Raw genomic sequence first — 136,386 nt, 5'->3', positions numbered from 1 at the left:
CACGACACGCTCCGCTCCTCGGAGGAGCCGGGGCGGAGGCAGAGCCCCCCCCGTTCCCCCTGGCCGGGCATTCTGGGCCGCCACGAACCCTGGTGCCCCCCAGTCCCTCCCATCCCGGCCCGGCTCTGCTCGCCGGGAGGGAGTGGGAGCGCCTGCTTAGATTGTGCGTGGTGAAATTAGTGATGTATCACGTTAATTACCAGTGTGATCTTAAAATGGTTGCAGGCCCAAGGAAAATTAATGGAAATCCAAATTCTAATTATGTGGCTGGTGTTAAAGAGTTGAACTAAATACCAGGAAGGGAAATTGGATAATAATGTGGAAATATGCTACATTTTCTGGCTGCTTCTGGTTATTGCATCATGAAGCCTAATAAATGCATTAGCGGGGATACCTCTTGAGGATGATCTTTGGGGAGACAAAAGGGGGTGGTAAGGCCTGGGATAGATGTGGAAAACAGTGAGGAAATTCCAAGATTCACTAATTTCGCTCCATCTCGCCCCAACCCGGGGAAGGCTTGCCCCTGCCCCACGGGTGCAGGCCCACCTCCGTGTGCTGGGTTTGAGCACGGAGGAGAGAGCAGGGAACACCAGGGGAGGGGGACTGGGGACTCCCCCGGAGCGGGGTTGCAGACACAGTTTGCTGGCTGCCCCCAGGATGCCACCGCCACGCCCAGGGTACTGTCCCGTTTGCAGGGGGCAAAACTGAGGCAGGAGCGCGCTTCCCTCAGGGCACCTCGCTAGTCCCGCTCCACTCGCCCCGGAGTCACCCAGCAATCACGCATGGAGGACTAATTAATTATCACAATTAAGCTTTCGGGACCCAAGGCTGAAACCCGAGGGGTTGCAGAGAAAAGCAGGGGGGACATGACACTAAGTGCGGCAATGTGTGTCGCGTCCGACCCACGCGTGTCCCTGGGGACGAGGGGCAAAACCACCTTCCCACAGGCTTAACCCTTCCGTCGCCGGCGGTCTCGGGGTCCTGGGTTTCAGCTCTAAGATCTCAGCCTCATCCATCACCGAGTTAAAAAAAAAAATCAGGAGGGAAACCAATACAGACAAACACATCAAGACTCAGGAGTGGCGACCCTTAGAAAAGGCAGGGTCCAAACAGATATGAATCATTTTTCTTTGCATACTTTAAAGGAATTACTAGTGATATGCACGGCTGTCACTGCAAACTACATTTATGGATTTGCAAGTCATTTCCATAAATCAGCTGCATTGGATCCATCAGAAGAGCAGAGCCCGGCGTCGGTGCGAAGATGATGGAGCTCTCTTTGAACGTATAATGAAGTGTTCCAAGGGCTGCAGTTATTTTTCTGCTTGTTAAGGATTTTTTTTTTTTTTTTGGAAGGGGAGGGAGGCCTTTTCGAATTTGATTTTAAATTAAAATGTCGCCAAGAGATGTTTTATTGGTGATCACCCTTATGATAAATTTATGCTTCAATAATTACTTTTCACGGGATATCGATTTCCTCTGGCAAAAGCCTTTCTCCCTCCTTCCCAAACCCTGTCTCCCATTTCCCGAACAAGGCAGTGCTCCCCTTCCTGCCCTTCCGGGGACAGATCCGAAGGCAGAAACATGGGTGGGGATGGGGGAACCGAGCAAGACCAGTGAGGACGGGAGCTGCTGGACTGCCGATGTTCACACACGAGTGTAAACCGATGGCCAGGGGAGCCCCGTGCAAGGTTCTTCTCAGCCCCCCAGACCCTCCTCGGGTTCAGCGGGGGCATGGATGGAGGAGGGAGATCTTCCCCTGACTTGGTAGGTGTCCCTCAAAAGGATGCAGGCAGCCTCTGGGGCTGCAGCAAAACCCTTTGCTTCGAAGTGTCCTGACTGCTGGGGAGATGGGCTGCTACTCCACAGTCATCCTGGCCTCCTCATTCCCCTAAATCCAGAGCAAACCTTGTGAGAGAGTACAGATGGTCCCAGCAGCCTGTAAAACAGGGGACTCCATGTTTCCTCCTCCCTTGACCCTGGTGAAACTCACTGCCCCATCCTGCTGTGTCACCCATGTAAGTCCCCACATCCCAGTCCTGGTGCCTGAAGGAGCATGGAGTACAGCACATGGCAAAGGGAAGGTCTTGCTTTACCAGGGACATAACCCTGAGGATTACAACTGCTCTGAACGGCGTCCCAATCTGCAGATGCTCCACCCCCTGCCAAGGACTCAGCTGCCTCCTCTACACCACCCAGCCCGCCCACCACCTCCGGTCCCACTTTTCTGTTCTTAGAGTCCCACTGACCCACTGTTGGAAGCATGGTTCGGGGCACTCAAGCAGATGCAGAAGGTCCTTGGTGGTTTCATAACCCAAGGCAATGCCAAGGACATGCCAAACCAGGACTAGCTTGTTGCACAAATGTACCTTACCTTCAAAAACTTTATTATTACAGCCAGACCGGCGTTCTCCAAGATGTTGAATTAATCCAGATAAATCACTTCTGATCTGTCCTTTCCTGACAAAGCCAATATTCCTCTCTGCTCCCCGTCCCTCCATTTATTATGGAAATAACTTTCCCCTTGGAAGGGACTCACACCATGCTTAGAGGACAGAGAGGCGAGAGCAGGACCACACAAATCAAGCCACCATAGAAACTTCAAGCCTGTGGTGATACTCCCAGAGGACCTATTCACAAGGTTTCCTTGTCTTTACACTATTATCTGGCTGCTATCCTCTTTTCCCCTTCAAAAATAATTTTGGCCCTTTCATTGCATCAGGAACACCATATTTGGTGAAAAACTAATGCAACTGTGAGCATGAGGCTGTGAGGAGGCCACTCATCCCTATATACTGGCCCATGCTCAGGAGGACTTTTTTGGTGTTGGCAGCTCAGGTTTTAGTTCCCATGGTAAAAATCACAGGTACTGACATGTGGGTGGATGGATCCATCTTGTTGCCTGTTTGGTTTTTATTTTAAAGCAAGGAGTTAGAAGAATGCACAGCACTGTCCCTATTCCTAAACCCCAAATGCCAGACCAACACTCTGGCACCTGGCCAGGGCAGGGTTCCCAGGGAAGCAAGGGGAGGGCTGTGAGCACCAACAGTAAAGCTTTGGTGAGGACCCAGGCTGTGAGCAGAGCCTGGGTCACACTGCACACCCCTGCCTTGTCCCAGCCCAGCTTTGCAGCATGCACTCTGTGGGGTACATCCTTGGCCAGGCATGAGGGATTCCTTCCAGCTGCTTGCGGTGCCACTGCTTTTAGCTGCCACAGGCCATGGGAAGGAATTTTTTTTCCCCCTCTGGAGAGTCCCTGGCAGATACTACCTTTCTTATACAGCTGGGGCCAGTAATTGCTCCCGAGATTCCTGTACGCTGCCAAAGATGTAGCAAACGCAGAGGTAAAATGGGCACAAGCTGGAGAGCTCCAAATCCACCACAGAGATCAGGGCAAAAACAGGTCCAACGAGCAGTTAGGAAGGAGAAATGGGCTATCCTGTTCCAATACTCTCCTCTCAGCTCCTTTAAACGCTGGCCTCTGCTCTCTGTGTGACCCGAAGTGATGATGTTTCACACCGTCCCTTGATCACCTCCTGCTCCAGATGCCTCTTCGGTAGGGCAGACCGAGCTGCCAAGACACCAAATTCAGGCTGCTCCCCTCCTAGTTACAGTACTGATTATCCGTGACTGCCCATTTCTCTGCCGTACCAGTACTTGGCTTCAAAGTGACTGCTTCTCCAAGTCTCTTCTCACCACATCCCTACGACAAACCCGTGGGCACCCCAAGGCTACTTTGCTGCAGACCGCGGAGGAGGGATCTGGACCGGGGGCTTGTGGAGGGAGTCCCTGGCCCTGCACCTCCGGTGCCCCCCTCGCTTTCGTTGGCACGGTGGAACCGGCTCGGCTCTGCCGCCTTGCCCGACTCTCAAAGCTTAGGCGAGGGGGACCTCTGCAGGCTGCGCTGCCGCCGATTCCCCCGAACACGGCTGCCCACCCCATTGAGTGGGACAGAGCAGGGCGTGCTACCTCCTGCCAGGCGCTTTTCGTAGGGGAATTCCCCCTTTCTAAAGGTATACAGCTAAAAAGTGGAAGGGGTTGGCGATTAAAACTCCCCGAGGCATCCGTTTTTCTGCTAGGTGAGCAGTCACTTCGTGTCCCTCAGAGAAATCACATCATGTTTTTCCAGGGCTTAGGAACCTATTTACGGCAGACACTGTGAAGAAGCATATTGCCCCCATGCCCTACACCAGGAGCTGAGGAAGCAGCACACAGCCTCAGTAATGCAGGCTGAGGGCTGAAACCAATGCCCTGGTTCAAAGGGATTTCAGAGAAGATTGCTGCTTAAACCGAAGAGACATTGTTGCCACAGATCTGGAGGACATCAGGGAAGGTCAAAGTCAGGCACAGGGATAGACACCACCTGTTCCTCAAGCAGTGGGGTGGTAAGGAAAAAAACCGGCATCTCCTCCTAGGTGGTCCTGTGGCTATGTCATGCACACTGCCCAGTCCCTGTCATTCCAGGTTTAAATGTCTTGAATTTCAGTCAAAACAGACTTGACAAGTGCAGGAAATTCAGTCCCTGGATGTTTCAAATCTTGCTCCTCTGGGAAGCTGAACTTTGCAAAGTTCTCTGTTACGTGCACATAGATCCTCTGCAGCCAAGGTTACCTCTAGTAGAAACTCTCCTGCCTCCTACTTCACCTCCAAAGAACTTCGCCTGTGGAGCAAGCCCTGTGACTCCACCATCTATGGCCCGTCCCAGACATGCCAGCTGCTTAAGTGTTAGGAGCTGCTTTATACTTCCATGTTTATAGCCACATGCAGAAGAGGAACAAACCAGTTCTCTTGGAACAAGGTGACCTACTGAGTGGATGAGGGAAAGGCTGTGTATGTTTTTTACCTGGGCTTTAGTATAAGCATTTGACACTGTCTCCCACAGCATCCTTCTGCAGAAACTGCACATGGATGCACATGGCTTGGATGTGTGTTTGTTTTTCTCAGTAAAGAACTGGCTAAATGACCAGGCCCAAAGAGTGGTGGAGAATGGAGTTAAATCCACTTGGTGGCCATTCACAAGTGGTACTCCCCAGGGCTCAGTATAGGGACCAGTTCTCTTAAATAACCTTAACAATGATCTGGACGAGAGTATTGGATGCACCCTCAGTAAGTTTGCTGGGAGAGAGTGTTGATCTGCTTGAGGTTAGTAATACTCTACAGAGGGGCCTAGACAGGCTGAATCAAGGGGCTGGGGCCAGCTGTATGAGATTCAAAAAGGCCAAGTGTTGGGTCCTGCATCTGAGTCACAACAGCCTCAGGCAATGCTACAGGCTTGGGGCAGAATGGGTGGAAAGCTGCCCAGCAGAGAAAGGCCTGGGAGTGTTGATTGGCAGCTGGTTTGAACATGAGCCAGCAATGTGCCCAGGTGGCCAAGAAGGCAAACAGCATCCTGGCCTGTATCAGGAATAGGGTGGCCAGCAGGAGTAGGGAAGTGATTGTCCCCCTGTACTTGGCATTGGTTAGGCCATACTGTGTTCAGTTTTGGGGCCCTCACTGCAAGAAAGACATTGAGGTGCTGGAGTGGGTCCAGAGAAGGGCAGCAAAGCTGGTGAAGAGTGGAGAGCAAGTCTTACCAGGAGAGGCTGAGGGTACTGGGGATAATTTAGCTTGGAGAAAAGGAGACTGAGGGGAAATGGTCTCACTCTCTGCAACTACCTGAAAGGAGATTGTCGTGAGGTGGGTGTTGGACTCTTCTCTCCAGTAATGAGTGATAGGATGAGAGGAAATGGCTTCAAGTTGCACCAGAGGAAGTTTAGATTGGGTATTAGAAGAAACTCCTTCACTGAAAGGGTTATCAGACACTGGAACAGGCTTCCCATGGAGCTGGTTGAATAATCATCCCTAGAGGTGTTTAAAAGAGACATAGATATGGTGCTAAGGGACACAGTTTAGTACCAACTTTACCATGATCTGCAGCATTTTTTATTCATGGAAGTATTTAAGCCTTGAGTGTAGGGAGTATCACAAGTCACATTCCTTTATGCTCACGTTGACATCTTCCCCAAGCATCCTGTATTTGTACATCCCCTTGTACAGACACAACCAACTATGCCAGGGATGCCTAGTGGGGTGTTAAAGAAGTGCAGACACAGACAAAGGGGAAATGGACACAAGGAGCAGTGGACATGAGTTGTATCAAGGAAAATTCCAAATAGATAACGTGAAAAGAAACTTTCCACATGAAAGGCAGTGAAATCCAGGACAAGGGATCAGACTTTGGGGTCAACTACCTTGGAGACAGTTAAATGTTGACTGAATTGGATCTGCAGCAATGAGCCCTGCACAGAAAGAATGCTGCTTCCTGAAGTCACTGAAAACCTAAATTATGCTATGATTTTGTGGAGATGTAAACAAACTCCTGGCTGCTGATCTTGTATCCCACTCATCCATCAGTGCTTTGCAGCACAGCAAAATACACTGGAGCAGCCAAGCAACTTCCGAGCCCATCAGCACAAGCAGTAATGCAAAGCTGGTGTCACAGAGCCTGTAATCAGCTCCTATTTCTCATTTCATAAAATCATATTATTTTATGATCCACTAATGCTTTTCCCAGATAGTTCCATTTGTTCTTTGCCTAATTCAGCCATAGCCTTTAATTGTTTGATGCTAATAGCTTTCATTTCTTTCACTTTCTTTGCCCTGAGGGGAAAATCAACCATGACACCCATGAGCAAGGTTGCAAAACAACGTCTGTCTTCGTTCCTTGTTCCCTGCCCATCCCAGGGTGCAGAAACCACAGCTAAGGAAGGAGAGAATTTGCCCCATCTGATCCGTGGGATCAGATTTGGTTTCAAGGGAAACCAAAAGGAGAGTTAGTGCTGACAGATGTGAGAGATGGGATCACTCCAAAGTGAGAAGAAACAATAAATAACTGATAAGTTGGGGCTGCCATCAGGACCACCTACTTTATATAACTGATGTTTGGAGTGAGACAGTCCAGCCAAGACCTGGCTCTGAAGCATCTCACTTTGGAGTTGTGACAAGCCTTTCCCTTAAAACCTTTTTGCAATGGGTTTGAATAAGAAAGTTGAAGGCATGGTGAAGAAGGACTCCCTGGAGAAAGCTTCCTAGCCTCTTTTGCCTTCCATTGTGCTGTGTCACAGTCCTTTAATTCAGCACCTTCTCTAGGCTTCCCTTTGCAGCAGGGTAGGTGAGGATTTTTATTTTTTTTTTCAGTAAACAGTTGGATATAAAGAGATTGGACAAGGAAACTTAGGGTGAAGGAAATGGGGCAAATATTCCACTACCTGCAAACACAGCTGGAGCCTGTATGCAGAGAGTAGGCTTTGCCTTGCTCCTCTTTCACCTGTTGTTCCTAGAGCAGGACACAGGAACTCAGTGATGCTGTCTGAAAGACACCTGATGTTTTGGCAGAGGCTGCTTGTGAGGTCCTCTCAGTGTCCTTGGCTGGTCTTGACAGCCTCCAGAACTTGGTCAGAGGAAGACCTGCTGCTCCACAACACACAGGGTAAGTTCAGTGCTGCCTTGTAGCACTCTAGGTGCTGGCCAGGGCAGGGGAGGTGTTCCATGGAGTTTCCTACTGGTTGATGGTACCTATATGGTCTGGTACATGCTGGGTGCAGGAGTCCATCCACAGGCTTTGGCAAATGATCTTTTTTTTCCCCCCAATCCTTACACCTTGACCAAGGCAGGAATTTCCCTTAAAAGGAATAACGGCCAAGAAAATTAATTTCTTAGTGATCCAGAAGGCTAATAGCTTGTGGCAGTCCCAGAGGTGGTGGAATTCACTCCCTAGTTATATTCTTCTCTATCTGCCACAAATTAAAAAATCAAAACTCTGATGGCCTGATTTTGATGGAGTACTCCATAGGTCTGCTAATTGTTTCCCCATTAATCTCTGCTTTTGAAAGTAGAGCTGGATTTTAGTTGGAATAGTTCTGTAAGTCTACCAGGGTTTGAGAGATGTGGCTTGCCAGCAGCAGAAAGGTGCAGAGGAACAGCTAGATGGGTATGTGCTAACTCTTCAGGTTACAGGAATATGTTTCCAGCAAAGTTTTCTCACATGCTTCTTATTACTGCTGCAGATGCAGGCTGTAGAATCACTTCTCCCCTGGCATCAAGGGAGAGAAGGAACAGTATCTGTTGGCATCAGAGAGGGTCTTCAACCAGGAAGGGTGGGTGCTTGCTGTCCAAGGCACCTTCTCATTTGGTTTTGGTAGAATAACCCTAAAATTAACCAGTTGATGGGGAGCTCAGAGAGTTTTGAAAAGCTGTGTTTTAATGAGAATGGGTTTTGTTTCCTCCTTTTTCTTAAAGCTAAGAAACTGCCTGCCCTAACCTGGGCAGGTGGAGAAAAGTTTCTGTGAGCAGGAGAGACAAAAAGGTCTGTCAGGAGAGGATTAGCTGGAGCAGAGCCTGCCTTCGAGCAAGACAGAGGGCGAGGCGACCTTGCAAAGCCTATCTGAGCTATTTTGTAGAGCTCTGGGAGGAAGACTGTAAAGCCAGTAGTGACAGAGGAGAGCTGTATCAAGAGTGGAAATTAATCTTGATCTAACGCCTGCTGCTGTTGCTTACGCAGCAATGAGCAGTGGCTGCCTCTAGCCCTGAAATCCCCCAGATACCCCCATTCCCACTGAGCAAGTGAAATGGAGGCTACCAGGAGGGTCCTTGCTCCAGGGACTGCTGGGAAGTGTAGTTCAGCGTCTGCATGGCCATGTCGGAGCAGCCTTTGCTCCCTGTAGGTTGCAGAGCTCAGAGGCAGGAGGCTGGGGGTTAGCCCAGCTTTCCAGCATATCATCCGTGGAAACAAAAGTGAGCACTGTGCTTCAAACTCTGCATGCCAGGTCAATGTGGAGGAGAGCAAGTAGTGGGCACATAAAGTTCAGATGCTTCAAGGATGCACAGAAAGCCACAGGAGAGTAGAAAGAGCCTGGCCAGCTGTCCACGGATGCTGGGTATGAACATGTGCCTAACCCTGGCAAACCTAACAAATCCCCAGCACCTGGTAAAAAAGAGATGGTTTTGCATGCTCTGGAGCCTGGGCCCCATCTTGAAGAACATGAGACTGACAGGGTTTGGGGGTGTTTCAGCTCAGATGGAAAATCTGCTTGCATTTCTTCCCATGGATCTTTTTTTCCCTACCAAAGTTTTCTTTTTTTTCAGTAAGAAGATGTGAGTTGCATCCAGATTGCACCTCCCCATTTTCCTCCTCAAAATAATAATAGCCTCATTTGCTAAAGGCACTATTAGGGTATTAAGTGAAAATGAATTAAGTTTAATTCAATTGTTATTTTAAGAGCTTTGCCTTGTCAGGGTTTTGCAAAGCTTCATTCTTCCACTCGCTGGAGACCAGCTTTAACACGCCCCTGCTGGGTTGTTGCTGCAAGCCACAAACCCATCACACTGGGAGTTTTACTTAATGCTAAGGTTGGATTTTATTTTGTTTAATGTCAGAGTTTGCCTTCCACACTGCTGGGGGAGAGGGCAGAAACAGAGACTGGTTAGCTCCAGTCCATCATATTCAGCTTAGAAATACAAGGGACTGTCTGACTGGTGATTTCTTAGGCAAAATCCCAGCACTTTTTTTGTCCAGAAAGTTCATTACTTCTTCCCTGCTTCAGAGAGACTTCACCTGCTCGTTGCATTGAGTCTCATCTACTGGATCTTCTTCATCTGCTGTGGTATGTTTTGGACCACCAGCGCATGAGGGTAGGGGCTGCCAGGGGTGGGAAGAGTGGAAGAGGGATTAGTCTTCATCTGCAGAGCACTCATCTTACCTGTGCTTTGCTCTTTGGGTTGACTCTAAATGTAACAGATTGCCCCTGTAAGCATCAAGGTCTGCCCTGGTCAGGAACCATTCTCCATCTCCAAGGAGGCATCATCCCACCCAAGCCAAGGAGAAGTTTTGGAGAAGGGGAAAAGAAGGACAGAAGAAGGAGAGAAGACAGTGACAAGGAAATCTGGACTGTCTTGGGACTGATGCCCAAGCCTCTGATCTGTGAGCAGGTGTGCTCCTGGGTGTCCTTGACTACATGGGATTTGATAGGGCATTTGGATGAACTTCACATCCCTGCATAGGGCAGAGGGACAAGGGAGAACATGACCCAGAGGGGTGAGAAGAAAATGGGCTCAGATTCTCCCAAAGCCCGGTGAAAGGACAGTTCAGACAAGCTTGTACAGTTGAGCTGAAAGATCCATCACATCCCTTCTTCCTCCTTCCTTCTGTTCCTATAGCAGGGAGGGAGAAGGGAGGACAAGATCCTGAAGATAAATTCCTACACCGCGCTGGAACGGCACGGTGTCAGCAGCAGCAGGCAGGAGGAAGGAGCACTCACGAGAAGGGCTCTCCCAGCCCCTAACCTTGCTGAAAGCCAAAGCCCGGGATTTATGGAAGAAAGGCTTGGCAGTGACCTCTGCTGCAGTGCAGCAGCGAGCGCGGACTCGGATGGCATTACAGGGTGATGTACGGCCAGCGGCTCTGCCGGGCAGTCTCTGGTGAGCGATGGCATGCGATATTTCTGGAGTTTATACCTAGCTCCCCAGCTCGACGGGCTTTCTGGGAATGATTTGTGCCCGATGTAGCTCTATAAATATTGAGCTCAGAGCATTATATATGGTGACAGCCCTACAGCACTCCCGGTGATATATCCCCGCGTTTGCCGTTGTAAGCGAATAATTTTCGTTTGAGTGGTGTGGCAATGAGAGCGCAGAGGAAGTAAAATAAAAGGGTAATTCGAGCCCGAGCGAACGGCAGGGAGCGTGCGTGAGGCTCGGCTGATCGCTCAAAGCCTCTTGCCCCAAATCACTCAGGGAACGGCTGGCCAGAGTCATTTCCCACGTTAGTTACCTTATCCCTGCGTGCTGCTGTCTGCAAAATAAAGAGATGTCACCAAGGTCCCCCCTGCCTGGGGTTTTGCTGAGAGGATGTGCTGCAACAGGGCAAGGAAGGAGCCAGGGACAAGGCTGGAATTCGGAGCACAGGGTCAGACTCTCCTTGCCGGGCATCCCTCAGGCTGAAGTATGGGGAGAGCCTGGGCTGTTACCAATAGTCTCTCACCACCTAATTCCCTGGCAAGATGTGGCAGCGTTTGCCTAGGAAACCATCATGACAAACAGCTTCCAGGCCACCATGTAGGTGTGGGGACAAGGGCTTTTTTTGCTATAAATGTGGGCATTGCTTATAACCCGTTCAGGATTGCTGCAGCCCAGGCGTTGCTTCCCCATCCATAAATCCCACAGCATTCCCTCCCTCTGGCCTGCAGGGGGGCTCAGATCTGGCAAGGGGGACTCAGTTCTGGCAAGGGAAGCTCGGATCTGCACAGCTGCTTGTCCCATTCAGGCAGATGTCATCAGGGCCTCAGGACAAACTCCTTACGAAACCCACAACTTCCAGGTTCCTCATACTCATTCAAGGGCACTGGATAAGGACATGGTCCCATCAGAGCATTGAGTGATGCAGGTGAGAGGACAAAACTAGAAGAGACCATTTACAAGGAGCTGGAGTGGTTTGCTGTGATTTTATAAAGAAATGGAAGGGAAACAGCAGTAGCCCTTCTCAGCAGCTTTGCATTAGGACAGGAACTGCAATCACAGCTGTTACAGACATGAAGGATATGAGAATTGATCTGATTTCTTCCTTCAGAAAATATTTAAGCTACATGAGAACAGAACCTACTTCCACTGGAAGCTGCTGCTTTAATCTTGAGGGGGCACAAAAGGGTCAGTGAATTCAGGATCTGACAGAAAGCAATTTGGGGTTAAAGTTGCAACTTCTAACATGCTAGAAGCTTTGTAGGGCTGAAATGGATGTATTTGTCCTCTATCACAGGCCACCTTTATTCAAATGCTGACATCCCTCTAGGAGACTTGCTACAAGTCAAGAGGAAGGATCACAGTTTGAAGCACAATGTAATGAGCAAAAATATTGTATCTGGGAGATCTAGCAGGTCAGACACATTCTGAAGAGGATCTGTTGTGAGCACTAAGCGCATTAATCTCTCACCCAAATGAAAACCTCACTGAAATATTTCATATTCCTATCTCCACTTCTGGATTACTTCCCCAACCTAGAGAGACCCAGCAATGCCAGGCTCCATGTCATGTAGTTCTGGGAGAGGAATTCTACAAATCAAGGCCAGTGCCCTGGCATGGCTAAATAGCCCAGACTTTTCTGATTGCAGCCCTGGGCGTTTCTTTGCAATGTTGGTGCCTGCTTTGCTGGATTGGCTTCATCAATTGACCAGGTAACATTCACTGGGGTTCCTTTTGCTGGCTCTCGTGGGCTGCAGCAGCCAGCAGAGCAACTGACACAGTGGCCTTTATGTCAGTCTCCTGTGGAGGGTGTTGTCCTACTGGAGCTCAGTCAGCTCTATGATCCCATGGCCTGATGAGGGTTGTGACCAGACAGTGGCACTCTGCAGACAGCACCATCTCACTCATCCTCCTGGTTCCTTGCTTGGTGGTATCATCTCTTCCTTTGTACCTATGGCTGAGATTGGAGACATCCTACTGAGGTCACCTCTTCAGATTTATGCCATGAACAGCCTGATTGTTTAATTGCTGAACCCTCTGTCCTGCACCCCTTGGTGCCTGCAGTGGTAATACTTTTCTCCAAGAAATAAGAAATATTTGCAGCTGAGCTGTCACTGTCCCACTTGGTCCCCAGACCACTCTGATGACTTGCAGGTGAGACTTCACTTTACCCTTACCTGAATCACCCAAATACGCTTGTGAGGAGAAATTAGCTGCTTCAGTGGTGGAGCTCAGTTGCTTGGGAGATTCCCAGCTCCTCCAGCATAACAGGTAGATGAAGCAGCTCACCCAGAGAGCATCTTCCTAGAGGAGCATGGCTCAGGGCAGGTGTGCTCTGCTTCACCACCACAAGAACCAAGGACTGTGCTCACCTGGGCTTTATCCTACAATGCTAATGCTTTCTCCTTGCTGCAGGAAATGATGCACTCCAGCAAGTCTGCTGTGCATTCCCCTGCTCTCCTTCCTACCAACCCAAATTGTTTCTGACTCTTCCCAATTTTTCTCCCATTTTGTACATTAGCAAGCAGTCTCAGCATCACGCTGAACACCTGAGGAAACCACTACTCAGCTGGCCTACCTACAGCTGGGGTGTAGAAAGGCAGCCTGGCTCCTGATGCCCTCCTCTATGCTCACCTAACACCTAGAACAGCCTTTTTCTCCCCAACACTGACCAAGGATAGCGGGGTCACACATGAGGACCCACCCAAGGTATCTGCCACTCATGTAGTGGTACATGTCAAATCCACCTTCAGGTCTGCATCCCAGGCTGGCAGGGACTGCTACCACCTCTTCTTTAATCCTAAGAAATCCCATTTTTGGCAGAGTAGTGAGAAGGACATATGCAGGGAGGGCAGAGCTCAGCTTGAGCTTGAGGAGGGACAAGGGAGAGACCAAAATTTGGCCAGGCAGGACAAAATTGTTAGACAAAGATGACAGATACACACACTCACAAACTCACCTGAATCAGCCACACATGCAAATGCACTCAAAAGTCTCGGGGTTTTTAGTTATGGTTTGGGGGGTTTTGCCCTGTTTTGTTTTGTTTTGGTTTTGGTTTTTAAACCAGGCTCAAAAGAAGAAACAAAGAAGGAGAAAGTTCACAGTTGTTAGACCTTCCAGAAGATGTTTATCCCAAATCTCAGCATATCATTTTAGATCACATTTTGGCCTCTGCCCTCTGGGCACCATTTCACTAATAAATGCACCGTGGAATAAATGTCAAGTGATGGTGGAACACAAATAATCCCTTCTCAGAGAGAATTACTTTTCTGGCAAATACTGGGGAATAAATGCAGCTTTAAAAAGCAATAACTTGTTAAACAGACACAGACACACACACAATCAGAACCCATTAAAGTCATTTAATGTGAGCCAGGGAAAAGTGTTTCTAAATTACATAATTATTTTAAGAGACAAAGACACATTTGCTTAAGCTGGTCCAAATCACTTTAAGGGAGGGAGGAGTGTGGGTTTGTATCTGCACCATTAAGTGCTTTGATTTCCTGCAGCTCATCCTAGACTCTTGTTTTAATAGCATTAAACATGTGAATATGTGGTAATAAGATACAGGTGGTTTCCTTGAGCTTTATCAACTTTCTATGCTTCCTTGTTTATCTATTTTAGCATTTCTTAGATTTATATTTTTTGTTTGATTAATGCAAGCAGCATCTTGGCTGTCCTAGAGAGCTGCTCCAGCAGCCTGCTGTGAGCCAAGCTTATCCCTCTGTGCTTAAAAAAATCCCAGCTGCTTGACCCCAGTACTTACTGCATTCCAAGAGCCAATAGGTAGAGCTGTGTGGCCAGGAGAGAGATGAAGCCAGACCCCTTTCTCCATACCTTCCTGGAACTCAGGGGATGGGGGGCTCTCAGGGGCTCTCAGCTTTGTGTCCTCCAGGTGGCTGCAGTCTCCAAGCAGTGGTCCTGCACACAGTCACACATACCATCCTGACACTGCCCAGACCTACCCACCACATGCAGAAGATGGGATATTCCATAGAAAGTCTCATTTCTAAGTCCCAGTGGGGAATATTGAATTGGAGGGAATCCATTCCCTGAATTTTTCAGTGCTGTTTTGGGGCTGGGCTTGGAAGCCCTTCTTAAAGAATCATAGCCTTCTTTGGGTTGGAATGGACCCTTAAAGGTTAGCTAGTCCACGCCCCACCCCCCTTCAGTGAGCTAAGACATCTTTAACTAGTTCAGATTGCTCACAGTTCCATCCAACCTGACCCCAAATGTCACCAGAGATGGATGGGGCTTCTACCACCTCTCTGGGCAACCTGTGCCAGTGTTTCACATCCCTAATCATAAAAAACGTCTTCCTCGTATCTAGCCTAATTTCCCCTCTTTTAGTTTAAAGCCATTACTCCTTGCCCTGTCGGAACAGGCCCTGGAAAAAATGATTGTCTCTATCTTTCTTACAGGCCCCCTTCCCGAGCTGCCTCTTCAGTACTACCCAATCCGCGGTGGGTGGCTCGGGCGGGGGCGGGCGGACAGGACCCGTCGGGCGCTTTCCGGCCCCTAGATGGCGCTCGGAGCTCGGCGGTCGCACCGGGGTGGCCCCGCAAGGCTGGTAGCGGTGGGGCGTGCGAGGATGCTCGACGGCAGCTTTGCCACCCCCTCCGCAGCACAGGGGCGAGTACAGGGGCACGGTATCCCCGTGCCGTCTAACTCACTCCTGGGTACTGTCCTGGGTTAACACAACCCATGACAGCTGTGCATGCCTGGCCAGAGGAGTGGCCACCAGGCCACCGTTTCACTCCTGCTAGTGTGGGCCATCCTGCAGCTCTGGCCAGCTCAGTAGGGCACTCTGCACCAAATTCACCTGTGAAAGGGCAGTGCCATACATTTGCCAGGCAAAGCTTTGACTTCCATTTGTCTCAAGGCACTCATGCAAAGGGTTGCCATGTCCTAGATCACATCCTTTGGAGAAAACCTGCTATCCAGGAGCCCTCTCTCCATCTGCTATGAGAGGGGCCTGAAGTCTCCTGGCTTCCATCCAGAAAACATCCATAGGACCTTAAAATAAAGGCAAATTAACAGGGATGTGTTGCTAAGACTGAAACAGGGCGGCATAAAGAAGAAAAGAAGGACCACGGGGTTGCTATGCAGCATCTGGAGCATTGCCAGGTAATACTTGTGTAGTTTCAATCATCTCATCTCATGTATAAAGGGCCTCTGATATCATGAGGGACAGTTTGGGCCAAGCTATCAGCCAAGAGGTTTGCTCTAGGAAGAGGAGCAGGGCTGGAGTAAGGACTGGCCTCTTGCAATCCCGCTTGTTGACAAGGTAAGGAGAGAGACTGGCTCCCAAAATGCAGGAAATGTTCAGCAACAGGACACCACTCTGGGTTCCTCACTCCTCACCTCTTCTGCCAGTATCTGCAGCAGCAAGCTCTCTCAGGAAACCATTTCTGCTAGATAGCATTACAGGTGTGTCTCTGCCTGTCCCTGGCCTTTCTCAGCCATGGAAGTGGTTTGTTCCCCTGGGGACTGGCACACACACTTGCACCCTGGGATCATGGTGTGGGCTCTGCACTCCCTTGCATGACTGCTACAAGCCTTGCTTCTGTGCATGGTATGCAGCATGGCTCAAGGGTTTACATACCTCCAGATCCTCCAAAGACCAGGCCTGGAAGGAGACTGTGGGAATGGTTGTGGGTCCACCAACACATCCCTTTTGCATTGCTCCCCAGAGGTCACTGTGCTCTGTGTCTCACCTTCTGCTTCTGGATGTGCTGGTATGAGCCATGGCCAAGGCAGGTTTCAGACCTGTCATAATAACTGATAAGGTTTCAACATTTGGTTTCACTCCATTCTGGAATGAAGGCAGATCTCTTAAAACATTTTCATGAGGACAGGAGGTGGTGGAGAATGCCACCTCCACAGATCCCTCAGTTGCCCCTGCAAGTGGCCATGTTGGTGGACAGGGTGGTGGAAATGAGTCCCCTCTGTGGTCTCAGGGGTCCCTCCAAAGGCAGGAGAACACAGCCTGGCAGTGGCAGAAACCCAACAGTGTCACAAGTGTGAATAAAACTTCCCGGATCTTAATCCTGGAAGGAGGGCAGTGCCCTGGATACAGCCCAGCACCTACCTCTGTGCTCCATGCCTGTGTCACCAGGACACGTCATAGCCAGGACCTGTGTTTCAGAAGCAGCCTTATTGTGTAACACCTCAATGCCCTGTGAGCCCCTCCAACATGTGGCACCCACAGAGAGGCTGGGTATAGTCCCTGCTGGGGGACAGCCCTGCTCTGCCCAACCCAGGCTCCTGCTGGACCAGAAGTTCCAGGTGCTCTGCTCTGCTCATCCTCATACCCTGTGGGCCTGCAGACACTTGGTGCCTCTTTTCTGAAACTTCCAAAAGAGTGTCCTTCTGGTACACCACAGCTCCCAGGGACACGTTGGTATTTGTCCTCCTCTGTCCCAGTCTGGTTTTGGGGGACCCCCCCTTCTTGCCCAGGCTCTTTGATCTCTCTTGTGAAAACAGCTATATAAGCTGGGGAGGCTCCTAGCCCTGTGCAGAGGCCCAGCCACAACTCAGTGCAGTGCATTTGTGCTCACTCCCTCACAATGACCCTGAACAAGCTCCTTCCACACCTGCATCTCTTTTTCCTTCTTTGCTGCTTCAGAGAAGGGAGATCTTAGGGTCAAGCTCTGCCTCTCAGCACGTTACATCCAATACACCTGACAGCCCAGGCACAGTCTTAGTTCTACTGACCACCAGCATCACAAAAGAAATGCTTTCCAGATAGAAACCTGAAGAAGAAGAGTCTGGCCCACCCTACCAAACATGGGCAACAGTAGGTATCAATTGCTAAACAAAGTGACCTTCCAAGAGTTTCCTCTTGTTGAGACATGGAAGTCCCTGGAAAACAGAGCTTTTCTCCATGTTTTCATCTTTGCACCACTTCCTAACTGTAGTTAGGAGAAAAGGATACATTGAGTGATATTTTTTAATCACCGCTTTGTTGTTTTTAGGCGGCTGCAGTCTAGGAAAGACAGACAGTTAACCGCAGCTCTCAGACCAGTGGGTTTACATTCTTTGCAGAAAACGAGTTTTCTCAAGCCTTGCTCATTCCTGCTCAAAAATCAGAGGAGGGACTCCCCATCTATTTCTCCTCATTTCATTTTTGCTCCAGAAGGAGAAAGCAGAAGGGTGACTGAGCTGAGGGTAAGTACGGAATTTCCAGCCCCAAGGAAGCCACAGGGCATGGACTTGCAGCTCTGGGCAACAGGACATTCACACAGCTCCAGCATGGAATTTCAGCTGGAGGTTTGGTGGGGAATTATGGGAGACAACTAAGAGCTGCTGGACACAGCCCTGTGCTTACCAAGACTAGCTTAAAAAAAAAATTACAACCCAAACAAACAAAAAATTTCTAGACTTGAGAAATCAAGTTTTTTTTTTTCAATGCCTTCAGAAAAAAGAATAATAAATATTTTTAAGCACACTTTTAAGTTTGGCTTGAATAAATGCACATAAATACATTGAAAAGCTACCACAGTAACAAGGAGTTTCTGATCAGTAGAAAGGAATAGAGCCAAAGAATCTCTTTCCTGATCTTGGAATCTTGGACAAGCACTGACATATCAAAGAGAAGTTTCCTACTTCAACAAAAACAGAAGTAATGATAACAACAGAATTAAAAAAAAAAAAAAATCAAAGTCCCAACCAGCTTGTCTCTGGTTTTGCAAGGTTTGACTCCAGCAGAATCTTGTTGTGATGATCTACAGCTTTGTGTGCTTTCCTTATTCCCTGAATATTTGTTGTTTTGGTTTTTTTAATAGAATTTTAGACTAATTTTTCTTCACAAATTCAGACTTTTTAATTTAGAAAATTCTACCTAGGATATTGTGGTAATTCCAAATCTTATCTCACAAGTGTTTTCAAATAAGCAGCCGTTGAAGCTCACTCTTGCACAAAGAAATCAGTGTCACTCAGCCAGGCTGCTTCTGGCAGGGAGGGGGAAAAAAAAAAAGATTAATTCAAAAAGTTCCAGCTGTCCCAGAACCTCAGATAGGGCTGGCTTTTTACTGTAACCCAAACAGTTTTCAGCAAAGCCATTTTCAGTTTTGTCAGTAAATTGGCCTTTCTAGCCCAGGACTGCGTGGAAGCTGTGCTCAGCAGTGAGGAGGGGGCTGCCTTGTTCAGGGCTGGGGTCTGGTTGGTCCCATGCCAGATCAGCAGCCCTGGTTTTAGTGTTTGTTTGGTTTTTTTTTTAATGGGTTGGTTAATTAGAATTGCCTCCAAAAATACTGCCCCAGTGGGATAATTAAAATTATCTTATACATGGGTGTTCCTGAGTGTTCAGGGCCTCCTTTTATTATCAACCATACAAACTGTATTAGAGGATATGTCCACTTGCCTGGGTTTTCCTATAGCAAATGCCCCATACAGGCAACTCTCCTGGATGCTGCTGTAGGAAAAAAAGTATTAAATATATAACACATGTCCCAGAGATAGGGTAATGCAGCCCAAAAAAAGTTGCATGTGGTCTTTACAAGTACTCACATCTGACACTGGGGCATGCATGTACTGCAACAGGCCAAATATGCTGGCCCAGGTCCAGGAAAAAGCACAACTGCAGGTGCCATTCAAGGCAGGAGGTTCCAGCAAAGACCCTTCAGCCTTTCCCCAGGCCCATCCCTCTGGAGAGATAAAGCAACTGATCCTCGTTTGGATGAGTCATGTGCTCAACTAATTGGCTAAATGGGGGCCAGACCTCTGGCTCCCTCCTGCCCACATAGTTTGCTGAGCTGGGACCAGACCCAGACAACCACAGCCTATCCAGCTGGGCTTCATCTCTTCCAGCTCCACACAGATGTTTAATACTCTGCTTCCTCATGCAAAGATGGTGCTTTTTCTCCCTCTGGATTTTGCCTTCAAAAGCTCAGCACATCCACAGCCAACCCAAAGTGATCGATGGCTCTTGGTCTCTGGCAGAGTTGAGGGTGATAGAGATGTGCATGACCACAGCATGCTCTCTTGCTACACCCCTGGGTCCTTGGCTCTGGGTATCATACAGGATTTCTCCCCTCCAGCCCAAGTTCTCTCTACCTTGGTCTGTATTTCCTAGATACAGGTAAACAGCAGAAAAACATTTCTTCTTAAATCCCATTTCACATTTGGGAGTCACTCTATTTTCAGATAGCAGGAAGGGGGAAATTACTTCCAAGGCATCTTAATGCAGTTTATTCCTACTCCCAAATAGGTATAACAGGACAAATTAAATCAGCCTTCAACCTGGTATGGATGGCCCCAGATACATCTGAAGTGATGTCAGTCTACAAAACATACCATTATGTGTCTTTTTTTTCATGTCATTACTTATATTGATTCAATTTCATCACATTTCAGGCAGCTTTTATTGTCTAGATACAGATCATCATGTTAAAACCTGGGAGCACATATGTAGATCTCAAAAACACCTCCTGCCACTAAAGCAATCTTAAAAATGAATCCAGGAGAAATACTTTAACAGAAATCCCTTCCAGAAAGAATTGTTCCAAGGACAAGAAAGACCGGGAAGTTTTTTTTCTGATTCCAATACTACATATATCATCATTTCATATAAAGGTTTTTGGGTTTTTTTTTTTTCCCATTTGGTCTTTTTTCCCCCCTTTTGGTCATCTTTTTGTTTTGTTTTGTTTATAGCAAGAAAGATTGATAAGAAAAGGAGAAAGTCAACGATTTCATGAACACATGCCCTCAAAAGTGCATTATCATACATTCAGCTTCACTGGAAGAACATTTTGGAATATGAACTGAATAATGTGGATATTATAAAATGGCTGTCTTGGAATTAAATTTTAAGATATTGATGTGTCATAATAATAAAATAGAAAACACTTTTAATATCAGCAGTGAGCTCCATCATACTTTTTTTTATTGGTTTGTGGTGGTGATTTTTTTTTCTTCTTGAAACCTTGAAAATAAAAACATACACCATAACAGACTGTAAACCATGAAAGATTTGGACACAGCAATGTATGCTGAAAGAGTAAGCCCCAAGCCCAGTGTTATCTTTGTAGCTGAAGCTGGGTACATATTAAATAATTACCTTAATCAGCCCCTAAAAATCTGTCTGTGGCATGAAACGGAACTCAGGCAAAAGAATTTTGTGAAAATTATCTTAGAAAAAAAGTACCAACTATTTGATTTTAGCAAGTTTTGGGGAGTAACTTTTAAATATATCTCAAAAACGTGAGCTTTCTGTATTTTCTTAAGTGTTTTATCTTTTCTTTTTCTTTTTTTGGCTTCTTGTCTCCCTATCACTGGAGATGTATCTCTGTGCTCACTCGTGCATTGGACTACAGGATGGGAACATTTTCAGCCTGATCCTGCAATAGCACATTTTGGATAAATCAGGCTGCTTATATGCTGCCTTAACAAGCTTCCAGCAGTGCTGCACCCAGAAGACTCAGCTTCCAGGAGCACTACCATACAGTGGGTACCAAAGGCTCAAACTCTTTTGACACCCAGGTCTCACACAGCAACCTGGCTTCCAAGGGCTCATCACAACTTTCCAGCCTATGGCTCCTGCCCCGCTGCCCTTTTCAGTCCCCTCCTTCAACATCTTATACCCTCTAATTCTCAGTGCTTGAAGGAAACACCAGGATAAAGTGAACCCAGGTTCCCCCAAGGAAGCCAACGAGTGTTTTCCCACCCGTTCAATTTTCCTCTGAGAGGCTTGCCTGCCTGGAGACAGAGGCCCTGAACAAGAATAAGCATGAGTGGGTAACAGGGTACCTAGAATAGTTCCCTGCAATGTTGTCTCTAAAATGTACTCCTGCACATTTCTTTATGTTCAAATTCCCCTTTCCATATACATTTTCAGACATAAACATCTCTAGCCCCACCTAGCCCAGGAAAGACCCCACTCCAAGGTCGCATTCAAGAAATTATTCCCTGTGAGTTTATGGCCAAGCCCCTGCATGATTCCTGTCACCTCCAGCAAGCCTCCAGAGGGGCATCAGTTAAAAAAAGCTCCTAAACTCACTGCTGGGTTGAAGGCTGAAAATGTTTACATCACTGGGGACTAAAACACAGCACACTACCTCTGAAGCTTCTAAAGTCAAGAGGACCTGGGCAAAGCCAAATAGAAATGTTAACTCTATTTTAATTTTAAACAAATAGCAGAGGTGTCAACATTAGCTGTGATACATTGTCTCCTCTCAGAGAACTAATAGACAGGGAAGAGCAAGGCTTTAAATGATTTATTCAGTACCCTGGAGAATTTTTATTTTCTTTTTTTTTTCCTTTTTTTTTTTTTTGTTTCCACATAAATTACACAAGCACTTTATAAAATGAATACACAGAAACCACTTTATAAGTGCATAACTTAAAACAAAACCAAACAAAGACAAAAACCAGAATGAATGCCTTTAAAAATCTCACTCAAAATAGGTTTTCTGATTGTTTGTTTGTACTAGCTGCTTAAATGGGCAGTGCTGTTTTAGATTACAGGTAACTGAAAAATATATACTGTGTATATATATATATATATATATATATAATCCTGGCATTTGCTATAGGAAGTGCTTTGTTTAATCGTGTCTCATTCCCTCGGTACAATTAAAGACAAAACTAAGTTAAACGGGTGAGAGTGAAATCGATTTTTTTTTTTTCTTTTCTTTTTTTCCCATCAGGAATTACCTTCTAAAGGGAAAGAAATAAAATAAAACCTTGGACAACGTTTTGCAAACGATATGGAAATAATCCATGGAAAGAAACTGCGTTACCCCCCACAACCTGCCAGCACCAAGGTCTTCTCGTTATTAAAATACACACTGACAGGCACAAAGTCCGTGGCAGTTGGGGACAGACTGGGGCTCTTCATACAATTGAGATATCATATTTACCGTCCTCAGGGGTCTGTCAGATCCTTCTCCAAGTCTCTCCTCGCAAGAAAAAATTAATGAAAAAGGGAAGGAGAGATGGTGAGGTGAGATCCGAAGGGTTCCCATCTGTTGCAAGCAGAAATTGCTGTTGTTTCCTTCGTTTGTTGCATCCCTGAACGTCTCCGATGTGGATGGCCCGGGGAGGCTCACAGCATAGATGCTCGTTCCAGGCAGCCTCCTCCTTTTGTTTCAAGCCATCAGTCCAAAGTATACATATACTTATCCATATACATATATATATACACACTTCATATGTATCTATGGATATATAAAGGTGACCCCAGGCTTTCCACTGCCACCAGCAGAATCCAAAAGAAGTTTTCTGTATCCCAGCCGAGTAAACACCAGTGGCCATGTCTGTCTGTCAGGGCTGGGCTTTTGTCTGGCAGCACATCAGCAAGTTCATGGTCAGCACTGGAGACTTTCAAGAGAACAAAGGGGTTGAGAGGAGGTGAGATATCTCTGCTCCAACAACCCCATGGGTGGGAAGAGTTTTTGGGGTGTTTTCCCTTTCTTCGGTCCTCACGAAGACTTTCCACAGCCGAATACATGGGATGCACAGGTGGTCAGAGGACCATGGGGAGAAACAGGATGCCACATGTCCCAACAGGGACAGCCCCACCAGCAGAAGGTGTGTGTGCTGCCAGTGGGTGCCAGCCTTATTCACAAGCAGAGGCGACAGTGGTGACACTGGTGATCTTGGTGGAGTCATCCGACCAAGGCTGGAGGTTCTGGAGGGCGAAGAGAGAGGAGTTATGGACACAGATGGGGTCGGCTTGGATGGGCTGGTTGATGGTTTTTTGGAAGGCTTCCTGCTGCAGCTGCATAAGGATGCGATTCGCTTGCTGCCGCTCAGCCTCCCGCTCCTCTGCTGTCTGCCTCCTAGGAGAGAAGAGTGGTTAGGGGGAGCCAAGGGTGCAAAAGAGGGGTATCTCTGAAAAGAATAGGTTGTGCTAGGTGCTTAGGGATAAGAGGTTTAGGCAAAGAGGGTGAGAAGCTGCAGCATGGTCCCATATCCCCTGCACAAACTGACAGTAAATCCCATAAACTGGGAACTGAGGTTGCCTGTCTTACCGGCCCCAGCAAAAAAACTGATCAAAAACAGCCAGGAGCAGACCACAGCTCTGGTTTATTTTATGCCCATGGGAAAAAATCCAAGGACAGACAAAAGACCCAAAGGGGCACACAACAGCATATTAAAAGGTGTGATTCCCTGCAAACATGCTCTGCGCCTAGCAGCGAGAGTCAAGTGCACAATGTCCCAGCAAGGTGAGAAATCACTGGCAGTGCCACACAGCTGGAGGACAAGCAATGTCATCCTGGGCATCCCTTGCTCAGCACCCTGGTCTGCCACCTACTCTGCCAGGCTGCAGTGGCCAGCTGTTGAGAGTCTGGGTGAAGGCAACAACGTTCCATGGCAGGCAGGACAGAAAGAATTTACAAATTGTTGACTAAACTTTAGAAACATATTTTTAGCATCAAGAAGAATCAAAGTCCAGAATAAACTGCCTGGATAGGGTGAAGGAAGATATTTTTAAGAACAGCTTGGACATGTGTCTGTCTGGAATGACACTTGACAGGGCTGATCCTGATGATGCGGTGATTAGGAGGTCTGCAGGGATCCTTTCCAGTGCTGGCAGGGTCTCAGCTCTGGGCCATCTGTGAGGAGGGGATAGGATAGGTAGAAATGGCCTGAACACATTTAAATTCACAATGGAAATCCCACTCTCCTTGCTTGGATGGTGGGTCAGTCTGGAGGCAGAAGCCTGCAGTCATCTCAACTTTTACTGGTGAACATCACCTGGTACTTCCAGTGTTGATGCTGAGAAAACCTGGAGGGAGCTCACACTGCCAGGATCATCCCCAATGCACTTCCTCCCTCACTTGCACCCCCAGGCCCTGCTGACATTCTCCCAGCAGCTTCAATGCATCAATGACAAAGGAAACAGCAGCTTTTTAATTTAGCAGCTCAAGGGGATGTGAGGTATCTCATCTTCTTTGGCTGCAGGGATTGGGAGTGGCAGCTCCAACCTCTGTGGTGACACCTCAGAGCATAAGGCAGTGGGTCTCTGTCTCCATCCTGGACAAGCAGGTGAGGGATGGATGCAGGCAAGGTGCCTCTGAGACACCCAAGCCTCCAGGCATGCAGCCAGGGCTCCTACCCAGGGGGCAGGTAGCTCGGGGCTCAGTCCCTGCTCTAATCACTATGTCAACATCTCACATCAAACATCCTGGAGAGAGAGGGATCACAGCAGCACGGGAGTGGCTCTGTCTCTATGAATATTTAATTACTCCCTGCACAATGAAGAAATGCTCCGGGAGGAGGAAAGGAGACGAACATCCAGGGTGGTCAGGACCACAGTGTCTGTGAGCGCCTGACTCCCAAACATCTCTCTGCTCCAAGCAGCTGGATCAATTCATTCATTCATGCCAGGCTGGTATTTCCAGGTTTAAATCTGTCTTGAAGAAAATAAACCTCGATGTGCATGTCTTGAGCAAGAGCGTAAATGAGGGGAGGGGATCCCATAGCCACCTCACTCCTACAGAGACACCCAAGCAAAGGGCAGAAGCAAGACTCTCCCCCTACAGCCTGCATTTATTTAAGCAGTTAAATCCTTCAGAGGGCTTAAAGCAACTCTTTTCTCAGACACTACACACTGCTGAATTCAGGTTGTGTCTGCAAGTGGCTCCTTCCAGCACCCAGTACTTCAGACACCACTCAGAGACCAATCAGCTGTGCAGGGACCTGGGGTATGCAGCTGGGCATGCTATATGCCGGGGCACCTACGTCTCCAACACAACATCCAACATGCTCAGATGCAAAAAAAGCAGAGCTTACAAGCCTGCATCCCTCTGATTCAGGCCATGTCTAATGCTATGGCTGAGTAAAACTGGGATTTTTTTTTCTCATTACCCAACTATATTTTTTGTGAAACATATGAATAGGTTTGTATCCTCTTCTCCTCTGCCAAAGAGAGCCGAACTTAGCCAACAGATGCAAAGAGTATTGACAGACAGATGGAGAGCCAGCCAAGCCACATTTGCATCACTTCCTTAGGAAACCAGGTTAGAAGACATGGCTGACCCTGCTTTGCAGACCACGGTAGGAATGTTCCTCCTCTAGGACTCTTTTCCTAGACAGGAGCACATTTCGTCTGGAGACTTTCTGGCACTTGGAGAGCTGCTCTTCCACAGGCTCTTTAGTGAAAGACTTGCAGAGGTGGCTTCACCCATACTTTTGATTTGAAGTTCCTTGTCCTCCGTTTTTTACCCAATCCCAGCATCCTCAGGCAATCACTTCCATTCTCCCCTGGGGAAGTCCCAGAGAAGTCCTTTTCCCCCCGTCTTAAAGAAGCTTACTGCCTGTCTGCACACTAGTGCCCAGTGCTCAACACCTAGCAACACCTCCCTTCTCTGACCTGACAGGGGAGCTACCGCAGGGTGCTTGTTCCCAGCCCGGGAGGGACAGCGTTACTGGAGAGGCTTCGAGTGACCCTTCTTCCTCTCCTGCCCAAGCAATAACGGCAATCCCGGCAGGAGGAAAATTTTTAAAATATTGGCAAGGAGGTGCCCTAAATCCTCCGGGAGTGTAAATCTGCGCGTTATGCAGAGCGCGAAATCCCGGCAGCCCGAGCTGCGCTCCCACACTGCGGTGAGGCCCTGCTCAGAGACCTAGAGTCCGGCTGCCTCAGCGGTTCCGGGCTGCCGCCCCAGGACCCCGCTGCCGGGCGGGGCACTCCGCCAGCTACTGCCGGGGAAAGGGACGCCGGAACAGCTGCACCCCCTGGGACACCGACGCTACCGCCTGCACCCACTGCACGTCCTCCCGCCCGGCGCACACGCGTATGCACACTGGAGTTCATGCACTTTGCATCTGAGCATCGCCAGTCGCGGGCGAAGCCAGCGTGCTCGTGCAGAACACGCACACTGCACACGCACCCATGCACGGATGACCAGTTTGGACACAATCCCCCACGCGTGCTCACACACTCGCATCCACACTGCATGTGAGCACACCCACGGAGCCGTGACCTGCATCTGAAAGCAGTCACGCACACCTTGTAGAGCTTCACACGCAGGCCCAGCCTGCACACACGCGCGCATTGCACGCATGCACACGCCAAGCACACGCATGCACACGCGGCCTACACACACCCCACACATATACACACGCACGACTCCCCTTTGCGTGCTGCTGGCAGGGCTCGCAGCCCCATGTGCAGCCACCAATGCCCCTAGCAGAACTGTTGGCAGTAGAGCCTGGTCCCCAAGGGCTAGACCACTACCCATGCCCCAGAGCCCCTGAGCCTCCCAGCTCCTCACCTCCACTTGGTGCGCCTGTTCTGGAACCAGGTCTTCACCTGAGCGTCCGTCATCTTGAGGGCTTTGGCCAGGGCAGCACGCTCAGCCGAGGCTAAATACTTCTGTCGGTGGAAGCGCTTCTCCAGCTCACAGATCTGCAGGCGAGTGAAGGAGGTGCGCGGCTTCTTCTTCTTGGGGGGCGTGCGGTTCTGGTAGGGGTGACCTATACGGCGTGTTACAGTGAAGGGTGAGAGGGCCACTGGGGGGAACAGGGGAGGAGGGGGGATGAGAGGCAAAGAAGCAAGCAGCGACACATCAGCAGAGGGGTTCCCGGGCGCTGGACTGGGGACGCCCCCACCCGCCACCGCTGCGAAGCCGCCGCTTTTCCCCGCCAGCAGGCTGCAAAACCGCGGCTGCGGCCCAGCGTCTTCCCCGGGTGCTGCGGGCACCGGCAGGGCACCGCTCGGCTTTGGACGCGGGGCAGACGGCCGTTTGCCCGGCAAAGTGCCGTGGGGCCGGAGCGGGCAGCTGGGCCGGGGATCTGCGCACCATGCGAACGGGCCTCAATTTAGTTCCGTTTGGCCGCGGTGGAACAGCCGCCGTGTTTGGCCCCAACGGGAAATAACTTCCCGGAATGGAAACAAGAGTTGTTGTTGAGCTGGCTTTTTTTTTTTCTTAATAATAATATTTTTATGTTGGTTTTTTTTTTTCCTTGTTATGTCTTTCCTTCTTTTCCCTTTTTTTTTTTTCTCCGAAAAAAATATTCGGGGGAAGCTCGCGGCGCATCTCAGCCACGCCGGACGGGGAAGAGGTTCCGTGAAATTCAGTCCCATGCCTACTCGGGAAACGGCCCATTCGTTTTGCCACGACCGTGCTGGAGCCAAGCGCCATCGGGGCGAAATTAAACATCAACTTGTAAAAATCGAACTTCGTGTTCCGCCCTCGGGAAGATGAACGGGGATTTTATTTTTTTTCCGTTGCAATTGCTTTCCTTTTTTTTTTTTTTTTTTTGTTCTGGGACTTGATTTGGGGTTTGGTTATTATTTATTTATTTATTTATCGCGTCGGTTGGTTGGTTGGTTGAATTATTTTTGTGGTTTGGTTCGGTTTCCCTTTTTTGTTTGTTTGCTTATTTCTTTTACCCTTTTTTTTTTTTTAGGTTGTTCGAGCTTTTGCTTTGTTCGTGCCGAAAAAGGAGCCCAGATACACCTGGAAAGGGCGACGGGTCCGGGAAACGGTTCCAGCCTGAGCCTACTTCTGCTCAGGGCTGCAAAAAGTCTCTTTTGGCGCGGTCAAAGTTGAGCCGCAATACGCAGCCGGAGAAGACCATCCCGGTTACGGAATGCGCGGGCAAACAGCCCTAAAGCGGCCGGCGGAGGGGTCGGTCTTCCCGGGAGGACGACGACTGGGGCCGCCGGGCTCTTTTCCCGCCGAGCCGCGCTGTGCCTCAAAAATAACCATGTTTTGAAGGAAACTTTCTCCAGGTGTTGGGTCCAACATCTGGAGTGTGGGTGGCGGGGAGTGGACAGCCGTTCCCAGGGCTCGAGGGCTTGTGCCGAGTTTGCCACCCCGTTTCCTCCCTGCCAGCCTTTGTCGGGCCACATCCTTGGGAAACCAAACCGAACCAAACCAAACCAAACCAAACCAAAATAAAACAAAACAAAATAAAACAAACCAAATCAAATCTAAACAAACCAAACAAACAAAACCCCCACGCACAACAGAACAAAAACCCCCAACAAATCAACAAACCAACAAGCAACAACACTAATAATTTTTAAAAAATAAAACAAAAAATACCATAAAACAAATAAGCAAACCAAAACACAAACCCAAAAATTAAAAAAAAAAAACAACAAAAACACCCTAAACCCTAAACATTTAGAAGGGAGTGAATGTGCCTGATTTTAAACCCTTTCTTGCTTGTGGCCTTCTCCAGCCCCGACTTCCCAGGGCAATCCAGGCAATTCTCTCCACGGGAGGCCGGATCCTGCTTTCCCTGGTGGGTACCCACTGCCACGGCGAGGAAGGGAGTGGGACGGCGGGAGCAGGAGAGAAAAGGAAGGGGTGTACCGGTGGCCCGACTCACCTGTGAATCTGTCTTTTGTGTATCGCCTGTTGCTCTCCATCCAGGGAAAGGTGAGCCCAGTGAGACTGTTCATGCCGTTCACCGCCGGCACGGCGGCGGAGAGGGGCTGGTGCACGCCGCCGGCCACCGGACGATGTGCCGGAACGCGGATCACCCCCCCGGCCGAGCTCAAGGTGTTGCCGTTCATGCTCACCGCCATGTTCACGTTGTAGGAGCCGGGCAGGCCGCCCATGCTACAGGAGGTGCCGGTGTAGGCGCCAGCAGACCCGCTGCTCGCCCCGTAGCCACCCGTGACTGTGTTGTAGGCGCTGCCCACGATGCAGCCCAGCCCGTAGTCCGCAGAGTCCTGCAGCCGGGGGTGCGATACCATGCAGCTGCCCGGCTCCGACGTGTTGAGGATCTGATCGATGCCGAAGCTGATGGGCTCGGCTTGGCCTTGGTGCAGGTGGTGAGCTCCGAGGTGCTCCATGGAGCTGCCGCCCGGCCCCGGCAGCGGAGCCGCACACAACGCCCTGGGGCACCGGGGCCGGACCTGCGCCCCGAGCAGGGCAGCGCAGCCCCGCACCGCCCCGATACCGGGCAGAGGAGCCGCGCAGAGCCGGGACACGCCGGCTACGCGCTCAGTCCCATAGCACGTGAGTCGTGCACCCCAAGACAGCTCAGCAGAGCCACGCACAGCAAGGACACGGCAGCCACACGCTCAACCTCAGGAGCCAACAGCAGAGCCATGCGCGACCAAGGCGCGGAAGCCAAACAACCCAGCTGCCCGGGACACGGCAGCGCTGCCCAGCCCAGGCCCGGGAACTGCACACTCGGGACACAGCCGTGGCACACTTTCTCACGGCAGCCTCCGGGAGCAGGTCCTGACACACTCACCCACGCACCCTGTTCCCGATGAGAGCCAGCAACCCCCACACCTCCAAGGCGCGACCACCTGGCCAGACGCGGCTCACCCAAGACACAGACACAACCATATAGGAAGGTGCCCGAGGAACCCTCGCCGCCGCAGGCAGTGGGCAGCCAGGAGCCCCGCGGAGTGGCGCGGAGCGAAGTGTGGCGGAGTGCGAGAGCCCCGCTTGCCCATCAATCACGCTAGCCAAGGCCTGCTGCACCCGGGCCCTCACTCTCCATTGGCTGGATGCTGAAAGGAGTCGAGTGAATGACAGCAGAGAAGAGCACACGAGAAAGAGTTTCTTCTTCCCCAGCTTCCTCTCATCCACCCCACCGCCCCCCCCCAAAAAAAAAAAAAAAAAAAAAACAAAAACCAAAAAACAACACCCAATCCACCTCACCACTCGGCTCGGCTTTATAAAGTGGTGTGCACAGTGCATTGGGATGGCTAAGGGAGCAGCAGGCACTGGGCGATGGAAGTTTTTGTCCCAGTTTGTGGCCGTGGGATGCTGGGGACAAGAACCGTGAACCCCTTGGACTGTCAGTGAGTCCCTTGCGAGGTCTGAAGCAGGAGGATCCCCTCCTGAGGGGTCCCAGACACACCGTGTCGCTTTTCTCCAAAGGGTCGTCCTCGGTTTCGAAAGTCAGCACTTCTCTAAAAGCTGCCAAGGATGAGGACTCCAGAATGGAGGACACAGGGGCGGTCAGAAGGAGCTCCATGGGTGCCCAAGCCCGTGAAGGGGGTATCATGGGAGGAGGCGATAGGTGCCTGGAGCACACCTTCCCCCCAAGAACCGGGGAGGGGGGCTCATTCTCCCGGGACGAGGGCGGGCCCCAGCTGCTCCCCACGAGGAGCGGGCTGAACAGGACACCCGCTGCCTCGGGCTCTGCCGGCCCCCTCCGTGGGGGGATGAGTGTTTGCATAAAAAGAAACACAAAATTTTAAAATAAATTTAAAAGAAAAAGACAAAGAAAAAAAAGAAAAAAGAAAAAGAAAAAGAAAAAGAAAAAGAAAAAGAAAAAGAAAAAGAAAAAGAAAAAGAAAAAGAAAAAGAAAAGAGAAAGAGAAAGAGAAAGAGAAAGAGAAAGAGAAAGAGAAAAGAAAAAGAAAAGAAAAGAGAAAGAGAAAGAAAAAGGAAAAAGAAAAAGAAAAAAAGAAAAAGAAAAAGAAAAAGAAAAAGAAAAAGAAAAAGAAAAAGAAAAAGAAAAAGAAAAAGAAAAAGAAAAAGAAAAGAAAAAGAAAAAGAAAAAGAAAAAGAAAAGAAAAAGAAAAAAGAAAAGAAAAAGCGAAAAGAAAAAGGAAAAGGAAAAGGAAAAGGAAAAGGAAAAGGAAAAGGAAAAGGAAAAAGAAAAGGAAAAGGAAAAGGAAAGCCGCAGTCGTAATTTGCTGCAAAACTTGCTTTGGCCCTGGCCTGCTGGTGCTCTGCACAGCCGTGCAGGATCAGAGACGCCGGTGGGTCGGGGGTATGACCAGCTCCTACCCCTTCTGCTCCTGCCAACCGGCTCTGCCCAGCATGGCCCGATGCTGCCGGCCATGGGGTCGAGGGTTTCCCCGACGGTTTGTGCTTTGCCAGCCCTGGCAGCCTGCTCTGTCCTCCCCGTTCCTGTCTGGAGCCAGCCCGACTGGCCCCATCATCCCGGGCAGGGGCAAAAGCTGCCGTGGTTTACTGTCCAGGGGTGGCCATGGGGGTCCACAGGACAGCCTGCTCGGGGGTATCGCACAAACACACTTGTCAGAGAAAGTCACTCAGGCCCACCTCCTCACCCACTGTCAGAAGTATTATCCCATCCACCTCCTCCCAACCCCCGGACTTCCACAGCCTCACTCTCCCAAAGGTGTATATAGGCTCATAAACACCCCCATGAGCTCACAGGCACCCGTGCTACCACAAAGCCTCACACATTTTCTTCCATGTGCACCTACATTTGTGCACATTTATTCACAACCACTCCCATTCTCACAAATACTTAAAATCCTTCTTGCACCCACACAAATTCACATCCACGCATTCTCACTCACTTCATGGCCGTGTGCATTCACACAAGCACATTCACCCACAAAATGTGCATTCATGCACCTCTGCACATGTGCATTCAGACACCCCCAGATACATACACTGACACCCTCCTTGTGGGTTTGTAAGTATTATTTGTGTGTTCCTGCTGCCCTCACTACAACCATATCCCTGCTATGATGCCCCAAGACCCACCACTATCACTGCACCCACCACCGTGGCCCCTCAGCAGGAAGGCCAGTAGAGGCACAGTGGACAGCAGCACCTCAGAGCCGCCCCTCAGTCCCATGCCCAGCTGGTGCCCGGTCAGCCTTCTCCCCCGCCCCCCGCAACGCCCAGTCCTGCCTGCCGGGGTCGGGTTTCCCCTCCTCCCTGTACCTGCCTCAGTTCTTGACTTCTGAACTCTTCAGGGAACTCGCTGGCGCCAGCTCCATCAACCAAAGTCCTTGTGGTTAGGAGGAGCTGGGAGGGGAGGGAGGGAGTGAGGGCTGGGGCCAGACAGGGCAGAGAGGCTGCCCTCAGGCAGGGTCCTTCTCATCCCCTTAGGCATCAGCTGCCTTTACATTTCTCCAGGACCAGCCTGGGCTTCTTCTCCAACCCCTTCACACATGGGGAATATGGGGCAGAGCCTGCTCACAAGCCCTGAGTGTATGAGGTTGTCTCCGCAGGCAAATGGCAAAACACATCGTGCCAGCCCCACACAGTGCTCTAGTCCCCACCAATAAGCTCTAACGTCCATAGGGACCCAACTCTGTGCCTGAGACCTGGGAGATACTCTTTCCCCCATAAATAACACAACTGTTTGATGCTGCTTGCACATCTCTAAGGCCTCAGTCGATGCTAGGCAAAGCCTTCAGCCTTCCCTGTGCCAGAGGTCCCCCAGGCTGAGCAGATGTCAAGGGCCCCAGAGGGACTGGCCCCAAGAAATCACAAGGTCACCACCAGTGATCCAGGCTGGCTAATGTGGGTCACAGTGCCCAGCTGCTCAGCCCAGGAGTTTTGGAGCAATAAAAGCCGTGAGAAGACATATTACAGGTAAGTGGAGCCTTTCTCTGTCTGCTGCCCAGTGGCAACAAAGGAAAAGGGCAGGCAGGGCTAGGTCTCAACTGGTATTCAAGACTTTTGACACTCAATGGGAATTATTGATGGGATTTGTGATAATGCATAGGCCCAGGGTTCAATCCCTGCACAAGCTACAGACCTCACCTGCAGCCTTGGGGAAGTCATGCAACTCCTGGCACTGGAAGTTTTGGCACTGCATGACTAAGCTCCAGAGCAATAATTGCTTCAGGTGCTTCCATTCAAATTACTCCCAGCCTCAGTATTCTATTGGGCTGCAACTTGAGCAATGTTATAGAGCAGGGTTCTCAAGTAGCTTGTCTCCTGAGAACTGGCAACTGATTTATAGCCTTTGAATCCAGCTTCCTAATTCTGGAGCTAAAGAAGACTTTAGTCCTCTAGGAAGACATGCACTGTTACAAACTTGTACATCAGGACACATCAGTGCCAGTCTTGGTGCTTTCAACTTCACATCCCAACAGCAGAGTTTACAAGGGTCAGCAACTGCTTCAAGGGGCATCCAATGATCCTACAAATGGATCGCTGAGGTGAGGGGCAGAGATACTCCAGTCCAGCCAGCTCTGCTCCAGCCAGCATCCTCCCACCTGCCAAGGGCTGGATTTATCCATTTTTGCTACAGCTCAGGACATCAGGGTCTGCAAGAAATAATTCAGAGATCTAAGCAAAGTCCTGGGAGATGCATTCGCACATATTTTCCCAAAGAGCTATTTAGGACAATGAAGTTTATTTCCTGGCCAGAGAAATCCTTTTCTTCAGGAAGCATCAACAAGCTGCATCAGCCTTCTTTGGAGGAGGAAGAAAGCTTCTAATGCAGGAGCACAAAGTTTTTGCAAAATCAGTACACTGAGAAGGCCAGTGCCCTTGGTCTCTGCTTCTTTAGAGTATCTCACATCCTCCAAGCACCCAGAGACACTTACTTATTCCTGTCAGCCTTGAAACTTTTGTTTCCCCTTCACCTGTGCCAAGCAGCTGCAGGGGTAGGGTCAATTCCAAATAATGTGTGTGGGATTCAATCCTGCCCCAGCTGAGTGCTAGGGCTTTGATATATCCATGCTAGGAGATGGCAATGAAGACAAGGGCTCTTCCTGTGCTGTATAAGGCTCCTCTTTCCCTCCCCACAAAAGCCTGGGGATACTTTCTCAGGTTCTCTAATTGATCGGTTACATCTGCCTCCTGCTAGCAGAGAGGGGCAGCCCAGCCAGGGCCTGACCTCCACTCTCCATTTCCCTTCCCTTCTGCTTTGTTGCTTTTCCAGGGCTCCCCCTCACCGCTGAGCTCTTCTACATCTCGGGGCTCCCGGGAGCTCAGGACCGCAAGCTGCCTCCCAGCCTTGCAGCTGCTGGCCGGGAGACTGCTGCGAAACACAAACACTCCTGCAGGGACCGGGGACAAAAGTGGCATGTCTGGGACCTTGGCAGGGTCCCAGCAAAAGGCACCAGGCTCGCTCCAAACCCTGCGCTTTGAGCAGTGCTTTCTGGAACCTGTAAAAGCTTCTCATTTTCCTAAAAGAAGGGTAAGCGACTCTGCTGCAGGCAGGTGCACGAAGACAAATACACCTTCACCCTGCCAGCAGAAGGGTGCACCCCGACTCCTTCCTTTCCTTGCTTATTCGTTTCGTTCATCGGGCTGGGGGCTCACCAAGCCTCGAGTGGTTATTAACCGTCTCTCACGTCTGTCACCGTCAGCTCTTTCTGTCCCGACGCCTGTGAAATCAATCACGGCAGAGTCGCCGGTGCCCCTGCGGGGCCATGTGGGCCCAGGCTGGCCAGAAAGCCCCGTCGAGCAGCCTCCGCCGCTCCCCGAGCAGGCAGATGCGGTCCACACTGCTGCCGGGGCTCTGCCTCTCAGTGCTGCCGCCCTCACCGAGTTATGTAGCGTCTCGACAGCTGTCGATAACTAAGCAGGGTAAGCCCCGCACCAACAAGCGTGCCTCCCACGTCGATGAGAGCTTCCCAACGTGAAATCTCGTTTCCCGCATTTCCTATGGAGAGCTACCCCATAGAGGCAGCCCTCGGAGCCCCCCGCCCCGTCGCGGTGGCTCTTCTCTGGCCCCGCATCCGCGGGAAGGACGAGCAGCGCTTCCTTCCTGCGCCTTAAAAGCAATTAACACCATTTGGGGAATTTTTAATTGCTCTATAAAGCACGCTGTAAATAATTATTCCCAGCTCTGTTGATCTCTCGAATACGCACTGACAGTTGTAATTTATGGCTTTGGAAACGTGGCCCCTTGCATTCAGCATAACTCCTTATTACAGTAATGACTTAGCGCCGCTGCACTTAATGAGTATAAAGTGCCCGGCGCAGCGGGAGCAGGCAGGAGCCGCAGCATCGCACGAACTTCGCCCGCAACAATATTTCTCCCCTTTATGGTTACAAACGACCGAGGGGCTACGAGTGAATAGGATGGGGAAGGAGCGGAGTGGCCTGGGGAGCGCGGGCCCGGGCGAGGAACACGGCCGGCTCTGGTTCTGTGAACATGTCCCGGGGGCAGTTGTTATATACCCAAATAAGTATTTAGGGCAGTTGGTAAACTATCTCCTCACATCCTTGTTGTTGCTGGTTGCCTGGAGAAAATGGTTTCAGGAGAAGGAAGAGAACGGTCACAACTCTTCGCACCTACGGTCGCAAGCAATGCGGATGCCGCGGAGCCCTGAAGAGCAGGTCGGCGTGCACCAAATCCTTCAGCTGCCCCTGGACCTCCCGCTGCCCCGGGCTCCGTGCAACAGGCCGGGAGGGGAAGGTCATCTCAACCCTCACGGGCCCTCCGGCCGAGGGTACTCGCAGGAGGGGGGAGAGGGATGGTGGCCTGGGGGGGGTGGGGTGAAGTGCCTGGAGGCGCTCAATGAATATTCAAAGTCGCCGTTTGCCGGAGGAGCATCTGCTAATAAATTATTGGTTCTACGGCACCAACCACTCTCTCCGCCGTACAGAAATGCGTGTAATCCCATTAGCCCCCTCCCCTTGGCCACCCGCCCCGCACCAGCCCCACTAATGAACGGCGTCTGGCCGCCACCCCCGAGGGCAAGGACAGCAGCGGGGAACACGGGGAGCTCTGCCCCGTTATTAACTTCCAGCTTAATTACACTCTCCGTGCCAGTTAATAAAGCCGTGCGGTCAGGGAGCAGGCGTGGGCCAGGCTCTCGCTATCTCCCGCCACCTCTTTCCCCTGCGAGGCACGCTGACTCCCAAGACAGCCAGGTCTGTGGCGGCATAGAGGGTGGCAGTCGCGATACTGGCCCTATCCTGAAGCTCCTACGAGCCCATGGTGGCTGCCACACGATCGCGGCTGCTGGCAGCTGCCTCGGTTGTTCGCTCGCCTGGGGAGCGGCGGCCGCTTTTGTCTCCTGCCCGCCCCGGGCCTTTTCTCCATCAGACAAAGTCCTGTTTTGCCAATAGATCTGTGTCTCTCTCCTTCCCCTTCCCCCTCCTTTCCCCCCCCCCCCCCCCCCCCCATGTTAAAAGCAGCCCTCGAGGGCAGGGGCTCAGGCAGACCCCGAGCAGGCAGCCGGCACGCCCCGTCGTCTCTCCTAACAGAGGAGCTTTCACTAATGAACAACAAGATCCAGTAATAATGGTCTTGATTATTGCAAACATTGTTACGGGCTTAGCTACAAAAACCTCAAAATTCTCCTCGGTAAATCCTCGCGTTTATTTAATATTTTTTTCCCCTTCCCCTCCCCGAGGTTAATTATCACGCAAAAAGCAAATACAAATTATAGCAGAACCAATGGGTAAACTTAACTCTAATTTGTTGCTGTTTGTATTAACCTTTGCAGAGCAGGGCCGGGCAGGAGAGGCAGTCCCCATCCCGTTCCAGGCAGCTGCCGTACAGGTGGACGGCTACGGGGGCGAGTCCTTGCCTTATCCAAGGGTTCCCTCGGTCTCCGAAATTAGGGCACTCCGGCGGGTTCAGATTCTTTTTCCTTCCTGGCAAAGACGCGTCCAAGTTCTGGCAGGGCACTTTTAAAACTCACTCTACGTCGTTTGCAGCGCGGTGGGTGCAGAGGAACAGAGCGCGTCTGCCATTGTGTGTGGGGAAAAAAAAAAAAAACACAACAAAAAAAACCCCAAACAAACACCAAAAAACCCAGGGAAATTATCTAGAAATAGAAAACCACTGGGTGCCCAAACCCTAATCCTCCCCGCGCTGCATAACCCGCTCGCCCCACTGCACCCCACTGCTCCCGTTCCCCGAGGTAGGTACACCACCTGGCGAGCTCCGACCCGGGGACGGGAGTGCGAGGGATTATCTGCATTTAAACATGATCGGCCGTTTGTGCAAACAACGTTCTCCACACTTAAAAGTTTAATTAATTAACTGATTTTCCCACCTTTGTATTAATTGGATTTTCCACCTGTATTTGATTGTTGTATCCAGCGCTGCAGCCTTCCGGCTCACCGAGCCAGCACTCGGGGGAGGCAGAAGCCGCCTCACCCTGGAGGCTTTGAGGCTACCGTTCCTAACCGCCGCGGGGGGATCCCAAAAGCCGATTTAGAGAGAGCACGACCGAAAACAAACAAATTAAACAGAATGTGTAAACATAACTCGGGAAGAAGAGTAGGTAACACGGGTTTTTCAGTCCTATGGACATCACCAGCGGCTGCGAATTGCCTGTTCCAGCACCAGGAGGGCTGGGGTTTTCTGCAAAGTCGCTGTTTGATATCACTGTTCCCTTCCCGAATTTCCAGAATGGGAGCTTATGGGACTCCACAGAGTCCCCCCAGCATCCTCGCTGGCAGGGGAGGTCACCCGTGGGCACCGGGGACACGAAGGGACGTGGGTGGATGCAGGTGGGGAAACGAGCTTTAATTTCTGGGTCAAATACTTGAAGGCTCCGAAAGAATGGAGCTATCCGAGGCATTCAATAATCTTCCAAGACGGCTCTCTCCATACCGCTGCTATAGCCAAGATCGGTACAGCATGCCTTGAGAAACAGTGACAGCTTCCAACAGCTCAAACCCTGACACAAATTTCCTTCAAAACTGGAAGTGCCAGGATACAGGGATTTAGAGGTGGGGGTAAAGGTGTGCATTCAGATCTGAGCTCCCAGGCTCTAGATCCCTGTATCCAGGATAAAACTCTGCTCTTCAGACCCAGCTATCGGTCTGTGAGGTCCCGCACGGAAAGGCAGAGCTGGTTGCGTGGATTTCAGTCCAGGAAGAAATCCTGCTTAATCATTGTGCTTAGCGGGAGCATCCTGGGAGCCGAAACCCGAGCGCGGCCCCACCGGAGAACCCCCCACCCCAACCTGCTGCAGTTAGGAATAAGAGCTAACTGCAGGCAGCGAGAGAGCTCACAGTAGTGTTTGCCAGGAGAGCGCTCAGGTCCGGCACAGCCTAGTGCAGCAGTTGCAAAACCTGGATCCATGCCCCAGTCTCACTCAGTTCCAAGAGTGGCTCTCTTGGCAAATCTCAAGCATAGACAGAGTCCCATCAAACAGCTAACGTGCTGCAAGGGGAGCAGCAGGTCTGACATCCTCTTCTCATGCTCCTACAATCTCCCCCCCAGCATAATTTTTCTTTTTTTTAATTTTTTTTCTCCCCAGGATTTTTACTGCTCAGAGGAGATGAGTCAAGACACTTCCTTCTCTCCTTTCATAAATATTGCATCTCCCAAATGTAATTACCAAGGGTGAAGCGACACAAATGTTTGCTAAATAAGATTATGTGATAATGTTAATGTATTTTACGCCTGTGCTGTGACACCAGACAATCCCCCTATTAATAACAGCTCATTGAGATGTGGAAGTTCTTAAAAGGGTGCTTTAGGGGATTGGGGATTTATTTTTTTTTTATACCGGGGCAAGGCAAGTGCAGCACCATGGCATCAGTTGCAAGGGAGGAAGAGCCAATCCCAGGGATTGACTGAAATGGCAAGTGGAGCCCTAAGCAGCCCAGAGGGTCTGGCTGTGCTGTGGGCAACTCAGATCAGTTCACTGCTAACAGGGTGTAAATCACTCACAGTGTTTTGTAATGCAACAGGCCTGGGGAGGTTTGTGGACATTATCACGATCCTGTGACTGAATTAGTGCCTGGATATCAGCCATGCATTACCCAACATTTGAGGGCCCTGTGGGCTTGTCAAAAATGCTCTGTGTCAGCTCACGTGTCCCTAGCTATTAATAACAGCCACAGCCTCTGTCGTGTGGCTGTCAGCCATGTGCCCATTTGCGTATGGTCAGAAGCAACTGGGCATGCTGGCTGTCCAGCCTGAGACATTTAGATGTGGCCTTGGTTTAGAAAGCTCTCAGAAAACTCAGTACAGCCCTGCTCAAGCTTTTCCAGCATTTCTTGCTGGAAAACATGTTACCCTGAAAGCACCAGCTCCCAGGTCCATCCATCTGCAGGGCACACAACACCCCTATGATGACTTTGCAGGGCACACAACACCCCTTTAGGACTTTGCAGGACGCTCTGAGAAACTCAGCAACTTGCTTGTGCCAAGCCACCCCAGGGGCACCACACTGGAAGTGTGAACAGCCCCGGGCCTCCAGATCAGGGATTTCCCTGCACCTCTTTCCTACTTCAGCCCTGGGGCTGACACAGCATCCCTCCCAGAGTCACTGGCCAGCGCTTGGTCCTCTGGGTGACAGGGCCATCATCCCCATGTTGATGCAAACAGGGTGACACACGAGTCCTTTGCCTTTGATGCTTCCAGGGCAAATTCCTCCAGAGCCTGCAAAGTCTGGCTCTCTATTTCACATTAGCACTAGTTTGTAGCTGCCCTCTGCCCCGCAGGGTGGAAGGTCAATCCTTTATTTACTTAGTCCCCCACTTAGTTCATCCGCAAACGTTTCAGTGCTTTGGATAACAGACATAAAGTGGGCTGCTGGCCTGCTCCCTGGCCAGAAGTTTGTGGTTTCAACTCCTGTGAAGGGGAGAAGAGCATTGTCTTCTCTGGGTGACACCAGTGCAGAACAGTAAAGCAGGCTGGGTGAGCAGCAGCTTTTTCCTACCCAGGGGCAAGATGAGATTCCACATGGAACAAAATGAGGGATTCAAACGCTTTCAAGCACTGACATGATCAGGTTAAAAGTTGTGAATGGTAGGGAAAATCATGTCCCAAACATCATCTCATCCTGGCAGGTCCTGCTTGTTGGTGGCTCTGGAGCTGGTTGCACTGAGTCCTTCATTGCCCTGTGAAACAGCAGTGTCATTGGACATTGCAGCATTCCTGTGCTATTGCCCTCCCAGAGTGACGCAGGGCCTGGGCCTATCAGATAGTGCTGCACCTGCAAGAGCCTCAGCAGGAAAAGCCAGAGCCCTGTGCTGATCTGGGGAAGGTGCCAGATCAAGCCTCTGTGCCTGTGTCTGTGCCAACTTCCCCTGCCCAGTGCCCTTTCTACTGTTAGAGCATCTCCAGGGTGAGAGCCCAGTGGGTCCTAGATGAGCTCTGGACCCCACTGGGTAGATGATGGGTGGCCTTAGAGACAGAAAATCTTTGAAAAGCAGAGAAGTCCAGCTCTGTAAAGCAGCCATGGTCCCCCAGCCAGGGTTGGCCACAAACCCAGCAGATTTCAAATCTTGTCTGCTCACATATGCTCAGGGAGTGGCATTTTCCCTGTCCTATCCTACCTCGGGACAGCCACCACTGAGCATCTCTCCCCTTGTTCGGAATACTGTGACTCAATGTGAGTGGCTGAACCTGCTCTCAGTCCTGCATTGTCTGCAAGTAACATCAAACCAAAGCAATCAACAGTAACAAACAAGCAGTGTTAATGACTGAATAATTATCAAATCATTACTGTTAAGCAATATTCTTATTAAAAAGGGTAAATTAAAGTACTGCTCTATCACACTCATACTTGCGCAGGCTCTGAAGAGGCAGATGAGGAATCTCAGTTCTCTCAGAGGAGACTCTGCAGCAGATGTCTGTGCAGAAGCTGGAGGACAGTCCTGTCTCACCCTCTACCAAGAGCAAGGAACCTGCTGTGATGCTGCAGGCACCAATGGCTGCAAGGGCAGAGGTGGCTTCTGAAGGTCAGCCCAAGGCAGACACAAAAGCAGATTTCTTTAAGGCTCTGGGCACTGGGAAAGAAACACGCCCTTTGCCTGGGTGCCCCGGGCCAGGTGTTTACTCAGGTCCAACAGAACAATACTACATCTGGAAGACCCTTGCTTCCCCCCTCCACAGGCCCAGCTGGAGGGGCTGTGTGTCCCCCCCCAGCTTGTCCCCAGAGTGAGTGAGTGGTGCCTTGGCTCACAGTTGTGTTGCTTGTGTTTGTCACCTCAGGGTGGTTTTTGTCTTTTTTTTTTGTCTTTTTTTTTTTCTTCCCTGTGCTTTCCTATTCCTTTGGAGGGTGGGAAGTGGCAGCTTCTTGGAGCTTAGGGATTTGGGGAGTTTCAGGCTCATGAGGGAGCATGAACTCATCTGTCCTGACTCCTTATCACAGCCCTGTCCCACAGCATCCTCCATCTGTGGCAGTGCCAGCTATGAATCAGCACATGCTCCTTGGAGCCCAGATGTAGCCAGCATACATCACAGAATAACAGAATCACAGAATGTTACACAGGGGTTGGAAGGGACCTCCAGAGATCATCAAGTCCGACTTCCTTGCCACAGTAGGACCACCTAGGGCAGGATGCACAGGAATGCATCCAGGTGGATTTTGGAAGTCTCCAAAGGAGACTCCAAAACCTCTCTGGGCAGCCTGTCCCAGGGCTCCATCATCCTCACCATAAAGAATTGTCTCCTCAATGTTGAGGTAGAACCTCTGGTGCTCTAGCTTGTACCCGTTGTTTCTTGTCCTATCACTGGGCACCAACAAAAAAGAGACCATCACCTTCAACTGACACTCACTCCTCAGATATTTATAGATGTTGATAAGATCCCCAGGGAGATAACCCATGCCAAAAAACTGAGCCTCTGCTCTAGGGATCCCTGTGAGCTCCAGAGCTGGGTGTAGCCAAGATCAGGGGAAGGAAAGGTGACCCCAGTCTGTGCTGTGGTCTAGCCCATCCAGACTCACAGAGGACAGAGACTTCCCAGGACACCTGCAGCCCAGGGATGGTGGGGTTTCCAGACAGCACTAAATTCTTGCATCCCCTTGCATAGCCATCTTTTGCTGGACAGCCAGGAGAAATCAGCCAAATGGGAGCAGTGCCTCTGCAAAGGGCTGTAGGGCCAAGGCTGTGCCATGCCCTCAGTGCTCAGTATTTTGCAGAATTAAACTCTCACAGCAGTTAGTAGCATTAATCAGCTGGAGGATGCTGCAAAGCAGTGCTGTGCCTCCCGACTGAGCACTCCTTGTGTTCTCTGAGCAAAATGTGTTCCTGCTTTGATTGCATTATACAAAGTGACAAGCTAATCCCTGCCAGGAAATTAATGAGCCCCAAACACCTTGCCCATCCATCACCACCCCAATCAGCTACCTAATGATCTACTCACCCTGGCCACACACCCAGCACTGCTGGGCATTGAAGGTCACTGAGATCTTGGAAACTTCACTTTCCAAGGACCATTAGGTCCAGCTGCCAGGCTGGAAAGGGGCCCAGATCACCATGTTACTAGCATGTCCCAGCCCTGCCCACATTGCAGCAGTGGCTGTATGTCCTTCTGATGCTTTCCTCCAGGCTGCTGTGTCTGGCCAGTGCCTGTTTACCCTGCCTGTTGCCCACAGGAGTCCCTGAAGCCATATCACTGTCCTAGGGCTGGGGCTCTGGGGAAATGCCCTGCTGACTGCCAGTAAACTCCTATCTCACATTCAGCAATGGCTAAACCAGTAAACTCAGATCTTACATTCAGCTAACACAGAGCTGAAAATGAGAACCAAAAACCTGGAAGGCTTGAATAGTGTCTCCTCACTGAAACAGAGCAGGTATTTGAGGGGAAAAAAAAAAACACAAAGAAAAATTAAGGAAAGTGGTTCTAAGATACATCAGTGCGGACAGTATCATCCTAGGGCTGAATTTCCCAGAGCAAGGGCGCAAAGGGGCACTTGCAAAAAGTGAACAAGTGGAGTCAGTTTTCAAAAACCATGACAAAAGGAGCTGGAAGGTCAAATGGATGAGTACTTGATGTGCTCACAATATTGCAGAAGTTTCTGTGAGACATTGGTGAACTGTAACACATTTGCAAGGTAGATGCCCTGAAGCTGCTGATGGATTTTGGGGCACTGATGCTGAACGTCTGATGCTTAGCAGCATGGCAGCTGTGAGATGACAGCTCCCTGGGCTTGTGCCAGGTCAGCAGCCAACCTGCCTGGCAACATGGCATCCCACTCATGTTCCCCACCGCATGCACATCTGGGGTTGGCGAGGAGTAAAGTGGTGGTGGAAGGTGTGAGAGATGGGAGTCATCACCTGTCCAGATTGGGATGCTCTGGAGAGCATGTCCCTGCTGGGAGTTCCAGCACCTAGAGGTGGCCCTAGGGAAGAGGACAGGCTGGCAGCCACTTCTCTCCTGCAGCAATGAGTCTTGGGGAGCTGGGGGCACTGAAACTCCAAAACATTCCCAGTAAGGACTGGTGACAGCAGAAGCAGAGAGTGAAGCAGTTTGCACTCTAAGTGAGGCCATGCAAAGCCCCCATGGGTCTTCACTGGGCGAGAGCATTTGCGATGTCCTTTTGCACCTCCCTAGCATGTGCAGAGTCCAGGTGGCAGGCAGAGGGTCAGGTCCCAGGGATGTCTGCAAATGCTTTCTGACAAGCCGCTTCTTTCTCTGAAAAATGGAATTTCATTAAATCAGGTTTGAAGTTGTGGAGGCAATTCCCATGTTGTGCTTGCACTTCGCTTTGTCTCCATTGGATAATTATGAAAAATATGGCTTTTGGAGTGTGACACTTGTTCTTTTTCAACTGAAAATTTTCTCTTCCAACTCATTCTCCAGGCAGTATTTTTCACTTCATCTCAATTGTGGATAAAACAAAACAAAACAAAACAAAACAAAACAAAATCTTCTATTTCTGGTACTAAAAGAAAATAGAGACAAAAACTTTGCAATTTAAAACTTTCTTGACGACAAAACAAATGAAACATTTTTACCCCCAACCATCTTCGTTCCTCTTGAAAACTTTCAAAGGAAAAAAAACCACCAAAACACAAAAATTCAGTAGTTTCCTCCCCGAGCTGATGGAGATCTCTCTAAAGGAAGTGTGTCTGATAAGCAAAAGTAAAGCTGCCTCCCCTGCTTTATCTCAAACAGTGTCAGATGGGTATTTCTAGCAGGATCTCTTCTGGACACTCAGAGCATCAAATTACACTCCTATCCCATACTGACCTGTTTCAGAGCTCCTGGACTGGATTGTCACTCACACTGGGCAGCCAGGCTGCAGTGGGCTGTGGTCTGTGGTTGGAGGGAAGGTCTCTTGCTGATGGCACTGCCTGATTCATTGGAGAGGGTTGGGGATGCCCTGGGGGCTGCTCCTCATGCCACACAGTGTGGCTAGGAGGGCTCTGTTTCATCCCCCTTTTTTTTTTTTTTTTTTTGGTCTTAGGAAAGCTGCTTAGGTGCCTCAGTTTCCCTGCTAAGTCTTGAAAGCAACCACCTTGCTGCTGCCTTCCCTAAAAATAAGTGGACCAGAAACATTCAAGTTTCCTGGCATTAGAGGAATCTTAATTCACCCCTAACTCCAAAGACAGCAGCCCTTGCTTCTGCCCTGCCACAGGGCCACACAGAGAACTGAACCCCTGAAAGCATTCAGGTCCCAAAACAGTCCATGGCTGGGATTGGACACCTGCTGCCAAGCTGGCTGGGGCACAGACAGGAGTGATAAGGACAGGGCTGGTCATCTCCTCACCCCAGCTGGGTCATCTTTCCTCATCTCAGGGTTTGCTGCTAGTATTCCCAATTGCCTAGGAAAATAACTCCTTTGGTCACCACCACTGGGAGATCAACCTGCACCTCCCTCCTTCATCTCCCTTGGGGCTTTGCATCCAGGCACTGTGATGGGGTTGACCATCCTTGCAGTGGAGAGAAGGCCAAAAGGATCCCGGCCCGGAAACCATGACCTAAAATGAGGCCAATTACCCATTAATTGATGCTGCACGCTCCCCAGTGATTAATTGTCAAGAGAAACCACGTCACATTTTGCAAGCCCAGACTCCAGCTCAGCGACACTGTGGGTCCTTTATCAGCCCCGGGGCCAGCCATGGCACCAGCCTGTCTGAGCCAGCCAGGTACCTCTGTGTCCCGGGACTTGTTTGTTTTGGTGTAAGCCTGAGCATAATTGGGGGTAAAGAAAAATACCCACAGCAAAACAAACGCAGCGCCAGTGATGGACACATCCCTGCAGCCAGCACGAAGACAGATGGAAGGAGAGCCTGTCCTGGGAAACCCAGGTGGAGATGCTTGGAGAGTTCAACACATGGCTCTCGACCATGCAATTACTTTCCAGCATTCCCTGTAAGAGCAAAGACCTCAGGCAAGCACTTTCTGCAGCCTGAACACAGCCAAGGCTGGAGGCATTGTCCCACCACATCCCACTCTGCCCTCCCAGCCTGCGCCAGCCTCCAGACTTTCCTGTGGCTTTCCTTGCCCCAGCACGACCCTGAATAATTCATGTACAAGACAGAGAAGAGGATAAATCAGAAGCAATGATTAACATGAGTTATTTTACTTGCTAGGAAGATCTATTGGCCTGGTCCTGCAGGTTGCAGTGATTAATGCAGCGCCGCTCCCCAGGACATTCAATTACAGATGCTACAGGGCTCCCCAGCAGCAAGAAATCAGAGACAAGACTGACTGGAGAGACCCCAGCCCGCAGTAAAAGATTTCACAAGGAGCTTCCCCATATTAGCCTCAGTCAGGTTTAATGGGTTTGAGACAGTGAAGAAGCACACACAAAAATCAGGCATGCTCTGACATCTCTATGATTTAGTGCAAGTCCATCAAAGCTCATTCTTAGGCCATGTCCATCACACAAGTCTTCAGGTTTCTCAGGCCAGCCCTCTGATGCCCTGACAGCAGACCAGCCTGGGATGCAGAGGCTATTTTAAAAACAAATTTCAAAAAACCCACAATATCCTGGTTTGATTAACATTGATTCATTAACTAGGAATTCATTAACTTTAATTAATTGACTCCAAATGCCCTTTTTCACTCTGTCCAGGCCTGCCTGTTGTCTCCAGGATAGCCTGGAGCTTTGCTTTCTTGTGCCCTGCAGGTACTGATGGATTTGATTCTGACAACCAGCAGCCTTACCAAAGTGCTTCTGCATCTACTGGAGGCCCCAAAGAGGGGAAGATCTGGGGGTTTGGAGCCAAGCCCTCACCAATATCACAGAATCATAGAATGTTAAGGGCTGGAAGGGACCTCAAAAGATCATCCAGTCCAATCCCCCTGCCAGAGCAGGGTCACCTATACCAGATCACACAGGAACACATCCAAGGGGGGTTGAATATCTCCAGAGAGGGAGATTCCACAACCCCCCTGGGCAGCCTATTCCAGTGTTCTGTCACCCTCACAGTGAAAAAATTTTCCTTATGTTTCCATGGAACTTCCTATGCCTCAATTTCCACCCATTGCCCCTTGTCCTGACACTGGGCATCACCGAGATCTCACAGGTGTCAGAGGCAATGTGGTTTGAATCCAGCTCCTAGGCTGGCTCTGCACAGTGACTAGTTTTTGCTGTTTGATCTGCTGTGTGTTATATCAGACTCCTTCCTTTCATATTGGTGGCCTCAATACCAAAGTGCCTGTTTGCTGAGATCCAGATATTGCTAATCAATGCAATACCAAATTCAGGACCAGGAAAGTCACCACAGAGCTGCCTCTGTGTGGTTAGGCAGTAACTATGCATTGACCACATCAGACTTGCAGCACCCACTGAAAAGAAGGGGGAAGGCTATGTGTCCTCTCAGCAGGAAAGTTCCCTACACTGCTCACCAGTACCCATGGCTCCAGTTTTCTCCTCAGCCTGGTCATGCTTTGATTCCCCATCAGACAGCACAGAGATCTACCAGGGAGGAGTTTGTGGTAGTTTCAGGCTGTGCCTTGAAAATTTTCCACAGATCTTCGACAGAAAGTAGTAGAATGTAAATAAATTACTATTGGATGTAACCAGGAAAATCATGATAAGTTCTAAACAATCCCATTGGATAGACTACTAACAAAGTTGGTCTGTATAGTCTAATTTTCTCTCTTTCTGGCTTCCTCATTCTGGGAGATACTAACTTGGACTTCTGCTTGGCTTTGCTGACCTCAGCTGCGTTCTCTGTTGTGGCTGAGGATCTTAACAAACAACTCTCTGCTCTTTCTCTTATCACCTGTCCAGGGAGATAGGAAACAGGGAAGGAGAAGCTACTAGGAGTCCCCCTGGTTTGTCCAGGGGGGTTCTTGTGTTGTTTATTTATTTGTAAATACTTGTAAATATTGTATATTTTGTACATATTCATTGCATTTCATTTTAGATTGTAGTTTTGCTTGTAAATACACCTTCATTTGCTTCCAGCTGAGCTGGTCTGGCATTTTAACGTTGGGGGGAATTTTCAACCCACCACAGAGTTATATTAGCCTGAACCATTAACATGGGAAGTTATTAGTAGGCTCTTGGGCAGAGTCTGTTTTCATATTCATTTGGCTAATTAAATGCAAACCATTGCTCTGGATTACCACAAAAGGTCCCAGGCCCCATTAGTCAGCCTGTATTCACAGGGGGGAAAAGGTGTCACCCTCATGCAGAGGTGATTCATGGCCACACAGGACAAGACTGGTCTGCTGTGGCACTGAGTGGCTCTGTTACCCACAGACAACAGCCAGCACAGAGTGGGGGTGATTTGGGCTCCAAGGAGCAGGTGCTACTTCTTTCCACCCACAGAACATTTAAAGCGGTGACATCTGGCTGTGGCTCTCTGCGACGCAAGGGTTTGGAAGATAGCCCTTGAGCATCCCAGCCATGATCAATATTTGGAGCCTGCTGGCCCTCTTTGCCCTCCCCAGGGCCTGGCAGAGCATATGGGTGTTCCCAAGCCACCAGCTAGTGTTGCAGCAGCTTTTAAGATGTCAGTGATCTCCTCACAGGGACCCTCTGCTGGTCACACAGGCAGAAGTGATGGGAGAGTCCAGGGACCTCTGCAGGGTCACATTACCAGCCTGGTCTCCAAACCTGTATTGGTACCTGGCACATTGCACAGCAATGCTACAAAACAGCCACCAAATGTGATTTTCTGTTCCAGACAGGACACTGAGGGCTGCACGTTGGAACAGGAGGGACAGGGATGGATGCCCCGAGAAGTGGTGTGGAGATGCTTCCCTGTGGCCAAAGCATTCATGAGAGAAATGCTTCAGTGAATGCTGGCCTCCTGCCCCTGTTTACCATGTCCCTTGTGTTTGGGTCAGGTCCCCAAAGCAAACAGCAGCACTGCCAGATCTGGTTTCACTCTTTTTCCCAAAGCAAACAAACACAAACAGCATCAGCTCCTGCATTGGCCTGAGGGACACCAAGGCAGGTGGGCAGGTTTTGTCCTCCCAGGGATGCTGCATGTGGCTGGCTCCAGGTTGTGCTGTGTGCTCCTGGCTGTACCCATTACAATACCCTCCTCAGCCCAGGCACCAGCTCCTCCTTGCATCCCACTGGTGGGATAAGCCAGCCCATCTCTCCCCATGGTTGGAGATCTCAGGGCTGCTGTGCTGATCTCACAAGAATGAAGACAACCTTCCTGTGGTACAGGCAGGACAGAAGTCAATGCCATCCATGGCTTCGGCTAGCAGAGCTGCCTGGACACCCACAGCCACAGCTCTGTGTTCACAGCTGCTCAAGGGATGGGCAGAGATGGTCCAAGTTGCAAAGCCAAGGGCAGGATGATGTGGAAAGGTCTGGGTTTGGACAGAGCTGGTCTGGCCCCACTGGTGTCTTTGTTTTGGTGCCCATAGCAGAATCCACCTGCCTCTCAAAGCAACCCCACATCTGCTTGCTCCACAGCTCAGCTCTGGCTGCGTGTCCCAGCTGGTTGCAGACAGCTGGGCTGCAAGCTAGCCCAGTAGCAGGCAGTGAAACTGGAAGCCTAAGGGGACTTCGCCCTTCTGTGGGGCAGCTCAAAGGCAGACCAAGCCCAGGCTGCCTCTGTGTTGCTGTGGGAGCAGAGCTATAAGGAAAGGCAGGTCCCTACTTTCTGCCTCCATCCCCTCAAAAAGACTAGGCAGGCCTATGGAACCACTGCTGCTGAGGGTCCCCAGTCAAGGGTACTCACTGCCTGGCAGCTGGAACTTGGCTGTTTGCTGCAGACAGAGCTACAGTATCACATCCAGCCTCTGAATTCCTTGTTCAGTTGGCATATGCCACCCAGCCCCCTGGAATCCAGCTCAGTGTTGGTAGTGAGCAGCAGCAGCCAAGCCAGGCACACACCTACCACATGCCCTGTGAGGTGGGGAAAGCAGGAAATAGTGTCTCTGGAAGCCTGGGGACAGCATGCCATGGGCAGCCTGTGCCATGCTACCTGCATCCCATGGGCAGGGAAGGAGCAGGGGACCTTACTCTCCATCGTCCCCAGGTACACGGTAGTCCCCTGCCTCACAGCCAGGCTGGTCCTGCCTCTGCTAGCTCCCAGCCCCACTGCATGCCTGTACCTGCTGCCTCCTGTGTTCAGTCACTGAAATCCCACCTGCTTTCCCTGCTGTTTGTAGTAGCAGCCCTGTCCGTATTAACCCCTGACCCTGCCGAGCTGCTCTTTTCTTCTCCTGACAATCGTGTTTACCAAGTGTTTGGAGGTTGCCTTTTTTCTCCATGCCAGAGCTCAGCCATACTGTCTCCAGCCCAGGATGCTTCCTGCCCCTTCTCTGCTTGGAGGGTCCACGGTTGCTGCAGGCTGGCACAGGGATGCTGCTCTGCCAAGCCACTCAGTGAGCCAGAGCAACCCCAGCACCCCTGAGAAGTCTGGCAAAAACTGCTGCTCACCTTTTGCTAGGAGATCTTTGGGAGAAATCCTCAATCCTCTCTGGTCACCATCTCAGCTGGATTCCCAGCATACTGAAGGAGAGGATCCCAACCTCAGCCTTCCCAGGCCCAGCTAATCTGTAATCATTCCCAGCTGGAGAATTCAGACCTGCCTAGGACCTTGGGAGCAGGGACAGAAGAGAGTTTGGGGGTGAAGGTCAAAGGCAGAGAGTGTGGGGTGGAAAAGCTTCTGCAAACCTTCACCAAGTGAGCCCACCCCAGCCTCAGTGGACCTCCCTTCATCCTCCTCCCCTCACTCACCCCTCCTTAATTATTCTTAATGGGCAAGCTCATAAGAGCTTATATTAACTTTATTACCAGATCAATTAGTGCCTTCTTTTCCCCCCTCCTCCTTCCCTGTGCTAATAATCCCATCAAATATGAAGACAGCATCCACACTGGTACCCAGCAACCTGGAAAAGGTGCTGGAAAACACAGCCTAGCCTGAGCTCCAGATGCTTTGTTGGGTACTTCTGAGATGGATGGATCATCCCCAAGATGTGGGCCAGCAAAGAGAGGAGGGAGCCAGGGAGAAGGAAGATTAATTGGAGAAGAGTTTGGCACCAAACAGCTCCAAAATCTACCAGCATGAGCTGAATGGGAGCAGCTTGGCACCAGGATGCAGCTCTCTTGCCTGCAGCCTTGCAAGTTGGTGGGGTTGGAGCATCCAGTGGAGGATACAGGTGTTTGTCAGTGAGTCTGAGGGAAGGAGCTGTGGCATCAATCAGAGCTCCACAGGACAGCAGAGAAGGGGCCATGGGGACAGGAGATGGGCAAATGGCTCTGGCCACATGCTCTGAGCAGAGAGGAACAGACACTTACCCAGAACAGGTGTGAAAGGAGTTTCAGCTCCTCTGTTCTATGGGCAACATGAGGGAAGATTGGAACACCCCTGAGATACACACCAGCCACCACAAGAAGGCTCTGGGGAGCTCTGTATCCCCTTCAGAGAGATAGGAACCCAGAGAGAGATGCTGGTGCTGAGCACATTTTGCAGCAATCCTTCCTCAGCCTCTGACCCCTTTGGGAACCCACCCAAGCACCCTGAAATCAAGTGCTCCCTCAGCCCTTGGCAAAACCTTGTACACACACATGCTGGAGGCAGAGACATGGGAGCTGGCTGTGAGCTGCAGCCCTGCTGGATGCTCTGCCTCGCAGTGGGGCCATCACAGCCTGATTGACAGTCCCTGAAGGGGACATGCAGGAAAACTGTGGGAGAGAAAGGATTATGAAATGTTTGACCGGGGCACTTTGCTTGGAAAACAACTCCCCTTGCAGGGATGCCAGCTCCCACCCCAAAGTGTTTCTCAGAGACCCCTTGGCTGCCCACGCAATTTGTTCCAGCCTGAAAGGATCCACTTGAGCATCCTGGAAAGGCCACAGCATTCCCAGCAGCCTAGGCCACATGTTCTGCTTGTGTCACGCTGATGGTTTGCAGCTTTGGCACTTGGAAAAGGACTCCAGAACCACTGCAAAACTCCAGACTGCTCAGGCTGTGGGGCAGCACGGCTCTGAGCCCAGGAGCTCAGTATGGGCTCCTGGCCCCTCAGCCAGCCAGGTCAATCAGAAGAGCTGTGGTACAGAGAACTCATGCCAGTGAAGCACCAACAGATTTTTCATTAAGCCAGCATTCACACTTGGATCAGGAACATATGGCCACCAGGAGCAGGACTCAGCACAGGTTCAAAACCAGGATCAGTATGAGCTTGTTCACTTGGCAACATCCCCTGATGAGAGAGACTGAGAGCCCTGGGGCTGCTTAGTCTGGAGAAGAGAAGGCTGATCAATGTCCATCAATATCTGAGGGTTGGGTGTCAAGTGGAGGGGGCAAGCTCTTTTGGGTGGTGCACTGTAATAAGACAAAGAACAACAGATACAAAGTGGAACACAGAAGGTTTCACCTCAACACGAGGAGAAACTTCTTTACAGTGAGGGTGACAGAGCACTGGAACAGGCTACCCAGAGAGGTTGTGGAGTCTCCTTCTCTGGAGACTTTCAAAACCTGCTTGGATGCATTCCTGTGTGCACTACCCTGGGTAATCCTGCTCTGGCAGGAGGGTTGGACTAGATGATCTCTGGACGTCCCTTCCAACCTCTAATGTCTTGTGATGATACTGTCCCCTGCCAGCTCCTGAATGATGAGAGATAGGGCACTGTGTGTGTGGCCCAGCAAAAACACCAAACAGCTTTTGGGGGCTGCTTGTAATGACTTCTGCAAGGAGACATTGCTCCTTGACTACATGCTCTGAGAGTATGTCCCCAGCCAGAGAGATGGTGCACTGTTCCACTCACGTAAGGAGGTCCCACTGCCTCCTAATGTCATGGGTGGCTTGCTAGGGACAGCCAACAACTGGGTACACATTCATAGCAAATGATCCCATGGGGCCTCCCAGTCACCCTGGAGTGCTGGCTGAGCACCCCAACTTTCTGCCCTTTCTGTCATCTTTACAACTGGCCAAAGTTTAGCGAAAGTTTAGCTCCCTTCTGAAACACTGTTCCTGGGTCCTTGACTGGGCTTGCCTCTGCTCTTGCCTGCAGGTTTCTTCTCTGTGGAGTTGATCCAAGACTCTTTAGATTCCCCATCTTGAGCTTGTAGGTCCTGCCCCACCCAGCTCCAAGGCTGAACCAGATAAAGTCTCAGCACAGCAACAGCCAGCACAGGAGTCTCCAGCCTATGCATACAGAGCTCTCCTAGGCTGCCTGCAAGGCAGCTCCCTACTCAGAGGAAGCTGCCCAGTTCTCATCACTTCTAATATGCCTGAGCTCCTGACCTTCATCAGCTATGTGCTGTGCAGACTCTCCCCCAAGAAGCTCCATTTTGCAGCTGACCTGGAGTGGCTTAGTGGCTCTGTGACCCTTTGGGAACATGTGGGGACTATGCCTGCCTGGGGCATGTCCTGTGCTGAGTATCAGAAGCCTGGAGCCAGTCCTAGCCTGAGGGCTGGCAGGGAAGAGTAACAACCATCACAGTTCTGGAAAGCAGAGTAAACCCAGCCTTGAATCTTCTCAGTGTCAGGCAGAAAACCCAGTGTTGACCCTTGGAAAAAATGACCCTAAAGGCTTCTAAATTCACGGCCAAGAGCTTCCCCTTTGCACACGGAGGTGACACACAATGGGGGAGAAAGATGCTCTACTTGGATGGGGCTATCACTGCCAGGGAGGGAGGAGGAGAGAGCAAAGCACTGCAGCCCTCCCGCCTTCTCCCCCCCGCTCCAAAATAAACAGGCTGGGGAAATAATAGTCAATGTGAAAGGAATTAAAAAGGCTTCTGCATGTGTGTGTGTGTATGTGTGTGTGAGTCCTGCCAGGTTAATACTGCTGCCTCTTCGCCTGACAGCTCCAAGATTGATTACCCTCCTCAGCGCTCTTTATAACTTGATCAGTCGAATTAATCTCTGGCTGCGGGCCCATCTGATGCCAGGCATCACAAATTTAATTTGGAGGTGTATGGGATCTTTTACTCCTTTCTCCCTCCACTCCACACCCCCCATACACACACCCTCCCCCCCCTTACTCTCCCTGTCCCTTTCTTTTCAGCTGGCCAGCATGCATTGATGCTCCTGCCACCACAGGGGTGACCTGGACTGTCAACGCTTCCTGAGGGCTGTAGGGAATAAACATCAGCAGGTAAACCTGTGGTACCCACAGCATCAAAGAAAAATAAAAGAGAGAGAGGAAAAAAACCCCACAACTAACAACAACAACAAAAAACCCCAAACAGAGGCCAAATCAGACACTAAGTAAGACATATTAATGTACTAAAGACTTAATGAAGTTTGGAGGGTGTGGAGGGGGGGGGGGATGGAGGGGAAAGTGCTTACTTTATTAGTTTATGGCCGATTAATGGGAATGGTCATTACAATGATGGAGATGGATTGCTCCCATCAAACACAACCACCAGCCCCTTTCAGAAGGTAGAGGGGTGCCTGTGCTAGTACCTCGCTGCTTGGCTGGGGTTTGGGAAGTGGGGTGTTGGGGAGGGACGGGAGATGGCCTCAGGGTTGACATGGGGCTCTGAGGACATCAGGATGGGGTTGGAAGAGGCCACGAGTTGGGGACTCTGAATGAAGGTTAACGTGGTGGGATGGAGGGATCAGCCCTTTGGATGAGGAATTTTGCAGAGCACAGGGAAAAAAAAGGGGGGAAGTGACAGTGAAAAGGAGACCACATGCCAGCAGGCAGCCTGGAGATTATTTCACGACCCCAAAGCTGCGTTCAGCTTCCAGGTTCCTCTCAGATATGTTAGTACCCAGTTCTCAGCCAAGGGGGGCACAGGACAAACTGTCCAGGAGCTCAGCTCCCTGGGTAATAAACAGCTTTCGACCTCTGCCCATTCCAGATTCTGCACTGGGACCTCTAAACAGGGTCTGCAGGACCAGACCCTAGCCAGGATGTGAAAGTCACTGTGGTTCACTCCAGAACACAGTTAAATACATGCTCACAGCCCAGGTACCCTACAATGATGATCCAGAGGTCCCCAGACACCTCATGATAATAAAAATTATCTAATAACTCTCCAGCTGCTAATTGGTAGTTACCCTTTATCTCCCTGAGGCAGTGAAGAAATTCTCATCCCTGCAAGCCACCCAACAAGAGCCTTTTATTAGGGCTGGGAGAATAAATGCAGCAGGGAAACACTCACACTTGCATCTGCTCAACAGCCTTTGGTTCCTCCTGTGCTGTGTTTGCAGCCCCTTTCATTCACATTGCACCAAAATTTACATCAACCATGTATGATATTTTTTTTTCCTTTAGTGGCCAGATTATTGTCACTGAAGAGAGATGAGAGATAGGAGGAAACATCTTAGACATTTGTGTAAACTTTTCAGTTTGTCTAGAAAGCTAAGGTCTGTTGAGCTTCACATATGGAGAACAAGACACATCTCTTGTCTTTTGCTTGGATGGCAGGGTCCTAGGGCACAGCCAGGACCTCCTCTGGCAGCCTCCTGATCCATCTGCCCAGGCACTGGGTGGCCAAGGTGGAAGTACATAAGGCAAACCCCTGGAAGAAGCAAATGTGTACCCGAAGCAGGTGCCTTCCTCATTCAGCCTCACCTGTGGTTGTTCCAGCTGATGTTATACCCAAGCTCTGCTGTGGCCTGGGGTACCAGCCATCCCTTCACCCCTTCCCTACAGCTCTGCTCTCACAGACCACAGCCTTTCTCCATAGGGTTGTGATGAGCTTGTTGAACATGGTAGTTTGTGGATGTGCAGAGCATTGAGAGATTCCCTTTGCCCTGCAAAGCTTACTGTACTGTTAACCCTCAGAAGCAACGCAAGAGACTGCTGGAGCAGAGTTGGACCAGGGGTTTCCATCCCTTCAGGTCTATTCCCAATCCAGCAGCCCTCCATCTCCATGCATTACCTGGTGCTCAAGCCAGTTTCCCATCTGGTTGTTAGACAAGCCTAAATAACCTGATCTCTAGAGCTTGGTGGAGCAAGTATAGCTTGGGATTTGGTGTTGTGAAGGGGTTAGGATCATCCAGTAGGTCACTTGCCATCCTTGCTGGCAGTCTGGCTCAATGGGAAGGGAAGGGCTCATGGCTGCCCCCCAGCATTGAGCAGTGCTGCTGCTCTCCAGCATCCACTCGGACTCACAGCCTTTCATCATTCCCGAGTGATGAATAACCACCTTAATGAATGGAGGGAAATTGGATTAGTGTTGAACACCCATGTGCTTAAACTGTGCCTGATTAAACCCCCATCTGTGCAGAGAAAGGCTAGCCCTCGCTGCCATTCAAAAGCCAGGGAGCTGGCAGCACTTGTTCATGGCCTCATCTGCAGCCTGTTTGGACATTTCAGATGCTCAGGAGCATTTTCCACCTCTGCCTCTTGTGAACTAACCCTTGAAGGCTGATCTGAAAAGTTTGGGGCTGGTTTTCTTCAGCCTCATGATCCTTTCCAATGTATGCTTTTGTATCCAGGAGAAGGAAGCTGTACGGGGCACTGAGTCATCTCTGGGCTTGCTACCTGCTCCCTGCCTGAGCTGGGAAAAATCAGTTTCACCCTCTATGCCTCAGTTTCCCCTGGTCATCCTGATGGATTCATTACCTCATATCACTCCAACTGATACAAGCAACAGCTTCTTACCTGCAGAGATTGTTTGTTGTTTTTTTTTTTTAAGCAGAGACTGTTTCCCACATGGAATTTGCCCCACATTCTGGGCTGTGCAGAAGTCATCTCTGCCTTTCTTGATGGCTTTTCACAGACCCCTCAGAAACAGCCTGGGTACATCAGTGGGGCTGACAGTTCATAAGATATGCGTGTTGGAACATGGAGCAAGAAACCTCCAAGGATTGAGCCTTCAACCAGAGAATTCAAGGCAAGGAGAGATGTTAGGGTCCTCTGCAGCTGAGTCTGAAATTACCCAGGCCAGGTCTTATCAGCCAGCTTTCAAATACTGACAGCTGTAACTTGGGCTTGCTTAAAGCATCTTTACAGCAAAAACACATGGAAAAATTATTCCAGCAAGAGCAGCCACCTCTGGCCTTGGTGGATGGGCTTATCTCAGCCCCTCTCACTGCTAAAACAACTGGAAAACAAAACAAAGGTTATTTTTAAGTGTTTTTCTCTTGTTTTGAACTCAGGACCAGATGCACATTTTCCCTTTCTCAGTTTCATGAGCCAGTCTTTTAGCATTTGGTGATTCCTCCCCACAAAGTGGCCACAAAAAAACAGACCCTACAAGGCTGTTCCTTTGGGCCTGAAATCTCACTGTGGCTCATCTCTGTGCCAGCTCCAGTGACACCTCCATCCATTCCCCCACCCAGAAAATGACACTGACCCTCCATCTCAGGACACTTGCAGTCCTTGGATGGCCTCCCCTTTCTGTAAACCCTTGGGACAGCAGTGGGACCCGATGACTGGCTTCTGCCCACTCACAGTCCTAGTTGCTTGAGACCATTTCTGGTGAGGAACACCCACTGCAACCTATCTTAAAGGCAAACAGAACATGCCAGTGTTATCCTAAAGATGTATCCCAATGGGTCCTTTCTGCTTCCCTCCCCAGACACTGAACCTTCTGCATCCAGGGCACTGCAGGACACTACACAGCTGCACATCCCACACCAGGATATGACCTTACACCTAGTCCCCAATTCCAGCCAGAGCTGCTTCATCCTTTCCCAGCCTCCACACACCCACACAGAGGACCAAGAGTTTGATACATTGTAAGCCTGACCATGAGCTGCTTTGGATGAGCACAAGCCAGTGTTTGGCTACCAAGGGCTTTTGGCAGTAATTTTCTCTTGCACTCACACACCGTGAGGCTGCAACATCTGCTGAGCAGGCATCGGCATGTAATGAAACACAGTCACAGTGCTGACTGATGGCCTGGCAAGCCTGCGGAAGAACCAAGGACCAGACAGCCGAGCCAAGACACCAATCCCAGATGGCTTGTCCTGATTTCTGTGCTGGATTAGGCTGTGTTTGTCCCTAGCTCTGCTGGGTTCACAAGAAATACTGTTTCCTTTGCATCTCATGGAGCTGGGGCAATATTTCTGCTTTAATTGCTGGGCACCTTTGCTACCGGGTCCCAGGCAGGCAGGTCCATGTTTGACTTTGCCAGCTGTGCAGTGTCACTGCTGTCCCAGCCTTCCTGGAAGACAACTGTGGGGCCACCCCATCCCAAGAGTGCCAGCACAGGGACCCACAGATACCCGGGGCTGGAGGCTGCAGGGATTCAGGAAATGTTCAGCACTGTCTCTTGCCAAGATGGCATTGCAGTCCAGTGCAGCATCACAAGGAAACCCAAAAGCTCTCAGCCATTCTCCTCATTTTGTGACTCTATAAAGGAAACTTTCCAGTTCCGGGCAAGGCTGCCACCAAGAATCTGTTGCAGTTAATCACAGAATCAGTCAGGGTTGAAAGGGACCACAAGAAACATCTAGTTCCAACCCCCCTGCCATGGGCAGGGACACCTCACACTAGATCAGGCTGGCCAGAGCCTCATCCAGCCTGGCCTTAAACACCTCCAGGGACGGGGCCTCAGCCACCTCCCTAGGCAACCCACTCCAGGCTCTCACCACTCTCATGGTGAAGAACTTCTTCCTCACATACAGCCTGAATCTCCCTACTTCCAGCTTTATTCCATTCCTCCTAGTCCTATCACTACCTGATATCCTAAAAATGGGAGCTCAGGTTCTGTAACACCCAGCTAAACCTCAGGCACATCTCAGCAGCTCACTCTGGTTTTGGGACTACCCATCCTGGACCACCACACCAGCTCTGCTCCTGTACATCTCTATTCCACCCACCTCAGAGACAACTTCAGTTCCTAAATCTACCCCACTCCAAGGACTGTGACACAAAGCCCCAAATCTAGTCTGTGTGCAAACACCCAAAACAAGCTTTGCCCCCCAGCTCTGCAAACAAGGATGGTGGGGAGCCCTCACTAATGCACCCAGCAGGGAAGGACTGCAGGTGCCAGCAGCTCTTCAACCATAATGAAAGTCTCAGGTATCCCAGCCTGGCCAAATCACCTCCTACAGACACAGCACAGCACTGAAGTAGCAATAAAAGTGTCAGGGACGTCTCCTCGTGCATCACCAGACTGCAGCATTTCAGCAGCGGCCTGCACAGAGGTTAATTATTGCTTCCCTCTCTTCCCCTCTCGCTCTCAGTTTAAGATAGATCTGACTGTCAGGAGGGGTGACAGATGAAGACAAAGCACAGGTACAGCTCCCATGAACTCTGTGCCTGCCTGGATCATCCTAGAGTAGCTGGGAGTGTGTGGAGCAGAGCTGGGGGGAAGAAGAGGCGGGGGGGAGAGTTGAGGAAGCAGTGACCCTACCAGTGCTGGAATAGGTCTGCTGTGGGGGACGTGGCTTGCTGGAGAAATTACAACTCCATTGGCCACACTCTTATGGAAGAAGAATTCTTTTTTTTTTCTTATTGCTTCCTTATGCAGCTTCAGGACTTTGCCTAAGACTGGAAGAGACCTTTCCCCAAACATCAAGGAAGGCATGAGAAAGTATTTCAACCATGTGCTCTTTCTGCTCCATGGAGCTCCCATCACTAAAATCCCAAATGCCTATGTGAGCATCTCCCCTTTGAGATTTAATGTAAGAAAATCTAGGATCAAGGTCCCAGCTTTGCCACCATCACAGGTCTTTGAAGTCCTATTCCGTAAAGCCACCTTTGGCTGAAACAACACTTGAGTCTTTTGGGTGGAAGAAGGTTTGGAGACACTGTTATGGGCAGTCTCCAGCAAACAGACAGCTCTAAGCATCCCTCCTCCATGTGCAATGACAAGAGACTTGTTTTTCACTTTCCTCCCTGAGCAGTGTGGCTTTAGTGGTCCCATAATTGTTGCCATTAAAGCTTGATTTAGATGCTGAAGGTAGAAATCACCATGATCTTTTCTCTGTTTCCCAGGACACATCCCTCTTTACAGAGAAACTTTCAGATTTGCTGATCTGTTTAGACATTTGTTCTCCCAGTGACCAGATCCACTGCTCAGGATACACCCAGTCCCGCTGTCCCCAGGAGGGACAGGGCCCAGCTGCTTTAAAAGTAGCTTCTCTCCATTTTCCAGCCAGATGGGGAAAATCAGTTCCTAGGTGGTAGATGGGAACATGCCAGACTCTCCCAGGAAAAAAAAAAAAAAAAAAACAAAAAAACAGCTGCTTTGCTTTTCAGGCAGTTTTTTGGTAGTTAAGGGATGTTGTGACAGGGGAGCATGTGCCCTACTAGTTTTGGTTTTCCCCACTGCCCCCACACAGGTATTCCCCAGGTGTCGGCCTTTTCTGCTCTAGGGGTTCATCAGCAAGATGGATTCATTCTCCTTCCCCTTGATCTTCCCACAATCTTGTTTAGTTCTCAGTCATGTGGAGGAGCTGCCAAAGCAATGCACAGTATCTTACTTGAAGGGGGCTGCAGGGTGAGAACCCCAATTCTGGGAGATGCACTGGGTTTGGGCAGAGTATCACACAGGTCTCTTATCTCCTGCCTTCCTCTTGTTCATGAGCACAGACACTGCAGTAGGCTCAGGGGAATAGAGTCACCCCCAGGCACCCAGGATGAGAAATTACATCCCTTACCACTTTCAGAAGGGTTTAGATTTTTTAGAGGGATGAGAAATGCCAGTATTGGCAGTGCCCATGGAAAGGCTTTCATGGACAACCCCAAAGGGAAGGTTTGCCTCAAGCCATTCCCAAACAGTGATTTTTTTTCCTTTCCAGGCTTTCCGGTTGTTTCAGCCTTGTTCGATGCCAGTTAGCTGCAGATGCTGAAGGAAACATCATTTCAAATTAAACCAAAGGGGAGCACTTCAGCTGGACAACTTTGAAGGAGGAGGGTTTGATAAAAGCCTGTATTTCCTCCCTCTCTTGATCTTTTTTTTTTTTTTAAATTCCCCCTTTCCAAATGGCTGCTCCTACATGGCTGGTGGAGAGGCTGAGACCCCCCTAAAGCAGTAACTGCCCTCACTCAGCCAAACAGCTTCTCACCCAGGATGACTGGCTTGGTAACAGCAGCTGTATCGAAGTCCAATTTCTTTGTACCACCTAGTATATTTAAAGCAAAGCCACCTCCCTCCACATGCACCATGAACAGGCCAGCTTCCTGCTGCTGGGATGCTGCAGGGCCCAGAAGGACTTAAGTTCCTGGGGAAGAGGAGCAACACAGCTATCCTGACCCATCAGCAGCCTGCCCAATGGCTTATGCATTGAGACTGCCGCATGGTAACCAGGGTAAGGATGATCTCTTCAGAGAGAGAAGCATTCTGACTAACTGTTACTGCTGAAAAAAAAAGGAAGTTACTTTTAAGCTGCCATTTAGTTACCCTCTGCCTTCCAGACAGCTCCCACGACCTCAAGAGGCTCCCATCTCAGCAGCTGCTTTCCCAAGCTCTTTCAAACCCTGATGTTCAACCCTGGGCAGACCAGATTATCAACGCAATGAGTAAGCCAGGGCTCTGCCCAGTCCCTGGCAAGCCCTCAGGTGCTGTTTTCGGATGGAGGCTCATCTCCTGTCTCCTCCTGGAGGCTAGCAGGAGCACCTGGGGTGCAGACAGCACATGTGCCTGCCGGGGAGGATGTACAGGGAATGTTGAAGAGCTCAGAGCATGTCCCTCCCCATGCGACAGCTAAACGAGCTGAGACAATTAAATGTGCTGTTTGATGGCTGCCTGGCAGAACCACAGTCTCTCTCTCTCTTTTAATAAAAGGCCTCTTTCCCGAAGTCGCTCAGGCTGTGGTGAGGGCTGCAGCTTGTGAAGTGCAAGAGCCCTTCACATTTAATTAAACAGCCTCTCCAAGCCTGCCTTGTGTCAGCAGAGCTCGCTGTGCTGCCAGAGATGCCCTGGCACCTTGCTGACACTGCAGCTCTCTCTGGGTGAAACACCCCAACCTGGGCTGCTTGGACACTCCCTCTGCACACCCAGCATGGGCAGAACCAAACCCAGCTTGCCTGGACTGCATGATGCCACTGCAAACAAGACTGCCATACCCTCAGGTATCAGTGCCCAAAGAGTACTTGGATCTTGCAGAGCTACCATCCCCTTCAATGTGAGCCCTGCTCTTCAGAGGAGTTGAGACCCAGCAGCTCATGACATTTGCACTACAAAAATAAGGTTCCTCTGGAGGTCTCCAGGGAATGAGGCAGACAGGGGTAGGACCCCTGTGAATCCAGCTCCATGGTGGACCATACGACTCCTCCACCTCTCTGACCTGCATCTACAGAGGCCACCTGGTAGCCCGGACGCCTGTCATAGCCTCCCCAAGCCTTGCACTTCCGCCTGTCCTCAGCAGCTCTGGTCCTCATCAGCCTGAGGATGGGAAATGCCCTCCTCTTGCCCAGGGCAGATAAGAGAGATGGATAAGGATGAGGGCAGAGGGGAGGCCAGCCCTTGGGTAGCTTGGCTGGCTGCTTTGGAGAGCACTTGCTTTGACTTAGACCTGCAGCTTAACCCTTCCTTCCCCAAGGCCAGGGCAGGCTGGTGATAGGAGAGAGATGAAGTTTGCAATGATTCCTGAGGATCCCATCCTGATGTGCTCAGTGTTTTTGACAGTCTCCCCAAGAAGAACTCTACTGTGTTCTTAATTTCTGGCTCTTACAATCTTGGGCCAGCCAGCCAGCACCCTCCCTCCCAAAATCCTTGTGGAGGGAAACTGCCACTCCTATGCTGCAGCTGCAGCAGCCTAACAGCTGATGGTTTGTTATCTACAGACACAGGATCTTTAATGCACTGGCTGTAGCTGTACTTGCAGGACACACCAGACCATAGTTCCCAAGACTCACTTGGTCCCACTGACCCCAGCCAAGATGCAGGTTCTTTTCCTGTTTTTTTTTTTTTCTACCTACCCGAGCTCCCTCAACAGAGAAGGACTGGCTCCAGCAGATGTCCTGGAGAGATGCTGTATAGACACTTCAGCCCTCCATCACATACAGCAGCACAGGGCTGCAAAGCAGGAAAGGTGGATGAGAACAGGATGCAAGCCTCCCACTGTTTTTGCCTCTCCTCTCTGCCAGAGCTCAGAGAGGGGTGTTGTTGAAGGGAAGGGCTCAGGCTGTGCTTTGGCTGTGGACAATCAGTCAGGTAAAGTTTTTGGAGTTCTCAGTAGTGACCCAAAGTTACTGTCCTGTGCTCCTGTCCTGTGTTGCAAACTAGCTGAGCCCAGAGAGCAAAGGAGGCTGCTGATGGGTCTGAGCACTCCCCATCCCACCAGCATTCAGGGGCTGCTCTGCAGAGAGCCCATCACTCACACTTTCAGGCCTGCCAAGCCGAAGGCACAGTAATTGCAGGCCAGATACCCCTCCACTTCCGAAACAATGTGCTCCAGCAGGGACCAGGCACAGGGGTTCCATTTCCGCCTGCCTCTGCCTGTTACGGAGCAGAAAAGTGACAGAGAGCAGCGCTGGAGCAGAAAGGGCTGCGAGGAGAGACAGCAACCAGCGCTCTGATAAGGCATGTCCCTGCTGAACACCTCCTTGCTTCCCAGACAACCCATCCCAGGCACTCTCTGAAGGATACCTGTGCTCTCTGCAGGTTGTGTCCCAGCATGGGTTATTTACCTGTTCCAGCTCATCCCACCCTCCCCATGAGGTCATACCCCAGCTCCACACTCCAGCCCCATGCAGAGGAGGAAGCTCAGCCCAGGGAGAGCAGTGCTGAGCATGGGGAGCAGACCTGGGACATCGGATGAGCAAAGAGTGGAGTCAAAACCAGGACCATCTCCATGACATACAGACCACCAAGGGCAAGACTTTCCCACAGCTGACCATGGGTGAAAGTCATAAAGTTGCCCCTTTTGCAAGGAGATTTCAGTCCATGTGGAGAGCTGTGAGAGTTCTCTATCTCTCCTTGGGCTGGTGCCTTTCCTGATGGTCCCACCCAGATACCAGCACCTTAAGGGGATAGACAAGACACCAAGTCTCTTCACAGGATTCAGGTTCCCACTCACAGCCTCAGTAGTGGACACACATAGAGTCACAGCCCGTGGGCTTTTAAAGACAGAGGTAGTGGAGCTTTCAGTAAATGCAGACAAGGGGGAAAAAATAATACCAAGTTAAAGCTTTTTTATAGGCTCCACCAGGCATCAGTGCTGGCAGAAGCTAAAGGGTGTTACCCAGCATCAATTCCATCATGAATCCTCTGCTGTCAGCACCAAATAAAGAGCCCGTGAAAACTTCCCCACATATAGCTCTGGCAGCACTTCAGCCAAGCTGGAGGACAGAGGTTGCCTGTGTGGCTTTATCTGGCTGGAAAGCCCTCCTTAAGATAGGAGGCTGCTGGCTATGCTGGAAGGAGCAACAAGTGTCCTGGAGCTGCTGGCTTAGCCTCTGGTTATTATTCAGCTGAACTAGGACAAAGCCCTTCCACCTCCCATAGACTTGGTAGGGAAGGGACTCAGTTATTCAGCATAGCACAAGCAAAACTTGCATCCAGGGAAGTGCCTCTCCTTGAAGCCACTCCCTCAAGCCAGTGCACACAGCAGTCATACAAATCTCATTTCCATGGGGAACCAGCACCATTTCTCACCTCTCTCCAGCTGCTGCGCTGGTCTCTGCAAGAGTGAATAGGTTTGCCAGAATCTTTTCCAAACAGAAAGGGTGCTGCCAGAATGCAAAACCAAGGAGATGAGGCAAAAAAGCCACATCCCTTGGGGAAGTGTCAATATTCACATGTCCAAGGACAGACCACAGCAGGGACAGAGAGAAAGCAGTGCCTGGCTTCTGCTACATGATGAACATGGGATGCTGCCACCTCTTTCACCCCTTATCTGCAGCACCTCCAGAGGTAGCTGGACAAGCTACCTCACACTCAGCTCCATCCCTCAGCTGAGCCACCTCCCACACACCACGTACTTTTCACCAGCCCTTGAGCATCTTGAAGGGACAGCCATGCAGCCCAGTGGGCATCACACATACTTGCTGCAGGACCAGCCATCAATTTGTATCCCCCACACTTTGCAGCACTTTAACTTTCACAGCCGCGCTGTCCCCAGGAGACACAGCTGCCCTCTCCATTTAGTTTTTAAGGCAGCCCCAGAAGCAGCTAAGGTAGAGAAGGGCAGGGCTGCCCAGGTGGAGCTGAGTTAGGAAGGGATGTGGTTGAGAAGGCTTTGGGGGACAGGGACTAAAAAGAAGGCTTTAACCTGCCCTTGCAAACATGATGTGATGCCAGGGCAGAGCTCTGTCAGATTTGCCCTGGGTGGCTGGGCAGTTGCAGAGGGGGAAGCAGGCAGGGTGCAGGCAGCAGGCAGTGATTCACACTTACCCCTGTCCATGCAATAATCCCCATTTCCCCACAGTCTGGCTTACAGCTCCACGCCCTGGCTGGGTCCCAGTTTGGGGGGGCATGTGGCAAAGCAAACCTGGCTCTGCATGCCCCTGCAGCCACCTCAGCCAGCCTTCCCCTGCAGCTAGCATCCTGGTGCTTGCTGTGACTGATACAGGGAACCTGGTGCTTTTATTAAACTCTTTGCTTTCTGTTTTAAGCTTAATAATAAATTGCATGTCACATTATGGCTCTGTTTATTAAAACCCATTGGCGTGGGCTCTGCTTTTCAACAGCATTTGAATTATTGAAAACAACACCCCATGGAGACCTGTTTGCTACAAATGCAAGAGGGTTTATTTCCATTTTGTTTATCAGATGGTGTAAGTGCTGGGTGGAGAAAGGGGAGCAATCTTGCTCTTTTTATTTTCTCCCTGAGCCAGCACAGCACAATGAAGAGGTGCCATGCAGAGGGCACAAGGGGAAATACCACCCCTTCAAAGGATAGGGACAGGCTGGGGACAGAAGTCCCAGGTGTAGCCAGCCACTCTGCCCTGCACATCTCCCTGGCTCTGGCTGATTTCCCACTTCTGCTGCTCTGTGCCTCAGTTTACTCATTAGCAGAACAAAGTTACAGCACTGCAAGTTTCCATCCAGATATGGCCAGCGTTCAGGTCAGGCAGGCCAAGACCCTTGCCAGAAGCCTCTGATCTCCTGTGGGAGACACCCATGGCATAGAGGGACCAGCAGAGTGGCCATGAGAGGTCTTGACCCATTTGCCGTCCGAGTTTAAAGTACAGACCCAGGGACAGTGGCTGAACATCTCCAAGCTCTGCCTCAACCCAGCTGTGTTTGCCATAGACACCCAAAGCCAGTACTGAGAGAATGCTCGGGCTTCTCTGATCATCCCTAGGGACAGTCTAGCACCCATGTCCCCTGGGATGGTATTGCCCCTCTTAGCAAGGCAGAGCTGCTGCCAGAGGCAGGGGGAGACCCTGGAGCAGGCAAGGCTGGGTTTGAGAGTCGGGGTGCTCCAGGGGTGCCCAAAGCCCCAAGTGCTGGTGCTGCTGCCCTTGCGTGGTGACCATCCTCGGCACGGTGACAGCGCTCGGCACAGCCTGCGGTTTGACCAGGAGGTGGCGCTGTTTAGCGGCTAATCAGGCTGGTGGCCCAAATCCGGACTCCCATGGAGGCACAGTTGCCCGGGTCGGGGACAGACCTCGGCGCTCCCGAGAGCCGGGAAGAACAGGAACAGCTGCTTTCGCTGCTGGATCATATTTACCTGCCGAACCCGGTGGGATTTTCCTACAGACCACAAAACCCTGTGGCCTCGCTGCTGCTCAGGGTCTCTGCTGCCAGGGGGAGTTCTAGGAAGTGCTGGGGGAGGGGGTGGTGAAGGATGAAGGAGGGCACCCTGGTGTCAGTTCAGGATGGGACACCCACCCTTTCGGTTGTCTTCTGGCCCGTGGTGGTCCATGGAATGGTCTGGGGCTGGTGCCACTAAAGATTGGAGTGGTGAGAAGAGCTGAGGTCCCACCAGCAGCCTGCAGCAAGGGCCAGGTGTGACAGAACCACAAGTTTGGGGCAGAAAACAGCCGCTTTGGAGACTGGAGAAGGTGTTTTAACCCTCCCAGCACCCAGAGCTGCAACTGTGCAACAGGAGTGGCTGAAACACTTGATGGTGGCAGGTCAGTCCCAGCCCTGTGCATGTTCCCCTATGGACTGGGGTCTGATGGAGTTTTAACTGCAGTTTGGGCTCATTAGCATGTGTCTGCAGGGTCATTTGGTTGCCAATAGGACAAGCCCCCTTCACTTTGTCTCCAGCTTTGCCGTGCCCTCTGGTGCCCAAGGAGGAACCCACACCCTGCTCACCCCAGGTGGCAGGGAGTTGCCAGAGCCAGTTTGTGCCCAGCTGAATGGAGCTGCTGCTCTGAGTGCGGCCAGCTGGCCTGGCAGGGGCCACTCAGCCCCCTCCAGTCCAACAGGGAAAACAACCACCCCAAAACGTGGCCTGCAAAGGGATTTAGTGCTGCATGCCACTGGGGCACACTGTCCCCACAGACACTAGACTTGGCCAAGTCCTCAGGAGCCTGGAGCTGAGGAGAATGTCTGCAGTGCCTGGGGGATGCCCCTCCTTGAGGCAGGGGCTATGAGAAGCCTCTGAGCAGCCAGTGGCAGAGCTGACCAAACATTTTTTGAGGCAACAAATAACTTCAATTAAGTTCTGTGGCAGTGACCGATTCCAGCTGTGCAGTGATATTGGCTGCTTTAATTTTTAAGTGGCTGGAAATGTCAAGACAAGGAGCTGGGGTAGAGGGACACCAGCCCCCTCCATGCCCCTGGAGCCAGTCTTCTGCCCCTGGTCTTGGGGGAGAACAGAGCCTAAATACTGGCTGAACGGCCAGCTTTCAACTCTGACAGCCCTCTCCTGCACTGGGATCTGAGGAGATAGAGTCCCCAGTTCGCTCTCACCTAAGCTCCCTCTTCTCTCAGCCACCAGGTCCCTGCTGCCCTCCCTCCAGAGCAGGAGTGGGAGCTGCCAGCATCCCCTGCCAGGTACCCAAAGAGTACCACAGGGACCAGGTTACAGAGCTGAAGGGGTGCAAAAACTGAGACCAAAATGTAGATGCCCACCGTGCCTAGGCAGGGCTTTGCCCTGCAGAGCACATGGAGAGCCAGGGACAGGTTTTTGACCATCTGACCACCTCCAGCCAGGCTGCCCAACGAAGAACCCACACCCATCACGACCTGGATTAGTGCCAACATGGGCAAAGTGGGCAGGGGGAGCCTGGCCCTGGGGAGGGTTGGCATGGCAGCCATAGCTGGGGGCCAGCCTCTGGCACTGGCAGGGAGCCCAGTGAGCAGCTCTCGCCTGTTGAAGCTCCGGGATGCTCTCAGGTTTCTCCACAACAGCCTCAGTCTGAGCATGGCCCAGTTCCACCAGCTGATTTGTGTGTAAAACAAGGAGGGGATCAGGAAGGATGAAAACACCCTGGCTTTTCCAAAAGGAGGTTTTCCACCAAAAAGAAAAAAAAAAAAAAAGAGGCAAAATAAAAGCCAAAGGCACGTTTCTGTTCCTGGTCCCTCCTCAGTAACCTCTGACTTTGATGTAGCTGCCCTGGGAGGATGCTATTACATCCTTAGTTGGAAGGAGAAACTGAGACATACATGGCCTTTGCATTTCCCCAGCCAAGGAGGAGTTTGGTGCCAGAGATGACAGGCAGCCCAGCAGGCAGGCAAGAAGGCAGGGCAGCAGCACTGCCAGCCGTGCCCTGTCAGGCTGTGGTGCAGGGGCCATGGCTGGCTCAGTCTCACTGTCTGCAGGAACTCTGCTTTTGCTCTGCTGCCAACTACAGACAAATCCCTTTTCTTTGCTTGTTCAAGTTTCGGTGCTGTAATTGCATCATCCTGGCCAGCTCTGGAGAGAAAGAGGAAGAAGAGAAAAAAAAAAGGGCAGGAGAGCAGCGTGGCACCCAAGCCGCCAGCATTGTTGCATTCTGCCAACTCCTTCCTCCCAGGATCTGGCTTCCTGGCACAGCTCCAGGACTCCATGGATCAAGGACCAAGTAACCAAAAGTGGTTTGGTCCACGGGGAGGATTTTTGTCCCATGAATCCTGTAAACACTGCTACTCTAGGGGAATCAAAATACCCTCTCGGGTGTGAACTCAGCCCCACAATGCCCATGTGAATGGGTCCTGCCATCCCTCTCCTGATACAGAGCAGCACAGCACAGCTCTGGGTTTCCTTCCCATGCTCCCCCAAAAGTGACAGTTTGCTCTAAGTCACCAGCTCTGGAAGACAAGTGTTGGGTTTTTGGAAGAAATAGAACATTTCCAGTGGAAATGTCCTTCCCCCAGCAGGCACAGAACTGTTCTGCCCCCTCCATGCTGGCAGGGCTGTGGTCACTTGGATGGAGATCGTGGTGTCAAAGAAAGAGACATGGGACCACGGGATGGGATCCGGATTGATGGTGTGCAATGATGCATCCCTATGGGACAGGGGATGGTCTGCTGGAGATCTCCATCCTCATACAGGGTGAGAGGGGGAGGACCCATGGCAGGACCAGCTGTGAGCTTTGGGATGGACCAGAGGGCTCCTCGATGCAAACAATGGACAAGGTAGCATCCATGGTGTTAACAGCCTTCTTCACTCCCAGAATAATCCTTAGGGATACAGGACAATTGACTGCTCTGTGTCAGGTCTGGCCTATGTGTTTATTTTAACTAAAATTAACTGAAATGGCAAAGTAAAGAGCTGCGTGGAAGGGAAAGCACAAAGTCAATCAAAAAAAGGCCAAAATGTTTCTGACCATGTGGGCAGTTGGGCCAGAGAAAAGAGCACTAAAACCCACAAGGGTCTGGTTTCTTCAAATCACTACTTTTATGGTGAAAAACAAAATGGAAGAGAGGGATGTTTTGGCAGCTGGTTCCCCAGGGCCTGTGAAGAAACCTGGCTGTCCCTGTGCTTGGGGGGGATGTAGATCAGCCCCAAAAGAGATGCACCAGGTGTCACAGCCAGGTCCCAGCCCTACTCTGCCTTCCCCATAATGCTTAGCACAAGGCAGTGATGAACCTGCCCTGGCCTCCCTCTCCCAGGGGGGCTGCTTCCACCTCCAGCACCAAGTCCTGGTCACACACAGCATGGCTGTTCCCACAGCGTCCCACCTGCCACCATGTTCCCATCCTGCTCCAGGCAGAGCTGCCCCCAGTCCCAAACCTGTACCATGAACCAGACAGTGTCCCCTTCCCAAGCACCCCATCAACAGCATATGTAACTCTGTCCCCCACCCAAAAGAGAGGCTGCTGTTTCAGGACTGTTCAGAGAAGGAGTTTTGGGCTGAGGGGTGCTTGCTCCAGAAATGTCCCTGACTCTCAGGAAAGGACACCACAGGCAAGGTGATCTCTGCAGCTGGACATCCCATCTCTGGGCTAGTAATAGTCCTCCTCGCTCTCCCCGTAGTCCTCAGGCGTCGTCCGGGGCTTCGGTAGGGAAAAGTCTGTCAGGTTGAGCTGATCTGCAATGGCAGCATGGGGATGATGTGACACTGCTCTTGACCGTGCTTGTCCCCTTCCCTACCAGGACTAAAGCCAAACCAGGCACAGCAGCTTGCTGGGACATCCCTAGCACAGCCCTGTGCTCCCAGGAGCTCCCACCGTGCCAATGCAGCCTACCCAAACATTTCCTCCTTCGCCCTCATGAAAGCACAGGGACAAGGCATGGTGCTCACCTGGTGTGAAGACAGTCAGGCTGGCTAATGCCATCACCTCCCCAACCCTGTTCCTGGCGAAGCAGCGGTAGGTGCCTTCATCCGTCACTCGCACCCCCTGGATCTGGAGCCAGCCTGTCACTTCATATTTCTGGGGACCACCTCTGAACTGCAAGGGTGGGGGAGGGAGGCATGTTTCAATTAGTGCTGGAGCCAGAAAAGCACCACGTGGAGCTGGGGTGGATGGGAAGGGGAACACAAGCCTAGGGAAACTCTTTTCTACCAACTAAGTACCACCCTTGTGGCAGGCATAGACTCCTTGGATGCGGGTTTCCCTTTTCCCCACTACCAAAAGGAGGTGAATGGAATGGGCAGGACCAAGAGGCCATCCATACCCAGGATGGCTCAGAGGAGCCCCAAGTCCTGTGTTTGAGCAGAGGCAGTGAGGTCCCAGGATTGCTCTGGCATCAGCCACTCTATTTTCTGTTTGTCCCAAGCAAGAAATAGCCTTTTCCTGACCCAGCTGGGCTGCAGCTGTGTTTGCAGGCTGCTATTACAGTCCTGTGGCTGGGAGGGGAGAACAGCTGAATCTCCTCTAGCCAAGCAGGGTAGCCCTACTTGGGCTGAAGGTCCTTGGCCAGACCGTTCGACAGGCTATGGGGTGAAGGGCAGAAAAATGGAACTGGACTGGCACATCACCCCACAACACTGCTGTGTCCCACCTGCTCCCTGATGTTCTCCCATCCATTCCACCACAGTTTCCTCCCTGCCAGTGCCTGGCTGCAGTGCACGGCCCCCGTGCTTCTGCCCACACCCTTTAATAGCTGGTTATGCTCAGCTGGGGACTATATTTGGGGCTGACCACAGGCAGGATGCTGACCCTTGGACCTGCAGCACTGGAAGGGGAGCTCTGCTCAGAGTGAGAGGCAGAAGAGTCTGGTCCCTGAGTCTGCTGGTGGGACCAGAAGATAACCTAGATTGGAAGGTGCTTTGGGAAGTCCTCTGCTCCAGCCTTGCCTGTGGGGCTGCAAGCGAAGCCATCAGGCAGAGCAAACTGAAGGCAGGGGCATGAGAAACTCCCTGCTGCAGGTCTCTGCAAGTCCTAAAAAATATTCGATAAGTGCAAAATCTGATAGAGAAAGTTGCAGAAGAGAACTATGCTGATGGCTCCTACCACTGAGACACCAGTCTGGATCAGCCAGTCCTCACGGGGTACAGGCTCCAATCTCCCTTTCTCATCCCCAGGCAGCCAAGCTTGGCCAACCCCAGAGCATGATCACCATCAGGCCTGTCTGTTCACCAGGTCTAGGAAGGGCTGGGTCACCTCAGAGCCATGCCCAGTGCCATTCACCTGGACAGAGATGTGGGGATCATCTCCAGGCAGCAGCATCTCCATGCCATCCTTCCTCCATTCAATGGATGCCATGGGGTACGCGAAGACCTCGCAGCCAAAGATGACATCCTGCCCAGTGATGTTCCATGTGTCATAGGGAGGAGAGGTGATCTGGGGCTCTGGGGAGAGAGGATAGGTGATCAGGTTGGGTTTAGAAGGCCTCCCATGCTTGGCAGGTCCCATGGGCTCTCCTGGGCTCATCCTCTCCAGGGTGGCCGCATTTTACTCATGTAGAGATACTGGGACCCTTCTCAAGCCCCTTTGCTCTCCCACCCATGACAAACCCTCACTTTGCCCCAGGACACAGTCCCACCTCACATCAGAGACTGGGAACTCCCTTCCCAGACACCTTGAGCCATCGGGGTTTGCCATTCATCCTGGTCTCACTTTTCCTGCCTGTAGAGTGATGCTCAGGAGCACACAGACAACAGAAACAGTTCAATAAGAGCAATGTTACAAAGCTAAGCTCTTCTGTGCAATCAGAGCTTGCTCCTGCCACAGGGGAAAGGCTGAGGAGCACTCATCAAGCCTGGGACCAGTGGGAGGTGGATGATCTTCCAGCTGAAATAGGCCTCTGCTCTGGCACAGCCTGGTGCCAGCCGCTAAGAGACCCAGCAGGTCCCTAGCTGCTGTATGGAGCCAATATCTCCAGGTCCTGCCCCTCTTCCCTGGAAGGAAAGAGCGAGGACTACCTACCCATACCTGCTCCAGGATCTGGCCCATAGTATGAGCCAAAGGTGAGGGGAAAGCCTTCACCTCCAAATATACCTGAGGGAAAAACTCATAGACATGATTATCTACAGAAAATAAATTCAACCTTGACGCCCCTTGGGATGTGGTGACAACACTGGGTGACCTGTGCTGGACTGGGCAGGCTGTAGAATGGCCTCCCCACCACTGCCTACCTCCTGAGCTGAGTTTTAAACAGGAGGTGGAAATTGTGCAGCCAAATCAAACCAACCCAGGTTTCCATTTGCAGAAGGCAGCCACATTTCTCAGCAGCCAGCACAAACCCAGCGCTGCCGCCAAGAATTTGCTAACAATTCCCTGGAACTTCCCCATCTGCTGGATTTGCTGCTGTCCGTAAACCTCACTCCCACTTGGCAAAGCTGCTCCCAGACCTCTCCAGGAGCTGGGTGCACACGGGCTGCCTTGCAGCAGCAGAGTAGAGAGCCACCATGCAGAGCAGCCTCACACACAACCATGTCCCTGTGGACCCTGTGGGTTTGCTGCCAGGTGAAATAGTCAAGCCAGACCCATTTGCTTGTCCCTTCCCAAGAGGTAGGACCCTCCTTCCTGCTGCCTGCACAGCTACTCCTGGGCCACTACCTGACTCGCAGGGACCCTCATGGGCCACAGTTAGGTTGGCATCAGGGTGGGCACGGGCAACTTCCAGGAATCTGCAGATCTGGGCATAGGTTTTGCCATCGGAGCCACAGAGTGCCAGATGTGAGAGGCAGGCACACTGGGGCTCAGGCACCTCTCCATGCTGCAGGTCCCCAGCATCCAGCCGGCACTCCAGGTGCTCCCCACATTTGCCATAGAAGTGGTTGGTGTTGTCCAGATCACAGATCTGTCCCTCCAGGTTGGCACACTCCCAGCAGCAGTCGCAAGCATCCCGTACCATGCCAGCCAGGCACCCCCGTGGCACTGGGCACTCCTCTGGCTGGCACTCAGCGCAGCCCTCCCCTTCTTCCAGCAGCCGCTGCCAGCCCCGCTGGAGGTAGTCAGAGGTGCTGGGAAAAGCTTGGCTCAGCTGGACTGAAGCCCAGTGCAAAGAGAGCAAGGAAAGCACGAGGCAAGAGGAGCTCAGGGTCTTGGCTTCAAACATCCTTGCAGCAGCTCTATTCGGGTTCCACCATCACTTGGACAGAGATCTTCAGCACTGCTCTGGCCTCCCTGGCTAAACCCAAGGAACCATCCTGGCCTGCAAGAAGAAAGGTTGTGTGTTAACTGTGCAGGGAGCACTTCTCACCTCTCTAGCACCTTGCTGGCTTGCCCTAAGTAGCAGCACTGCATGATGTGCAGGGGAGGATCCATCCCAGCCCCTCTTACCACCAGCCACACAGCCATGTTCTTCCCAGCCTGGGGCTCTCCATCTGCCTCCTGCCTTGAGATGCTGAGATCCTCTGGTGGGACAGGGCTGCTGAACCCAGATCCATCAGGTTTCATTCTCCTTTTCTGGCAGCCCTTCAGGCTCCAGCCCTACTATGGCCTGGGGATCCACAGGGTTGGCATGGTGCTCTACACTGTCATGGCTCTGGTTCGTACCTTGCTCATCTCATCTCACAAAACTGCTCTCAAGCTGGATGTCCCCTTGCTTTCCCCATCACTTTGCAAGAGTCACGAGCCCTTTTTACCTCCCTCAACATCCAGACAAATGCAGTGGAGCAGTTAATCTTGCAGAGAAGAAGCCCTTTCCACACTGGAGGCAGCCAACTGAGAGAAGTCAAATCTAGGATGCTCCCAGTCATGCTTGGCTTTTGTCCTCCTCCCCTCTGTGTGCCATAACCCCTCTGTTTAGGCACTACTCACTTGTGCAGAGGAAGAAACACACCCGCCCCAACCAAGAAAGCTTCGTGACCCCCTCAGTTATCACACAGTCAGGTAAGGCTGAGCATGGACGAACTCAGCACACAAGTGGGCAGGCCCAGCAGTATACAGCAGATCAGGCTGTATTGACACAGTGAGGTCCCCATCCCAACCCCCAAACCTTCATTACTCCCCAGCTCCAGGTAAGCAGAGTGGCTGATCTGCCTCAGGCTTCCCATTGCTGCTGGGGGGACATGTGGGGCTTGGAGCCTGTCCCCAGAAAGGGTGATAAGGAACTGAAGCCCTTTTTGAACACCTTCTGGCCCCCAGTTATACCCTGTCTGTTTTTCCTGAGATGCAGTAAAATTACACTCCCTTAGCTCAGGGCCACCCAGCAGAAATAGGGGGGGGAGGGGGAAGCCAGGCAGCCGGGTTGCCCCCCTCCCCTCCTGCTGGCAACAGCACCGAGGGGCAGGCTGTGCGCCCCCAGCTGCAGCCGCAGCCCAGAGATGCAGTGATGGGGATAGCCAGGTCGGTGGGTTACACTCAAACGTACCCCCTGGATTACAAATTGCGAAGCTTTCACCCGTTTACCAGAGACCACCGAGCCCCACCGGGGTCGAAAGGGCCAGGGTGTCCCGGTACCAGAGTCCACCTCAGCCCTCCCTAGCCTGAGATGTTCCCCCAAGGCTCCAGCCCCGATGGGTGGGGGGGGGGCAGGGATGGGGGCTGTTCCTGCAAAGTTCGTTTCTGGCTCCCCGAGCCCGGGGGGCAGGCGCTGGCGGTGCTGGCTGAGTCCTCAGAAGAGTCTCCCGGGTCCTACCCCTCCGCAAGTCGTCACTTACCGGAGGCGACGGTGCCGGGGAGCGGTGGTTTCGGGGTCTGCGAGTGTGCGGGCGGGTCCGCGGTGGCCGTGGCGGCTGCTGGCCCCCGGCTGCTCTAGCACCCGCCGTGATGTCAGCGAAACGTGAGTCCCCCCGCCCCTCCCGGCCCGTGGCCCATCCCTGGAACGGGACCCGCACCCCTTCCCTGCCGGGGTACCTTCACCCGCTGTGCCCTGGCCCCGAGGCTTTGCTGATCGGGACCCCTCCCTCGGTACCTCCCCTGTGCCCCTGGCACTGTAGTTACCCCAGGCCGTGTGTCGGGACCTGGACTGATGCTCAGATGCATCCGTGGGGCAGCAGGGGCCCAGGATGCGAGGCAGAAGCCAGAGCTGGGCATGGCTGGGGAAGGGAGCAAAAGCACTTCACAACCTACGATTTGGGTGGGAAGTGCAGGCTGAAACACTAAGCTGATGTAACTAAAGGGGGGGATCATTCCTGAGGGATGTCTGTGCTCATCCCATCCCCTGAGCCAGGTAGAAAAGGGACATTGGGGTGCAAGCGACGGTACCACACTGGCTGGAGCTAAGCTTTTGGGAGTGGTGGTAGGGCTGCTCCATGTCATGGCAGTGCAAAACCCATGAGCATGGAGCTGAGCATTCACAACCCCTGAGCAAGCTCCTTCTCTGCTCCCTGCCTCAGTTTCCCTGGCTCCAAGGAGCAGGGCACCTTGCTGCACAAACACATCATGCATGTGCGTCTTGCTCCTGCCACTGTGCCAGGGATCCCACGGCTTGCCCCCATCCTGTAGGCAAGGAATCTGTGGGTTTTGTTTCCCCAGCAAAGCTCAGGACCCCTCAGAGGATCTGCTTTCCTTCACCACACTGCAAAAATCTAGTTTTGCTTCCCAACACCCTCCTGTAAATTTGTTCTGGGCTCCAGCACTTTCTCTTGTTCATGTTGTGAATCCAGCCATAGCTAACCACAGAAAATGCACCAGGCTTCAGCCCCTCTAAATCTGCTTTTGCCAGTGAAAGCCCTGCTCTAGACCTCTGCTGCAGAGGGGTGTTTCCTGTCTGCTCTGCCTTCAGTCTCACATCCCTCTCCCCTTCTGTGGCCCCCAGCCCCTTGGCTCAGGGCTGCCTCCCTCCCTGGCTCTCCTCACTCAGCCCATCGAGATTGGTCCCAGCATGCCACAGGTTTTCAGGCCCCACATCTGTGAGCTGCTGAGTAGCAGAGACTGCAGCTTCCTTATGAGCAGGGAAAAAGTCAGGAGGGGCTGAGGTTTTCCTACATGCATTCCCAGAGCACATTCAGAGTTCAAGCAGAGAGGGGACAGGCCAGGCACCGAGCCTTCCAGGCTGCCCTGACGTATCCTGCCTCTTTGCCTTGGGATGAAACATTGCCTGTGTGTTTGGGCATCCCCAAGCCAAGCACCTGTCCCTGCCCCACATGGAAGGTAAAGCAGTGGGGAGAGCCTGGACCCAGATACCATCTTCAGCCCACACAGCTCCTGGCTGGCACAGAAATTAGAACCAACAATCTCAGGTACCACTGAAAAGTGGGGCCAACAATGCTACTGGGTGATTGCCCTTGGCAAGGAGGCAAGGAGGAACAGTCCTTGCTGCTGTCCTATATACAAGGACCCCAACCCTGATTCCTTCCGTGTGTCATGGTCCAGGTGTCTGGTGCATCCCTGTGTCCATGGGTTTACCAGGACCTCTGGGCAGCCAGATTAAGTTTTACTGCAGCAGCTGCATCTGATGATGTGGGGAGAGGCCACATCTCTGGCTGAAAAATCCTCGGTCAGACGTGAAATCCAACCCCAGTTCTGATCTTGGAAAGCTCTAGCTGAGGATGCACCACAAGCTGGTGCTTGGAAGCCATGAGCAACTTAGCTCAGCACAACTCAGCTCGGATCAACAGGATGGAGCTCAAATCTGGCAGGTAATTAAACCTCCTGCTTAATGAGACTATTGAATGTGCTAATAAACCATAGCAGCTATGAATGAGAGGTGGAAGATCTAACCTGTGCTTAACAAGGAAATGTGCTCAATCACACCTTGATTCAATCAACACAGCTTCTGACTGCACCCAGGATTTGCAGCTCTGGCTGCTGGGAGCAGATCTGAAGGGAAAAGTGTGGCCTATTTATTTATTTCTCTCCAGGGTAATTTGTTAGTACTGTAGCACCAGAGGAAGCTTAAGCAAAACCAAACCAAACAAACAAGGCCCCCTGTGTAATTAACCTTCTCAGTGGCTAGACCATAATACAAGCTAGGGTAAATTACATTCTGTGCTCCCTGTCTGCACTGAGCAGTTATCCCTTTTCCCTTCTCACTTGCCTTGAGCCTGGTGAAGCTCCTGAAACTGGACTTTGAAAGTACAGTCAGCTTCAGGCACCAAAGCCCTCTCCTTCCTTCCTTCGTGCAAGGCTGTTTCCTATCACCATGTATCCCCCTGTAATAGCCCCTTTGAAGCCATGAGTTTGTGGATGCTCCCACTGGACGTACAGCCATGGCATGTCTCTAAAGCTCTGCCATCAAGATGTGCCCCTGATGGCAGAGCTGTCATGGCCAGTCTGGAGTAATCCACTGCTCCTGGTCCCACTGACCCCTCCCAGACCCAGGCTGATCTCTCAGATCACCCCATGGAGGTCTGTGGCTTACAGCAGATGAGGCCAAGGAAAAAAACCTAGGCTGGAAAAAAAGCCTTGGGTTGGGTGACTCAACGCAGAAGTCACATCAAGGAGGTCTAGAGAGTAACAATGAGGGGATTGCAATGAGGGTCATGTCACAGCAGAAGCAAATGTCACTGCAACGTGGTAGGACAGGGGTGCTGCAGGCACACAGCCTAAGGCCATGGCTTCTGATAATACACTAAATCTCCCTCTTTTCACCTCAAACCCACTGCTGCTCCTCTGCATTTCCTGCCATGTGGGGCATTCTGAGGCAGCTGGGATCCGGCCAGCCTATCCCAATGCCATGTGGCTCTTGGGGGTTCCAGCTGTATCCTGGGGGTCTGTTGCAGAGACATAGGATGGGCACCAGCCAGTCCCTCTTCTCATTTGTGTGCCATGCAGAACCTGCACTGGGAAGCAGACAGGCTCAGGTTTCTCCAGGCTTTTCCAGAGCAAATTCCTCCCTAGAACAACTGTCAGCAAATTATTGGGACAATGGTTGCAGCTATGAGCAGGATGGCTGAAGAGGCTCTTAGGACAACCCCAAGGAGCTGTGGCTGGGTGGCAAGGGATGCTCCAGTCCCCAGGCTACTAGAGTGTCCCTGGCCGGAGGCTGCCTGGCCTCTTCTTTTACAGCAGCTGTGGCTTGGCAGGACTGGATACAGTTTAACTACTTCCCTGCAGGAATCTCCCAGCTTTCAATGTTTTTTTTCCAGTTATATAATTCGGGACCAGGAACCAAATGGGTGGCAGAGGCTGCAGTCTCAGGGATGCTCTCCTTCTGCCCACCTGGCCCCATGGATGACACGGCCATGCCAACTTTGACACCTCGAGGCTAGGATAGCAAACTTCCCACTACCCTGCGATATGCCAGGCTCCCCCACTCCGTACCTCTGACCATGTAGCAAACAGGAGCACCTCCTAAACGTCCCTATGCCTGCCGCCTATCCACAGTCCCTGCCTGCCTCCCCCCCGCCCCCGATCCGCCTGGGGGAAAGAGAGTGGCAGAGAGGTGCAGGCAGCAGGGTGCAGGCAGCGGGCTCTCTGCTGCCACCTGCAGGGCACTGCTGGCCTCGTCACCGTTCCCTTGTGACACTCTCCCTTGTACCGGAGATCTGCACATCCTGGAGCAATGCAAGACCACATCAATTCTGCACCCCCATTTCCCTACACCCCAAAACATGCCCCCCTTCGTGAGCCCACCCTGGGGGGCCTCGCCACAATGTAGTGTCCTGAGGGACTTAGGTACCTTTCTGGGCTCTGAGGACCCTCTGCTCAGCCTGGCCTAGGTTCACAGGGCTGCACAGCCCTCTGTGATGAATGGGTGCTCCAGGGGGTTCTGCCAACTCAGCGGCACCATGCCCTGTGCCCGCTGTCCCTGTTGCCACACTCCCTTTCCCCAGCCTCCAGCAGCACCAGGGGAGCTGGGACATGGCCAAGGTAGGTGACCCACCACCCCTCGTCACCAGGGACAGGTGCTGGGGACAGGGAGCCTGCCCGCCCCCCCTGCAAGAGGCTGCCCATTTCCAGGCGTCATTAAAGAGCAATTAGCTGGAAATTAAGCTGAGAACAAGTATTGATTAGCTCATTAAGGCTGGGGGAGCTGGCTGTGGTGGTAGGAACTGCTGCTGCTCACCCTCATTATGAGCAAGGTTAAAGCTTGTGGTCGGGCAGCTCATTAGAAATGCCAGGGACCAATCGATGTTCCTGGCCCAGCACTTCCCAGCACCTCTGGGGACACCCAGCCACTGTTTTTCGGGGACTGGTCTGTGAACTCTGGGATGAGCTGGCTCAGAAGGGATCAAGCATCCTAGTTCCCCATTGCCTGCTGCTGGATCCTGGGCTCCACTGCAACAGTGCAGCCTTTGGGTTTGTCACACACACACACACACACACCCCCACCCCATCTGGGAGGGTCATATTTCTCTGCCTCCTCGACCAGGGGACTCATGGGGACAGGTCCCACTCAGCCCTGTGAAGTCAACCAAGTGCATGGGCCCAGGGCAGTACTACCAGCTTTGGGAGAAGACAACCAACAGTGCAGCACCCCAAACCTACTCCCCACCAGAGATGAGTTTGTCAGGCCTCAGCGCAACACTGCCAGTTTGTGTGGGTATGGGACAAACCAAAGGGAATCTCAGGGATGGAATGAAAGCAGATGGGGCCATGGAGGAAGGCGAAAGACACCCAGTGGCTCTGTATGGCCAAGTGCTGTCAGACCACTCTGCCCTGGACTCCAGCCCCACAGCTCTGAGGGCTCTTGGGGTAAGCTCAGACCCTGTTCAGCCATCCAGCCAGACCCAGCCATGCTGAGCTCCTGTGTTTCCAGACCTCAGCTCCCTCCAATGTCCTTCCCCTCCCCACCTTTACCTATCAGGACAGGGCCAACAGCAGTTCAGGGCCAGCTCCCAGTCAGGGCACACATGAAGTGTGTTCCTGTGCAGGCTGTTGGTGCGGGCAGTGTCGGGGGGGTTTAAGTGTCATCATTATTTTTGTTTTCTTTGCACTGCCCTGAAAATATATTGTATTCTCAGCTAATCCCGTTCAATTACACCACAATAAAACACATAATAAAAACGTAATTCATTTTGCCCAAGCGCTTCATCTCCCTGTGTCTTGGCAAGCTATTAAAAATTTGTCTTCATTTTTCTGGCAAGAGCCTTGTACCTTTTCATCTTTAATTTATGAGAGCAGAATAGCTACTGACAAGTCCTTATTGCACAGCAGGGGGCTGCATTATTTATGAGCCGCCAATGGCTGGCTCAGGGGAGTTATTTGCAATATACCAGGGGCCAGCAGAAGGAAAGGGACAGATCCCTCACATGCCTATCCCAAACCACAATCCCACTCTGGGTGGGTGCTGGGTGCAAGTGCCTTCCTGGCTGCTCCTGTGGGAGGAATACCCCCTGATGGCCTCTTGTCAGCTCCAGCCTAGCAGGGAAGCTACAGCACAGGGTGGCTCTGGGCTGTCTGGCCCTTATCGTGCCAGCCGCTGCACCTTCCTATCTTTGGCTTTGAGGCAACACTCAGTCCTCTGTCCTGGCTCAGCACAGGAACTCTGCAGAACGTGGTGGCCTCCAATCCCCCCTCTTGTGTGTACATCCATCACTCCTTGTGACTGGCGTGGCCTGTGGGTGGCACAGCCACTGCTTGCAGACCTGCTAGAAACCCATGACAGCACCAACGTCCTCTCTGATTGCTGTGCTTAGAAAGTGGTATAAAAATATCCTCACTGGAGAGGCAGGCCCAGGGCATCCTGTGAGCAGACTGTGCGAGGGGGTGGGAATGTCGGCAGAGCTGGGACAACACTCTGGGCTCTCCAAACCAGTAGCATGCAGAACAGAAGCTTAGCAGAGCCCTCTGTGTGGTGGTGCTGCACAAAGCTCCCAGTGCTAAAAAAAGCCCTCCTGACAGCTGGATGAGCTTAATCACAAGACAAGCCAGCTGGAGCCACTGCAAAGGCAGCAGGATGGGAAACAGGGAGCAGAGCCTGATTCTGGGGAATACAGGAGCACCCCAGCAGCTGACCTGCCCATCCCATCCTCAGCCTGAGAGCAGTCCCTTTCCACCATACAAAAACTGGCAAGCAAGATGCTTCTCTTTACTTTTGATTTTGTATAAACAATCTGCCTTTATTACTTGGTAAATGTAGGTATATCATACGTATATCAAAAATAGCTAGAGGAAACCACAGTGCACTTAAAGCTGTTTGAGAAAGGTTACCTGAAAGCAAGCACTTCAGGAGAGGGTAGAGTGAATCCCTTGGGGGGAAGCCCAGCCCTGAACAGAGATGGCTTTAAAATGAGAACAAAAATGTGGACCCTGCTGGGATTAAAATGTGCCATTTGCTCTGGATGAAAGGAACGCAAGGCCAGATTAAATCCCCACAGCAGCCCAGAGGAGAACAGAGGGTGTGCTGAGGCTGTATGCCCGAGCTGGAAGAGCCACCCCTGGGTTTAAGCCACTGTGTGCGCTTGAAATCACTCACCCACAGTTATTTTGGATATGGAGAGCTTTCCTCTCCAAAAGCTGCTCTGCCATTCCCAGGCATCAGCTGATGAACCACTGGGGAACACGGGATGCCTACAGATGTGTTCAACCTTCAAACACCATGATTGTCTGTTGCCTGCTAAAGCCGGGGAGCATCATTTTCTTCCCCACTCCATATCCTTGCTCACAAGGTTCTTGGTTGCCACTGTCCAGGCTGCCCCATGTACTGCACACAGCTATGGGCACAGGTAGGCTGAGCATGGGAGAAATGCACCAAGGTGCCAGGTGGGAGGTGCCCAGAACAGGGCTGAGCCTGGCTGCAGGGATGGGGTTCAGTGCAGTGCCACATGGCTGCAGGTATCCTGGGAAGCAGGGCCAAGCACCTGGGACCTACAGACACGTGACAGCCAAGGGAAAGTGGCAGCAGCCCCAAGGGGCTCTGAGGGGCAAATCTCAGTGACGCGCTGGCTCAGCGGCTCCGTGGCACGCGTCTTGGCCATTCCGGGTGCCCCGGGCCACCTGCTCAGAGCCCTTTGTTGAAGTAGATGGTCTCCAGCTGTGGGTCTTTCTCCCGGATCCGAGCTTGAACTTCAGGCTCAAGGCGGCTCACAGACATTGAGCTGCAAAGGGGATAAGGATACAAGGGATGGGGTAGGGAAAACTTGCTGGGAGCTGCAGGTTGGAAAACTGTTGTCAGCCTTTCTCTACCACCATCATACAGAAACATCATCCTCATCGCTCCCACCACTGTGTGTGCACAGGGATGTGAGTTTGCACACACAGTTTTAACTCTCTGACCACTCGAAGGAGCAAAAGTCAGAGTCCATGGCCCCAACACCTGCACTCCATGGTCTCCCCCACGGGGCTGGACACACAGTGCCCATCCTTACCTTTTCTGCGGGAAGAGCGCACAGCACAATGGGGTTGCGAACACCAAGCTGTGAGGGAGAGACATGGAGAGGAGAAACTGGGCTGCATAAATCACCAACTTGTTTCCACAGCCTGACCCCCAGATAAGCAAGGGGGCAGCCCAGAACTGTGTCAGGTGCTCAGCCAGGAAAGGAGTAAGGAGATGCCCTCTCCAAGCTCCAGACCCTGCATTCAACTCCTGAACTGGGGCAGAGCCTGTCCCCACCAGCATGGTGGAAGTGGGTGGCTGGCTTGGCTCCATCTCTGCTGGAGCTCTGGAACAGCTCTTACCTCCTCTGCCAAGCAGATCTCCCCCAGCAGCACTACTCCCCATACTCAGGCCTGGGCTGCTCCTGGGGCAGTGCTGCCCATCAGTGAAGGGCTACTTACCAGAGTCCCACCAGGCCAACTTGCAGAGGAGCATTCAGGTACGGGTACCGCTGGAAGGACAGGGAAAGGCTCCTATCAGTGGGGTGAACGGGGAGGGAGGATGTCTGTCCCCTGATGGGGTGCCAGCCCTGAGGGATGCCAGCACGGTTACAGGCTGCCCCTGCCCACCCTTCTGTCCCAGGATCACCAGTACCTTCAGGAAAGGTCTCTTCTCCAGTGCATTCATGATGACTGGGGGGATGGCTAGAGAAGAGAAGAAGAAGATGAGCTCCCAGTGCTCACAGCCCCCTGCCAACCAAGGGACCCTGTCCCATGCAGACAGGGACCAGCTGCAGCATCCAGACACAGGTGGAGGAGGGGACACTCACCCATGGCAGGGACTGCCATGCCAATGCGGGACACCACCACCTGGAAAATGGCCTTCTGGGCTGCAGCTGTGGACTCACCCAGGCGATTACCATTCTCATCCGTGACAGGGATCCCCAGCTTGAGCTCTCTGCAAGGAGAGCAGGGGTGAGGGGACCCCAGAGCACATGGGTGGGAGGATCATGGAATAGGGCAGAGATAGCACAGGAGCACATCTCCAAGGGAGGCTGGCATCCTCCTGTATTTCCCATCCACTGCCTGCATAATGGGCTGGGGAGAGTCTCAGCTGGACCCCCATTCACACTTGAGAGTTCCTTAGCAAGGCTGGATGGGGGTGGAGAGTTCACAGACAGCTTGATAACTCCTTGGAATGGAGCTGGATGCTTGTACTCTGAAAGCTGCACCCTAGGGGAAGGGATGCCTGCAGGGCAAGGAAGGGAGTTCCCTCAAGCCCAGGGCATTGTGCACTCCATGTCCCCCACTACTGCCTGGTGCACCCTAATGTGAGACCAAATACCCCATACCAGCCCAGGGGCTCACCTCTGCCTCATCAGTGGGATGTTGATGCAGTTGGCAGCAGCCACAGCTGCAAAAGGCACATACCGGCCGATGATGGCTGGCAAGTGCTGTGGGGGCAAGAAGGGAACACGCGTCACAGGAAGTCTAGGGCACAGCTGGCTGTCCCCAGGCCTGTCACCATCCTTCAGCAATACTCTGGTATGTCCCAGCCCCAGCACGGAAAACTGTTGCTTCTTCCCCTGCAACTCCCAGTTGGTGAAAGCTGCACAGCCCAGAGGGCCCAAGGGATCCTACACTGCCTCCCAGACCTAGACAGAAGCCAAGGGGTGAGAAAAGCTTGGAGTGATCTAGCTAGGGATGAAGGGGAATGAAGGACACACCATCTCCAGAGCCACTGTGAGGAAGAGGGGCCACCTTATGTGGGTGCCCCCAGGAATCCCCTTTTCTCCATTTTCTGCCTCACCCTAGGTGATGGGGTAAAGCTGGAAAGGGTCCAGGTGCTTCAGCCAGAGATGGCCAAGGGCCATCTTACCTTGGTGAGTGATTTGAGCCCCAGTGCTGTGACAACTGCCCCAGTGGTTGCGCTCACATAGGCTGTCCCCAGCTGGCTGCAAGAGCAGGATGAGACACCACTGAGCTAAGATCCCTCCATTCCACCAAAGGAGAAGACATCATGCCATTCAACAGTAGGAGCACACTTAAGTTCTTCTCCCAGCTTACTAGTAACCCTGACAGCCCCACTTGGTTACCACTTCTGGCTGTACCAGGTCCCCATCGACCCATCTCACAGCACCCCTACTAGTCAAGAAGCTGTTGAAGGCCTCCCCACGCAGCATTTTGGGATGGCCTGGGGACCTGGTCAGAGGGATGCTCACCTGGGGGTGATGGGTGCATCCCCGCTGCGGTTGGTGTAGTTGACAATGGCGTTGAAAGATTGGTTGACCCACTGCCAGAACAGCACAGCCGGCGTGGTCCTACCAGAGACAGGAGGTTGCTGGTGGCACTGGGGGATGCCATCCATGCTCCTATAGCATGGGTGCCTTGTGGGGTATGAGGCCTGTGTCCCTTCCTCACCCCAGGGCCAGCAGGGTGCCCAAGGTAGGGGAGATCCCATGCAGGCACCCTCCCGGCCTTCAGGTGAGGAAGGGATTGGTACCTGTAGAAGGTCAACATGCATCCAGTGATGGTCATGTTCATAGGGACCTGGGCAGACATGCGCCCTATGAGAAGCATCTTTTCGCCTGTGTCAGGGTGGAAAGCTGAGTCATAGATGTACTTTGCCCGCCACAGCTGGTCCTCTGTCAGTCCTGGGGGTACCACACCTGCCCTGCCAGGTAAGAATAGCACCCATTGAAAGAATTTCTGCCAATATCTGTGCCCTACCTAGTTCCCCACCCCATGTGGGGCAGCTCAGGGACCAGTCAGGCAATTCTGGGGGCTGGCGTTGGCAAGGGATCACCCTGACGCTGCATTCTGCCCAAGAGTGGTGCTCAGGGCATGCCCCTTGCCCCAGGTACCTGTAGTCCTCCACCACCCGCCGAGCTTCCTCCAGTGCAGCCCCTGAGAGCAGCAGGTTTCGGGGATCAGTCACCATGAAGAAGTGCTTGGCACGGCCCTGGAAGGTGCTCTGGTCCCAGCGCGGCTCCCTGATGTTGATGGTGGCAGGGAGGGACGGTGACATCTTCTGGGGGTGGGATATTGGTGTGTGAGATGTGATGCCCTGTCCTGCATCCCTGCTGGGGCAGCTCTGGAGCTGCCCCAGCCTGGGGAGACAAGCAAGGGACACACAGAACCTCTTTGCAACGGTGCTGAGTAGGGACCCTCGAGACTACTACCCAGCAGATGGGGCAGCTCATGGGCTGGTGACACCCTCCTCACCTGCACCCTGTCAGTGAGGAGCTCCCCAGCCCAGCCTGCACCACTGAGCGTGGTTCGGGACCCCACACCTCAGCAGGACCCCTGGGAAACCGGTACGGTACGGGAACCCACCACCTCGGGGCTGGAGCTGCTGCCAGTCGGGAAGGCACGTGACCCAGGGGGGATTCCGAGGAAGGGCCCGGGAAGGCAGAATATACTCCCCGGGAAGGCATCGAAACACGGCGCACGACCCCACTTCCTCGCCCACCCTTTCCCGGGACAAGCAGGGCTCCGCCTCCCCCACCGGCGCGTGACACCATCGCTCACCGCACCGGCCCGGCCCCGGGCCGCCCCCCTGCACTCACGGCTTCCCGTACAGCGCTCGCCGTCCCCGCGCCGCCCCCCTGCACTCACGGCTTCCCGTACAGCGCTCGCCGTCCCCGCGCCGCCGCCGCCCCGCTCCCGCCCGCCGCGCTGACGTGGGGAGCTGTCACGGGGAGGAAGGGCGGTGCCATGGAGGGAGGCGGCGGGGGGCACACGGCGACGAGCCGCTAGCGGCGGGGCGGAGGTGGGGGAGGGGACGATACGTGCCCCGCCGCACGCGGCATCTGACACCCTTTACGCACTTCTGCCCACGACTGCGCGCGCGGGTACGCGGCGCGCATCAGCCTGTGTCCTCGCGTGGGTCCTGGCGTCCGCGCTCACGCGCGTTGCGGTGTCTGTGCGTGTGCGTTCACGTCTGCTTCTGCGCGCTCGGGGGCGTGTGTTTACACGCGTGTTCCTGCACGAGGCTGCCCCCTTTCCCGCCAGCCGTTCCCGCCGGCCCACGCGGGGTTTGGAGCGCGCGGTGCCGCGCGCGTGCATGCTGGTAACCTGGTGCTCGCGTCTCTGGCGTTGGTGTCCACGCGTGTCGCGGCGGTTGCGTGCGCGCGCAAGGCAGCGCACGTTCGTGCTCCGGGCGGTGCGTGCGTGCACGTGCCTGTGCGGAGTCGTGCCCGCGTGTGTGTGTGTCCGGGGGTGTCTGTGAGTGTGCGTTGGGCTCGCACGCGTGGGCGTGCGCAGGGGTACAAACACGCATGCCGTGGGCGTGTCGGTGCATGGGGTGCGTGTGCATGTGGGTCCGTGTCCCCGCACCGGCCGTGCCCCCACCCAGCTCAGCGTCGGGCGGTCCCGGGGTAACTGCTCCGAGGCGCAGTGCGGACCCTGCCCCCGTGGGAGTGCGAGGACCCCCCCTCCCCGTGCCCCGCCCCCGCCACCTCCCCGCTGCCCCTCCCCGCATCACTTGAAACCGCCGCGGTGTCGGGTTCGAGTTGGCGGCGCCGGGCCCCGCGGGGGGGGCCGCGGACAGTTCGGGGTGGAGGCGATGCCACCCCGGGGAGGGCGACGTTGGGGGACACCGGCGTACATTATCGGAGCGGTGAGCGGGGGACACGCTGCACACTCCTCCCGGCCGTGCATCAGTTTCCCCTGTGAACCCCCGCGATGCTCCGCGTTAGGGGATGGTCTCAAGGGCCGTGGGGGCACCACACCTTTCGCCCCACGGAGCCCCACGGAGGAACGCTCTCCCCTGAGCTCCCCCAGGCCGTGGTCGTGGGACACACACACACAGGGCTCCCCCCACCACCTGCAAGGCCAGCCCTGGCCGCTCGTGATTGACAGCTCCCGCGCCCGATGGCCACGCCGGTTCCGCAGGGGCAGCCAATCCCCTCAGGCGGGGGGGTGGGAGGTGGTGCTGGCCCCCCTCCTTGGCCTCTCCATCCCCCCCGCGCTGCCCAGTGTCTCTTTCGCAAGTGGCACCATGGGGACAGGTGAGGAGGGCACGGGGCGAGGGAGGGTGTGTCCCGGGCATCCCTTCGCGGAGGGGGCACCGCCGGATGGTGCTAGGGGGGTGGGCGCAGTGGGAGGGCTGCCTGGGGGGCTGGCAGGCGACGGGGACACCAGCGTGTCCCCCTGGCCAGGGCCATCACTTATTTATTGAGGTCAGGCTGGGGCGAGCGGGGGATGAAGCAGGGGGGCCTGCGATGGCGTTTCACCTACGCTTGGAAAATCCCCGCGGGAACTGCCCCGGGGGAGAGTGGGCTCGTCAGGTGGTGTCAATCTGGAGGGGCTACAAGGAGGATAGGGAGGGGCTCTGCACCCTTCCTGTTGCAAAGCCACCCCAGGAAGGGCCCAGGGAGGTCAGGTCCTGCTCTCTAGCATAAAGCTGAGTTCCCCACATCCCTTCCAAAGCCTTTCCGGCTTTGTGTCATCAGCTAAAGCCCCTTTGTGCCCCTGTATCCCTGTCCCAGGGCAGGGCAGGTCAGCCTGCGCTCACCAGCCCCGCAATGGTACCCAGATACCCTGCAGCAGTTTCGCTCCCAGGGCGCTATAGGGCTGGTGGGGACAAGGCTGGAGAGGGGTACACAATGCTCCTTGTCACTCCAGGCTGCATCGCTGTGCCCAGGACCCATTCTGCCAGCACCAAGTACCCACACCATCTGGCTCTGGAAACGTGTTGCTAAGAGGGAGTGGTACCCGAACTTGGGCATGTGTTGCTGGACTATGCCATGTCCCCCCTTGGCCGGTGGGCAGCCTCAGCCCTGTGAGGACGTGGCCAGCCTCAAGCCAGACTCCAGGACGCTGGGGTGCCCAGCACCACCATGGCCCAAGGCTGGGACACAGGGATGACGTCGGGCAGCCGATCACGGAGCTCCAGCAGTGAGGCCAGCCTGGCTCCCCATTGCCTTCTCAGCAAGCAGAGCCGGCTGGTCAATGGGGTCACCCGGAGTTGCCGCACTGCCTCCCCCATGGGCCGTGTCATCCTCATCAACACCCCCATTGAAGGTGCGTACGGTACCCTCCCAGCCCTCTGCCCACCCACATGACCAAGGGGGTCTGGACACTTGTGTTCCCTGGGTCTGGGGGCAGGGAGAGTTGCTCTGGTACTGAGGACATTCTCAGCAAGATGCTGTCACTTACACCCAGCCAGTGTGACACCTCCTGTCCTCTGTCCCCACAGCTAGCAGCAATGAGAGCGACATCATCAATGCCATCACAGTGGAGAAGAGTGCGGATGGCAAGCTGGGCTTCAGCGTCCGTGGGGGCTCTGAGCATGGGCTGGGCATCTTTGTCAGCAAGGTGGAGGAAGGCAGCGCTGCTGGTAAGTTAGACAGGGTGAGGGACACCAGCGGGGACAGGCACTTCCAGCAAGACCCACTCAGGTGGCTCCCTGTGACACAGTGCCACAGCAACGATGCTACTCCTCGCAGTGGCAAGCTGCCATTTGCTCCCTGCCTCTTCTGTCCATGGAGTTTTCAGGCTTCACATGAAGAAGGGCAGAGGATAGGAGTGGCAGTCCCATGCTGATGGCTCACTCCGAGGTGACAAGTCCCACATGCCTGCCATGGCCTCAGTACAATTGTCAGTCATCTATGCCTCTGTTCCCAGAGAGTTCAGATCAGGCTGGGGACATGTTTAGGCAGGGGACACCAAAGAAGGGCATCAGTGCCAGGTCAGATTCTCAGCTGAGCCATGTGCCCTCACAGAGCAAGCCGGGCTGTGTGTTGGTGACAAGATCACGGAAGTGAACAGCGTAAGCCTCGAGAACATCACCATGAGCAGTGCTGTCAAGGTCCTCACCGGCAACAACCGCCTCCGCATGGTGGTCCGGCGGATGGGCCGTGTGCCAGGCATCAAGTTCTCCAAGGAGAAGACGGCATGGTGAGCAAGGCATCCCCCATGCCAGCACCCCAAAGCCCAATCCTGTCAAGGGCATGGTGGGGAGGCTCGGTGAGGGATGCTGAGGGACAGGAAGGATCCCAGAACTGGGGGACCTCCAGGGAGGTGGAAAGGCACATCTGGGGTCTCTGACAAAGGTGGGGAGACCCCAGGATGGGGCACAGACTGGGGTAGGAAGGTCTGGAGCAGGCAGAGTGGGTGCAAGCCCCATCCTTCACATCTTCTATCCCTATCAGTCTTCTCTGCTGGGTGATACCAATTGCCCCTTCCAGCTGAACGGTGAGAGTCAGATCCCTGAGACCCCTCCCCCCCAACACTGTGCCCATGCTGTAGGGTGGATGTGGTGAACAGGCGCCTGGTGGTGGAGAAAAGCGGCTCGACGCCATCAGAAAGCGGCTCTGAGGATGGGTTGCGGCGCATTGTCCACCTCTACACCACCTCTGATGACTACTGCCTGGGCTTCAACATCCGTGGCGGCAGGGAGTTCGGCCTCGGCATTTATGTCTCCAAGTATGGCCACCTCAGGGGGCATAAGGGAGTCCTGGTGCCCCAATCCCTGTTGTGCCCATGCTGGGCTTGGCACCTGCTCTCTGGCTGAGCCCCTCACCCTCATAAAACTGGGCATCACCACCATGGGTGCTGGGGCACCTGGACAGAGGTGTGGGGCAGCAGCAGGGCTCCAGCAAGAGCTTGGCCCCATCCTGCCCCATCACTGCTGCCCTAGGGTGGATCCCGGGGGTCTGGCGGAGCAAAATGGCATTCGGGTGGGAGACCAAGTCCTTGCAGCCAACGGAGTCAAGTTTGAAGACATAAGCCATAGCAAGGCAGTGGAGGTGCTCAAGGGACAGACCCACATCATGCTAACCATCAAGGTACCCATGCCTGGCCTCCTGGGACCCCTGGGAAAGGCGGGAGGTCAGCACGTCCCCACACTGGCGCTGCCCAGCTGGGCCTGGCGCCCATGGGGCTGGTGCAGTTGCTGCCACCTGGCTGGGTTTCAGGCAGATGGCGGGGGGGTGAGGGTGGTGCATTATTCATGACTGGCACTGGATCGGGTTCTCCAGGGCAGCCTGTGTGTGCTGACCCCCTCATCCTCTCCCCCTGTGCCTAGGAGACGGGACGGTTCCCTGCCTACAAGGAGTTGGTGGCAGAGTACTGCTGGCTCAGTCACTGTAAGGGCAGTGCTGTGGGTACTGGCAGGGCATGGGGTTGGGTGGAGGGGCTGGGACCCTCACACAGACAGCATCTGGCTGCTCTAGGGAAAAAGGTCCACACTACGGGATTCCCTGGTGTTGGAAGGGGCATGAAGCTCCCTGTAGCACAGTTAACATCTCCACAATCCTTACGTGCTTTCATGGTCCCACTTGGGCCCCATCCTTGGAGGAGACATGAGAGTCCCATGTCACAGCCAGCAGCCCTGTGGCCTCTGTGGCCCTGCAGGATCCTCCATGTCCCCATCTTTGGAGGGAACATAAAGATCTCTGTGCAATGGCCAGCAGCCTGCTGGTTTCTGCAACCCTGTGGGACCCCCATGTCTCTATGTCTCTTGTAGGGGACACAGAGCTCCCCATTTGATCTCCAGCAGCCCTGAAGTCCCCGTAGCCCTAAGGGTCCCCCATGTGCCTCATCCTCAGGGGGAATGGGGAGCTTCCTGTGGCCCTGCAGTGTGTCACCCCGCATCCCTGCTGTGCCTTTGCAGTGACCAATGGACAGCTGCAGCAGCTGTCTCAGACCTCAGAAACCAGCTCCTCCATCTCCTCCTACTCCTCGGGGCCAGCGCCAGGGACAGTGAACGGGCTGGGGACGGCCACCCCAGTGTCCCCTGCCCGCACTGTGGATGTGGCCATCTCCACGGAGGATGGGCCGCGGCGAGGCTGGGGGCGGGATCGTGCCGAGCGAGCCATGCAGACCGAGCCGGCTGCCGAAGGGCTGCCAGAGACGCGGCGCACGGTGCGGCCCCCGGAGCTGCTGCGGGACACGGCCATCCGGGGCCAGGCCACTCGTGAGCTTCCTGGCACTTTCCCGCGCCGAACCTTCACCCACTCACCCAAGACAGCATTGCTGCTGGCGCTGAGCCGGCCCCGGCAGCCCATCACACGCTCCCAGAGTGACCTCACTGTTGCTGGTAGGCACCAGGGCATGGCCTCATGCATGGAGCTCACCTCTACCCGGGGTCCCCCTTCAACCCTCCAACCCCAGCTCTGGTAGTCTGATAGCTCAGCCCTTTTCCCACATGGAGCCTGTCCCAGACTCGAGAATCCTATAGGCCCTGACCCACATGGATATCTGACTCCCACTCTTGGGCATCCTGTAGAAAGTCCCTGTTCCCTGCCCTGGTGCCTTACAGCTGTGAGCTCATGTGGACTCCTGGCCATCAGCTCTGGGCATCCTATAGCCCTGTGTAGCCCCAGCTGTGCCCCAAGGGCTTGTCAGACACCCCAAAGCCCATCCCCATGGGCCCTGGAGCATCCCTGCACCCCACAGCAAGACTCTTTTCTAGTCAGTGCCTCACAGTAGCTCCTCCTCATCCTCTCCCAAGTTCCCTGCCTCCCAAACACTGTTTGAGGTGTCATGCCTTGGCTTCTGTGTTCCAACCTTCCCTCTCTGTCCTCAGAGGAGAAGCGGAAGAAGGAGAAGCCAGAGGGACAAGGAGCGCGGGGGGCATCCCCAGGGCTGCACCGCTCCAAGACCCTTGTCAACCTCTTCTTCAAGGGGGGCCGTGCCACCAGCCAGAGCTGGGCCCCACCTAGCCAGGAGCTCCCCACTCCCGAACGCCGGGCACGCACCAAGTCCCCAGGACGCCTCGATGGGGACAGAGGTACCAGGCTGGGGGACAAGGTGGAGAAGGACCGAACATGAGACTGTTTACCCCTTATGTGGATACTGCATCCCCATTGCAAACTACTGGGCATGGAGTAGGCACATGGGGAGAGGGTCCCCAGGCATGCAATTTTGGTGATGGGCAGTGATGTCACTGGCCTCCCCTGAGCACTGATCCCTCTCTATCTCCCTTGCAGTAGGTGCTGTGCAGAAGTTTGTCATCCGGAGCCTGAGGCGGGGTAACGGGGGTGCCCATGTGCCTGGGGGGACTGTGGGACAGGCTCTGCATGCGCCTGGCCTCACATTGCATGTGTCTGTCTATCTAGCATGGAGCAAGCTGTTGGGGTGGGGGAACATGAGGGAATTTGTGGGCTGTGGGATTTGTGGTCCCTGCCTCACTGGCCACCTTTTCTTGCTCCGTGTCCCCCCCCACCCAGAGAAAAGCCGGCGTGCCAGTATCCTGGGCCCTGCGAGCATCACTGCCCTGCAGCCCAATGGCAGCGATCCCGAGGCCCGGTTCCCACACATCCAGGACACCGCTGCACGCCTCCTCAGCCCCGATGAGGTGACAGCTGTGCTTCGCCACTGCTCCAGGGTATGGCACCGCGGGCAGCATGCAGGCAGGGCATAAGCAGGGCAGTGCCAGCACCCCATGCTCCCCCCCTGGGCAGCTCCTGCATCCCAGGGTGCATCATGATCAGTGAGCCCCAAGTGCCCCTGTTAAGCTCTGGGAGGTAAATGGAAGCATGGGGGATGGGGCAGCAACCATCCAGTGACACCGCTCCTGCACCCATAGTACCTGCATGATGGCAGCGTGGAGGATTTAGTGCGGCCATTGCTGGCCATCCTGGACCGGCCAGAGAAGGTCATGCTGCTGAGGGATGTGAGGTAGGTGGTACCCTGATGCCACCCAGCATGGGATGGACCTGAAACCTCACATACACTCTTCAGCCCCAATCACACTCCATCCCAGAGGCTGCCACAGCCTGTCCCCCATCTTTGCCCTGGCAGGAGTGTGGTGGCCCCCACAGACCTGGGCCGATTTGACAGCATGGTGATGCCCTTGGAGCTGGAAGCTTTTGATGCCCTAAAGAGCCGCTCAGGTAAAGCCCGCCCCACCCTGGGAACCTTGGCTGTGGCTAGAGGCAAGGGGTAACAGTACAATTAAAGGGGTGACTCTTGGCTCTCTTTGACTGCAGTACGCTCACCTGCTCTCCGCCCAGCCCATCATGATGTCACCCCCAAGAGACACCTCATCACACCAGTGCCTGGTAAGTGGCACCCCATGGGGTCTGCCTGGCCACTGGGTTGCTCTGTAGTGGGGAATGGGAGGGGGAGATGGTATGGGGCAGTTTTGGGGGAGGAGAAAGGGAGTTGGGATGCCTGGGTGCAGGAGCTCCTAGGTCCCAGGAGAGAGGACATCTGGTGTCTCTTAGGCACTGGGAGGTTCTGGAGTGGCAGGATCAGTGGATCCTGGGTGCCAGAAGCTCCTGGGGAGGAGGACCTAGAGATCATGGAGGGAGCTGGGGTGTGGGGGGCGTCCATGGGTGTCTTATGTCCTAGAGAGGGGAGATAATGAGTCTGAATGTCCCTGGATGAGGGCGATCTGGGGTTCTTGGCACTGAGGAGGGGGCCCTATTTGGCAGAGGTTCTAGTGCCCTGTAGTCCCCAGGGGACCACTTGGAATCTCTGGGTGGTGGGGGTCCTAGGGAGCAGGGCTGTGGCATCTCAGGGCGACCCCTGAGCCCCTCTCGTTGCAGACTATCGGGGCGGGTTCCTGCTGAAGCCGGCTGGGGCCCCAGAGCCGGAAGAAGCCGGGGGGCTGCAGGCAAGTCCGGCCCGGCCGCGGGCCTCCCCCAGTCCCCGCCGGCTTCACCCCCGCACCTATACCCCGCTCCCTGATGTGCCAGTGGATGCCTATGCCTGCACCAGCCGCCCCCCACCCGCGACCAGCCCGAAATCCCCCAACTGGCTGCTGACCAAGCCCCTCCCGGGGGAGGGGCATGGGCACCGAGGCAGCACCTGGCGCAAGGAGCTCCCCGAGACAGCATCCACCGAAGTTCTGGGGAAGCCCCGGCGGGCACGGTCTCCCCTTGCACCTCTCCTTGGGGGGCCGGGAGGTGAGGCAAGGGCTGGGGCAGCCATCAATGGCCCTGAAGATGCTGGCAGGGAGGAAGAGGAGGAGGAATATCGGCTGCTCACCGTCACCCTCTCCAAACTGAAGCACTCGCTGGGTGAGTGGCATATGCATGGGACCCTAGAGACGGGGTGGGGACAGAGTGAGAATACTCTTCCTGGCACTAGTATTACTGGGATGAATGACATCTTCTTGGCAAGGGGGCAGGAGGGAAAACCCAAAGCATTCCCTCAAAACTATAATGCGAGGAGCTGCTCCTGCCCCAGCCCCTCATCCATGTAGGACCTACCAAAGTAGGCCAGGATGGAGGCATAGCTTCCCAGGGGAGGGGGTGCCATGCCTGGGAGCAGGTGGGGGGTCCTAGCCTACCTGGGTATGAGTATCTTGTGGCTCCCTCATAGGGATCAGCATCTCTGGTGGTATCGAGTCAAGGGCACAGCCAGTGGTGAAGATCGAGAAGATCTTCCCTGGAGGAGCTGCCTTCCTCAGTGGCATCCTCAAGGTATGGGAGAACCTTGGTGGGGACCTGAGGGGTGGGCAGGCAGCCAGACATCCCTATCCTATGATGCCACAAGGTGCTGGCAACCCCTGGCACCCTAGAAGTGGTTGCACTTCACTCTGCTGCCTTCTCTTGTGGGGGCCAGGCTGGGCAGGAGCTGGTGTCTGTCGATGGGGAGAGCCTGCAGAATGTCACCCACCAGCGGGCGGTGGACATCATCCGCCAGGCCTACCGCAATAAAGCCAAGGAGCCCATGGAACTGGTGGTGCGGGTGCCTGGAGCCCCTCTGGAGTGACACTGGACACCGACCCTGTTCATGGAGCCATCCCGTGCTTCATTCCTGCACCAAACTGTGGCCAGTCTCAGCACAGGCAGAGGGTGTGAGAGCCAGACCCCTTTGATGGGCATGGAGGAGCTGCCTGCAGCAGAACTCTGGTTGGGGCACCACTGGCAACATGTGAGAAGAACAAGCAGCCTGTGACCCTGCTCCGGCCACACAGACACAGGCCTGAAAAAAATGCAGCCAGGGGCTTGTTTTTAATTAGCATTTCTGGGTGGTACACAATTGAGCCAGGCTCTGGGCATGGGACACAACCCAAATAAAGTACAAAAATCCCCTCCCAGAGCTGGGGGCAAACAAGCCAGAGCTGGGCACAGCCAGACTTTTCCTTTGGTTTGACCCCTCTGTATGCCCGGCTGGCCATCCACCTCTGCCCACCCTTCTGGTGTTCCCAGAGTGTCCCCAGCTGGCACCCTTCGCACCATGTCCCTCTCCCCTGGCAGCCTGGGCATCACAGGGGCATGGGCCAGGCTTTTTTTTTTGTGGGGGTGAAACAAGAACACTGGGGTCAAGTGTATGGGAAAGGCACTGAGGGCAAGTTGCCCCATGGCTGGGGTGAGGGGGCACAGACAGGCAGAGTGTGAGCTGGAAGAGGGTGATATGTTTTGGTAGGTCCTATAAAAATAGTTATTTAAAATGGCACAGAAACAAATCCCCTGACAGACACATGGGGGGTGAGGTGGAGGTTGGGAGGCTGGCCCAGGCTGGCTGGCCTGGGCTGGCATATGCCATTCCCCTTGGGAAGTGACTGGGGACAGAGGGAACAAGCCAACCCTCCCCCTGCCCAAGGTGACCCTTGCTGAAGCCAGTGCTGCTAATCCCCCAGGCGCTAAGAGGATCAGCAGGAACCAGCTCCGGGCAGCCCTGAGGCCGTGATTCTGCACCCACCTGGCCCTTTACCTCATGGGCACTCCCTGGTGTGGTGGGTGCAGATGCACCCTTGCCTGAACACCTCCATGCTGGACAGGGGGCAGCGTCTCCGGTCCCCTCTGCCCCCTCCCAGCACCCGTAGTCTCTGCAGGGATCCCCCACAGCCCCAGGGTTCCCAAAATCCCAGGGGGTGGATACTGCCCCTGCCAAACTCTGAGCATGGGGTGAGGGCAGGCAGCATCTCAGATCTCAGTGGCCGTGATCTCCTCAAAGTGTGGGTCAGAGCCGGGGGGGTCACGATGCTCAGGTGGGTGGTCCTCGCCCTGGAGCCGGAGATGCTGGAGCCGCTGCTCGAGCCGCCGGTTGCGGCGGTACATCTGGATGTAGCTGTACTGCAGCTGCTTCTGGTAGCGGATAACCCTCTCCTTCTCGCCCTGCCACGTGCTGCGTTCCTGCTCGAAGGCATCCTGCTGCTCCTGCCCACGCTGCCGCTCCAGGGCCACCTCAGCCCGCAGCTGCTCCAGCTGCTGCCGCAGCCCCATGCTGCCACGGGGCTCCTCACTGGGTTGTGGGCATCCCTCGCCGGGTTGGGGGCACCCCTCACTGGGTTGAGGGCACCGCCCACGGACCACTTCCCGTAGCCCCACCACCTCCTGCTCAAGGCGTCCGGCTTTGGCGCGGAAGAGGTCAGCCTCGCTTTTGCGGCGCTGCAGTTCGTTGGCACAGACCTCCAGCTCCAGCGCCTTCAGGCGGGCAGCCTCCTGCAGCCCCTGCACCCGATGCTCGCCTGCCTGCAGCTGTGCCCGTGCCTCCCGCAGCTGTGCCCGCAGCCCCAGCAGCTCGGCTCCCCGCTGTGCCAGCTCTGCCTGCGCCTCCTTCAGCTGCTGCTTCAGCAGTGAGATCTCCCCTGACTTCTGGCACACCTGCGGGAATAATTGGGCTCAGGTCACGGCCAGAACACCCCAGACAGAACCCCCATTCCCCAAATCGCCCTGTGCTGTGGGGCAACTCACCTCCCACTTGGTCTCCTCCAGACGGGGCGCCAGCTCAGTGCGCTCACGTTGAAAGGAGGCACAGCGACGCTCCAACACCTCCCGCTCCTGTAGCAGCTGGGCAACATCCTCCTGCAGCTGCTTCTTCTCCTGCTGCAGCTGGAGTACCTGGAGCTGCAGGACTTGTTGTCCACGCTGCGCTGCCTGGGCTGCCTGCCGTGCCTGGGCCGCACAGCGCTGCCGCAGCCCCTCCAGCTCCTGCTCGCAGCGACGCTGCTTCTCCTCATACACCTGAACAGTGTGGGTAGATGGACATGCTCGGTGGGTGGCATGGCACCCTCATGCTTCTGCTGCCCTGGCCCTGGAATGGATACCCCTTGCCCACTGGAATGGGAGCAGAACATCCCCCTCAAATGGAAGAGGGGTCTGGAAGAGTTGCAATGTAGTGGTTACCCCCCCCCCCATCTCTTGGTGTGCTGGCCCCTCCGTGTCAGCACCTATAGACTCCATAGAGCTGCTCCAGCAATATTGTCAGTGGGAAGAAATCTCAGGTGCATCCAAACCAGGGCACCCCATGGCACTTCAGTCAGTACTACTGACCCCGCAGGTGATACAAGGTTCTCTCAGACTCACAGAAAAGTTATCCCCATACAAGAACCTGTAAAGGGTCCCCAGAGGAGCTTCTTGCCTCCAAATCAGGGGGAATGTCCACATGAGGCACCCCGGGTAGGGTGGCAAGGAGCATACCTGGCAGATGGCCACCTCATTCTCGTCCAGGCTGTCCCGCAGGAGCTGCAGCTCAGCCTCCCTCTCCCGCAGCTTGTCTTCCAGCTCCCGTATTAGCATGGCCTCTTCACCAGGCAGGGGAGAGCGCCCATAGGAGCCACTCTCCGAGGAGGGCCGGCCCCGGCCACTCAGTGAACCTGTGCTCTTGCTAGAGGACGAGCGGCCACTGTCCGAGTTGGAGGGGCGGCAGCCCCCCGGAGGGTCGGCGGGGCCATGAGGAGTGGTTGACAGGGTGCCCACCTCGGGGTGCTGGCTGCAGCCCGTGCTGTAGGTGGGCAGGCTGGAGAGGGAGTTGCGTCCCGAGTCTGAGAGGGTGCTGGCACGGCAGCTCAGAGAGCCAGGCTTCTCAGCACCCAACAAGTGGGTGAGGCTCACCTGGCTCTCTGAGAGCCCTGGGCGCATGCTTGGCTGGGCACCCCGGAGCTTTGGCACCACCGGCTTGAAGGCCATGGGGCGGATCAGGGTCTTCTCCACATTCTGCCAGGAGAAGAAAGGAGAGCGGGAGGGCTAGAGGAGACTCACAGCCCTCCCAAGGGTCTGCCCAGGGCAGTGACTGTGGGTGTCTCCCGCCCCAATGCCTTTGCATGTCAAAGGAGACAAGGGCCAGTATTTGCCTGCTCCATCCCCTCTCCATTGGGTGCTCAGGTGGGCTCCTACACACTACCCCAGCACAAAGGAGGGGGCTTCAAGGGCATGAGGATCACCACCTCCCCAGGGACACCAAAAATGTGGCCACGTGGTTCCTATTCACATGCCTGAGCTGACAGCATCAGCACGGCATGGGGAGCAAAGTCAAGACCTTAGCGCCTCCCACCCCGCCGCAGTCCCCTTCTCACCTCTTCCAGCTTGCCAGAGACTGGGACGAGCTTAGGGGGTGGACCCCGGAGATGATCACTTGGGGCTCGGTCATCATGGGGCTCATCTGAGTCGCTGCAGGGGCTGGTGGGAGAAGGGCCATCGAGCCAGTCGCCACAGAAGCCCCCATTGGCATAGGCATGGGTGATGCCGGGCACAGTGACGCCAGGCTCCTCAGGGGATGGGCGGTCCCGGGGGGTGGTCTGGAGCAGCCCCTCCTGCTTGTGGAAGGAGGCAGCAGGGGGCTCCCTGTTGCAGGGCTGGCTGGTGCGGTCGTGGCGGGGCCGACCAGGCAGGAGGCTGCCCACACTACCCATGGTGGTGGGGGAAGAGTGGGCAGTGGTGTGGAGCTGCGCAGCCCCCTCAGCGATGGCCTCCAGGGGCACCGGCAGCGTCTGCACGATGGCCATGGCGGGGGGTGGCCCAGCGGGCAGGGGCACATGGGCAGCCTGTGGGCAAGGGAGACAGGGTGTCAGAGCTGTGGTCACTGCTGGCTATGCCCCACTGGCTGCCAGGGTCCCCAGAGGGGCATGAGGGCATTCCTGTACCTCTCGCCACTGCCCCAAATCTCATGGGCCTCTGTCAGCCCAAGGAGAAGCAGGCAAGAGGAGATGTCGAATGAACTAGAATAAAACCCATATTAGCTAGAGGGGGCTGGCACCAGCACACCACAAGCCATGCTCAGCATCCTGAGGCCGCTAGGGACTCTGGGCTGCAGGTGGCATCATGGGGCAGCGGCAATGCAGTCCTGCCCCTTCACATGCCCTGGTGTGACCCCACCATGGGAAGCATGCCAGGGTTGGAGGCAAATCCCAAGAGGCCTGCAGAGAGCTGGCTCCCGGGCAGCCTGCCCGTCTGCCTGCCTGCCCCATGGTGTTGCCTGCACCACAGCAGTGCAAGCACAGCCCCCACAGAGAGCAAGCAGGAGACCCAGAGAGCAGAGACAGCCACTCACACTGCCCCACAGCCCCCACCTCTCTGCAGCGAGAGAGGGTGCCACCCACTCCCAACAATTCACAGTGGGGTGCAGGGTCCCCAGGAGCAGGCCACTGAGGGGGCAGCTGTCAGGCAGGTAGGTAGGTGGTCCAGGATGCAAGCACCAGGCTCTTTCCCAGCCCCATGGATGCCCCTCTTTCCCACCCTGCATGCTCCCCTCTATCTAAGGGGGCTCTGCCAGTGACCTACTTGTGGCCACCCCTGCTCAAACCTACACCATACGCCCGCATGACGGGAGCCAGCCGATGGGCCAGATCCGTCCCCTGCTGCCTGATCGCATCTTGCACATGGCTGCGGCTGGCACAGAGCGCAGGCAGGGGGTGTCCGCTGCCCGCATGGTCTCGCCTGACGAGCTGTCACCTGCAATCAATCTGCCTGCCAGCACCCGAGGGAGCAGCGAGCAGGGCAGAGACACTGGCAATCCAGCCCCCACCGGCACCCCACAGGCACATGCCACCTCCAGGTGCCATGACCTCACACCGTGCCCATCACGTCCCGGCTGGGAAGGTAGGTCACCCCCCAGCTAGTTCCACACACCTTGCCAGCTGCTGCCCATCCGTCCGATCTGCTCAGGCCCCCACACTGTGAACACGGCTCTACTGGCCCCTGAAGCACGAATGCGAAAGAGGAGGGGGTCAGGGTGTCAAACGGTAGCAGTGGTCCCTGTGCTCCCCACAGTCTAAGCATGCAGCTGGCAGGACTGGGGCAGGTGGTGCCAGTGTGGCACAGGAGGTGGCAGGGGAGCATATTGGCTGGCATTCTGTTCCCAGTAGCCAGGGAGAGTTGCAATCATTCTGAGAGGGGTGATGGGGATAACAACCCCCTGTGGGGACCTGCTTATGCTGAAGGGGCAGAAGCAGGGATCAGGAGCCAGGGAGGGACATAGAACCACCAAGAGGATACATTAGGGACCCCTAGCCACAGCCAGCCAAAGCACAGCACCCCATCCCAGTAAAACACTCCTGGGATATGCAGGTCAAGGGGACACCTCTAAGGACAGCAAGGTCCCTGCAGATCATCAGAGGGGACACTGCCACTGCTGGCCTGGGAGGTGGTGGGAAATGCCGTCCATCTTCTCCCTCCTGCAAGTTTCCCTGGCCCACCAAGAAAGCCCCACTGCCACCTGGGGCAGGGGTGGCCAGCTCAGCTGGCTGCCAGGGCCCTGCCAAACCTCTCTCTAGCCACCCAGTAAAACCAGTCTGCAGCTGGGGCGGTGTCACCACCAGCTGCTGCCACTGGAGCGAAGCAAAGCTGGATACCACTGTTCTGATCCCAAAAAGGCAAGGGAAGCCTCAACCTCCACTTGGCCAGACCCTCGTCCTGATTTGTGGAATGTTTTGGGCCCCTGGGGACTCCTGTGTCTTGATGGCACCTCAGGGCCACCCAGGGCTGGGGGAAGCAGTCCCTCATCCCTCCCCATGCACCCAGCACATGTGGGGTGGATGCAGTGCCCTTCTACCTCCACCCACAACCCCAAGGCTCCCTGGGTGGTGCTGCCTCTCTTGTCTGCCACATGTCCCCCTTTGCCCTCCCAGTCACCCCTGCTAACCCACTGAGCCCCACAGCACCCAGCCCAGCCCATAGTGCTTCCACTCTGTCCAACCCGACAGCACCCATAAGTGCCCTTTAGCAATACTGGGCCCCCATTGCCTCACAGCTCTCCCTAAGTGCCCTAAAGCACCCCCAAATTTCCCCAAGACACCCCAAAATGGTCCACAGAGCTCCCAGGCCTGTACTGCTCGACAATACCCCAAACCACCCCACAACAACCTTAGAGTGCCTCATAGACTCCCTAGGCTTCTGCTGCCCCACAGCTCCCCCAAACTGTCCCCAGAACACCCCCAAAGTGTCCCACAGAGCCCCTGGATCTCTACTGTCCCACAGCTCCCCTAAAGCGTCCCTAAAGTGCTCCAAAAGACAGGAAAACTGTCCCACGGTGCACCTGGGCCTGCCCTGCCCCACAGCTCTCCCAGAGTGCCACTAAAGCACCCCCAAAGTGCTCCGCAACCTCCTAAACTGTCCCTCCAGGCAACTGGGCCTCTGCATCCCCACGACACTCTCAAAGTGTCCCTGAAGCACCTCCAAGGCGCCCCACGAGATTCCGAGGGCCGCCGCCCTCCAGTCCCTCCCCAGATCGGCCCCCGGGGGCCCGGCTCCCCCAACACCCCAAGCGCTGGCAGGCTCCCCTGAAGCGCCCCCCGGAGCCCCCACGCCTCGGCCGCCCTCTAGCTCGTCACCAGCGCCGCCACAGCGCCGCCACAGCGCCGCCACAGCACCGCCGGCCCCGCAGGACCCCCGGCCTCGGCCCCCGCACTCACCGCGGCCCCACGGCCGCCCTCCCGCGCCGCGCCGCGCCGTGCCCCACTGCCCCGCCCCGGCCCCGCCCCCGGCAGCCCCCGCCTCCCGCCGGGCCCTGCCCCTCCGCCCCGGAAGACCCCGCCCCGAGCCGAGGGGGGATGGCGGCAGTAGGGAGCCTGGGCAGCGCAGGCCCGCGGGAAGGGCCGCTGTTTTGGAGCGCTTTGGCCGTGCTTTACAGGCACTTGGAGGGAGCTGCGGGGCAGCAAAGGTCCAGGGGCTCTGTGAGGCACTCTGGGTACATTGTGGGGCAAGCAGGGGCCCGGGGTTCCCAGCGCAGCCCCGACAGATTGATCCTGGGGGTTGCCGAGCTGGGGGAGGGCAGAGCTCATCCCATTCCTTGCACCAGCCAAGTTCCCCACCTCGGGGCGCTCCATGCCCTAGTTGTGCGGAGTGAAGGTCGCTCCCGAGGATATACCCCTCAAAAACAGTTGAGAAGCCCAGCACCCCGCCAAGTGGGCAGTGGGGGGCACTGCTGCATTTGACATCACCCCCACCCCTACCACCCCACTCCGTGAGATGTTGCAGCTACTCCGAGAGCCCCAACCTGTGAGAAAAGGGAGAAAAATAAACTCACATCAACCCACCCCTAGAGCCAGAGGCCCCACCCAATATAGGTTCAGCCCTATTAAACCTTCCCAAGAAGGGATGGATGAGAGTCCTGAGCTTTTCCACAACCCCATAACAGCACCTGCCCCTGGCTAGATTGAGGGGAAACGGGGACAAGAGGAGGAAGGGGCCCTCAGGCCAAGGAGGCGCACCTGTGGCACCCACCTAAACACTGACACAGCTGCACTGGAGGCTTGGATCCCCCTGCCATCCCCTGCCTTACCTCTGCTTCCTCAGGACCCTCCTCTGCCATCATGCCCAGCCTGCCCTCACACCTGCACCAACAGCACCCAGTGGCTTTCCAGGAGAGCCAGTGCACCCCGGAAAACAGAAGCTGGGTGTGTACTGTCTGCCCCAGCTCCACATTATGGCTCAGGGCAAAACTATGCCCAGTGAGGAGGCTGGTAATAACCTGTGTGCCAGGGTCAGGGCGGGATGTGCTGCACCACAGGGACCATATACCCCCAGTCCTCCTGGGGCCAGGGTCCCATCCCCAGGGTCTCCCAGTCACAGGGACAGAGGTGCAGAAATAGTAATCACATTGGTGCTTTAATAAAACTAAGAAAGGAAAAAATTCCAAGGGATTATCAGGATCCAGCCATGGCTTTGATCTGCCACGGTGAGGACCATTCACGTCACAGTATTTGCTGCCTGCAGACCAGAGGGCATGGGGGTCACTGTCTCCTGCCCCCACCTCAGCCTAGAAGAGCAAAGCTCCCCCTGAGGTTTAACTGCTGGTGATGCTGCCCAGAAAGGGGACTGGGGATACCCTGAATAAAGCAGGCTGCTGGGAATGCTGCCCTCAACCTGCAGCAGCCATGGGGGTCCACCTCCCACCCACCACAGGGAGTACACAGTGCTGGGGCAAGAAGCATCTCCAACCTCTCACACCTCACCATCTTCCCCTCACAAAACACCCCCACCCATCATGGGGCTGTTCCCACCACATGTCCCTCTGCAGTCCCCCTCACCACTGACAGCCCATGATTTTGGCTTCTTTTTACCCACAATTTAGACACTTGCTGCAGGTCCAGAGATCTCCATGTCTCAGGACTGCAGGTCACTGCCCCACATCACCCAGCTCACACTGCATCTAGCTTCTCTGTGCACCCTGCACCCAGCAGCAGTACAGAGCAGCCAGTTTGCCAAAGTATTCTCCTCTGGCTGCTTTTCTCTGGGACAAGCCCATTCTCCTTTCACAGTGGCTCCATCACCATGCTGGTGACTAAGAGGCTTGTTCATACAGAAGAAAGGGCCACAGCAGTGTGTGGCCACTCTTCCCAGAGGAGAAGGGCTGGGGTATGCCAGCCCTGTGCTCCCAGCACCATTCCCCATCCCTCCTGACAGGAAGAGACCTGCTGGGCTCATGACTTCTTGGAGGCTCCTGAACCTCCCTCTGGAACTTGCTTGGCCTCTTTAGATGTCTTCTCCTCCTTCATCTTCTTCAGCTTGACCTTGCTTTTGCCGGAGGACGAGAAGGTGAGCGAGGCCTTGCTGAACTCCAGAGGGAAGATGCCCACGTCCCCGTCAAAACGGTTCTTGGACACCTGCAGGTAGCGCCTTCCAGGCCCTGACATCAGCTTACGGTCTTGCAGGATGAGGACGTTGTCAGCCTCCTGGCTGGCCTGGGCAGAGGAAAGCATCTCCAGGAGGGTGCTGGGACACAGCCAGAGTCACAGGGCTCAGAGTTCTCACGGGCTGCCTGCCCAACTCCTTTGAGCCTTGTTGCAGGGTGTCCCAGGCCATGGCAACTCCAGCACCTCCCCAACACCAAGCCCTTGCCTTTCCCTGGGACACCACAGTGACCTGCTGGGCAAACAGGCTTCAGCTGAAGCCACAGCTTGCCCTGTGGAAACCAGAGAGAACAGAAGGGCCATGCACATTCACAGAGCACCTCCCACCCACCACTGCAGCACCATGGCAGAGACTGGAGCACTCAAAGAACCCATCCCTGCACCCTCCCTGGCTCCACTTTAATTACCTCACCCTACATACCACTCACAGTCAATAATCCTTAATTAACTGCACTTAAAGCCCCAACAGAGCATTAGCTGGCAAAGTGTTTCCTGCTTGTCTGCACCTTCCTACCAAGGCCTGGCCAAACTGAGACTCTGCAAATCTTCAGCAGGTGACAGGAGTCCTGGTATAATTTTGCCCCTCACATCACCTTTCAGGCCAGGTCTCCAGCACTGGTGAGTACTGGTGGGAGCTGGGGACAGCTGCCCAACACATCCCAGTCCCTTCCTGGGAACATGCTATGCCTGAGGAACAGGAAAGGCCACTCTGGCCCAGCTCACCTTGGCAGAGCCAAAGATGGAGGCTGTCTGCAGCTCCTTCTCGTCGTCCTCCTTGCGAGGATGGATAATCAGTGTGATGTGGCAGGTGTTGTCTGTAGCAAACTTGCGGAAGGCACCAACGATGTAGTCCTGGACAGCAAGCCTGCCACAGCAGCAAGAATGGAGTCACAGGCTGGCACTGCATGGTTTGGGGGGGGAAGGGGCAGCAAGGTGCTGCCAGGTTCAATCCCAGAGCAGGAAGCACCCAGGGATCCAAGCTCATGCTTTATAGGGCAGCCAGGCCCACATGGGCAAAGGGATGGGGCATCACATGGATGGCAGGTAACTGGCTCACCCTTTCCCACCCTTCCCCAGGGCAGTGATCACCTTTTAATGAAACAGGGCTGCCAGACAGGACGAAAGGGGACACCCTGTGTGAGAGTGCCATGATCAGCTCCAGAGATGAGGGTGGCAGAGGAAGGAGGGGTGGCTTGGAGAAGGGATACCTGTCCACAGAGAGGTGCTCATGTCCCATCATGAACTGGAGATTGTCGACAACCACGTGGGTGATGTCGTACATGTAGACAGCGTGCTGCATGGTGTCAATCACTGTCCTGGGCGGGGAAAGACTGGGATCAGCCCTGGTGATCAGCCACACAGCGGGGAGGCTGAGCCAAGCACTGGACTGGAGAGGCAGAGCTTGGAGGTACCAGGCTGGCACCTGCTGGGCCTTGGCCACCTCCCATCTCTGCCTCTCCTCCATCACAAGACAGGAGCAGCCCATCCACACAGGCAAAGGCAGCTTGGATCAGGAAGACCCAGCGGCTGTTCACACAGCCCCTGCCCACCACCCATGAATGCCCAGCCTACAAAGTCCCTTAGAGTGCGTGGGGCTGCATGCAGGTACAAGAGCACCCAGTGACTACATGGAGCTGGAAGTGCCTGTCCTCCCTCCTCAGCAAACAGCAGCACTGCCAGGTGGGCAGGGTGTTGGGGGACACATTCTGGCAGGAGCAGAGGCTGGTCCTAGAGTAGCCACCTAGCACAAGGCCAGGTCCCCTTCCTCCACCCCCACCCTAGCAGGAAGCTGTGACAGACCCCACACCAGCCAGCTGAGCCATGCAGCCCCTATTTGCCAACCCTGGGACCTGAACAGCTTCAGCATGCCTTCTGCTAGCCCCAAATCTGCAGCCTGCTGCAAGAGAAGAGCCCCAGTTTCCCAAGGCCTTGCAGCACATGCCATAAGGGGTAAACACCACTGGGGATGAAGGTGCAGGACCATACTTGATATTCTGCTGGCCATGGAAAGTCATGAAGTAGAGTGGGAGATCCTCAAAGCGATCTGCCCACTCATCATACAGCTCCAGTTGGTCCTCCAGGCGCCGGCCAGCAAACTGTGTCAGCATGATCTTGGCCAAACGGACGTTGTTGATCTCAAAGTTGCCCCACAGAGTGCACACCCCCTGCATGCAGAGGTCCAGCGCATACTCACTGATGAAGGTCGTCTTCCCACTGCCTGTTGGGCCTGGCACGAGGACAATGATGGGAAAAATTAGCTGGGGAGAATTAGATCTGACCCATCCTGAACTGTTTAGAGGTGGAAGTGCCAGGAACCAGGATAAGAGGTTGCTCCTCTTTTCCATCTGTAGCATTCCCACCATAAACAAGCAGTGTCTCGTATCAGGCTGCATGTTTGGACATTTGTCACCTCCAGCAGCCAGCAAGTCCCTGTGGGGTGTGAGGAAGGGCTGAGACCAGCCAGCAGTGGGGCACAGAGAGGGCTCAGATAGATGACAGTGCAGGTGAGAGTAGTGATAATGGACACCCTGGGACTTTCTGTGCCACCCCAGGTAGGGAGCTCATCACCACATCAGTGTGCCAAGCCCCATCACACCCAGGAACATGCCCCAGTCTCTTGCACACCCCAAGATGGGTGGCTCAGCTGAAGCCTTGAACAGAAAGGGACCTGTAAAACTCATAAGGCATCACTCCCCAAAAGACGAAGGCACTGAAAAGCTCTCTGCTCCTCCCACCCACCAGCTGTTTGCCCATCACCTGTGAAGACAGTGAGCTCCCCTCTGCGGTGCCCTTTGAGGAGCTTGTTGAGCTCAGGGAAGCGTGCCCACTTGACACCAGCCACCTGCTCTGTGTTGACCAGCTCTCCAAACACCTCCTCACGCAGCTGTCGGAAGGAGACAATGGATTTGTGGCTGGCAGGCAAGGCAGCACGCAGAATCTTGGTGAGGTTCAGGCCCTGGTTGAGAGCCTCCAAGGGCCGGGGCTGCAGGTCGCCAGGACGCACTAGAGAGCAGCGCTTGAGGCTCAGCTTGCGGGCAAAGAGCTTGGCAGCTTCCCAGGACCGCAGGTCCTCACCCAACCACAGTGTGATGCGCTTGAACTGTTCCAAGTACGGGAGGAGAGCAGGGGGCAGGCAGGTGGCCCCCCGTGGCAAGGCCAGGCTGGCTACCCCCGTAGCTTGGTGCAGGGCCAAGGCATCCAGCTCCCACCCAGTTAAAACCAACTCTGTGTCTCGGCGGCTAATTAGTGGCAGTCCAAAAAGATTGCGATAGGAATCAAAGCGGGGTAAAGTCTCTTCTACATAAGCTATTGCATCCCCCTTCTTCTCCACCCTCACAAGCTTCAGGCCCTTCAGGGTGGCATCGCGAGTGCTGAACCAAGGGAAGACAAGGGACTTGGCAGTCCTCAGATAACGCACCCCAAAGCGTTTCAGGGTGGCATCTGACACCAGGGAGATACCAAACATGGCCTTGGTCTTACTGGTCTCTTCCTCATCCAGTAGCTCCCAGAGGGGCAGAGCTCGGTCCCAAATGCAGCAAGCATCCTCGCGAGCCCGTTGCATGTCCTCTTCTGACTCCTCTGAGCTGGCAGGGGGAATACCACGGTGCTGCAGCTCCACGTTGGCTTGGAAGTCCTGCCAAGTGCCCTCGGCTAGAGTGGCCGTGCACAGGAAGCTGCCCGTGGTCTTGTCAATGAAAAGCGTGTAAGGTGTGCTAGCAGCCGCGGCCGGCGGTTGGACCTCCCGGCCATCGGTGAAGAGGCTGGGGGTATGCAGGCAGCTGTACCCATCGTGGAAAGGGATGCCCTGGGCCCGTAGGTACTGTCGGATCTCGGTGATGGAGACGGAGGGCACGGGCCCCTCGGGGGAGGGCAGCACGTCCTTTTTGTAGCGCCGCTGTGTGAGGCGGCCCGGCATCCCGGGGCTCCGAGCTCCCTTGCTCCTCGCCCCACCGCACAGCAGCGGCAAGAGGCGGCCGGCGGCTCTGCAGGGCCGCAGGGGCACCGCTGCCATCCTGCCCGCACCCGCTTCCGCCCGGGCCGCCCCAGCACCCGCCCGCACCGCTGCCGATCGGCATCGGCGGCTCCCCGCGGCCTACGGCGGCTCAGGCCGATGCCCTCACGTGGAGTTCCATGGACGCCGCCATTGCCCGACGCCGCGGCGCGCTCAGGCCGTCACTTCCGAGGAGAGGGAAGCAGACGTTCTCCCGCTCGGCGCAGTTCCGCTTCCGGGTGGGGGCAGCAGCATGACGGCCCGCGGCTCGCCCAGCAGGTTCCTGACCGCCGTCCTACATAACGGCGTGGGCCGCTACGTACGGCAGCTCCAGCGGCTCCAGCTCCTCTTCAGTCCTACTGCGGCCGACTCTCGCGGCGCCAGGTACCGCTGGAGGCATGCCGCCTGCTGCCCCTTGCCGTTTGTCTGTGGGGAGGGAGAGCATGGTGAGCCCTGACCTCCGATCTGGGGGTGACGGGCTGACGAGAAGCTGCGGTGACCTCTGGCCCGCCTCTGTAGGGAAGGTGCTGCTGACCTCTGACCCACAGAGAGGCGGGGAGGGGCTGCGAGCTCTGATGCAATAGAGAGGGACTAGGAGGTGGCACCGTTGACCTCCGATGCCCCGGCGCAGGGGCGGGCTGAGTGATGACCTCTGACGTGCAAGTGGCACACCCCCAACCTGTGCACTGTGACCCCTCTCGTGGGCAGGGCACCAGAGTACGGGTGGTCCCACCTGTGACATTTGCCCTGGCATGGGAGCTACATTGACCTCTACCCTCTGACCCCACCGGGACTGACGCCCCCGCACGCCCCACAACAGGCAGTTCGTGGAGGAGGCGGCGCTGGACTTTGCCCGTCGGCACCCTGATGTCGTCCTCTACGTCAGCCCCCGCTCTGGCCGAGCCCCGCTGCTGCTGGCTGAGTACTGTGAGTGTTGGGGAGGCATGTGGGGGGTTTGATGAGGCAGGGTGCGGCTCTTCCAGCCCTGCCCTGGCTTTGTGCTACCACTGCCTGGCGCAGACGCTGCTGGGGTCAGCCGCCCTGTGAGATGGGGAACCAGCAGAACGGCAGCTGCCTGCCACTAGGTGTGTGTTTGGGAATGGGGCTGCAGGTTGAGGCAGGTGGCCCTGGCCTGACTGTCCTGCACTGCCACAGTGAACGGGACAGTACGGGAGGAGCTCATCGCCAGCAAGACAAGCGAGGAGATTGTGCAGCTGGCCACCAAGCTGGCTGGCCAGTCTGGCCTGGACATCATCCGCATCCGCAAGCCCTTCCACACTGACAACCCCAGCATCCAGGGCCAGTGGCACCCCCTCACCAACAAACCCTCCGCCCTCACTGTCCAGGGCCCACGCTTGCAGCCCAAATAAAGCTTTGCTCCCCACCCCATGCCTTTGTGTCCATCTATTGCCCACAGAGAGACACCACTATGATGTGTTCAGACAGAGCCACCTTTATTGCTGGGGGCACGTGAGGGGTGCCAGACATGGAGGGCAATGCCCCTCCTTGAGAAGGGATGGTGTGCCTACATGTGGCTTGTCTCTGCTTGTAGCAAAACCAAAGGGTGGGAGCAGGATGGGAGAGCCCAGGTATCTCGCCCTTGCCTTTCCCACTAAGCTTTGGTTCTCTGGGGCAGGAGGGCTTAAGCCCATCAGGTACCCCAGGGACTGCCACTCCTGTTCCCCTTGTAGGGTTCAGCTCCAGACACTGTCCCAATCTAGGAGGTGGCAGCAAGGAGCACAGAGGGAAAGACATGCACCTCAGCAAGTCTGTCCCTTCCTGGCTTCTCCAGTTGCCACCCTGTTCCCAGGGTGTGAGATTTTTTTGTCACCCCAGTCTCTTGGGTTCCCCCAGGAGGTGGCAGCAGCAGAGGTAGTTGGGAGGGAATTAAGGGACAGCAGTTGCCCCTGTAAAGTGCCATGAAGAACAGGAGGTCTCAGAGGGAGGCAAGGCCTTGTCCATGGCTCCTCACCGTGTGAGACCGTTTCCCTTTCCATATGTCCCACAGTGGCTAGGGCTGTGCCTGAACCCCAGTTTTCCAACAGCACTGTGCAGAGGGCAGAAATACGTGGTGCCTAGGGCTGCAAGGCCACTCTGGACATCAGAAGGTATATAGGTGCTACACTGGTCCCTTGCCATGGCAGTGGCACTAGTCTTGCTGCCAGTGCATCTTGCTGCCTTGCTGCTGCATCCTGCTCTTCTGCTGCAGCACCTTGGGAAGAGAGGGCAGAGTCCTGTCAGGGTCTGAGGCCCTGGGAGTGCCACCTCCCCAGGGCACCCAGTCCTGTGCTTCACCTGGGGCCTCCTCATAGAGGGCATGTGCCACTCCAGCAGCTGCTCAGGGGGTGTTTGGGATGTCAGCTTCTCACCCCAGCTCTGTCCGTCACTGAACCATCCTCTCCTGGCTCTGAAACCCTAGAGGGGCAGATGAGGGAGAGCGGGCAGGGGCTGGCAGCCGCTGAGGCCACATCGTGCAATGCAAGATGTGTCCACAGCCCCTCTCCTGCCTGTGAGTGGGCAGAAGTCATCGTTGTCATGGTAGCTACTCTAGCTACTAAAAATGTAAAATTAGCTCTATCAAGGCCCAAATCAGGACACTGGAGGAAATCCCCCAGCCCCATCCCAAACCATGGGCAGCCCCCAACTCCCCCCTGCTCCTCACCCACCTCTCAGTAGCCTTCCAGCTTCCATGTGCTGAGGGGTGCCCAGCAGCGCAGGCCAAGTCCATGCATCCACAACAGTGTCTCTCTTTCATGCCTGGATGGACAGACAGATAGAAACTCTCCCTCCCCCCACGGTCCACTTTCAGCCAGGCACCAGCTCCTGCCGCCAGCTCATGGCTGCCGTCAGTGGGGTTTTATATATAAATAGAGCTCCCAAATTTAAATAGATTCTTTTTTTTTTCTCTCTGTACAGTGAGTCTCAAAAGTGAGTGAAAAGCCAAAGAAATGACTGAGCCTAGGCCCGGCCTGACTCTGCCATCCAAGGAGGTAGTTTTGCCCAAGTTTTTGAACACTGCTGAAAGGGGGTGGAAGAAGGGGCTGGTGAGGATGAGGGTCCCGCTGGCAGGACCCCCCGCCAGCCCCTACACGGAGCTCTCGTCCAGCTTCTCCACCAGCTGCGTGTGTTTCCGCTTCTCAAGGATCTTGCTGAGCTCCTCAGTGAAGGATGCACTGTAGAGGGGCGAGGCCAGCGGCTCCTCCTGCTGCTGCAGCAGCATGTAGCTGTTGCCATTCATCTTGCGGAGGACATTGGGGAGAGCCCCCACACCATTGGTGAGCTCAGCTGGCAGCGGTGGTGGTGGCGGCAGCGGGGGCACAACAGCTGGCAGCTCCTTGACTGGGGAGGTCGGTGCCGTGGGTGCTTCACCAGGGATGATCCGCAGGCAGCCATCGGGATAGGTGAGCTCTTCCTCCTCCTCCTCCTCCTCTCGGCGGCCCTTGCGCAGGCAGTTGGCTGAGACAGTCTGCAGTTCCACGCTGGCTGGCCGCGGCTCACCCAGCACATACTTGCCCTTGCGCTTCTCCAGGCAGGACATGTAGAGGAGGACGGTGCTGAGCACGGCACACAGCACCACCAAGGCGACAATGGCAGAGACGTAAGCCACCTTCATGTCACCATCTGTCTGGATGGCAGCATGGGGCCGTGGGGCAGCCGTGGGGCTGCGGGGCAGTTCAGGCAGCACAGAGAGGCTGTAGGCAGCCAGCAGCGTGCGGAGACCCCGCTCCTCGCCGTAGCAGTGGTACTCGCCACTGTGCTGGGGCAGCGTGTCTGTCACCAGCAGCCCGTCCACCCCCACTCGCAGCCGGTCCTGCCCAGCACCTGGCACCTGGCTGCCATTCAGCAGCCAGACAGCTCGCGCTAGGTTGGAGCGCTGGTCGCAGGGCAGCAGCACATCGTCCCCTTGCAGCACGGTCCGGTTCTTCCACGTCGGGAAGCCTGCGGGCACATGCACCACCTCGCACCCATCCTGGCCACCCCAAGGGATGCTGGCATCGCCCAGAGTCCCAAGAGGCAGTGCAGACTCACCCCGCCCAGAGCTGCTCCGGCATCCTCTGTTGCCACTCTGAATGTCCTGCACCAGCCCTGTGCTGCAAGACATGGGCTGCTTGAGCCGTACAGCCCTGGCTGAAGCCAGCCTTACGAGGGTATGGCCACAGGCAGCCCTGCCTGACCCTTGGCACAGGGGCGACTGTGCCAGAGGGTGATGTGCAAAAGCATGTGATTGGGCAGGTGGAAGGCTCGTGGGGACCCTGCTGGGGACAGCAGCCTATCCCTACCTGGCGGTGGTGGTGGTGGGGCGGCAGGCCCTGCCATCCCAGGCACAGTAGGGGTCGCGGGCGAGGATGCAGTCGTAGCACGAGGCGTACCGGGCACAGGAGGCCAGGGGCACCTGCAGGATCCCACTGGCTGCCCCCACGTACACGCTCCTCTGGGGGAAAAGGACTGGCTCAGCACTGCCCTGGCATGATGCAGCTGGGCTGTGGGGTGCCACATGGTGCCCAGGCATTCCCCTCCCCGGTCCCACAGTAAAGCTCTGCCTTGGTGGATGTGCACGGTGAAGGCTCCCCAGCTCCAGTCAGTGCCATGGGCTGCAGCTCACAACCTGGCAAGGAGGTGGGGGTCAGACTGCTCCCTTTGCTTCACTGAGCTGGGTTCTGGTACGTATCCTTGCTGAAGTGACCCAGGAATCGTATCCCCTCCATCCCTCAAACAGCCCAATGGAAGCTTCACAGCACACTCATGCCTGTATGTATGTAGTGCCCCCCCACTTCCTCCCTCACCTGGGCACGGGAGATCACCAGGCTCTCCACAGGCTGTGGGTCCCTGAAAACCTGCACTTCGTCCACGATGTGGATACCAGAGCCCACCACCACAGCCTTGTGGATCCAACCATTCCCTGGAGAGCAGAACAGGGGGATCAGAAGGCCGTGTGGCACGTCCACCTTGGCCAGCAGAGATACGGCAAATTCATCCCACGCTCACCTGTCCCCATGAAGAGCACATCGTAGGAGTGGCCATCGAGGGCCTGCACCCTGTCCACGGCCAGCTGGCTGTATGCCACGTTCTTCTTCACCAGCAGTGGCTCCCCGCCGGCTGGCTTCACCTCCTCAAACATGAGCGGGTGCAGCTTGACAAAGTCCAGGACGCTGTTAGGCAAGTCCTGAGAGGAGTTGTAGCCCTTCCTGCGGGAGTGGTCCGTAATGCACTGCCCAGGGGAGACGGGGGTCAGGGGGGGAATGAGGCCACCCCACCCCCTCAGCTCTGCACTCCCTGGCACTCACAGAGCCGGGCCGGGGCTCAGGCACCGCTCCATCGTAGCGGGACCACTTGCGAGCCGAGTCCTGGTACTCCATGTAGGGGCCCTCAAAGGCATGCTGCACTGCCGAGATGCTGTAGCGGCACACAGCTGAGGCCTCCATGGTCCTCCTGGGGGGCAGAGCCCTGCCTGAGCCTGGGCAGACACACAGCTGTTCCCCAAGAACACATCCCCAGGTGCTCAGCACCCATCTGCACGTCTCTAACATCTCCAGCCCCCCAGTGCCACAGACCTTTATCCCCAGCTGGTTTTGCCACTGCCCTGCTCACCACTGTGCCGAGAGTGTGAAGGCAGCATAGAAGACAGTGCTGGCCCAGTTGCCTGCATCCAGGCTGCAGATGCTGCGCAGCACCTCGTAGTAGGGGATGTAGCAGACCAGGCGTGCCTTCATGAACGACGTCCACTTGCGTTGCAGGATCTTCTTCCCCCCCACGTCACTCTGGCAGGGTGCAGGGAGCATTTCTGCACAGGCTGCTGGTGGTGTCTGTCCCCCTTTGCCTGTGCGTCAGTTTCCCCCAAGGTCCAGGTGCACAGCCACTTGTGCCAGCAGGGGCAGCCCTTGGCTCCCCATGGCTGGGGACATACCTACCTTGCAGACACGGGCCACCCGGGCCACTCGGGCCACCTGGCTCTTGTCAAAGAAGGATGTGGTCTCCTCGCCTGCCCGCTCCGTGAAGAAGTAGTAGATTTTGTCATCATCACCCACGGGGCTGTCTTTGCTCTCCCGGACCAGCACAGAGGCCACAAACTCAGCATCTGGGGGACAGAAAATGAGAGGTGAAGACTGAGGGCCCACCACAGAACAGGGGATCCCTCCATGCCCTCATTTTCTCTCATGGAAACCCACACACGATCCCAGGGCCAGTGCCCACCCCTGCTCCATGCTCCCCAAGGTGATGCATGGCATGGCATCCCACAGCCTGTGACACTGGTTCTGGGGGAGGACAGGGACATCTCACCATTCAGCCAGTGTAATGGGGACTCCTCTGTCTTCAGTGGCCGCTGGTGCAAGTTTCTCCGGATGTCAGGGAGGCTCCGGAACTCATAGCGTGTGGCTGTGTACAAGCCGCCATCTGGGCAGGTGAGGCAAGGCAGGAATCATCAGATGCATAGCTGCTCAATACTGGGAAAGCAGGACAGCCCCAAAAGCCACCGGCATCCCCCCTCACTCAGGCAGAGGAGAAGGAGAAGGACCCAGTCTTGGCTTGCTAAGGCCCCTGCATGCAGAGCTCAAAGCGCTGGGGACCACCCCATGGGGGCACTGGGGATGGAGCCAGGGTTGGTATCATCTTATATGTCCCTGCCAGCCCTGGGAAAGGTGCAGCTTACCCACAATGAGGCCAGTGTAGCCACGGGCAGGGTCATATGGGCACTTCTCCTTGCCTTCCTCAAAGTGTGATGGCAACACGAACCTGTCGGCATCCTTGAGGGGGATAAGCGACTGCGTTAGACAACAGGGGACAGATCTTCCTTTCCTGCCAGCCCCAGGCTCTCTGAAGCTGCTAGTGGGGACAAAGCAATGTCCATGGCCAGACAAACCCCCCTTGGCACCCTCCAGCTGGGCAGAAACCACATCGACAGCCAGAGCCCCCAGCCAAGAGCAGGGGCTCAGGGGGGAAAGGCGAGCCCTGGCGCTCCACCGTGGCATCATGTGGGCACAGTCAGAAGTCAGCCTGTGCAGCTGATGTTCCTGGGGTGTGTCTGGCCAGCAAACACTGTCCATCTGGGCTGTATTGCTGGCACCGATGTCCCTGTCATGGCAGGAGTTATTTTCTTTGCAGTCTGCAGTTCGCAGTTCAAAGCATATTAAATAATGACAAGGCCTTTCAAGTGCCGCAGCTCCTCTGCCTGACTCCCAGAACACAAAATGGTCAAACTGGACCAGTGCCACAGGTATGAGGACAGGCATGTCTGATCTGGGGCTCTCCAGCCACGCTGGGGACACAGCCCCAGACCCCTTTGCTCTGAGTTCAGAGAGAAAGGTGGGCAAAGAGCAGCCAAGTCACCGAGAAGCCACTGCTTGAAGGTCAAAGTCCTGCTGACAGGGGGACATGGCTGCCCCTGGTTGCTCTGTTGTAAGTCACTGCCATGCAGGGACCCTCCAGCCTGGCATGGGAAATCCCTGGGGAGGGGCCACTGAGTCACTTTCCTCCCACCGTCACCCTCCCTAGGCACACTTGTCACCATCCATGGGCCAGTGTGCAGCCCCTGATTTGGGAAGGACCCTGCAGCAGCCAGGGCTGGGGAACAGCTCTAATGTTGGCACATCCCACCTTGCTGCCCCTCCCCCCACCAAGCAGTGTTTCCCTCCCCACTGGCCATCTCACTATGGGGTCAGAGTCCAACCCCAGTGCTTCGGTGGAGACTTTGAGCATCTGTGTCATGGTGGCTGTGTCCCCAGACTGGGGTCACTTGCCTCCTACCCCAAGCCAGGGAGGAGAGAACAGGGGATGAAAGGCAGAGATCTGTGGATGGAGATGGTGGCAGAAGATGGGAGCATGGTGGCATAGGATGAGTAAAAGCTGCAGGGCTGAGCAGGACTCACAATGGCAGCACAGAGCGGGTGGAAGGCGTAGGTCCCACAGGCGTAGAGGTGAGTGCTGTTCAGCCTCTGCAGAAACCGCACGTGGTTGAAGCACTCCGTCTGCGGAGGGGAAGGACAAGTGTCACCACCCAGGCAAAGAGGCAGCAGTCCCCTGCACTTGGCACCTATCCACCAGCTCTACCTTGTTGTTTTTGCCCTTCTGCAGGCAGTCCATCCGCTTCTCTGGGGAGGCTTCCCAGTGGATCTGCAAGAGAAAGAGGGACTGTCAATGTGCTCTGAACAACAGGCAGCACCCTGCCCGTGTCTCACCAGCCCAGGGTGAGAGCAGTCCCACGCTCCAACTTGTAGGAAGAAACTCCAGAACACCTTCAGGAGCCTGGAGGATTTTGGGGTGTCCTTAGCAGGGGGAGCAAAGGGATGTGCTTCCCACCCTGTCCCCTGTCCCACCAGAGCGTCCCTGAAGCAGGCAGCGTTGAGTTTAGGGATGTCTTCCACTGCTGACCCCACACTGCCTGACTGGGAACAAAGACCAGACATCCACAGGGAATTTGGGGACAGCACCTCCAGGCAAGACCTGAGATGGCAAGCAGGAGGATGAGCAGGATTGGGTGGCCACAGTTTGAACAGGGAGCAGGCAGTGTGGCACAGGTGAGGACAATCAGGCAGGGGAGAGCAGGGGCCAGGCTCACCATTCGGTGGGAGCCATCAGCCACGTCACTGGAGTTGAGAGCAAAGATGGCTCCCCTGGCACCCACGTAGAGAATTCCCCGGTCATCCTCCAGCAGCAGGGTGCTGTAGTTGAGGGTGTGCATGCTGAAGAACCGGATGCCTGACAGCTCTGTAAAGAGAATGGGGGAGCTGAAGAGGGGCCCTGGGGCAGGTATAGCCCAAGGCACCAGGAAAAGACAGAGGACAGTCTGGGAGCAGGCAGGACGGCACCCATTGGGGTTATCAGACAGATAGGGCTAGGTGACAGCAGTTACGCAAGGAGGAAGGGAATTGGGCAGATTTGATAGGAGGCTAAAGGCACTAATTTAGCTCAGGCTCATAGAGACAATTTCTCCCCACTAACTAAAATAGCAGCTCAGGGGTGGGAGCTGCAACATCCATGTCCAACAAATCTGCCACACTGTTTGGGGAACTACTGAAGGAAGTAAAACCACATTGACCGCAACCTCAGCTCTAAACCAGGGGCTTTGAACCCAGCCAGCCCAAAAGGAAGGATGCAAAAAACCTGAACCAAAACTGCCATGCAAAGAGATGGCTCCCACAGCAAGGCTGGGTGCTCACTGCCCACCAAGCTGGAGAAACCATCCAATTCCAGGTGCTAAGAAGTGCGGGGTGGGTCTCAGCCCTGGTTGGAGGGACCACAAATCAGCCAGGGAAGGAGGCTTGGGACCCAAGGCAGCTGGTAGGGAATGACTCCCAAAAGAAGGCATTTCTGGCTGCACAGCTACTGAGCTGGGTTTCATTAACAAGGTCAATGAAGCCACACAGCCACCTAAGACATGATGACACTGTGGGGCTGGCTGACACCACATAGCAGCAATTAGAGAAAATCACAGAAGATTGCTCCCTGACAACAATCTGGGCCACAAGAGCACAGCCCAAGGGTGATGACTGGCTCAGGACACCCTCTAAGCGCTGGTGAGCAGGGCCAGGGGTTGTCTCCCTCAGCTGTCAGGGAGATGACACCAGGCTGGGCAGACCCAGGAAAACCTTTGCCCTGCTCCATCCCTTGGAGCATATTTACTCCAGGTATGCAAAAAGAGACAGCGAAGCAGGCTCTGATTTCTCAAGCCCAGGGGACTGGAGTCCCACGTTACAGAATCACACAATCAGCCAGGTTGGAAGAGACCCTCCAGACCATCAAGTCCAACCAATCACCCAGCCCTATCTAATCAACTAGACCATGGCACTAAGTGCCTCATCCAGGCTTTTCTTAAGCACCTCCAGGGACGCCAACCCCACCACCTCCTTGGGCAGCCCATTCCAACGGGCAATCTCTCTTTCTGTGAAGAACTTCTTTCTAAGACCAAGACTAAACTTGAGACTGTGTCCTCTTGTTCTGTTGCTGGTTGCCTGGGAGAAGAGACCAACCCCCACCTGGCTACAAGCACCCTTCAAGTAGTTGTAGACAGCAATAAGGTCTGCCCTGAGCTTCCTCTTCTCTAGGCTAAACAACCCCAGCTTCCTCAGCTGCTTGTATCTATCCCTGCTGTGCTCAGCCCCCACTCCAGGCAGTGCTGGACATGGTCATGATGCATCAAACCTGGTGCTGGCACAACCACAAACCTCACCACCACCACAACCCACAAGGCCTTACCATCAAAGGTGACCGTTGTCCTGGGGGTGGCATCCAGGTCAGTGGCAGATGGGTAGCCCATGACTGCTGCCACCCCTGCCACGAAGAGAGCTGCCAGGAGATGGTCTGTGCCTACGCTCATCTTCCCGCTCCTCTGGCAAGGGCAGCCACCCAGCCTGCTGACACCAGGCCAGCACAGTCAATCCTCACAACGAGCTCCACACTTCCCCAGGATGGGGCTGGCTGCAAAACCTTCCTGAAATGCAGAACACTGGGTCAGACACTCCCACTGTCCCCAGCACCACACAACCAAGTCGGCTTGGGAAGGAGCTGGCCATGCACATGCCTGGAAGTTTGACCAGGCATGGCCTCAGCCCGAGGACAGCTGCTTCTGGGAAAAGGAAACCCTTGTTTGCCAGAAGGGAAACTGAGGCTGCATCCAGCACAGGGAGGAGATTCTGAGCTGAGCAACCCCCCACACAGTACCTCCCTGGCTCAGTATCTATGCCATCACAGCAGCAGCAGCCACTTGCTGAGCATTGGTTTGGTTGCTTGGAGGCTCATTTCACTCCAGGTCTGCTCTGGGCTCCTTCCATTGCTCCCAGCCATTTTCTCCCTGACCAAAGGACACACTTCAGCAAAGCCAGCTGACCCTCCACTGCATGTTCAATACCCAAAAGGTAGGCATGTTTGCCCCCAAAAGCAGACAGTGGGGCTTGGGGCCAAACCCTTCTTGCACGTCTCTTGGCGTGTTGGGGTACCCCAAGCCCTGCTCCCCAGAGTGGTTGCAGCAATGGGCATCAGAGGGCTCCTGGGAAGCCCATGGCTGCTTGTTTCCTGCCATGCAAGACACTTATCTTACCAGTTTTGCCCTTCCTGAAATGACAAGACTCCTGAGGAGAGAGGCATGGAGAAGGATGCTACAGGCATGAAGCAATGTAGGGCAAAGAGAAACCCATACAGGAGCTGCTTGGCATCTTCATCAAGTCTTTACAAGCAAGAACAGTTTCATCCCCTGACTGCCAGTGTTTTCCCATGAGATTTGAGTTTCTTTTTCATTCCAAACTGCCTCGAAGCTCAGCATCCACCTTGGTTCTTGCTTTTCTTTATCCAGTCCCTCCTTAATAACCCCTCCCAGCCCTCCTGGCTGCTTTAAGCAAAGGCACCCTTTCATTTTGCAGGTGTTAACGAGGAAGGAGACAATGGGTATCTCCAGATAGACCTCCCCATAAAGTGACCAGTGCCTATATGTTTGCTTAGACTGGAGTATTTTCATGAATATCAACCAAATACCTGACCCTGCAGAGAAGCTGTTCAAACATGCTTGCTGCAGATGGTTTCCCTGAAGCAAATACCTCACTAGGTCTCAGGCAAAGGGGAGGTAAAACCAAAGTGAAATGCAAGTGAAAAGGGCTTTGGGGCTGAAAAGGAGAAGCAAGAGGCTGGATATGGGTTCCAACCATAGTCCTTGAGCTTCTACTAAACTGCTGTTTCCTTTGGGAAGGTTTGGACTCAGACTTGCACTGGCTGCTGCCCCATAACATCCCCAGGAATGTGGTGGAAGGGAGACATCTCCCCACCAGCTCCATCCTGTCATGCCTGCCCCCCAGGCACCAGCACAGAGTACCTGTACAGCACCCAAATCCAGGAATAGGCAGGGTGCTGCCCCCAGGGCTGAGCTACCAAGGAGCAGGGGACAGCAACCTGGAATGTCCTCTCTCCAAGGAACTCCTATTCCTGGGACAAGCCCTGTCTGGACTGAGGGTCTGCCTGCAAGCAATGAGCCTGGCAGGGCAATGTGAGGCAGGTGTGGGGTTGGAAGTCAATGGCACCAGGTCTAGCATAAGCCAAACCCACCAATCTTTTCGGGCAAAGGTGGGGTCACACCTGGAGCAGCAAAGCACCCAAAAGTGCTCAAGCCATCCCGGTGCTGACACCTCTCCACCCTGAGAGGAGCACCAGGGCCACCCCAGCGGCTGTGTGGACCTTTCCCCAGCCTCCACACAGGGCTGTGAGCCTGTAATCATGTACAAGCCACAGGAGCTGCCATGCACCTGGGCTGGGAAAGCAGAGGGGAGGAGAAACCTTACAACAAGACAAACAATGATCTCTAATAAATGAGTAACAGCCCTGTGAGCTGTCTGCATGCTGCCAGGCATCCTCACCTTATCTTCCCAGAACAAACAAGCCCTGAACTTTGCCTGCTGCCCGGCTCTGGGCGCGCCAGGGATTGGAGCCTGGAGCACAGCCGGGCAGGGATGGTGCTTATCACGGGGCAAGCACCACACTGTGAGCCAGCCCCAGCTAACATTTAACCAGTGTGAGCACTGAGCCAGCACAGAGGGGAGAAAAATAAAGATAATAAATTAAGCTGTGTGGCTACACAGGGTCACTGGCCAGGTAGGGGCAGAGGGTAGCAGCCTCCTCTGCTGCCAGAGTTGAGCTCCTCTGCTTTTTCCAGGGGAGCAGCTACACCCATTTCCTTTGCTCAAGATCAGATGTAACTTTATCCTAAAGGACATTTAATCAGTTAGCTGTAAAAGCTAGTTAATATTTTACTCAAAGGGAAGGGCTGCTTCAAGCTTCTCTATTTTTTTTCATACCTAGAGTTGGGGAGAAAGAACAAGAAGGAACTGAAATCATCCTTGGCCCTGCACCAAACACCTCCAGACCCATCACTTCTCCTTTGTCAGGGTGCAAGTTCAAAGCTCTGGGTAAAGACAAAGGCTGTGAGGGTCAGGGGGAGGAGGCAGAGAAGGTTCTGATCCATGCAATCCACCAGTTGGGCTGGGGGTGGCTGAATTGCTCAAGCCCAGCACTTCCATGGGAAACAGGAAAAAGACAGGAGGGGAAATTCCACAAAGATTTTTCTTCAGGAGAGAGACACAAACAGGGGAGAGGAAGAGGCTGAAAAGCCACAGTAGTTCAAATGAAATCTGGGACTTAAGAGAAAAACCCCAGCCCCCAGAACTGAGTTCCCAAGCCACTCAGCACCTTACTTACTTCCCATTGCAGGGGGAACTGACATTGGACCTTAATTCAGCCCCAGCTCCTGCCCCATCCAGCAACACTGAAGAAGGGTGGTGGAGGTAAGATCTGGCTGTGGGGCTGATAGCCCTCCTGAGAGCTGGGCAAAGCCAGGAACCAGCTGCTCTAATCACAGCACGCAACATCCATGGGGGCCAAAGACCACTCTCCTGCTCTGGTTATTGGTGGTCCTGCGGGATGCAGTCGTGGCTTCCAGCATGGAGCCAGGCAAGCCCGACCCAGACAGTGGCTCCCACTGGTGGGACAGGTTAGCCGATCCCTGGGGAATGGCAGGAAGGCAGCAGGGTGGCAGAGGTGTGCAGGCATGTGAGAGCGCGCAGGGGAGCGAGCGAGCCCTGGTCAGGTCTGACTGGGTTTACTGGGTCACGATGGAAGCTGTGCCAGTATGACTGTGCTGGCCTCAGCCTCCCACCAGCAGCCAGCCGGCCCAGCACACCCAAACAAGCCGGCTCAGTCGGCACCTCCTTAAAATCCCCATGACCAGCATCTCTGGAGGCACAAAAAGCTTTTTGATGAGTGAATTTCCCAGTGGCAGGTCTTGCCAACCTGGATCTGGCCAAAGACACCAGCCAAAGCTGCCACACCCCTCACCAACCGCTGCATTGGGAGCTTCTGCTGGCCATGGTGGCTCCTTCCTGCTGACCCATGGTCCTCAAAGCCATGAGGCAGCAAAACCTGGGAGCAAGAACCGACCGCAAGCTGTGGTGCAACTTGCTGCACTGGGCTGGAAAATATGGAGGGACCTCAGATGGACTCTTACAGGTCCCTCACTGCTGCTTCCTTGACAGTACAGCCAAAACGACTCTGGCTTTTTAATTTTAAAGCAACCTGGGAGAAAGAAAGTATATGCCAGGTGGGAGCATCCCTTCTCCAGCTCATCCCCAGCATCTATCCCAAACGGTGAAACAGATTTGCAGAGCAGGATCAGATGTTTCCCCATCCTGCCACTCTGCAAACAGCTTGGGTTGCTCCCCCAAGCTCCAGTAAAGCCCAAGAAAGCTCCTGGAATAGCTGCCAGACCTTCCTCCCCTCCTTGTGGATTGGCCCTCTTGGCATCAGCATCATGCATTCCTATGAGCAAGGACTGCTGGCTTCCTGATAGGGACCAGGATTTCCAGCAGGTCTCCTCTGGGTTACTGGGTTGCAAGAGAGCCTTACAAGAGCTCCTGGCAGGGAATGCACCAGGAGACACAGCTTACAGCTTACAGCTTGACTTTTCATGGCAGCCCAGCACAGGCAGTCCAAACCCTGTGCAGTCAATTCAGCTTTACTTATCAGGACCAAGCCCAGCACATGATCCCCCCTGGCCCCTCTGCTTCCCCTGCCATTCCCACTAGTCCAGCACTCTTTTACCCGCTATGGGGACCCACACAATTGCCCTCAGCTTCAGCCGAAACAGCCCAACCAGCTCTTGGTGTAGGTTGGGGAAAGTGCTTGCCCCCGGGCACAAAGCAAGGAGACCTCCTTGCTCCCAGGTGTGGGAATGAGCCAAGGAACTATAGGGACAAATAAACATCAGGTGAGAGGTGAGCCTGGCCCCATGCCTGGCTGCAAGCATAGCACATTTTGATCCCCCTTTCCCCAGAGCTGGCAGACCTTGGGTGAGGAATTCAGTGAGATGTGAGAAGAGGAACCAGGATGAAGGTTGCCAGGCAACTTTAATTCAGTCCTTGACGAACTTCCAGCACTTTGCTTCTGCTGCAGAGCTCGACCAGCAAATGGTAAAACATCAGGTCCACCTCAAACATGTAGTGTCCATCCTCCATCCATCTGTCTGCCCATCAGAGAGGCTTGCTCATGTTCCTGTGCCTGGGGTGCCCTGCAAGGCGATGGGCTCCCTGCAAGTAGCAGCATCCCTGAAGGCCAGCCCAGGACGAGCTGCCCTTCCCGGCAGAGATTTGCAGGGGCAGGATTTGACCCGTGGGACTGTGCTGGCGCTGCTGCAAGGGTATTTCTCAACCAGACGGGATTTTTGTCAACAGCAGCAAGAAAAAAATGCTAACGTGCTGAAAGCCCTCTGGGAAGAGGGGATCTGTGCTGCGTTTGGGGGCTGGGGAAGAGGAGGGAAGGAGCACAGTGACCTCCTGGGAGACCCTTGACAAGTTTATTTTAGTTTCTTTCTTTAAACAAAACCACATTTGACCTCGAGATGCTCCAGTGGACACGCATGAGAGCTTTGGTGATTCAGGAAGCAGATTTATCCCTCCCCAAATTTGGAATTCGCGCACAGCAGAAGAGAGAGAGAGCAGTGACATTAGCTCCTCTCAAGGATCATCCTGCCCTGCTCCCATTGCAAAGCCCCACACACAGCACAGCCGCTGAGGAGCCAGGAGGCCAGGCAGCGGGCACCAGCAGGCCATGGGAACAGGCTCTGAATTCCCCAAGCATGGCACAGCCCCCATCTGCCGCCAGCAAAGCCCAAAACATCTGGCAGAGGAAAGCACCCAGCCCTGATCCCACCAACGTCACAGCAAGGAGGAGGAGTGTGGAGGAGCAAAGTGATGGATGGGACAGTGGTGAGGCCAATTAGGGACACAGGCTGGTTTAAGGGACACTAGTTCTGGCGTGAGCCAGATATATAAACATCCCTCAAAAGACAAACTGATCCGTTAGCAATAAAACTAACAACAGCTGAACTTCTAAGAGATTTGCCTCAGTGGCCCCCTCAACACCATGCCTTGTTCCCTGTCACTCTACAGCATCCCACTGGGCTCAGTGAGGGACAGGGCCCAGCCATGGCATCCTCCTGCATGGTTGCAGGGATTGGGGCATTTCAAGCTTCTCCCCAGCTCCTCCTTTTCTCTGTTCTTACAAGAACTTGTTCCTCTCCTCAGTCAGGTTGGGTCTGACATAAGGCAGGAGGTTCAAAGGGGCTGACAGGCGGTGACAAAGCTCATTTGGCAAGTCCCCGGGAGAGCTCTCCTAACATTCTCATTCAAACCCACCCAAAAAACCCAGATGAAATAATAAGGAAAGCTGCTCTGGCCTGTGCCATAGGCAGGCATCACCTGCCTACAGCTACCTGCCAGGCACAGCAGAGAGCTCCTCTTCAGCAGCTCTCAGAGCGCCTCAGCTGACGGCAAGAGCAAGGTACCCAAGACAGCAGAACACAGAGCTCCTCCACTCCTCCCTACGGAAAACCCACCAATGCCAGCCATCAGTCAAAACAGCTCCTTGCTCAGCTCCATTGCCCAAAAAAGCCTTGATGAAAGCTAGCCTAGGAAGAAAGGGTGCAGGGCAGGCAGGCTGAAGGGCAAACTCTTGCAGCTCAGCAGCAGGGCCAGGTATGCTAAGGGATACCCTGGCCTGCCCAGACCAGGCATTGCTGGGCAGGGCGGCAAATCTCCCCTTACAGGAGCAACTCCCTTGGTGCTGGAGGCCATGTGGCTCTTGCAAGCTGGCAGGGAGGACACAATCCCCATAACTTTTCCCTCCTATCCAGCACATCTTCCACTGTGGAAGCCCCACAGCAGCAGCCCTGGGCCAAGCCCACAGCCCAGCACCTGACAGCCCAGCTGGGAGCTGCACAGGAACTGTGAAATGAAACTGGAGGGTGCTGAGATTCAGTGGCCCAACCCTGACTTCACCCCGCCGCCAGCTTCCCCCCACATCCAGGCCACAGGGAGGCAGAGTGTGGCTGCCAAGCCTTGGGAAGTGGGCTGCAGACTCCCAAGGCTCTCACCTCCTCTATGGTAGGGAAAACACATGCTCAGTGCTAGCAACATCACTCCCAAACCCAAACATTTTTCCATCTTTTCCTGCCTCATTTGCAGCATGCCAGACTTCGCCACTTGCTGGCAGCCCCTTGGTGGCTGGGACAGACAGACAGACAACTGGACAGACAGCCCTCCACATCACAGCAAAGTTTCCCAGCGAGGGGCCTTTTGCATCCATGGGCTCAGCGCTGGATTCGATCTGCAATTCATCCTTCAAAGGCTTTGTGGCTGATACACATTGTCTCCACAGCAGACACAGAAAAAATAATTGTAGAATTAAATTCCCAGGAACAATTAGAAAGAAAATGGGGGAAAAAAATCCCAACCCTAAAATTCAGAGCCAGAATATTTCAAGGCTTCTGAATTCATTTGCTCATCCCCATGGCTGCACTGTGTTTTATTTCACTGGGTTCATACAATGCAAGACAAGGCATTAACTTGGGTGTTTGTTTAGAGCCGGTTTGTCTTCCAGGTTTTTTTCCAAAGCCAGGTTTGAGTTTCAAAGACGTTTCTTGGCAATGCCTGGAGTTCCCACCGTCAGTACGCAGAACACAGAGCTTCCCTGAGGGGAAACCAAGGCTCATAAATCCCATACGACCTGGGGTCCCCTCAGAAGCAGGGGCAAGAGTTGGAGCACACTACTCGGCTTGCTTGGAATGAACATGGAGCTTTCCACCCCAAACCTGTCCCTTTTCCTTTTATTTATTCCAAAGATAAACTGTTTTCTTTTCAAAAGTCCAGCAAAACCAGATGAAGGGAGTGGTTTTATGGCTCCCAGCTTTAACAATCTCTTCTTCTTTCCTTCACTTTACCTCCAACACAGCTTCAAATTTTGGGTCAAACTCAATCTGATATTCAGCTTCTTGTTCAAAACTGCACAGCACAAGGCAGTAGCACCTGGCTATTCCCACAGTCATTTGCATACCGCCAGCTTTGCTCCCCAAAATCAGTTCCCCACCTTATTTGCATGGGCTGGGCTTTGCAACAGGCAAATGAGAGTGATCCATGAGGTAAGGGGAGGTGGGGTTGTACCTGGTGGGGAAGCTTTTAAGCAACAAGATTAGCACAAGTCAGAGCACAACATAACTCACCAAGCTGCACCCTGTCCCCTGCACCAGTGGGTAACACCATGTCCGCAACCCTCGGTTTCCTTCATCTCTGAATGGCAAAGCTCAGGCCCCAGGAGTATGGAGTGGGGTGTGGGTTTGGTGATGATCTTGCTATGGCAAAAAGCCCTCTTGCTGGTAAACCACCAGAAACAGTGGCATGACCACGCAAGGGGGGATGGCAGTGACTGTAGCACTTCCTTCCTTTGAAGAGGAACAGGCACCTGTAACAGCCCCCACGGCAGCATCCAGGCTGCTCTCGGCATTCATGGCAGAGGAACATAAAAAGCAGTGGGTCCCTCCAGACCAGCTTCCTCCACCAAACCTCCCACCATATGAGCCACTTCCCAACAAGTCCCATCAAGATGCCAAGCGGAGCCGCAGGCAAGCGCAGGGAGGGAAATTCCCCACACGCGGCCAGGAAAGGTTGGCACAGCATCTCCACCACACCCACTGCTGCCCTCCTGCATGGGGTGCTGGCATGGTCCCCCCATCACTAGTCCTGCCAAATGCACCTGGATGTTTTTTTCCAGACACACACAACCTGCCAGATTTGCTGAATAAACCTCCTAGCTTCAGCAAACCTGCTGCATTCCTGGCAGGGAAAAAGGTTCACATGCATGTTGGAAAAGGCAGGGGGGGAAGAACAAACCTATGACACAAAGCCTTCATCTGCAGAAACCGAAAGGCTTGTTGGGGTTTTGTTTTTTTTTTTTCCCCTCCGGTTGCAACACAAAACCAAAGTCATGATACAAATCTCTGCATGCTGGGGGGCAGCTCCCTGCTCCGTGTGCCTCTGGGCAGAGCAAGCCTGGCCAAATCGAGATGAAGCAGAAACAAGACCTACAGACAGCACCGCTGCAGCCATCCCACCTGGGTCTGGGGTCCAGGCAGGGGGCTTCAGCCTGCACCCACCATGGAGCAAGGCAAAGCAGTTGGAGTCCACAGTGGCATGCCCACTAGCACCAAAAATGCCATCATCATTATTAATAATTTCCCTGCCTCTGGGGGAATCTGCACTCCTCATCCATTTTGGGCAGTCTCTTTGTCTTTGGAGACTGTTTTTCTTGGCACTTGAAAAGCCCTTTCACGGTTCTCTCTCCCACTTCACACTCTCAATTTTAAAGGCCGGGCACAAGCCACTGGCCTACCTCGGTACTCATGGGGAGGCAAAGAGAACCCCAAATCCAGTGCTGCGTGGCTACACAGCAGAGCCCTTCTACCCTTGCGTCACCAAGGAGATGCAGCTCAACCCAATGCAGACAAGCCCCCAGCACAAGTCAGTGCCTTCTGCTCGGTGGCATCCACAGCCCCCACTGCAATTCATCCCAGAGAGATGAATCCCAAGGACCAAGGCTCAAACAAGCCACATGCCAAAGCACTCCCCACCTCCCTACAGGAAAGAGCAGAGTCAGGGATTGCACTGTGACACCTGGCATCAGGTTAGTACCTCATCTCAGCCAGCTGAAACACCAGCTGCCCCCAGGTAACACTGAGCCTCCCCAAATACTGCCAGCAGTCCCCATCCCTGCAGACTCGAAATCCCCTGGATCTGCTGGGGTAGGGAGGGTTATGTATCTAGCGTTCCCCCTAGAAGATGTTGCTGTGTCTGGCTGCAATTCCCACCATTCTCTTCCCTCACACCCTCAGCATGTACCTTGTCATTCCTGCCCAGAAAGCTACCCGCACTGCCACCAGATCTGCATATCCCCACCCCCTCTCCAGCTCCTCACCCCTAAATTCTCACCTGCACCAGCTCTCCCCTTACTCTCTCCATCCTGCCCCCATGGCTCTGCCCCCCATTCTCCCCCAAGGCATCATTCCCTGGACTTTGATCCCAACAGGTCAGACTCCTGCTCCTCCTTCTCTGGACTCTGCCTGTGCACCCTGCACCCCAGCCCTGCCTATCCATGCAGCACCTGCACCCTATACCCCAGATCCTTCCTGTGGACTCAGCATCCAGACACAGCACCCGAACAGCCAGACCCAGCATCCCCAATCCTGCCTGTGGACCTGGAATGAGACTTAACACCCTAAATCCACCACCCTCAATGCTGCCTGCAGATTCAGCATGCAGACCCAGCATCCCCCGACCCTGCTCTGCAGACTCTGCACCCAGCCCCAGCTCGTGCCTGTGCATGCAGCACCCGCACCTAGCACCCCAGGCCTGTGGACTCAGCACCCGGATCCAGCACCTCAGACACTGCAAACACAGACCCAGCAAACCAGACTCTGCCATGAACTCAACACCCAGAACCAGCACTCCAGCTCTTGCCTGTAGACTCAGCAGCCAGAACCCGACCCGGTACCCCAGGGTCTACGGAAGGACTCAACAGCCAGACGCAGGTCTCCAATCCTTCCCGTGGATCTAGACCGAGACCCAGCACCCTAAATCCACCAGCCCCGACCATTCAACACTCAGATCCAGCACCACCGACCTTTCCTTGGGGACGCAGCATCCAGCCCCCGCACCCAGATCCAGCTTTCCATATCCCGCCCGTGGACGCGGATCTGGACCCGTCACCTGGACACAGCCCTCCCGGCCCCGCCTGCGGACCCGGACTGTTCCCACTCGCGTCTCCCCGGCACTTGCCTGGCGCGGTGCGGCGAGATGCGGTGCGGCTCTGCTCTGCCCGGCGGCGCAGCAGGTGCGGACGACGCGGCGGAGAGCGGCGCGGTAACGGCGCAGCCCTGGCGCAGTCCGGCTGTGCGCGGCCCCGCCGTGCAGTGCCGTGCCGAGCCGCGCTCACTGTACCGCCCCCTGCCGGCCGCGCTGGTGCGCGCAGGCTGCGAGCCGAGGCCGGACACAACCGGCTCTCCGGAGCCACCCGGCCGCCGGCATGGGGCCCACGGAGGAAGAGGAGGGCAGGGGCGGCAGGGAGCCGGGGAGCCGCGGCTGGGCCACTCCCGCGTGCGAGAGGTTTCGCCGACCAATGCAGGGAGGGAGGTGGAGACGTTTCCCTCCACCCCCAGCCCATGGACGGTCAACGCCACCACGGCCACATGGAGTGTGCTGATGGGGCGGGGGTTCGCTCAGCCCGGGCAGTTTGGCGTATATGGCCCCAGAAGAGCCGCTGGCAGAAGAGCCTGCGTTCAAGTCCGTTGCAAGGCCAGGCAGACGAGAAGGACTCATGACTTGGGCTCGTCACTATAAAAAACTTGTTCCTGAATGCAGATAGCATCACCCCACTCTGCCAACGCAGCACACGTGGTGTCATCACACCACAGCACACACGGTGTCATCACGCCCCAGCCACCATGCCTGCTGAGACTCCTTGCTTCCCAAACCCACTCCAGCCCCTCACAGATGGATTGCACACCTGACCAATGCGCTGTGCCCCATCTTCTCCATCCTACTAGCATGTGCCTCCCCATTTAGTCTGTTTACACACAGTGAAAGCTTGTTTGGAAACACAGGCAGGTAATGGTTTCTCTAGGGCCCAGTGTGGAGCCTTCTTTTGTTCTGGGTGGCTTCTGCGGCTCCTCCCCACAGGCAGGAGCTGCCAGGTTCAGGCCTGTGTTTGCTTTCCTTTCGCAAGCTTTCAATGCCTGGCCAACCCTGCCTCCTCACCTGTCTCAGCGGCAGCCCTCCCGAAAGCAAAACCCTGAGCACTCTGTGTAATCAGCAGGTTGGATCTAGGGCAATTGGAAATCAGCTGGAGCAGGAGGTGCTGTACCTTGCACACACTGGATTACAGCTCCTGAAGCTGCCAGGGTGTCCATGTGCTGCTAGCCTGTAGTTACAAAGCCATGCATTGCCCAGTCCCAGCTTGGCACCCTTGGACACTGGCTCATCCCCTCCACTTCACAATGAATCCACACAAGGGGTGAGGTCTCCAGGAAGGGGACAAGGGCCTCCCTTATGCTATGCATGGCAGACCTGGACCCCAATGGCAGGGCTTAGTGTTGAGCAGGTTTTGTTGAAGTTGCTGAGCACTGTCTGGCTATAAGGATCAGCCCCAACTGAGCTCTCACCATCACCTGGAACTTTAAAGGTTGCTAAGGTGGCAGGGTACTCCTGTGGGGAACCAAGCTAGGGACATCCCTGGTCACTGCAGGGCAATTGGACTAGATGACCTATAAAGGGTCCCTTCCTATCCAAAGTATTCTATGATTTTAAACATGCTGTGGATGGGAGAGAGAGGACTGAATCCACCCAGTCCCCACACAATGATTGGTCTCAGCCAAGGAGGGACAAATCTGGGTGCTTCTGTGGATGTGGTGGCTCCTGTCACCCTCATGCACACTCACCAAGAAGCCACAATCCCCTTGCCTGTCACAAGATGCCAGGGCCTGTTCCCTGTCCCTTCTCCCAGGAACCCCAGGAGAGCAGAGCAGAGATGCTGCCCACCTCTCCCAGTCTTCCTGCCCTTACTTGCTATACGCTCCAGAGACTAATTACCATTTCCTCCTGTCCTTGGGCTAAACCTTGGCGTCTCCTCCACACCTCACAGTGCCTCACCTTGCCTCTCCACCCACCCTGCGGAAGTGGGATGCCCACGCACCGGGAGCTGGGCTCACCCACAGCCTTGCCTGGCCAGACCCAGAGCGCTGCATGGGCAACAGGAGGGCAGGCGAAGATAGCAGGGACTGCCCATGAGGCAGGGATGGTTTTGACCAGCCAGTGGTGGAGGCTTCTGGTGCTGCGAGGCAGTCAGTAGCCCACATCCATTCTGAACCCTATCCCCTACCTTAGCAGAGGTGCAGATGGAGGGTGCAGGGCCACTTATAGGGAGAGCTGCTCCATCAGTGCTGGGTAAGAGGGTGCCAGTACTGACAGAGGGCTCCCCAAGGCTCTGTCTCACTCTGGGGCACTGCATCCCACAGCAATACTCCCTGCCAGCGCAGGCAAGCACCCACCCACGTGGCTGCAAGCTGAACACAGCACAAATTGGAGCTTCATTAGCTCCTGGCCCCGCAGTGAGGTAATTAGTGCATGAGCAAAGAGCAAGCAGAGCCTCACACTGCCTATTTACAGGCCTGAGCTTGTGAGGCTTTAATTAATTAACACGAATCATCGGCAGCTGGAAACAGATCTATTTTCAGAGCCTTTGCTGGCTGCTGCCCCCGTGAGATTGGTTGAAGGAATTTAAGGCCCCACGAGGTTGAAGGCCAGGGCTTTGCTCTTCTTTCAATGTCTCTCCTGAGAGCCAGAGTGGGTAGGAGCTGAACCATAGCCACCCCACTCTGGTGCCTGCATCCCTTTGCCCTGCAGAGAGGTGCTGCTGAGCTGGTAGGTCTTGCTTGTGCTCCAACCTCAAACCCAGAGCCAGTAAGGCACTGGAAGGGGTATTTCCTATTGCAGCAGCCCTACTCCCAGCCCATGGGACAGCCTGAAGCAGGGGGTCCTTTGAGTGCCACAGCACCTTGGGAAACTGCTCTCCCCACAGCCACACAAGGGGATTTTATCCCTACTGCTCTCTCCCCGTTGATCCAAATAGCTTTTAGGAAAAAGAGATGTTTTTGGTGCCCTGACCACCAGCCCAGAGTCTGGGTTCTGTTTAATTTGTTCTCGTTGTCACTTAAACACCACATCACAGAGCCATCCACACAAGGGTCAGCCGGCTTTTGCCTGTGACAGTTACCTGTCACAGCACAGGTCCATCACATTGGCACACAGCAGGCTAGGTGGGTTCCCATGATGCCCATGCTCAGATGGTGTGTTTAGGTTCACCCTACCCACAGAAGCAGCTGGAAATACCCATAGACAGCCCCTTTTGCCCCTCTGATGCTCAAGGAGCCAGGACAGAGACACGGCAGCTCTTGTGTTTCAGTTGGCACTGCACCCCTGTCCCAGCTGGCATCCCAGATGATGTGAGGAATTATAACAGGGCCACAGGGCCGTAAAATATTGATGGGATTAGCACGGATCAGCTCTCCCAGCGCACATGCCATGCTCACCCCAAGCCTGGGAGCCAGTGAGCTGCGTGCACTCAGGTTGCAGGTCAGTGCCCAGGGCTACAGCGCTGCCAGGTGCTCTCTGATAAACCCCCAGCCAGAGACATTTCTCCAGCCACTGCCAGCTTGCAGCCTTCTTGGAGAGACATGAGGGTCTCTGCTGCAGCACAAGAAGACATGCATTAAGCTGCTTAATGCACAATTCCACTGTGCCTCAGGCTCTGCTGGGGATGAAACATTGCCTGGTTTGGTTGTAGCTCAGCACACACTGCCACCCTGGGCCCCAAGGGTCCCCCAGCCTGTTTGCAGCCCCAAAACAGCTCCTAGACTTCATCCTCTCCATCCCCTTTGGCCTCTCTCAAGTTCAACACGTGTGACCAGGACCATAGAGGATGCCTCATGCATGGGTGTGTCCCAGGTGACTAGTGGGATGCCCTCACCTTCCATGCTTGCTGTGTGTCCCTGCTCCTGCTCCTAGGAGCCAGGTTTGGCTAGGAAGAGGGTTTCATTGTGGATCACAGCAATTCAAACAGCTTAGCAGGACTGAGTATCAGGCAACATTAAATTTGAAATACACTGGCAGGAGCCATCACAGCAGCAGCACATTGTGAAGCCCCTAGTTTTAAGGTTGCGGCACTGATGGGGTGTTGGTGCCTATCAAATCCGTGGGACTGACCAGGATCTGCTGCCTTTGGTAGGAAACTGCTTCCTGGGGCAGGTCTGGCTCCTCCCTGGCAGTGCCTGCACCCTACCAAGCAGGTACAGATAAGAGTGAGATAAAATCCCAGTGTCTGGGATTTGGTTTGCCAGCCACTGCGATCTGAGGAGCGGCAGGCAGGCAACCGTTTCAAGCTGCTCTTTGGACTGGTTTGAAAGCCAGCTGGGAGTTACAAAACCATGGCACTCCAGCAGCTGGGGTTTTATAAAAGCCACAAAAGAGTTGTGAAACTCACACTCGAGCTGTGCCAGCCTGCATTGTGCCGAGGGGTGTGTTACAGCCTCAAAACCACCAGCGGAAAACCAGGTACCTTTCCCTTTCGCCATGAGAAAGCAACAACAAGCAAACTGCCCTTTCTCCAGGCCCCTCCATCCCTCAGCTACCCTGTGAGACTGGCATGGCTGCTTTCCTTGCCTCCGTGGAAGACAAGAGCATCAGGAAGCACACCAGCCTCACTCACACCATGAGGTCAGCCCCACTGCTCCAGCGGCTGCCATCGCAGTGCTCCCCTCCACCCACCACAGGATCGGCTTGCTGAGGCTTGGGGTCGGCAGTGCTGCGTGAGGCAGAAGAGCAGACAAGAGCTGCTGGCAGTGCCTGGAGCCCAGCAGCAGCACTCGGGGCTTCACAACAGCTGAGTGTATGGTTGCCAGGCTTGGCTTTGTTTCCCAATGGCATCACGGACTCATCAAGCCAAGCGTGATGCTCCACAGATTAGCCCCAGGGAAAAAAAAATATTGCAGCGGGCACATAGCATAAAAGGCTCAGGAGCCTCTTTCCTTCTAGTCACTGAGCAAACTTTCCAAACCACTGTTTCTTTGGGCTGAGAGCCAGCAAGGAAAATTACAATTGCAGAAGAATTTGTCTGAGAAAGTTATAATGATCTGGAAAAAGGCAGGGGCAGACCAGAAGGCAGCTGAACAGCCAGGCTGTGCTGCTGCCACAGCAGCCTGGTGCTCAGTTTTGGATAGGGACAGGACTTTCCCCCCTGCTCAGTAGAGCAGCAGAGTTGCTGTCCCTAGTTCCTGCAAGCTCAGATGCTGTATTTCTCTCCTGTAAGTGTTTGGCAGTGGAAATCAGGATGTTTGCCCAGGGCCATTTGTTGATGAAGGCTGCCAGGTGCCGGCAGCCCCAGCCGCAGAGCTCAGCATGATGCCAGGGTGGATTTTCTCAGGGGAGAAGCAGCTGAGTCACAGCAGCCTTCGATCTGTTCCCACAAGCCTGACTGCAAGAGCCGCGCAGGAGTTCACGGAGGACAGGCGCCGCACGGGGAGATGGCGGCACTTGGGTTGCTCCTCTGCAAACTGCTCCGAGCCCATAGAAAGCATCTCCCTGGCTCGGGAGCTGTAGGCAGTGCACCTGTGGGGAGGGGCTGCGAGACCACAGGAGGTCAGGCTCCTGACCTGCCTTTCAACTGGACAGGGATGCTTCAGGATGCTCCTGCCACACAAGGGGCAAGTGCCCGAAGCCACTGGGAATCCTGTGGGATAGGTGAGAAAGGCATTGACACTGGGGCTTGTCCTGGCTCAGGGGCAGGAGCAGGAGCAAGGTGGCTGCAGGTGGAGAAGGGGCAGAGCCACAGCTCCAGCCCCATGAGAATCATAGAACGGTTTAGGTTGGAAGGGTCCTTAGTGTTCATTTACTCCAATCTCCCTGTCATGGCCAGGAATGCCTCTCAACTGGACTTGGTTGCTCAAGGCCTCATCCCACCCAGCCTTGAACACATCAAGGGAGGGGACATGCCCAATCTCTCTGGGCAGCCTATTCCAGAATCTCACAAGCTTCATACAGAAGAACTTCTTCCTAAAACCCAGTTTAAACTTACTCTTCCTCAGCTTAAAACCATTTCCTCTTGTCCTATTGCTAGACACCCTTATAGAAAGTCCATTTCCAGTCTTCCTGTAGGCTCCCTTCAGGTGTTGGAAGGCATCTATAAGGTCCCCCTTAGAGCCTTCTCTTCTCCAGCCTGAACAATCCCAGCTCCCTCAGCCTGCCCTCATAGCAGAGATGTTCCAGCCCTTGGATCATCTTTTTGGTCCTCCTCTGGACTCATTCTAACAGTTACATATCCTTCTTAGGATGGGGACACCAGAACTGGACTCAGTATTCAAGGTGCGGTCTCAAAGAGCAGTGCAAAGGGGAAGAATCATCTCTCTCAACCTGCTGGCCACACTCCTCTTGGTGCTGCCTAGGATAATTTGCTTTCTGGCTTGCATGAGCACACTGCTGGCTCATGTTGAGCTTCTCATCAATCTGGATGGACACCAGCTACCCCTCTGCCCATCATCCCAGCTGCTCCCCAAAAGCAGATGGGCTCCTCAGGGAGCACCTCTGCAGCTGGGCCATAGCACCTTGTGTTTCCCCCTGGGTGGCAGGTGGGTCCCTGCCCCTGCCACACGCAGTCCCTGTGGTTGCACAGGGACTGGGGCAACACCAGTGGCTTTCAAGAGCTGCCATTTTGGATAACCTAACCTACACCAGCCAGAGCTAAAGCCAGAGGGTGTAGTGTCCCCAGCATCCACTCTCTGGGCCAAGCCACCAGCCAGGCTCCACATCCCCATGGCCATCTGAGTTCCCATGCCCTAGCAACTCTCCCCAGCCTGGCCTGCTCCAGCCTAAAGCTTGGGTGACTTATGGGCAGCCTGCTTCTCCTACCCAGGCACTGAACCCCAATGCCGCCGTCACTGCCAACGAAGAAGAAACAACCTGAGCGGTGCAGTAAACAACTCCTGTATACAGGCAGAGGACTGGCAAGCAGAGCTGAGTGCATTCATCACTCTCAGTTTTTCTTCAGCTCTGACACTTTGATAGGGGTGAGGGGGTGGGGAAAGGAGAGTAGCTTCCAAAATTTATGAGGTTGGATTTAAAAATATACCTCTTAGAAGCGCTGTGAAACCAGGAGATGGCAAAGGCGAGTGGCTTAAAAGCTGCCTTCAGGAAAGGATGTGAAAGCTCTGCCTGCCTTGGGAGGGGGGATCTGAGAGAACTGCGTGGTTGATACTGCAAATTGTGTCCCCACTGGGATTGTCACAGCTCTCCGTGCCATGCATTACAAATAAAATGGAAGGTAGGGGTAACAAATGACAGGTTAAAATCCCTCCAGCCCTATGGTAATGTCATCCTTAGTGCAGATAGGATCAGACTGTTACCTTCAGTCTCCTGGACTTTCTTCTCTACATCCTTGACTTCCCACTGCTCCACACATAGCCACCATTCAGCCCTGTTTGGAAATAGATTCCCTTTTGGGGGAAAAAAATGCTTGTAGCTGTAAATTTAGCTGAAAACATCTCTACCACAGGGAATCACATATCAAATAATAAGGCCAAAAGACTGTCAGAAGAACAACCATGGTCTGAGTCCTTGGCTTTTACAGATGGACCATCCCTCAGCAGGGTGCCACTGAATGAACAGCTGAAAGATGTTACCTGGTCATTCAAAACACCTAGAAGTGATTTAGTCTGACTGACAATGATGCTCAAAGAAAGTTATTTGTCTGCTGATATAAAATGAGCTGTTTCAAGCTTGCCTTTTGTTGTAGTTTCTTTTAAAGTCAGAAAGGACTGAAAAACACTGAGCTAACAGGCTTGCAGATAGAGCTCAGGTGCTGCAGCAGTGGCACAGCACAGGGAGCATCACTGTGAGCTGCCCTGATCCCCCTTGCTGTCATGCTCCCACCTCCTCTGGAAGGATGCTCAGAATGGACCAGGAAGACGATCCCCAGGGCCACTGCTGCATCTCTGCTGAGTTGCAGTGCTATTTAGGATGATGATTTTGCCATGGAAACATCTCCCTCCTAACAACCGATCTATCAGCAGGTCCCAAAAGCAGCCTGGCATTCATTGCATGGTAATTTTTGCTTCCCTGGGAGGAGGCCAGATTCTTACCTTTCCCATGGTTCTATTTTCTTTCCTTCTTTCCTTTTTTTTTTCCTTTTAAACCAAACTACTGGGTTAACTCATCAAAAACATAGCATGAGCCCAAGGTTCCTCTAAAATCTCCTCATAAGCAGATGTTTTTGGTGGGCTCTTTAGATACACAGAGCATTTCAAATGCCCACTGTTAAATATTTCAGGTGAAACAACTCTTCTAAGTGTAGCTAACCTCGCTCTGCAGCTCCACATCACTAAAATTTCTCTGCAGCCTTTTGGGAACTGATTTGCTTCTTTC

The 136,386-nt window shown here is 54.3% G+C and overlaps 8 protein-coding genes across 8 annotated transcripts; 2 read left to right on the top strand and 6 right to left on the bottom strand.

Moving 5' to 3' along the window:
* Window positions 1-23,050: 23,050 nt before the first annotated feature.
* TLX1 (T cell leukemia homeobox 1) lies at window positions 23,051-29,251 on the bottom strand. Its single transcript, XM_054382488.1, has 3 exons — window positions 28,783-29,251; window positions 26,715-26,916; window positions 23,051-23,273 (listed from the first exon to the last, which is right to left on the bottom strand). The coding sequence occupies exons 1-3, from the start codon at window positions 29,249-29,251 to the stop codon at window positions 23,051-23,053; spliced, it is 894 nt and encodes a 297-aa protein (XP_054238463.1).
* A 40,036-nt stretch (window positions 29,252-69,287) lies between these two features.
* Window positions 69,288-72,789, bottom strand: KAZALD1 (Kazal type serine peptidase inhibitor domain 1). Its single transcript, XM_054382534.1, has 4 exons — window positions 72,288-72,789; window positions 70,917-71,077; window positions 69,587-69,734; window positions 69,288-69,373 (listed from the first exon to the last, which is right to left on the bottom strand). Exons 1-4 carry the CDS (start codon window positions 72,787-72,789, stop codon window positions 69,288-69,290), a joined length of 897 nt encoding a protein of 298 aa, XP_054238509.1.
* An 8,597-nt stretch (window positions 72,790-81,386) lies between these two features.
* Window positions 81,387-84,858, bottom strand: SFXN3 (sideroflexin 3). Its single transcript, XM_054382106.1, has 10 exons — window positions 84,683-84,858; window positions 84,322-84,492; window positions 84,041-84,139; window positions 83,698-83,773; window positions 83,187-83,272; window positions 82,649-82,776; window positions 82,474-82,523; window positions 82,281-82,330; window positions 81,872-81,919; window positions 81,387-81,601 (listed from the first exon to the last, which is right to left on the bottom strand). The coding sequence occupies exons 1-10, from the start codon at window positions 84,844-84,846 to the stop codon at window positions 81,505-81,507; spliced, it is 969 nt and encodes a 322-aa protein (XP_054238081.1). The 5' UTR covers window positions 84,847-84,858; the 3' UTR covers window positions 81,387-81,504.
* Window positions 84,859-87,661: 2,803 nt separating this feature from the next.
* Window positions 87,662-94,490, top strand: PDZD7 (PDZ domain containing 7). The gene is made up of 16 exons (XM_054382298.1): window positions 87,662-87,845; window positions 88,021-88,161; window positions 88,547-88,721; window positions 89,073-89,249; window positions 89,464-89,611; window positions 89,851-89,911; window positions 90,439-90,864; window positions 91,354-91,557; window positions 91,757-91,798; window positions 91,997-92,154; window positions 92,356-92,447; window positions 92,571-92,662; window positions 92,759-92,830; window positions 93,320-93,793; window positions 94,098-94,198; window positions 94,341-94,490. The coding sequence occupies exons 1-16, from the start codon at window positions 87,662-87,664 to the stop codon at window positions 94,488-94,490; spliced, it is 2,697 nt and encodes an 898-aa protein (XP_054238273.1).
* A 1,157-nt stretch (window positions 94,491-95,647) lies between these two features.
* Window positions 95,648-102,251, bottom strand: LZTS2 (leucine zipper tumor suppressor 2). Its single transcript, XM_054382299.1, has 6 exons — window positions 102,222-102,251; window positions 99,572-99,640; window positions 98,020-98,487; window positions 97,145-97,660; window positions 96,419-96,688; window positions 95,648-96,328 (listed from the first exon to the last, which is right to left on the bottom strand). The coding sequence occupies exons 1-6, from the start codon at window positions 102,249-102,251 to the stop codon at window positions 95,648-95,650; spliced, it is 2,034 nt and encodes a 677-aa protein (XP_054238274.1).
* Window positions 102,252-103,362: 1,111 nt separating this feature from the next.
* TWNK (twinkle mtDNA helicase) lies at window positions 103,363-107,584 on the bottom strand. The gene is made up of 5 exons (XM_054382352.1): window positions 106,330-107,584; window positions 105,559-105,799; window positions 104,781-104,888; window positions 104,296-104,437; window positions 103,363-103,623 (listed from the first exon to the last, which is right to left on the bottom strand). The coding sequence occupies exons 1-5, from the start codon at window positions 107,582-107,584 to the stop codon at window positions 103,363-103,365; spliced, it is 2,007 nt and encodes a 668-aa protein (XP_054238327.1).
* Window positions 107,585-107,816: 232 nt separating this feature from the next.
* On the top strand, window positions 107,817-108,934 carry MRPL43 (mitochondrial ribosomal protein L43). Its single transcript, XM_054382402.1, has 3 exons — window positions 107,817-107,947; window positions 108,384-108,490; window positions 108,719-108,934. The coding sequence occupies exons 1-3, from the start codon at window positions 107,817-107,819 to the stop codon at window positions 108,931-108,933; spliced, it is 453 nt and encodes a 150-aa protein (XP_054238377.1). The 3' UTR covers window position 108,934.
* Window positions 108,935-110,648: 1,714 nt separating this feature from the next.
* On the bottom strand, window positions 110,649-125,420 carry SEMA4G (semaphorin 4G). Its single transcript, XM_054382351.1, is given in 15 exon segments — window positions 110,649-111,502; window positions 111,593-111,654; window positions 111,844-111,995; window positions 112,348-112,463; window positions 112,550-112,772; window positions 112,849-112,993; window positions 113,153-113,322; window positions 113,473-113,639; window positions 113,843-113,956; window positions 114,213-114,306; window positions 115,429-115,527; window positions 115,610-115,672; window positions 116,118-116,266; window positions 117,755-118,022; window positions 125,310-125,420. Coding segments are annotated over 15 exon segments (2,787 nt in total).
* Window positions 125,421-136,386: the final 10,966 nt, after the last annotated feature.

Source organism: Indicator indicator, chromosome 7 (genome assembly GCF_027791375.1).
Source record: "Indicator indicator isolate 239-I01 chromosome 7, UM_Iind_1.1, whole genome shotgun sequence".
Lineage (NCBI taxonomy): Eukaryota > Metazoa > Chordata > Aves > Piciformes > Indicatoridae > Indicator > Indicator indicator.
This window is presented reverse-complemented; position numbering and strand designations above follow the sequence as displayed.

Excerpts from the sequence above, each read along its gene's own strand:
- TLX1 (XM_054382488.1), bottom strand. The coding sequence starts at position 29,251 with ATGGAGCACCTCGGAGCTCACCACCTGCACCAAGGCCAAGCCGAGCCC. Across the intron at positions 26,917-28,782 it reads CACAAAAGACAGATTCACAG|GTCACCCCTACCAGAACCGC; the intron begins GTGAGTCGGGCC and ends CACGCCGTATAG. Across the intron at positions 23,274-26,714 it reads AACAGGCGCACCAAGTGGAG|GAGGCAGACAGCAGAGGAGC; the intron begins GTGAGGAGCTGG and ends CTTCTCTCCTAG.
- KAZALD1 (XM_054382534.1), bottom strand. The coding sequence starts at position 72,789 with ATGTTTGAAGCCAAGACCCTGAGCTCCTCTTGCCTCGTGCTTTCCTTG. Across the intron at positions 71,078-72,287 it reads TGAGGGTCCCTGCGAGTCAG|AGCCCCAGATCACCTCTCCT; the intron begins GTAGTGGCCCAG and ends CTCTCTCCCCAG. Across the intron at positions 69,374-69,586 it reads CCTGACTGTCTTCACACCAG|ATCAGCTCAACCTGACAGAC; the intron begins GTGAGCACCATG and ends CTGCCATTGCAG.
- SFXN3 (XM_054382106.1), bottom strand. The coding sequence starts at position 84,846 with ATGTCACCGTCCCTCCCTGCCACCATCAACATCAGGGAGCCGCGCTGG. Across the intron at positions 83,273-83,697 it reads GGCTCAAATCACTCACCAAG|CACTTGCCAGCCATCATCGG; the intron begins GTAAGATGGCCC and ends TTGCCCCCACAG. Across the intron at positions 81,602-81,871 it reads GCGCTCTTCCCGCAGAAAAG|CTCAATGTCTGTGAGCCGCC; the intron begins GTAAGGATGGGC and ends TCCCCTTTGCAG.
- PDZD7 (XM_054382298.1), top strand. The coding sequence starts at position 87,662 with ATGGCCCAAGGCTGGGACACAGGGATGACGTCGGGCAGCCGATCACGG. Across the intron at positions 88,162-88,546 it reads GGAGGAAGGCAGCGCTGCTG|AGCAAGCCGGGCTGTGTGTT; the intron begins GTAAGTTAGACA and ends GTGCCCTCACAG. Across the intron at positions 94,199-94,340 it reads TCCTCAGTGGCATCCTCAAG|GCTGGGCAGGAGCTGGTGTC; the intron begins GTATGGGAGAAC and ends TGTGGGGGCCAG.
- LZTS2 (XM_054382299.1), bottom strand. The coding sequence starts at position 102,251 with ATGGCAGAGGAGGGTCCTGAGGAAGCAGAG. Across the intron at positions 99,641-102,221 it reads AGGGTCCTGAGGAAGCAGAG|GGGCCAGTAGAGCCGTGTTC; the intron begins GTAAGGCAGGGG and ends TTCGTGCTTCAG. Across the intron at positions 96,329-96,418 it reads TGGAGGAGACCAAGTGGGAG|GTGTGCCAGAAGTCAGGGGA; the intron begins GTGAGTTGCCCC and ends TTATTCCCGCAG.
- TWNK (XM_054382352.1), bottom strand. The coding sequence starts at position 107,584 with ATGGCAGCGGTGCCCCTGCGGCCCTGCAGAGCCGCCGGCCGCCTCTTG. Across the intron at positions 104,889-105,558 it reads CATGGCCAGCAGAATATCAA|GACAGTGATTGACACCATGC; the intron begins GTATGGTCCTGC and ends TTCCCCGCCCAG. Across the intron at positions 103,624-104,295 it reads CCATCTTTGGCTCTGCCAAG|GCCAGCCAGGAGGCTGACAA; the intron begins GTGAGCTGGGCC and ends TCCTCTGCCCAG.
- MRPL43 (XM_054382402.1), top strand. The coding sequence starts at position 107,817 with ATGACGGCCCGCGGCTCGCCCAGCAGGTTCCTGACCGCCGTCCTACAT. Across the intron at positions 107,948-108,383 it reads GCCGACTCTCGCGGCGCCAG|GCAGTTCGTGGAGGAGGCGG; the intron begins GTACCGCTGGAG and ends GCCCCACAACAG. Across the intron at positions 108,491-108,718 it reads GCTGCTGCTGGCTGAGTACT|TGAACGGGACAGTACGGGAG; the intron begins GTGAGTGTTGGG and ends GCACTGCCACAG.